Source organism: Rhopalosiphum padi, chromosome 3, assembly GCF_020882245.1.
Source record: "Rhopalosiphum padi isolate XX-2018 chromosome 3, ASM2088224v1, whole genome shotgun sequence".
NCBI classification, from domain to species: domain Eukaryota; kingdom Metazoa; phylum Arthropoda; class Insecta; order Hemiptera; family Aphididae; genus Rhopalosiphum; species Rhopalosiphum padi.
The window spans coordinates 71,455,597-71,591,370 of NC_083599.1; the positions used below are offsets into that span (position 1 = coordinate 71,455,597).

At 29.7% G+C, this 135,774-nt stretch overlaps 10 protein-coding genes, 1 long non-coding RNA gene and 1 pseudogene across 11 annotated transcripts; 9 read left to right on the forward strand and 3 right to left on the reverse strand.

The window, feature by feature from the left end:
* Positions 1-627: 627 nt before the first annotated feature.
* On the forward strand, positions 628-5,841 carry LOC132925574 (uncharacterized). Its single transcript, XM_060989962.1, has one exon. The coding sequence runs from the start codon at positions 628-630 to the stop codon at positions 5,839-5,841; it is 5,214 nt and encodes a 1,737-aa protein (XP_060845945.1).
* Positions 5,842-8,338: 2,497 nt separating this feature from the next.
* Positions 8,339-16,081, forward strand: LOC132927404 (uncharacterized). The gene is given in 10 exon segments (XM_060991925.1): positions 8,339-8,589; positions 8,672-8,794; positions 8,796-8,865; positions 8,972-9,076; positions 9,188-9,295; positions 9,486-9,774; positions 10,567-10,638; positions 13,617-13,887; positions 14,129-14,240; positions 14,421-16,081. Coding segments are annotated over 6 exon segments (558 nt in total). The 5' UTR covers positions 8,339-8,518; the 3' UTR covers positions 9,567-9,774; positions 10,567-10,638; positions 13,617-13,887; positions 14,129-14,240; positions 14,421-16,081.
* A 4,492-nt stretch (positions 16,082-20,573) lies between these two features.
* LOC132927343 (uncharacterized) lies at positions 20,574-27,937 on the forward strand. Its single transcript, XM_060991856.1, has 5 exons — positions 20,574-20,656; positions 20,739-20,951; positions 22,079-22,179; positions 23,778-23,882; positions 27,229-27,937. The coding sequence occupies exons 3-5, from the start codon at positions 22,151-22,153 to the stop codon at positions 27,449-27,451; spliced, it is 357 nt and encodes a 118-aa protein (XP_060847839.1). The 5' UTR covers positions 20,574-20,656; positions 20,739-20,951; positions 22,079-22,150; the 3' UTR covers positions 27,452-27,937.
* Positions 27,938-31,734: 3,797 nt separating this feature from the next.
* LOC132927344 (uncharacterized) lies at positions 31,735-33,741 on the forward strand. The gene is made up of 2 exons (XR_009661704.1): positions 31,735-31,980; positions 32,132-33,741. It is a non-coding gene; the product is annotated as an uncharacterized LOC132927344 (long non-coding RNA).
* A 13,028-nt stretch (positions 33,742-46,769) lies between these two features.
* LOC132925575 (uncharacterized) lies at positions 46,770-47,222 on the forward strand. The gene has a single exon (XM_060989963.1). The coding sequence runs from the start codon at positions 46,770-46,772 to the stop codon at positions 47,220-47,222; it is 453 nt and encodes a 150-aa protein (XP_060845946.1).
* A 9,820-nt stretch (positions 47,223-57,042) lies between these two features.
* Positions 57,043-57,588, forward strand: LOC132925576 (uncharacterized). The gene has a single exon (XM_060989964.1). It carries the CDS (start codon positions 57,043-57,045, stop codon positions 57,586-57,588), a length of 546 nt encoding a protein of 181 aa, XP_060845947.1.
* A 664-nt stretch (positions 57,589-58,252) lies between these two features.
* LOC132925577 (uncharacterized) lies at positions 58,253-59,623 on the reverse strand. Its single transcript, XM_060989966.1, has one exon. It carries the CDS (start codon positions 59,621-59,623, stop codon positions 58,253-58,255), a length of 1,371 nt encoding a protein of 456 aa, XP_060845949.1.
* A 1,884-nt stretch (positions 59,624-61,507) lies between these two features.
* On the reverse strand, positions 61,508-64,548 carry LOC132925578 (general transcription factor II-I repeat domain-containing protein 2-like). The gene is made up of 2 exons (XM_060989967.1): positions 62,895-64,548; positions 61,508-61,656 (listed from the first exon to the last, which is right to left on the reverse strand). The coding sequence occupies exons 1-2, from the start codon at positions 64,546-64,548 to the stop codon at positions 61,508-61,510; spliced, it is 1,803 nt and encodes a 600-aa protein (XP_060845950.1).
* Positions 64,549-65,723: 1,175 nt separating this feature from the next.
* Positions 65,724-68,750, forward strand: LOC132925579 (RING finger protein PFF0165c-like). The gene is made up of 4 exons (XM_060989968.1): positions 65,724-66,085; positions 66,148-66,255; positions 66,328-66,630; positions 68,663-68,750. The coding sequence occupies exons 1-4, from the start codon at positions 65,724-65,726 to the stop codon at positions 68,748-68,750; spliced, it is 861 nt and encodes a 286-aa protein (XP_060845951.1).
* A 10,596-nt stretch (positions 68,751-79,346) lies between these two features.
* Positions 79,347-81,442, forward strand: LOC132925582 (uncharacterized; annotated as a pseudogene).
* A 1,164-nt stretch (positions 81,443-82,606) lies between these two features.
* LOC132925583 (uncharacterized) lies at positions 82,607-83,392 on the forward strand. The gene has a single exon (XM_060989969.1). It carries the CDS (start codon positions 82,607-82,609, stop codon positions 83,390-83,392), a length of 786 nt encoding a protein of 261 aa, XP_060845952.1.
* A 2,192-nt stretch (positions 83,393-85,584) lies between these two features.
* On the reverse strand, positions 85,585-87,084 carry LOC132925584 (uncharacterized). The gene is given in 7 exon segments (XM_060989970.1): positions 85,585-85,896; positions 85,985-86,127; positions 86,201-86,357; positions 86,419-86,576; positions 86,717-86,750; positions 86,752-86,915; positions 86,979-87,084. Coding segments are annotated over 7 exon segments (1,059 nt in total). The 5' UTR covers positions 87,070-87,084.
* Between the last annotated feature and the right edge of the window lie 48,690 nt (positions 87,085-135,774).

Sequence of the window (135,774 nt, forward strand, 5' to 3'; positions counted from 1 at the left end):
GCCTTTTTCTTATTATTATTATCCGCAAGTTTGCGTCGTAAAGTTACGGTCGTCGACTTATTTGATTATTGCTTCAGCTCTACACGGTGTACGTGTGTGCACGGTTGGTTGTCCAGTGACACCAAAAAAGGAAAAACCACGTTTAGACCAGTGAAGATTGCCAGCTTGGATCGTGGGATCGCGCCGCCACCTGAATCAGGTCATTTATTGTAAAATTCATATTTTGATGTTATTTATTATTATTATTTATATGCTATTATTGTAATTATTTTGGGGCCCCGTGTTGACCTAATATTATATTTATTTGTGTCAATTTACGACATTGTTATATTCTTGTTATATTTATACATATACCGGGTCACCTTCTTCGTTTCTAACACATTGCGAGTCGTGTCCGATAACCGCGAATTTCCAAAAGTAGGATCGGACACGGCGTCAACATTTTTGGTAGCAGAGCGTGGTTTCCGACTTCTGTGGGGGGTTCGGTAGCGGTGTGTTGGTTTTTTTGGTGGGCTGGTATCTACATAGTGTTTCCTACGGTGCGTATAGGCGACATAGTTTATTTTTCTTTGTATTTGTGTCATATATTATATTTGTATATTTAGGTTATATTACATTTTGCTCGTAATGGCTGACGAGAAAGAAATTGAGCGTATTTCGCGCCTGCTCGCGCGTGCTAAAGTAAAGCGTACTACCATTATATCGCAGATTCGAGCTATACATGCTATGGCGTTGCGCGTACAATCGGAGCCTGATCTAGCCTCAGAGTTTGCGTTAAACGCGGCGGATTTAGACGCGCTATGGTTTCAATTTAGGACAGATGACGATTCCGTATTAGATCTTTTATCGGCGTCCGATAAGCTCACCGACTATTCACCCGAGCTGACAGCGGAGGTACGCCAACTAATTCACGCGGCTAAAAATATCGCCCAGCGGTTAATCCCGACAGGTGTCGACGCCGTCGACTTGTCGTATCTCCGAAATGGGACATCAAGTGTTCAGAAACCGCGCGAGGATCCGGTTAAGTCACTTTCCCGCTTACCTGATATACCTCTACCCACGTTCGAGGGTGATTACCGATCGTGGCCCAATTTTCGCGACAGATTTTCCGCGCTTGTCGATACGCGACACAATTTATCGAACATCGATAAAATGTATTATTTAATAGGTTGCTTAAAAGGCGCCGCAGCCGATGCTGTTCGAGGCATACCGGTGTCGGCGGACAATTACGAGTTAGTAATGAACACCTTGTCCGATAAGTTCAATCGACCGCGTTTGGTTGCAACGTCACTCGTCGACAAGCTATTGCAATCGTCGACCATGACACAAGAGTCGCTTAACGACTTGAACGCATTTGTAGGAACGTGTAGTGAATCCATCTCATTGTTAGACGCGCTAAAAATACCAGACGTTGGGTCTTTTATTTTATTTTCTATAGCGTTTCGATGTCTACCTGTTTCTACCCGCAAGTTATTTGAGGCGAACAGTTCAGTAGATTACCCGTCGATAGGACAATTATTAGCCTTTCTCCGATCCCGGGTGGCCATTCTCGAAGTCGTGGGCGAATCCCACAAAAATAGTGCGAGTAATGCGCCGTCAAAGTCGACTGGTCAGTTCCGAAAGGGGGGAGATTACTCAGGGAAGCCTCGGTTGACGTCTTTAGTCACCTCCAAATCTAATAATACGTGTCTATGTTGTGCGGGTTCGCACGCTCTAACATCGTGTTCGCGGTTCAAGAATTGGGGCCCCGACGAGCGTGCTCGGTGGACGCGCGATAAAAAATTATGTTTTAATTGTTTTAGTGACGAGCACTGGGCTCCCAAGTGTAATGCTAAATCAAGTTGTCAGAACTGCACGCGCAAACACCACTCGCTTCTTCATCATAATAAATCGTCCAGTAGAGATCGCGATGTTCGAAACGAGCCACCGGCTGCCGAAGCGTCGTTATGCGCGTCCGTGCCGCGTCCCCCTCCACACCAGGAGTCGTCTGTAATTTTAGGTACCGCGCTAGTGCATATGCGCGATCGTTCCGGTTCGTGGCAAACAATGCGCGCATTGATAGATTGCGCGTCGCAGATAAGCGCCGTTACGAGTGCGTGTGCCGATCGATTAGGCCTTAAGCGCTCCCGTTGGACAGCCCCGATAAGCGGTTTATCCGGAGTTCCTGTAGTAAATGTCCAAGGTCGCGTTGAGTGTAACGTACAGCCGCGGTTTGCGTCCGAACCTGTGCTTTCCATAAATGCGTGGGTATTGCCCGCCATAACGGGTGATTTGCCTCGAACAACGTTACACTCGAGCGTTAAAGATAGGTACTCTAATCTCGCGCTCGCCGACCCGTCATTCGATATCACTTCACCTATTGATGTATTATTAGGCGGCGATGTATACGCGTCAATAATGGACGGTCGGAAATTTTCGGTGGACAAAGCGTTACCAACGGCGTTTAGTTCGGTCTTTGGTTGGATCTTAATTGGTCCAGTGTCCGACCGAGAGGCTCACCCGTATCAATCGATGCCGGTCGCTATGACTGTTTCCATTGAAGGGTTAATGGAACGGTTTTGGCAAGTTGAGGAGCCAGAGGCTGCTCCCGCGACGTTTACCGACGAGGGGCGTTGTGAAAAGTTATTTTGTGAACAGACTGTACGTTTGCCGTGCGGCCGTTTTTCGGTACCGTTGCCTTTTCGTGCGCCGCCGTCAGCTGATACTTTTAACGGGTCCCGCGAACTCGCGGTGCGACGTTTTGACGCGCTTGAACGTAAATTGGTTACGAGCCCTCAATTAAAAGCATTATATGTCCAGTTCATGTCGGAATACATTTCGCTAGGTCATATGTCCGTCGCGACGTCCCCGGGACGTTATTTTATTCCGCATCACGCGGTGTATCGTCCGGCGATCGACGAAAATAAAATACGCGTCGTATTCGACGCTTCCGCGCAGAGTAGTCGCGGACCGTCATTGAATAATTGCTTGTTTACCGGTCCTAAATTACAACAGGACATAGTCGACATTTTGACAAGATTTCGAGTCCCCAAGTACGTTTTTACGACCGACATCTGCAAAATGTATAGACAAATATTAATTTTGCCGGAATATCGTCAATTCCAACATATTTTATGGCGACCGTCGCCACACGACGAACTTGTAGAATACGAGTTAAATACCGTTACGTACGGCGTTAATTGCGCGCCTTATCTTGCTCTACGCGTGCTACAAACTATCGCATCCGATGATTGCGATAATTTCGAGTTTGTGCGTAACGCGCTAACGCGTCAGACCTATGTCGATGACATCTGCGACGGAGCAGATACGATTTCGAACGTATTAAAATTACAGTCCGATTTAATCTCTGTTATGCACAAAGCGGGATTAGAGCTGAAAAAGTGGGCGTCAAATACGTCATGCGTTTTAGACGCGGTGCCAGCCACAGATCGTGTGTGTGCGCCTATGCCGTTCGAATCGGTCGACGGCTACGGTACTAAGGTGCTCGGCTTACAATGGCATCCCGATGGGGACTATTTTTGTTGCGCACTAAGTCTCGATTCTGCAGCACCCGTATGCACCAAACGCGGCATTCTTTCTTTAGTAGCGCGTATATTCGACCCGCTAGGTGTGTTCGCTCCCGCGGTATTTTTAGCTAAATCTATTATGCAGCGGACCTGGAAACTTGGCATGACTTGGGATGAGCCCTTACCAAACAAGATTCACGACGAATGGGTCGCGTTCGTCTCCGACTTACCGTCGTTATTAAATATTAGGGTTCCGCGTTATTTGAAATCGAGCCACGGAGCACCATGCTATTTACTAGGTTTTTGTGACGCCTCGCAACTCGGCTACGCGGCGGTCGTGTACGTGCGCATGGTTGACGTCGATGTTAACGCGTCCGTATGTTTAATTGGTACGAAAACAAAATTAGCGCCGGTAAAATCATTAACCATTCCCCGACTAGAATTAAATGCCGCGTTGTTATTGGCTCGATGGTTAAGTCGCGTTCGCGACATTTTGGCCCCGCAATTAAATATTGTCGGCATAAATGCGTGGTCAGATTCTACGATAGTATTATCATGGTTAGGTGCCCCGCACGAAGCTTTTAAAATTTATGTGTCGAATCGAGTGCACCAAATTCGCACTTTACTGCCGGATTGTCGATGGCGGCATGTTGACTCGGTCAATAACCCCGCCGACTGCGCGTCGCGTGGCATAATGCCGGCTGCCCTAGCGCAGCACGAATTGTATTGGCACGGTCCACATTTAGCGTATGGCGATCCGTCGGAAGGGGACGATGCTCATTCGCCGTTACCGTTGTGTGACCTGCCCGAACTTCGTCCAGCGTCCTGCGCCGCCTGTGTTGACGAAATTGAAGTCGAATGGTTTAATCGTTTTTCTAATTACGACCGCATGTTACGAGTAGTAGCGTATATGCGCCGGTTTATTGCCGCCGGTATTCGTCGAGTACGTCGACAACCGGACCACAATGCGCCCGCATATTTGCAAAAGTCAGAAATAGATAGCGCCGCTCGCATATTAGAGGCTGAGTCCCAGCGCGTACATTTCGCCGTTCTGTTACGCGAATTGTCGACGGGTAAGCATGTCTCGTCGAAGCCACTTGCCCGTTTAGCGCCCTTTATCGATCCGGTAGGCGTGATTCGCGTTGGCGGACGACTGCGGCATTCTTTATTAGCTTATGATTGTAAGCATCCGGTTTTGTTAGCTAAGCATTCGCATTACGCTTATTTATTGTGCCACCGTTGGCACCGGGTGACGTGTCACGCCGGCCCGCGAGTTCTTACTGCGCTTATTTCACGTCGATTTTGGATTGTCTCGCTTCGATCGGTGTTGCATCGTGTCATTACTAACTGTTCTATATGTGTAAGGTTTGATGCCAAACGTGTTCAACCGTTAATGGCGGATTTGCCCGACACTCGCGTCCAACAGCGACGAGCCTTCGACCGTGTCGGCGTCGATTATGCGGGCCCCTTACAAATGCGTGAGACCAGACTGCGCAAATCACGCGTTTTCAAAATTTATATAGCGGTCTTCATTTGTTTTATTACGAAAGCTGTCCACCTCGAAGTTGTAACCGATCTGTCGACCGATGCCTTCCTAGCCGCGTTCGATCGCTTTATTGCCCGTCGAGGTCTACCGAGCGATGTGTTTTCGGACTGCGGCACTAATTTCGTCGGGGCTGATAAGAAATTACGCGCGCTTATCCACAGCCCGGAAGGCCGGGCCGCTATTGCCAATTCGCGTGCTATCTGCGAATGGCACTTCAATCCGCCTAGCGCCCCCCACTTCGGAGGCTTATGGGAAGCGGCGGTGCGATCGACGAAACGACTTTTAATACGAGTCATAGGGACACATATCTTCACGTACGAAGAGTTTACGACTATATTAGCGCGCGTAGAGGCCGTTCTAAACTCGCGTCCGCTCACGCCCGCCTCGACGGACCCGCATGACCTCGAGTGTTTGACACCTAGTCATTTTTTAATAGGTCAACCGCTTCTCACCGTACCGCCTAGATCGGGTCCAGAGTCCACCCGTAGTTTAACCGATCGGTGGAAGTTGATGGATCAGTGCCATCAATCCTTTTGGCGCCGTTGGTCCTCTGAGTATCTGACTACGCTACAGGAGAGGTCCAAATGGACCAAGGGTGTCCCCAACGTCAAAGTAGACGATATGGTCGTAGTAGTAGACAACCAAAATCCGCCGTTGATGTGGCGACTCGGCCGTATAGTAGAGTTGTTTCCCGGTACCGATGGTCATGTCCGTGTCGCTCGAGTATTAACCCGAGCAGGTAGCGTCATACGACCAGTGGTCAAACTCGTGCTGTTACCCACCAAGTAATGTTCGTTTTGTCGCGTAGAGTACAGGTTGGGGCTTGGTGGGTACCATGCGTGCCGACATTCCAGCACATTGCTTCGGCCCGACCGTTTAATTTTTTATGCTATGCGCGATTACCAAAGATGTTGTCAATCGCTTAGTGTTGGGCGGGTGCTCAATGACCCATTGGTCAATATATAAAAAAAAAAGCCATTTTGTTTTTTTTTTTCATTATTATTAATTATTTTTATTTATATTATATTTTGTATTCTTTCCTATTCATTATATAGATATGTACACATATTGTTACTTTAATATTTTGTTTTATATTTCATAGTATATGTATTTTCTCTTTGTTTTATGTTCATTATTATAAACTATATGTTCACCTTATGTGATGAAGTTTTTTTATCAACTATAACCGCCGTCACGAAGATCGGATTCCATATTGAGGCGTACACCACGGTTCCTGCATTCTCGGCTACTGTTATTCCACGATATGTGAGGCAAGGCCTCCCATAGGGGGAGGATGTTCGAGCTTGAGCCTTTCCGCGCCTGGTGCAGACGGTGTGTCCGTTTGACACGTGTGTTTGTCGTCCCGCGGACGTCCGACGCAGAGGTGCGCTTGCGCGAACTTTTAGCGACCGGCTTCGCTGGCCACCGGTTGTCCGGGGCCCGGCCGTCGCTGTCTTTTACCAACGGTCGGATCGTTCCGTTCCGTGCCGGCTTGTGCCCGTTTTTTTTGTTCGTGTGCGCCGAACACGAAATCTCGGTTGAGCCTGACGCACCGCTGCGTCCGCTCGCCGCCTCGTGCCGGGTTGTGCGGCCAAAACCGCGTGTGCGGTCAACGCGTTGTCCGTGAATATTATTCGCGCCGGCTTTTGTGTCCGATTTGTTATACGGTGATACAAAACCATGTGCCTTTTTCTTATTATTATTATCCGCAAGTTTGCGTCGTAAAGTTACGGTCGTCGACTTATTTGATTATTGCTTCAGCTCTACACGGTGTACGTGTGTGCACGGTTGGTTGTCCAGTGACACCAAAAAAGGAAAAACCACGTTTAGACCAGTGAAGATTGCCAGCTTGGATCGTGGGATCGCGCCGCCACCTGAATCAGGTCATTTATTGTAAAATTCATATTTTGATGTTATTTATTATTATTATTTATATGCTATTATTGTAATTATTTTGGGGCCCCGTGTTGACCTAATATTATATTTATTTGTGTCAATTTACGACATTGTTATATTCTTGTTATATTTATACATATACCGGGTCACCTTCTTCGTTTCTAACACATTGCGAGTCGTGTCCGATAACCGCGAATTTCCAAAAGTAGGATCGGACACGGCGTCAACAATATTTCTCATACTACCAACACTTGTCTAGCTACTTAAGTAATTTTTTCCAACTTAGATAAATGCATAGCGACATAAAACCTCTAAGACCACTTATTAGAACACTGAAATTGGTTAAAATTATGAAGAGAAAAAAATTAATTAGAACAAATAAACACATCACCTTTAATCTCTGCTCCAAAATTTTATTTTTTATTTATATTTATAATTATATTTGAAGTAGTGTCAACAGATGCCTCCTTCTATTATGCTATCACTCCTTGTATATGACATTATCAAATTTTGCTTATTTTATTATATTGAATATCAATAGATATAAAAAATCAAGACAAATAACATTTTATTTTGTTAATTGCAGTCTAATGCAAAAAGGAAATGTAACATACCTGGTATCTATGACTATTCTGTACTTACAACTTACTAATACTTAGCTGTTTTAAGTGATAGAAGCGTAGGTTAAATTGATTTGTACACTTTTAAGAATATACCTATATCATATTATCATATTTGAATTTTCAAAAAATGCCCAATATTTTATCTAATTCTTCAATTATAAAGAAATCTCTTTAAATAAAATATATTTATATTTTAGTATATAAAAAATATAACTGCACTAAATATTTTGTGAGAGAAAGTAAGCAAAATGTAAGCAAATAAATCACAAACTTAAATATATTTCATTATTTCAGTTTATAAACACAATAAAGTAAAATCAACTTGATTAAATTTAAACATAATTTTTAATCTACGCTATATACAGGATATTATAATTATGCATCTCTTATACGTTTTAATAATTCATTTAATGCAATCTGTCTATATTGTAACCATAGACCTAAACTTGTCTTATACTTTCTATAAGTCTATGATTGTAATATTTATGAAAAATAATAAATATTATCAAGAAAATAAGAACATTAGTTTTCTGTATGTTTGATAACACAACTTATCACATAAATACAATTTGGAGGGAACTCAATGACAAGATGTTACGTACAAAATAGCTTGTTGTATACGGCATAGAGTAATATAGAGAGGCCGTTCCATCTGTATATTGAAGCAAAAGTGGATTCTATTTTACAGGTTAAAACTTCACAAAAAAAAATTATTGTAATATATTTGATACGATTGTCATAGTAATCTATACTGAGATAATAAAATGTTCTCAATGATAAAATTATGAATTCATTATATTTTTTTTTTGATTTGAATTTTTATTTGAAGTATTGAATACTGCCTACAAATTTAACGTTGTCTTATGTTTGCAGTTTTAAGTTTAGTACAGTTATTGTGAATTTGTAAGTGTTTTTTTTTTCTATTATATTATTATAATATACTAAACATGCCAAGCTGTATAACTTGTGGAAGATCAGATAGTAAAAGTTCAAAATCAGCGAATATAACTTTTCATAAGTACGATTAAGAAAATTAATCTTGAATTTAAAAATGTATTTGTAAAGTGATACTAAGTAAATATACATTTGTTTAATTATAGGTTTCCATCTAAAGAAAGTGTTCGAGAAAAATGGAATAACTTCTTATTAGAAAATGCTGTGAGTCCTGAAAATGTGTTAAGGACTAGTGTAATTTGTTCCCTCTATTTTGAACAGTCGTGTTTTTTTGGACAAAAGCAAAAAACTATTAAATAAGCATAGTTATCCATCAATAATTGTAAATCGAATAAAAGGCGTAAGTAAATCGTTTGGAGTAATATACTTAATTGATTAAAATTATTAAATTTTCAATAACATGAATATTTTATTGCAATTATTGAATTATCATTATATTGTTATAGACCAAAAAAATGTGTGATGAAACTTTAACAAAATGTTCTATGACTTATGAAGCAAAACCAAATAGTTCTTCTAACATTTTAAAATGTGATCGAAAATTAGTTAAAGTTAGTACCTTAAGGATACATTAAGGATAAATCTAAAATACTATAGATTAATAATAGTATTTAAAATTATCATTTATTGTAGCTTCAGCATAACTTGTATGTATTTTTAAGTTGCCTTGTAGCAGTAATGCAATAGAAGGAGTGCCACTTTTGGATGAATCAATTTTAAACACAGCATCAAGTATTTGTTCTGAGCCCTTTTCCAACAACAAAGTCTCGGTAATATTAATAAAATATGTTCAAATAAATACCGAATTATTATTTTTTAAAACATGAAAATTGAAAATAATTTCAATAATGAATTTTTTATGAGGTTTTGACATAAATTAATTACCAAGTACCAACCTACAATATTTTTAGAGAAAAGTATATTTATATTATTTAAAAATAACTTGTATGTATTTTTCAGTTGTCTTGTAGCAGTGATGCAATGGAAGGTGGTTCACTTTTGGATGAATCTCCATTAATAGTTTCTAGTAAAGTGAATTAAGACGATACACCACGCCGGCTGTTCTTAAAGCGTGGTATTCAAACACTATCAGCACAAGTTAAAATAAAAAACAAGCAGTTAAAAAGTCTCAAACAAACCATAAGACGGCAAAAACAGAGAACTGCTTCAATGGAATTGATTATTATGGAACTTAAAAATCAAAATTTCAATGATGAAGATACGAGTTTTTCAATATTTGAGTCATTTGGTAAGCATTGAGACCTTATTACCAACTGGAATAAAAAAAGTTTAGGGAAAAATATTAAGAAAAAATATAGTCCAACTGTTAGACAGTTTGCTTTGTCACTTCATTTTTTTTCTGCTAAAGCTTATGCATATGTACGCAAAGAATTTAATACAATCCTGCCTCATGTGCGCACGCTTAGTAAATGGTACAGGCATGTGAATGCAGAGCCAGGATTTACAGAAGAATCGCTTAAAGTTTTATCACTTAAAGTAAAAAATTCGCCTTATATAATTTTTGGTGCTTTGATGATAGATGAAATGGCTATTCGCCAACATCTGGAATATGATGGAAGTAATTATTATAGTAGAGTAGACATGGGAACAGGAATAAATAATGATAGTTTAGAAATAGCAAAAGAAGTTTTAGTTTTTTTAGTAGTTTCAGTTAATGAAAATTGGAAATTGCCTGTTGGTTATTTCTTAGCTAAAAGTCTGAACAGTGAACAAAAAATAGGACTTATCCGCCACGCTTTACATGAACTGGATACAACTAGTATAAGATTATAAGCTTAACATTTGATGGATGTTCAAGTAATGTAACCGCAGCACAGCTTTTAGGCTGTAATTTTAATATTAATTCTTTAAATATTTCTTTTCCTTCTGGCTGTATAAATAATGAAAAAATTGTAACGCTTTTTGATCCTGCTCACATGATCAAATTAATTAGAAATGCATTTGGTGAGAAGAAAGTTTTTTAGATTTTGAAGACAATATAATTAACGTTGAGTATGTTCAAAATTTATGTCGTTTGCAGGAGAAGGAAGGGTGCCATCTTGCTGATAAATTAAGAAAGCAACACATATTTTACTTGAAACAGAAAATGAAGGTGAAACTAGCAACGCAATTACTAAGCCAATCTGTGGTTGATGCATTAAGGTTTTGTAAAGATACACTTAAAATTAAAGAATTTTGTAATGCCGGTGCTACAATTACTTTCATTGAGTTGTTTAACCATGGATTCGATATTTTAAACTCAAGATCCATCAACTGTATAGGACACAAAAAAGCACTTTGCAGAGAAAACATACAAGAAATTACCTTATTTAATCAAAAATTAACCGAATACATAAAAGGCTTAAAAGTTCAAGATAAAGATGGAATTTATGTACCAGTCTTACAGTCCAGTCGTAAAACTGGATTTATCGGTTTTATTGTATGTTTAAATAGTGCACTACAATTGTATTCTACACTCATTGAATCTGGCTAATTGGAATATATAATAATGTACAAGTTGAGCCAGGATCACCTGGAATTATTTTTGGTAACATTCGATCGCACGGAGGACATAATAACAATCCTACTCTATAATATCTTTAGTTTTTTGTTGGCATATCAGGTGATATCATTTTTTTATAATTCGTGTCTTTGTGATAGATAATTCGAATATTACTTGAAAATATTTTTTTACTGTAGACATTGATTAAATATACATTATAATATATTTAATCAACGGTGTAGAGAACATAAATGCACTTGTTTTACAAATACCAAATTTATTTATTCTAACATTATTAATTGTTATATTTTAATCATAGACATATTAATATGTCTATGATTTTAATACATTAATAAATAATTTAAATAAAACCATACTTTAGTGTAGGTACATCATATCAATTATGTATCTAAACCTAATGACAAAACATGTTATATTATAAATAATTTAGGAAATAATATGCACAAATTAAATGTAATTTAATAGCATTGTTTTTTGTTTTTTAATGTTGTGACTTATTAGTTATTACTTATCATCATTAAAAAATCAAATTTATTAAAATAAATTGAATACAGATATTTTTTATCAATCGCAATTATTAATTATCATTCCTAGTTTACCAGTAATCGTTAATAGTTTGAAAAAATATTATCATTACGTGTATCTATTACTCTACTGGTATCTAGCATCAGATTATCAATATCGCGAATAATAAGTACATTGTGCATTATTACTATTATATTATTAAGAAAGTAAATCGAAGTTATTATTCAATGACATATCACTCACTGTATGTATTTCACTACTATCCTCGTGGTTGCTGTCTGTTGGTAACTATATACTGTTTACTCGCTTCTTTGTCAAATTTTAAACATAGACAAAATAAGTAAATTATTTAAACTTTTCTAAATATTATCAATGTATTCAGTTAATTAAAAAAAATTAAATCCTATTGAACACAATGTTTTTGTAGTGCGTTTCACATCAAATGCAATTCGATTACACCGTATCCAGTGACAATTTCTGCTCTAATTAATGGTTTGTAAATTTATAGTAATAAATAATAGTTCTGTAATTATAATAATTTTAAATTTCCCACCTAATTTATGAAATTTTATGAATAATCCTAACCAAATCCGCCTCCTGGTGCGCTATGATTGAGTTGCATTTGATGGTAATGTTAATAAAAGATTTGATTCAAATGACTCACTTCATCGTTCTTTTGAATTATATTGCAATATACATTTAGGTACTTTATTTAAATAACTCATTAGTTTAATTCAAGTTCTGATATTTATTTTTAGCTTTGATAATTGTTACTACAGTTGCAATTACGGCTGCAATCTTTAATCATGGTTGCAATGTATCTAATAATGAAACTTTACCAAATATTTTTATTGAAAACGAAGGTCTACTGATTATTCCATGTATAAATGAATAAAATTATTAAATTAATTAGCTTTTTGGACTGATAATAATAATGTATCCCATCATCGTTTCGTAAATTATTGAAAATTAAAAAAAAAAAACCATTCAAGTATAAAACTTGTTTTGTGATGCCAGAACTATTCTCAGTAGGCACCCTGAAAAATATAATGATTAAAAAAGTAGTTAGAGGAGAATATTGACATTATGGTTTACAGTTAAGCATTGAATATTTTTTGAAAAAACATTTTAATTATTATTGTGCTCATGATCAATTGATTGAGCTAGTACTAACTTTAGATGGTTTTCTACTTGTCAAGTTATTCCAAAGTCAGCTGTGGGAAAAACTTGGGTCAGTACTTGGCTTCAGCTTTCAGTAATATGAACATAATAGGGATATATTATGGTCATAGCAAGCCAGCTGATAGTATTTGTACGATATTATTTATGAAAAACTTAAGTATGATTTTATGTTAAAAGTAATATCGATAGAGACTCCAGCAAAATAATTTATTTTTAACACAAAAGGTCATTCTGGTTATTCTAGCTGTATTATAATGCTCTAAATATGGAACCTCTGTTGAAAGAAGTATTCATTTTTCCAATAAAAAATTATTAACAGTCAGGCCCTGATCAAGTATTTAAACATACCTATGCAAATTTGAGTTTTGCTGCCCTTTACATGTAAATACTACACAAATCTAGAATACAAAAATGTTAAATGCTGTCCTAGGCATGGGCCTATGTCGTCTACTCCTTGAGCCGGGTCTGGACAGTGATTTTGAAACTAAACTAGATCAATTATTTCATTTTGGATTTAGAGCTTTAGAACTTATCCAAATTAGTTCTAGATACTAATGTTCCCTTGGATTGTTAATATTTAATTTGTAGTAAAAATACTTAGTTCAATTTGTATGGTGATTATTTTACTTTTTTTCTTCTCCATTCTGAAAAAAATGAAAAACTGCTATAAATGTTTTATGAACTATTATTTTTATTATAATTACAAATATTCATGTACATGGTACATATAATATTCTTAGGTATTTTTTTTATTAAACTTTCATTGTATGAATACTGACAATGCCCTGATTATAAACATCAATAATAAATAAATATAAATGATAAACATATTGAGGATTAATTATTTAATTGTTTTTCAGATAATTTTTGAAAATAAAACAAATTGGAGAGAGGAAGAGTACAAATAGATTTTAAAGTGAACTCAGATACTGATGATTACTTATGGAATTCAAAAATAACCATAAGTCTTTCATATGAGCTTCTCAGTTGCAACTATGTCAGTCTTTTTTTTTTACGAAATATTAATATATTATTTAAAACTTTAAAATTATTCTATTATTTGTTACTTAATATTTTTAGCCAAATCAATCAGCTTTAACAGTTTTTCAGGATCAAAAAAGTTAAAATTAGGTAATATCTTCTAATATCTATCTAGTATAAAATTAAAAATATTTAAATTTTTTTAGATCAAAATGATTTTAGCTATAATGATAGTATTAACGTATTTCAGAAAAGTTTTGATTTAATAGAATAATATGGTAATTATTCTATTATTAAAATTATTTTACTCTTGTATGTAATTAATTTAAATAATGAGAGTATAATTTAAATTTAATATAATTTGTTATAATAACAATATGTGTTATTACAGACACTATTTTTTCAGTAATATAAACAGTGAAATATTTCTAACCTTTGGTTTGTCAAGAAGCATTCAAATAAGTGAAGTTAACAAAGCATCATATATTCTTTTCATAGTTGGAGTAATTTATTTTTATTTTTTAATTATTTTATTGCCCGCACAATAAAATATTGTTATTAATGTTAATTAATCAATATTTTGTTTTGTTTGTAATTTATTCTGTTAAAATATTTTATTAATAACAGAAAATATTCAAGTTAATGATAAATATTCAACATATATTAATGCAATACTATTTCAGTTCATAAAAAAAAGATGTAAAGATTATGGTTGAAAATTATTACCAGATGAAAACCAAGAATCAACTAAATGCTGACTCCCATGAAAGAAATGCATAACAAATTTAATCAATGTTTTACATCTACTACATTCTCATCAAGCTGTACAAATATTTATATGTTTCCTGCTACTTATAGGTAAAATTATTATGGAAAATACAGTATTTTAAAATCAGTTGGTTAGTAAAAATAGAAGTATTCTAATTTAATAACACAAACAAATTATATTCATATTATAAATGAATGAATTATCGATAATTGACAATGATATTCATTCAGTAATTTATTATGCTATGAAATAACTATTTTTAAACAAATTAGCTTTATTTATAACTTTGCTGGTAAGTACGGCACTAGAATTGTTTCCAGGGGGGGAGGAGGCAGAGTGGGGAAAATATTTTTTTTACATGGGCTAAGGTATTTTCAACAGTCAATGACGTTATTCAAATAAAATATAAATATTTTTGTATCATATATTATAATATAGCTATTAGCTATATAGTACAAACTTTTGAATAGTTAAAAATGTCAAATATTTTTATGTACCTTGTGTAAGAAAATGTTTAATCACAGACCTTCAACAAGTATATTAATAATGATATACAAAAATGATAATTTCTTTATTACTTTAATATTACATACCTTTTGAATGAATGATTATGATTATTACTTACATTTCATAAATATAAATAAAAGTAATTATGTTTAGTAATGAACAGATGAATTTGTTTGACTCGACTTTAATGCTATGATTTGTACATTTATTTATACATACATTCATACATTTGTTTATTTTCATCCAGTAATTAGTACCCAATAAAAATAATAATAAACAAATAAATGATTTTTTTCTTATTTTACAAATTTCAAAACATATTTTATTGAAATTGTAGTAAATTTTTTCCTTATTAGACAATACTAGTAGTCAGTAGGTTAATCCATAATAAAAAAACAAAATATGTTATTTGTTCAAACTTCAATAATTCAATTATTATGATTTATAATAAATTCAATTTATTCCTCAATTGATAATGTTTTATGACTTTACTATATCGTACAGATTTTTCAAGGGGAAGGGGGCGTGGCTAGAGCCCCACCTTTCCCCCTCCTCTTTTGGCGCAGTGCCACATTATATAATTATTAAATCTATTATGTAAGTTTAGGTAAATAATCTTTTACCAGTAGATTCAATAAACTAAAATTAATTTCTTCAACAGTAAATGAGTTTAGGGCCGTAGCTAGGAATTTTCTATGGGGAGGGTTCAGTTGATCAGTTCCATAGATAAGAATTTTACAACTTACTAGGTTCTTTTGCTCTTCAGTCAAACTACCGCTATTAGCATTAATAAACAAACCAATATCATTATTTTGAGGATCAATAAGACAATAACCTTTAGAAAAGTTTAGATATTAGGCAAAAAGCATTGGTATACTAAGAAAGTAATCTAATAAACTATTATAGTTATTATTAAAAAAAAAAATAGAAATGCAATAAAAATGTTGTTTCGGGTTTACATAGATAGTAAGCTGAATAATCACTAAGGTAGACGAAAAAAAGTCTCCAGTTGCATTATAAATAAAATGAAACAAAGACAAATCTGCAGATATTTCTAATTTTTTAAAACAAATGGGTCAAAATATAATAAAGATATTTTTTATAACTGAATAAATACATTTTTATATTTTTAATTAATATTATAAGATATTTTTTTTTATTTTTAACAAACTTATTATAATTTTATATGTTATATATTTTTATATATGGAATGGGAGACTTTTTTCCGGGTACTATTTTACCAGAGACTTTTTTTTCCTAATATCAGTCATTAGACAAAAATATGCAATATGTATGCAGTATGCCCAAAAACAATTGATAAATAAAATAAAGAGGTTTTTTCCACTTAAACTTTGAATTGTCACTGACTTATTAGCTAATGCATGTCAAATTTTCATTTAAAAATACTGTTAAATGAATAATAACTAATAATTATACTGTATAATATTAAATTATTTTAACCAATTTATAAAAAATACTTAATTGATTTTGGTCAATACCAATAGATGCTAATTCAGATGAAAGAGAAACAATTACACTATTATTATCATTAACATTAATATCGACTCCAAAAACTAACTAGTGATTTATATAAGAAGCTTTTTTTAAGTATTTAAATGCATTATAACTACACATGCTAAATATTGTATAAAACGTTAACTAAAAAGTAGCTCGTGGATCTGTAAATACAAAATTGTGACTGATATCAAAGATACTACCATCAATATACACCTTGAGCTGGAGCACTATACTATAAAATGTGTACTATATTATATTAAGTATTTATTAGGTTAAAGAAAAAAATGGTTTGAAAAATTTTAAATTTTAGAATATACTAGAAATGGTTACATTTTTTACTTTGTTAAAGAGGGTTTGAACCCCCTAAATCCTCCACGTAGCTATGGCTCTGAATGAGTTATATTAAACATGATTTAACTGTTCAATTAATTCAATGTATTGTATTATTTAATATTTAGTTTAACTTTATTGCAGATTTTAGTTTGTTTAAACATTTACTCAAACCATTTAAAATAGAAGATATTGTTTAGACATATTAAGAACTAAGAAGTACTAATCCATCAGGATGATGAATAAAGATATCATGGTTTGAACATGCTATTGATAAGCCTATAAATGAAATTAAATAATGTGTCAAAGCAGAAAATTACATAGGATAAATCTAACCAAATAATTATTGACAAAACTTTTTTTTTGTTATTACAAAATAATATGTTTATACCTATTATAGATAAACAAAATAGTTATTAAATAATTTATAACCTACAATTTAATTTAATTTATACTTTTAGTGTAAATGTATGCTAAGTGTATACACATAATATGTATATTTAAATTTATTGATTTCTTAAAATTATATATTTTGTAATTGTTACTAGTTCTAATAAAAAATAAGTATAATTTACTATTATTACTATTATTTTTATTATACCATTGATTATTAATTTTATTTTTTAATATAGTATAACTATATTATTATATGTACTATTTATGTCAGTTACTAATCTTAATTTGTATCTCCAATGTTGTTGATTGAATATTATTGTTAAAAAAAAATATCAAAATTTTAATTGCAAGTTTAATTTGTCAAGTAAAATTGTTAAATATTAAGAGGATGCCAATTTTAAAATGATTATATCAATAAAATCATATGTCATTGTCTAGATAATATTCTTATTTTTAAATTTTATAATAAGTAAATTTATTCTAATATTAAAGCTAACATCACCAAATGTGTTCTGCTGAACGTAAATTTGTTATGATGTATATTAGTAAGACAGAGACAACACATGTGGGTATGCGTCCTCTTAATTAAATTTATTAATAATTTAATAGTTAATTGCTATTAATGCTTGATTATGTATATATATAATGTAAAAACAAATTTATAAATATTTTAAGTTTATAGATTTCATTATATTATATTATGTTAATTTATAATTGTAATTATGATGTCTATGAAGTCTTTTTAAATATTTAAATACGAGTATTTAAATACTTTTTGACCAATGTATTTTTGAAATACTTAAAAATACTTTTTGACCAATGTATTTTTGAAATACTTAAAAATACTTTTTGACCAATGTATTTTTGAAATACTTAAAAATACTTTTTATTTGTATTTTTATATTAGAATACTAGGGGACGGGGTGGCCGAGCGGTCTAATTCGTCGGCTGCGGAGCAGCTGGACCCGGTTCGATCCTCGGCCACTGGGCGGCATTTTTCTCCGGGTAAGTCACGGTGTCCGGAGAACAAGTGCTGCCATCCCCCCACCCCGGGGCATGGCAGAAACCTACGGGTGCCCCATTAAAAATTCTGCCAATCAGGCGCCGGGCTTACTCCCGAACTACATACGCCATACGAAAAAAAAAAAAATTAGAATACTAAATACTTTTTTTATTCTATTGTTTTACTCCAAATTCTAATTACCAATATTTAAAAAATTTCGAATCATTCATAAATTTTTTTTTAGTTACATTCTTGTGTATGTGTATTTATCTAATATCTTGTACTTATTAAAGTATTATATTTATTAACTTGAACATTTATAAATAAGTTTAAATACCTATCTATTTGCAAATAATGTTAATTATATATTAGTTATTAATAAAAATAAATATTTTAATATACAATTTAACTGAAAAAAAAGTATTTGCTTAATATTTTGAATACTTTTAAAAGAATGTATTTGATACGTAATTTAAATACAAATGATACCAAGTATTTAAATATGTATTCTGAATGCATTTGAAAAGTATTCTTAACAAGACTGTCTATATGCTGTAACTATTTATACATTTAAATAATTTGGATCACCAATGTTATTAATTCAATATATTATTGTTAAACTAATATATTAATCATTTTTAATTCCAAGTATAATTTATATTAAAACTTATAATTAGTTATAATGTTTTTTATATTTTGAAAGTTCATTAGTTAAAATTATAGGTAATGAATATGCAGTCCAGAAGTATTTAAAAGTTAGTATGTTGGTAATCAATCAGTAGTAAATAGATAAGCAGTTGGTATTCATTTGGACATAGTAAGGATCATTTCCATATTTACTGACAGAATTTTATTATGAATAAAAAACTAATATAATAACTATTCATTAATAACGAGTGTACTATTATTATATGAGTAATATTTTCCTATTCTTAATCATGATTATCCCCTCTCTGTTTAATATGTATCTATATTATAAATGTTTTGTGAATGTGCAACTAAATTGTTATAGTTACTTAATAATATTAAGTAACTTGAATTTTTCAACTTGGTAATGCCAAACTTTAAAAATCATAGGTATTTGTTTGCCCTGAAAAGAGCCTTTATTTAAAACTGGAGAGTGCCACAACATAGTAAAAAAGAACATTTACTTTTCTTAATGTCTGAAATTTAAAACTATAGGAGAATCTCTGCAAATAATCTGAGGTATCACAATTTACAAAATATTCAACAATTTCTTCTCAACGCCGTTTCAATAACATCGCTGTCCTAGTATTTGATTTAATCATTGCTATATGAACACTATATAGAACAGGGTTATCGAGAAGACATTAATATTATTTGAAGTATTATTTATTAATACTATTGTATACCATCTAAATTTCATGGAGAGTTACAATCAGTTTATGTTACAGTTTTAATTCATATTTTCATCACATCTATAGAGCACTAATTGTATTTTGGGTTGTAATAAGTGATATATCACTAATATCACTAGTTTAAAGCTAAACAATATTATTTAGTTAGGGAAGAAAAAAATATTTTTAAAAATTATATGAGTTGTATCTAATATACAGTTAACAAATAATATTCAAATTGTTATTAACTCTTTTTTTATGTATTTAAATACTATTTTTTTTAAATAAATGTGGGTACTTTTCTTAATTTTAAATGTCAGTTATTTGAGGTGCTTTTGATCGTTTTCACAATATTTTTAGTTGGAAGTGTGAACAAAAATATTTGATGGAAAGTATTTTATGCAATGAAATAGTATAAATGTTTATTATAGCAGAAAGAATTTCAAGTTGAGAAATGAAAATAGATATAGGGTATATGATATAGAGAATGCATAGAATGTTAGAAATAATTTATATGAATTGATGGAAATAGAATGTGTGGTCTATTTTCAAATGTAAGAAGGAGAATATTATTTTCCTAATAATTTATTATGTGTTTTGAAGAAGAAATGTTTCTAAACTAGGCGGAAAAGATAAGTCAATACTTCAAACTATTATAATTGTAAAATGAATTATAATATCTGTTGTTCATTACCAAAAGACATTTTAGTTAGCCATAATTATAGGTACATTAGTAATTATAATAAAAATAATGTAGAAAGTAATTGACTTAAAATTTGAGGTTCGACAAGCTAAAAGGCAATATCATAATATATTTTATATTTTAAATATTATATTTTGCCGCGCACCTTCTAAAATGTAACACTAGTGCTCTGCCTACCCATGTGGTAGAAATATGAACTAATAACCGTAACAAGTTCTGACCATTCGTTGGCTAGCGATAACTAACCTGTATAATATCTTAAATTGTGATATTGATAAATTAATCGACATATTTACTACAGTCGACTTGAATTATTGTTAAGTATTTCATACTTGGTTCGTATTATTACTAATAATTAATAACACCATGTCTAAATAAATGTATTTATGTAAATATATTTTGTTATGATTGTCACAGCGTAACTCGACAATCATAATTTAAAACAATGATTTTCTGAACAAACGGTTGCAATCAGATGCTCGTAATTCACGTTTTTTCAAATAAATATCAGGAATCCTAAGAATATTAATGGCAACCATTACACCTACACTGCAGCTTATTGATAAGTCGAAGTTTTTTCAATAGCTGCTATAAGTTTGAATTTAACAGCTTAAACCTTATCATTTTATGGTGAGTATCAATAAAACATACCCTTGAAACCTTTTAATTATTAACTCTTAGAAATAAAATTAACATCTCATCTCTCTTTATTGTTACATCTTCAATTAACAATAATAATATATAAATATATTCTATTATAATATTTGTAATCCAGTGTATAGCATTTATTCGGTACTTGTCGTTTGGCTATGTCAATGTTACATTTATTTTGCTGTTCAAGTTTTTATTTTTATTTTTTATTTATTGTAATGAATGATCATAAAATAAAACTTTTTGGTATAATGAAAATAAATGTATAGTATGTATACAATATAATCTAACAATTTTGCTTTTAATGAAAAAAATATTATGTACATAAAGGTTAAATAAAATAATTATCCGTGAAAAATAATAATCGTTATTAAAATATAATAGCAATGATAAAATGTATTAACGATGCATAAAAATATTAATTTAGTAATTTATTCTTTGGAGTTAGAGTTTATGTTTTAGATGTTTTATTAGTATATTTCACGTATTTTAATTATTTAGTGTAACTTCTTTTTAAAAAAACTATTCAAACATTTTTAGAAGTGACATTTTTATTTATTAATTTTGTATCATGGTTATAAAATAAATTATAACCAGGGCTCGGGACTTAAAAAATTTGCTTATTTTTATGGATTGACTTAAAATGTAGCAGAGTACTATGGAAGTATATGTCATGTTAAAACACGTTCAATTATGAAATTTGAAAGTGCTTTTTTTGCTTTTTTCAACAATTTTTTTTAAAAATATGATTATTTCCAGTTTTTTTGATTATATTTGCTTTTTTGACCAGTTTTTCTACTTTTAATGGTTTTTTTCAGAAAATCCCTCGGAAAATTTAAAGTGCTATAAGTCTCGAGCCCCGATTTATGAATAATTTAAAGTTTACTCTTCAATTTGACACCAATGATAAGTCCAGTATAATACCACTAAAAACACAAATATACATGTAAACTAACATACTGTTATCTATTACTATAAAATATTATTAATAATTATATTATTGATAATATGTTGTTATTTAGATTAATATCATGTAGAAATGTAAGTTTTTTAAGTAAAAAATTATTACTGCTTTAAAAATGTCTATTAAACAATATTTTTTTAAGGACCATCAAGTTTATCAATTAAAAGTTTTACTATATATTCAATAATTTATAACAACAGATAATTTCATCAAAATGGCAAAGGTGGATCCATTGTTTACAAAGTGAGTATAAACTATATTTTTTCCAATAATAATATAATTTTAATTATATTATTAATTTATTCTTAGTCAAAGAACAATGTTAAGGATTAATTTGATTTTACATTTTTGAATCAAGAAAGATTAAAACTATTTAATCTTATATTCATATTTTATTTAAAGAATTTATTTGTGTTATTTATCATTTATAAAACAGGACAATAAATTTGTCAAGGATTTATTTATTAAAAGGACACCATACCCGCATGTATTGTCTCTTGTCTTACTAATGTACATTATAACAAATTTTCATTCAGCAGAATAAATTTTGTGATGTTAACTTTAATATTTGAGTAAATTTACCTATTATCAATTTTAAAGGTAAGAATATTATCTAGACTATGACATATGCTTTTAATGATATTATTTATTTTAAAGTGAGTCACAGCTATGTAAAATATAACAACTTTAAAATGTTCATAACTCACTTTAAACTGATAATATCAATAAAATCATATATCATTGTCTAGATAATATTCTTACTTTTAAATTTGATATTAAGTAAATTTACTCTAATATTAAAGCTAACATCACAAAATGTATTTTGCTGAACGAAAATTTGTTATAATGTACATTATTAAGACAGAAACAACACATGCGGATATGGCATCCTCTTTAGATATAACATAAAGTTCGTGTTTATAATGTATTTAATTTAATAAAAGGTAATATTTTCCATCTCTAATACCATTTTAAGTTTTATTGAAAATTTAAAACTTGATATTTATAATTTTTTTTTTTTAAATCTGAGACCTTTAAAAATAACTTGACTATTCTTCGTTGTTTTAATTGACTTGTAGAAATTTTAAAATTTTTACTATGATTAGCTGTCCTTTTCATTTTTTAGAAAAATACATTTTTCATGATTATTTGCTTTATACATTCTATATTTGATCTCCCTCTATGATTATTTTCTTACACTCGCTTTTATAAATAAACCAATAAATCCATTATGTCGAAGCTATTAATTTCTTCTCTTTTTGATACATTGCAATTTCTATACTTAATTCAGTACTTTTTTTTATTTACAATATTTTTTTAACTTATGATTTTTCATCTGAGGCATGCACACGGGTGCAGCAAATGCAGCCTAGGCTGCATCTGTTCTTTCTGTGACGACAAATTTTTTTTCACTGTAAACTTTACTCTAAAATTAAAATTAAAACCATGATAAAATTTTACGGTGGTATAAATAGTTAAAATAACATAATTAAAACCATAATATATTATATTATTATATATTATTTTTAATACCATAATTTATACTTCATCTAAATTTACTGAAAATTTTCCTTAAAATAAAAGTTATCAAAAAACAATAATCAACAAAATAGAAATATGTGCTGCACATGATTAGGAACTCTGCGTACGCCTATGTTCTTCACTGCATTTCAAAGACCTTCAGTTTTCTGTTTTTAAATTGATTGAGTTTTGTACTACACATTCATGCATGATTTTAAAAGTTTAGTTTAAGACAGGATATATAAAATAATAAAAATTTAATTTTAATATACATAATATTAAAAATTAAATAATATACTAATTATATTTATTATGTTTAGATATGGGTTAAAAGAACTAAGAGTTGTACTTACCAGATTTGATGACAAGACACTTCCAGTAATTACATATGATTATAATTCAAATTTTAATCAGAAAAATTTTTCGTGAGTTAAATAATTTTTTGACTTATAGTCAGTGTTTCCCAACTGGTGTTCCGCGGAACCTAAGGGTTCTGTCAGCCAATGCCAACGGTTCTGTGAGAAATTTGGGAAATTTTTTGATTTGAATTATGATTCTAACATAGAATAGCTCCAACAATTATATGGGGGTTCCACAAAACATTCAAGCTCCTGCAACGGTTCCGCGAGTAAAAGAAGTTGTGAAACACTGTTTTAAGTTAATAATAAGTAAATTGCTTATATTAATATTAATTTTATGTGGAATTTTAATTTTTTAAATATAAGTATTATTTAATTTTAACAATTTTATATATCTTAAATAATTTATAGCAAACTAACTATTCATTTTAACAAATTGTAATTTAATTTATTTTTTTTTAAATCAAAATTGAAACCATTTACAAAATTTAAAATTTTATTTGACTCAAATAAAATGTATAAATTATAGCGTCTTTAGAGTACTTTCCATAAGATATAATGAGACTTTAACTAAAATTATCTTAAAAATTTAGTTTCTCACGGAGTTTTATTACTTAAAAAAAATTATACTTAAATAGATTTTTTGACACGCTTATGTCTGATTTATCTACATTTTTTAATAATAAATATTAATTTGCACCAGTGATGCTTAACCTTTTTCTTTGGTGAGCCACATTAGAAAAATATTGACTTTGTGTGGGCCACCAATAATGCAAATTTAATATTTTAATACCTACTTGCATGTACATAATATGATACATATATATTTTACCTATACATTTTTACATTGCAATGCAATATCTCATTTTACTTCAGCTTAACATATGATCTGATGATGAAAATGGCAACAATTTTTAGCTCAACATATGTAAACAGATATTTTTAATCCAACAAAATAAAATAATAAATCATGATTAAGTGATGATCATCTGAACTCACCTTTAAGAATTGGTATCATGAAATTCCAAACCTATATCGCATCATTGACCAACCACATTCACAAATTTCACATTAAATTGTCAAATCAACATTTCTATAATTAGTAATAAAAGTACTTTTACATAAATAATAAAATTAAAATGTTTGAAAATAATAAATTATTTTTAACACAAAAACAGACCATAAATACAACACTGATTTACACAATCAAATGTTTTTAACATTTTCCTGCAAATATCACCTCCGCCTTAATGTTGTTGTTTTCAAAATAAAGTTATCAGTCCTAAAAAGTACATTGTTTGCATACAACTCAATTCTAATTTAAAATTGATAATTAGAGAAAAATTACTTTTTCTTAAAAAATCTAGCATTTTAGTCTTAATAAATTGTTAAAATGTTTTTGATACAGAAATCCATTAATTGTTTTTACATGTTAATTTATTTCCTATTGTACTTAATGATATTACATTTTTTAAAAGCTTAAGAAGAATGTTAACCATGTTGAAAGGAATTTATTGGGAAAAAAATGATAGTGACAGATAAATATAATTGGTCAATTTATTTTTTTTTAAATAAGTATAATTTTTAGAATGACTTAAATTATGAATTCCTGAAATTGTTAAGAATTATCCATTCTGCAAATAATACTCAAAAAGTTGTTGCTAATGTTTGAATTTCTTATAATATAATATATAGTAATATCACAAAAATAATATTTAGATTGTTAATTTTTTTAGAGATAAATACAATTCCATGGTGTTAATAAAGATTTTTTAATTTTCTATATATTAGAGCATTTTCCTAATAAAAACATTAACACCATTACTTTTATTGAGTACTCCTAAAGAGTTAAATGCTTAAAAAGTAAGTCATTTCAAAGCTATATTTCACATAATACCATATAAATTCATTTTCTATTATTCCTAATAAATTAACAAGATCACTGAAATAAGAATAATTGATAACCTGGAAACTACATATTTATTTGAAAAAAAAAAATTATCATTACATTGCAGGAGTTTGTATATAGAATTCTTCTGAAAATCAAAATAATTTTCAAATTTTTAGCTCAATATTTTCTAATTACTTACTTAAAATATTGAGTAGTGTCCTCATTAAGTATTTGATATCACAAACTTAAGAAGTTCTTTATTTTTTGTTAATTTACTTAATTTTTGAAGTCTTCCCTTGGTATTGTATTGGTATTGTCGTTTTTTTGAAATTTTGTTGTGTGTAGCCAACATAATGAAAGTGAGCTAGATTATCACACATAGATAACTCAAATATATCTTCTGTATTCATTAATATTTCGAGATATTTCACAGATTTATTTAGGCATTGCAAACAGAAAAGGAATAGAATGAGATAACACCATTAATAATTTTAGAAATTATTTACTCTGGTTAGAAAATATAAGAGAAGATTCATAAACCAATACATAAGTTTTCCTTTAAGCAACTATAAAAAAAATTCTAGCGTCAATATAGAAACAATTTTGTGTGCTTATGAAATTAAATTGTTTACGTAATTGCGTAAAATAACAATATATTATAATTTAAATATAAGTAATAATATAATATATTCTATTAATTAGGTACCCTAGACTGACAAACTATCTCCGTTCAGAATCGTTTTTCATGTACAATTATACCTGTCATTGTATTCAAATTTAACACATACATTATACTGACCTACTCTCCATCTCTTCTATACTGCAAAGCGATACCTACTTGCCCACCCTTCTTTATTTATTTATTACAATTGTGTGTAGTGTATATTGTTATATCTATTAGTAATAGAAATATATTAAATTAGGTACAGTAAACACTCAATTAACTGTTAATATTGGGACCAGAACTGTAATGGTTAAGAGATATTTTGCAATAAATATACATATGTTTATAGATTTATAATTACAAATTGTTTTATTATTAGCTACAATTAACATTTGATAATAAGTCTAATAACTGAATTATTTTTAATTTTGAAAAATTTTAAATTCGCAAATCATTGCTACATGATTTGTCACATATAATTAAATTAAATTATTTTAAGTATAATATTTTATTTATTGATATATTTTCAAGTTAATTGATTCTACTAAAAACAATTATAACATTTAAATAAAATAATTGCTTTATTCACTAAGAGTAAAAAATAATTATAAATTAATCAAAATTAAATTTGTACATAATAGTTATTACTTTTAACTTTTAGTTAAAATTAAATTATGTATTAACATTATTATGCAATTATCAAACTTATAGTTATACACTAATACCCATTTAATAAATTGAATATAAAGTATAGTGATTATTTTGTTGATAGCAGTATCAATGAAGTAATTTATGATTTTTTTATAATAAACATTTATATTTGTTTAATCACAATTTAAATTAATTTTTTTTTAAAGGGTGCTCGATGTCGATGAAAATGGAAAACTTTGTGATATTTGTAAGATGAATTATATTGAAAAGAAAAGATTATTTGATCATGTCAGAGATAGCTTGGTGGATAGCTTTTTTAGATGTGAAATATGTAACATAGCATTACCCCGAAATCCTTACATTTTAGTTGATTTAGATAGGGATTGGAGTAAACGTAAAAAATGTGAGGTCTGTAGCGTTTTATTTTGAACCATTATGAACTGAGGTACTGGGTCATCACAATGTAATTCCCATGCTCCTAACATATTACAATACTTTTCCAAAGAAGTATTTGAACCAATTGCCCCAATTGAACACATTATAACACACATTTTGGAGAAAATTTGAATTTTAATAATTTTATTTTTAATGTTATCCATTGAATTATTTTTAATCCATTAAGATGTTGTTTAACTTTAAATTTATTAAATTATACTAAGTTCCTGGCTAAACATTCTCAAAATATGTAGTATAATATTGATTGTAATACAAGTTGATTCTTTTATCATTGTACACTCATTATTTCAAAAAGTATTCATGTTTTTGAAAACATTTTTTACGTAGTTTCAAGATAAAAACAACTGTTTTTATTAAAAAATTATATTTCTAAATATTTTTTATCCTTATATTTTTTAAGTTAACTCATAAACTACTCGCCCTAAATTCGATTTTTATGTATCAAAATACTCAGAAAATTATTCTGCTTTGGAATATGAAATTAAAACTCTGTTGTCATTCAAAAAGTAAAAACTTAAAAAATATAAGGATAAAAAATATTTAGAAATATAATTTTTTAATAAAACATTTATTTAACTTGAAATTACGTAAAAAAATGTTTTCGAAAATATGAATACTTTTTGAAATAATGAGTAAAAATACATATTTTAAATTTGCGGTTTTATAAATCTTCAATGTTAATAATTTAGTATATTAATAAATTAGTTTTAATTTACAATACATAATTGTTCTAAAAAACTTACAATTTTTTATATATTAATTGCTACTTTTTATTTTACAATCGTTTGATTTGTATTTTAGTGTTTTTGTTGTTTATTTATTTTAGTGTAGTATTTTGTTTTAAGAGGATATCTGCATCGACATATGAACCACAAATTTAAGGAACGACGTAAGTCACAAAATATTGAAAATTGAGATAATACGCAGAATGTGTTATAGATTCATCAAGTGTGAACATTTAAAAAAATATATTTAATTTTATGATGGCAGGACAAAATAATCAATATAATAGTTTATTACAGTTACGTGTATACTACTCCATTTTATCATACCATTAAAAAAAAATATCAAAAAATATTTTAATACTATTATTTTATAAACGTAATTAGGGCTGACTACACAGTACATATCGGGTAGGCCACGGAAATAGAGACAAAAATAGATGGATCTTTCTCAACATTGAATCTAGTAAAAATCAATAAATTGGTGAAAATTAGTATCCAGACTTCTTTTTAGCGTCGAACGTCACGGTACTGTTCCCAATCGGAAATCAACTACGAGATGGGTCGAGTTTTAGAACAACGAGGACAGTTAATAAACAAAAACTACCTTTTCTCAAACTTACCGCAACAACCAAGAGGGTACGAGCAATTTTTCTTCTGAGTCGAAATACCTTTAATTTACATCGTTTATTAAATAGGTTAATTTGTTGTCTTTGTCTTACGAACATATAACTAGCAAATTTATGTTCAACAGTTTGAATTTTGTGTAGTAAGATTTAATTATAGAATGAATTGAATTATTATGAAATTTAAACGTAAGTTATCTGTAAAGTAACTCATGGTTTTTCTTTGGCGTTTTAATTTTAAAATCTCTTGTGAGACTTAAAATTTTACATATTCATAATTAGCTTAATAATTCAAGTACAGAAAAAAAGAACATGAGAAAGCAGAGAATGTTCTTACCTTTAAATTTGATATTATATAAATTCTCTTTATAATTAAAAGTTATTACATTGAATTGGAACTGCTGAACATAAATTTACCATATTGTCTGTGAGACAAGAGACAAAACATAACATAGAGTTCTCCAAAAAGTACAAAACCTATTTTACTACTAAACTATAGATGATAGATAGTATTTAATTTTAAGTAAACCTGATTAATTGTATTCCTTTATTTAATAAATGTGATACTCATAAAGAGATTAGTTAATCTACTGCTAGGTTATTGAGAAATCTAGACTGTCACTATACTGAAAAATTAAGACTACTGTATATTTAAAAAATCATTATTTAAAATGTTATAAAATATAGTATACAAATTAAATTACATACCTATCTACAAATAAGATTTTTTGAAAACATGATTTAAAAATAATTATAAAATGATATGAAAATGATTTTTTATTTTTATTAAATTAATATTTATTTTTATAAATGTATGGTTTTTTTAATGTCAATTTTTAAACTTTATGATTGTATTAAAAGTTAATTCATGTGATTTGAATAATAAAATTTTTATTTTTTAAATCAATATTTAAAATTTTTTCTTTGAATATAATATAATATAAAAAAAGACATTATATAACAAGAATGCTTTGGTAGAAAACAAAAGGTTAAACAGAATGTTTTTCAATCTTACTTTTATAGGTACTTTCAGCTAACTTGTCTGAGCTGCTATTTCTAATATGAATTTATTCTCTTATAGACACAAATAGTAATGACGCCACGTTGTCTATTGATAAGACCGACGGTTCAAACAAAAATGTTATCACGCATGATTAAATAAACAGGCATGTCAACTAAAATTTAATTTTCGCTATCACTGCACATGTTCCCCAGTCTTGGCAAAAACGATATCAAATATGTAGAGTATGTAAGTAATACGCAATGATATATTAATTAATTCGTTCAAATTAATTATATAATATCGTTAATATATTTTATATTTTAATTTATATAATATTAGGATTAGGATTTTTTAATTTGTTTTTAGTATAATAATTAGTAAAAGGGTGTATGAAATTCCAATAATCAATAATTTTATTATTTGTTTAATTTTCATTGTGTAAATTTTTTTATTTTTTTATTATTGTAAATTACTGTTTTTTTTTTGTTCTTTTTTATTTAATTCTCGCAGACGGATATACAGGCGAGTTCGAATAAGGCATTCAATGACTTCAGGTGGAATGCAATCTTTTGGAATTTTATTGTTTACCATGGCAAACAATTTTTTTACTAATCCTGTCTGTCTACTAAAACCTTCATCAAATACACTTTCAAGTATCTTGGCCACATTGATCAAATCATGTGATGGGCGTGTAACATATCCTATAACCATTAAATATATTTAAATTATGATTTTTCCAAAATTTGCTCACATTAATAATTCTAAATGTAACAACCTTTTGAAATGTATGAAATCCAATCATCTTTTTTTTTCTACAGGACATTCGGTTTCATCTTCCAAAAACGAATACCTTGATTTATACTTTCTTGCAACTGACCCCGCTATGTACTTCAAATTTTTTTTAGTTGAATCATTGAAATTATGGTTAAATAATTCCATGGCACTTAACTAAAAATCAAATATAAAAAAAATGATGTATTTAGTAAGTAATTAATGGCTTTTTAACATTCTTCCTCTAACTCAAATGAATTTAATAATTTAGAACTTTGGTCATCAATTGTTATGTAGTTGGTATAATTGTCTTTGCCAAATACTCTGGAATTTTCAATAACAGCAGCCGTCAGTATACACTCATCTACTTCAACAATATCACTCAAACTCAACAAACTGTTTTCATTAGCACTTTCTTCAGTGTTGCGGTTAGTTGTGAATACCGATGTAGAGTGTTTGCCGAGTATGTACCATCTTAATCTAAGTATCCAAAATTAAACATAACATTATTTTTTTTAAATTTTGTAACATAATAAATGTAATTAAAATCAGAATTATTTAGTTAATAATTATAATATCTACTTATACAATTATTTTTTTATTTAACAGATACATTAATTGCATACAAAGCAGATCAATACTTACAAGTCTATTAATTATTATTAATTTCTACTTAGAATAGAAGTTCAAAAACAAATGTAGAACAGTGGTAAATAATTAAGAATAAGAAAAAGAAGAAGGAGGTATTTTTAAGAATCAGATTTATTTACTTACCGATACTTAAAATCTTAAAGGTTAATAATAAAGTTTAATAACTTAAGGGATTTAGATGGTCATTAGATCCACCCATCCCTCACATAAAACTAAAAAATTTTCTAATACGTCTTGATTTAAACGTCGTGTAATTATTATATACTGTCCTTTATAATTTTGTTGCAGGTCATTCAACAATCTTCTTAAGGAAAAGTTTGTCATTCAAATACCTTTTTGAAACTGCACTATGCCTTTTTTTTCCATGTACCCGCATTGACAGAATAAACTTATCCATTCTATTCAATAAATTGGTTTGATCTACAATATTCATCCCATATGCCATAGAGTTATCTCCAACCATATTTTGGCTGTTGAGTAAGTCAAACCAATCATTGATGAGAAGGATAGTTTCTGCAGCCTTTAAACATTAAAAGATAAAATTAAAATAGTTTTAAATTAACTTGTTTACTGTTAAATACTTCTTTCCAGTTTGATAGTTGGAATTCGTTATTGAGTCCATCATATTCTATCGCTTTTGAAACTGTCCCGGAGAAAAGTTGGGCTGCAGTCTTAACCTTTTGCCGCTGTGTACCACTAACATTTATATGACAATCACCGACTTTAAAGGTAAATCTCATATCATTATCACCTTTATCTTGGATTTTCAAGAGCTCTTCTATTATGAATTTCCCTATATACTTATCACCTTTGTAAAAAAAAAACTTAAATTCAATGTTTTAATATTTTTAAGTTTATCCGTACCGTTGTTATTTTTTAGAAGGAAGCCAAGAATCAAGAAAGTTGTTTCTAATAAGTTTTAACAAATGCGGGACATCAGCAAAAACATGAATTTTCCTATCAGGCATTAGAGAAAGAGCAAATTAACTATTTGTATGAGAAACATTCATAGACTTCCATAAACCCATGTTTGTTGGACCCATATCACTTGTTACAGATACAACAGTATATCCAATACTATATAAGTTGGTGATAATCTCTAATAATATGTCACTTGTCATCGGTGTGTCATATTTATAATAAACAACTTGTTTCCATGATTTAAAAATACTTCTGGCCATTACTACTTGAACTGTTTTGTGTGATCAAATGACTTGCTGAGATATTTTATCATAACAGATGTCATGAGATATGTAAACTTCATCAAATGATAAACTTACTAATTTTTCATTTTCATCTATAGAAATACCTGTAATTTAATTAATATTTTATTGCACAATTAAGTAGTGACATACTACATAGTTTACTTGCCTTTAGATTTCATGATACCTAACACACCCATTAAAACGCCTGGTTGAATTGGAAATTTTTGGGCCCAAGTTCACAAAGTAGATAGATCTAAAATACATTTAAATTATGATCATAATAGCAGTTGTATAAGAAATACTTCACAAACCTGGTAATGGATACTTCAAAGATTCTCTTAAGTATCTATAAGCCTTCGGAGATATACTTCTTAAAGAAATTTCTCCTGTAATGTCATCTATTCCCCATTTAAATATTTTTTTTTTGGATTTAAGAAATAATTTATTTGAGTTCGTGTAAAAATATGTGAAAATAAATTAAAAACTTTGTCATTAAAATTCATTTTTAATGTTTCATTTTCTTCCTGTACTGCAGTTAAGCATTTTTTAGTTTCCTCAAGTTTTGAATTATAAATAAGAATTCTTTCAAGTATAGACACTAGACAGGTTTACAACACAGTAAAAGACATAAAATATTAGAACTTGGAATACATGCTTTTGCATTAAATACATTTTTGTACCTTTTTCAGTTATCAATTATATTTATGGATTCATTTGACTTAAAATTGTTCATTAGAGATCTACTAATTTTGTTCTTTCTCATCTCTATATCAATATGTTGTACCTAAATTAAAAATGAATATTGATACATGTTCATATTTGTATGTTTATGCATATTATTGTATACATTTCTACCTCTAATGTATCTTCAGGTTCATTTATCTCAAATTTATTGTCATCTTGACAATTTACAGTTGTCTGTAATATTGTATATCAAGCAGTTATAAAACAAATAAGACTAAATAAGATTGAACTCTTTAAAATACTTTCCTTAAGTGGAGTTAAATACTTGGTCGGTACAGCACTCGGTTTAAGTTCTCGTTTATTACTGGGTGAATACTTAAAACAACCCAACTTTATTTGTAATTTACTTGGAGTAAAGTGTTTTGAACATATCCGAGCTATAATGTTTATACTTTATTATAATATAAAATAAGTGAAGATATAAAAAATTGTAAAATATTTTTTTTTCGATCTTTTAATTGTATTGCTTCAAAATGTATATTATTACCGTACTGCTGTATCGTTGTTGTGTATTATGTTACAAATAAATTATTAAATATTATGTCTACCGTCTTTTATTTGACCATCTTCCTTGCCACAAGCATCTAACCACTTTTTCCTTATTTTAGGAGATTTGGGTAACCTGTAATAACTAATGTCCATACTACGTCTCCTACATTAGTTATTTGGACAACTTGGTACCATACAGTTTGGCATTTTTATTAAAATGTTTGGTTAAAAAATAAAACAAACTGCATATAAAAATTCAAGATTTTATTCTTTATCGTACAAAAGACAATATAAAATGTACAAGATAATATTAAGGACAAAACAAAATATAAACAAATTTAATATCATTAAAGTTATAAATATATTAGTATTTACATAGATTTAGAGTGGCGAAATATGTAAAATTATTATAAAAACTGTTAGGTTTTGTACAATTCAAAATACACCGGGATTTAATTCTTCCATGTATTTTAGTGTTTATTCCGAGACTGGGAAACATTTCATGCGCAGTGTTATCAGAGCTGACATGCCTGTTTATTTAGTCATGTTATCACGGTTCATTCCATAAGAAATACATGGGTCAAAAAGGTGTTTGAAAAAAATTGATTTTAATTGCATTTGTATTTTTTTTAAAGTGCCAACTATTAAAAACATGTTCTTTACAAGGTTATACATATATAGCGACCGGTAATATGAAGCTAAACGCTTTTTTCGTCAATATAAACAAATTTTAATATTTTGTACTTCTATGGCACACACATTATACACAGATCAGTTAAGTATTATTAATATTTTTTACTATTGCAATTTTTACTTAGAAGTATGTATAATTTTCCCTCCATTTTACATAATACATATGTGTTATGATTTTACTAATATATATTTATTTATTGTGTTTTTCTCATAGAGCCATTTGCTTTCCCATTTCTGTGTGTCAATGAAGTATCGCAGATTTTCTTTTTGAAGAGTTTTTTCAAGGTAAGTTAAACACGTTTTACATGATATATTAATATTTATTCTAAATTAAAATTTATTAAATAATTGTTGACTTAGTGTTAAAATGGTTCAATTTTGTGTTCCGTTGTGTTCTCACATTTCTAATCGAGAGGAATGTAAATTTTTCAGATTTCCAGCAAATGATGCTGAGTGTAAGTCATGGGCTAAATCTGTTTGGTAGGTATTTGATTTTTGTTAAAAATATTCAACTTTTTTAAACGAATAAAACTATTTTGTGTATAGGAGAGCAGATGCAGTACCTACCAAAAACAACAAAATATGTAGTTGTCACTTTAAAAATGGTCTAAGGGAAAACGGTCCAAGTATTTTTGAGAGGAATAATAATACACATTTTACATTTAAATCCCCTAAAAATATACAAAGGAGCTATACACAGGGTTGGGCAAGATACTAAAAAAAAGTATCATGAATCATGATACATGATACGTGCATTTATTGTATCTAGATACAAGATATGCGTATCTTTATGCTATGATACATGATACTTTTATATTTCCAATTTAATTTTATTAACTATTAAACGTAAAAGGTCTATACAGTTTACACAATACACAAAACTGTCCATACTCTATACTCTATGTTAGTTTAGTATTACAGCCTATAGCATATAGATACAATAAAGTCATAAATATTATAAAATTATTATAAATAAATCACCATATGTATTATACTATTATGTATATAAATACACTAAAATTTTAAATTACATAAAATTTACAACTTATTATACTTTATTATACATTTGTGTTAAATTGGTCATATGGTCATGGTCTTATGGTTAAAAATGAATAAATATGAAATAAATTAAATGTTAGATATTTTTATGAATGAAATCTTGGTTTCCTTTAAGAAAAATTAATTTTTCAAACATTTTATTTGCTAGATTAGATCTAATGGGTGAGTTCACAAAACTAGTAAATGAAAATAAATGCTCAACAGGAGCAGATGAACACAGACTTGTATTATATTTTATAAATAGTTTTTTTATAGTTTGATAATTATTTATCAAACTATTTTTATATTACAAATTTTAACGTAATTTATATTATAAAAATGATATACGTTTTAATATTTTTTAAAATTGGTTTTTCGTTGTACAGTTATAGTCTTTAAGAATTATTAAAATAGATTAAATGCCCGCGATACGGCTGTGCGGGTCATTCCAAATATTATATTATATCAAAGAGACGTTACGATGCAACATATCCAAACTATGGGCGCGCGAGTACGGGGGAGATTTTAATGTAAGTGAGGATTACTATCTTCGCTATGAGACATATCTCGCTATTCAGATTTCCTCAATTATTGACATCGACATCGTCCCCTGTAAATCGCTATTACTGATAGCCGATAGGTACCTACGTGTTTCTTAATATTGTTGTTATTATATTATAGTTTGTCCTCATGGTTGATGATTTAATTTATTTCATTTTGAACGATGGAATTATTAATTACTCATACAAAAAAAAAGTATTATCGAATAGGTAAAATAAAAAGGGAGGAATCCAAGCGTATAGTGTCATTTTATTGTCTCCAACTAAAAACTTAAGCTTCGCTACTGGATATGGTAAGTTGTTTTATTTTTTTACCTTTTTTTACCTTTAAGAATTTGTTGTTTTCTTTTTTTTAAATAGATTTATAGTTAAAATGTTTTACGAGATATTATTAAAGAAAAATTACTGCTAAAAAAATTCAAATGAGCTTCGGAAATTTGCTATACCTTCATTTTTACTCCCCTAGGCGTATACATTTGTTTGGAAATCTTTTGCAAACGTTCTTCTTCATCCCAAGTCTAACTCTTTGAAGCATGGTGGTAAGTTGCATTGACCACCTAATTTTTTTAATTTTTGCATGGTGGTTAATGAATACTACCACCTCAATTGGTTAGTAAATATACCCACGTTTTGATTTATAAATAGTTTTATTTACCCAACTGTTTATATTTTGTGTCATACCATACGATATACGGTGTTGCAGCTGCTTATCTTTATCGTTCCCGTAATATAAATTAAAATTGGAATTTTTGTTTATAACATCTTTGACATATGTATTGATAAGTATATTTTTCATTCATATCAGTCTCTATCACTCAGCAACAATTACTGATATAAAAATTAATACTTTGTAGTGGTTAACAGCCGTAACCACCATTCAAAATATGCACATTATTGATGACCGATAAGCATTTATAAATATTTAAAAATTATTTTTTTCACTTTGAAATTTGAATCATATTTATAATCACATCAAAGATGTCACGTCGTACAAGATTGACGCAAAAAGATGTAGTTCAATACCTCGAAGAAGATTTTCCTTCTGGTTCTGAACTGGAATCAGATGTCGATGACACTGATGAGGATCCGGATTATGAAAAAGAATTTGTTTTGGATTGTTCGGACAGCGAATCGGACGATTCAAATAATTTGAATGATATTGTTTTACCAGCAAACTCATTAGAAACTTGTGCATTTTCAACTTCAACGTAAGTTTGCGAAATATAATATTTTAAATGGTACTGAAACTTATTTCCTTAGGACACCATCTAGGAATAGACCAAATACTCGTAATTTAGTAACACCTGTCCATTATCAACAGCTTCCAGAAAGTTTGGAATTTGTGTCTCCTACTCATTCGTAAGTTTATATGATATATAAACAATATTACAAAATTATAATGATATTTTATATTAAAATTGTTTGTATTATTATTTTGTTAATATTTTTATTTATTTTCACAGAAATGTATCAAGCCAAGTATCAATTGCTTCACTATTGAATTTAAATATAATCCCACCATCACCATCAACTTCAACGGTTCAGTACAATATACAGAATATAGTTATTCCTAACCAACCTCTACAAGTGCCTACTTGGTCTAAAACTGTTTCTATGTTTGAAGAAGATGTATTTAATGAAAGTAATGTTGGAGTTACAGAATATATAATGTCAGATATTACACCAACAAATATATTTTTAAAACTTTTTCCTGAGACCCTTTTAGAACATGTTGCATTTCATACAAATTTGTATGCAACTCAAGCTGGAAAACCGTACATACCTACTACACCAAATGAAATAAAACATTTTTTTGCAATTAATATGTTCATGTCATTGAAAAAACTTCCTAGCTACAGAGACTATTGGTCAAGTGCCACTGATTTCCATGATAATTTTATTTCTAAAATAATGCCAGTAAATAGATTTGGATGGATTCTTTCACATTTACATTTTAATGACAACTCTTTAAAACCAAAAAGAGGAGAAATAGACTATGATAAATTATATAAAATTAGGCCACTTTTAAATTGTTTGAGTGAAACATTTAAAAAATCATATCGACCACATCAAAAATTAGCTGTAGATGAAAGTATGGTCAAATTTAAAGGTAGGTGTACCATGAAACAATATATGCAAAATAAACCTATAAAGCGTGGTTTTAAAATTTGGATGCTTTGCGATCAATCAAGTTATAACCTGAAATTTGAAATTTATACTGGAAAATGTAGTAGCAATGTAGTGGAAACAGGACTTGGTGCTAAAATAGTATTAAATTTAATGAATGAATTTGCTGGCAAAAATCATATAGTATACATGGATAATTATTTTAGTAGTTATAATTTATATGAAATTCTGAAACAAAATAATATTTATGCAGTAGGTACAGTAAATTCAAACAGGAAAAATTTACCAAAACTATCAGATGATAAAAAAATGATGAGAGGTGACTTTGACTGGAACACTAGTGATACAAATATCACAATGTGCAAATGGAAAGATAAAAGAAGTGTTCATTTACTTTCATCACGTTCATTACCTCAAGAACCTATTTCAGTAAAAAGAAAACAAAAAGATGGAACAATTGTAAACGTACCCTGTCCACAAGTATTAGTGGATTATAATAAAAACATGAATTATGTAGACAATTTTGACAGATTAAAAGGAGATTATTCATTAGACAGAAAATCTGTTAAGTGGTATATGAGGTTGGTGTTCCATTTTGTAGATTGTGCAATAACAAATGCATTTATTATACATAAGGAACTACCCAATGTGGAACATTTCAAGAATAAAAATTTCAAAAGAAACATTTATAATACACTTTTATCGGACAAATTAGTAGCAGTTTCCCAAAAGTCAAAAAAAACTTTATCTCAAGGAGGCCCTGCTTCACGAAAGCCTCATATAAACAAAAGTATACGATTAGAAAGTTCCAGTCACCAACCTCAGAGAACAACTTCTAGGCGTTGTGGTAATTGTAGTACAAAAAAAAAACCCTGTAAGAAGCATTTGGGAGTGCTCAGTATGTAAAGTAAGTTTGTGCATGAAAAAATCCAAAAATTGTTTTCAAGAATTCCATTTAGCAAAAGGTAAGTTTATAATAATTTACTCATCTGTTTCTTGTGTTTTATGTTATTCTACAGAATGGTACATGTTCAGCTGCTTCCTACGACATATAAATTATTTGAATAAATAATATATATGTATTATGTGGTAATTATTTAGTTTGATCAATGTTATGCTTTTTATGTTGTTTTGTGCTTTGCTACTAAAACTAAATTGATGTGCTTATGTATGGAATACATTATATTTTTGCAATTATTTATTACATAGTTGTTTTTATTAATTTATTTAAAATATGAATTTACATTTTTAGATGTTTGACTATTGATGGTTTATTCAAGAACCTATCCAACATAATTCATAATTTGTCATTATTTATTTTTATTATATTATAATGTCAGTAATAAAGAAATTTGATTTATAAAAAAATTATATTGTTAATCTATGCATGGTGGTTAGTGTAAGTAACCACCACTAAAACTTAAATAACTTTGTAAGTAATTTAAATTTTACTAAAATAGTGGTACATAGATCATTTATTGACCCACTACTATAAGTATTTTACAAAATTTCAAACTTTTTTTTTTAAAAAAGTTTCTGTGCATTTAGGTAGTGAATTTTTATATATGAACCGTGCTTCAAAGAGCTAACACAAGATGACACAAAGTAATTAATGGGGAGCCAGGATTTTCAAATGAATCGTTCTTAACTATAGCATCTGAATTTAGATGCTAAGTTTTATGATGTAATATTGTAATAAACTAATAAATGAAATTACAATAAGGGATCAGATAGAATATAATGGTAAGAAAATCTATGGATTTTTCGATTTGGGTACTGGAATAAACACAGACACTCATGATTTTCCACATGCAACATATGCACTAGTTTTTTTAGCTGTAAGAAAATGCCATCGGTTACTTTTTTTATAAATAATTTAAATGGAAGTGAATGTGGAAATTTATTGCAAAAAAAGTGTAGAACTTCTGCATGAAACAAAATCGAAAGTACACTCCATAACTTTTGATGGAGCTCATACTAATATAGCTATGTGTATATATTTAGAACCTAATTTCAGTAAGTACGGGTGAATCTAGGTTTTTTTTTTAAGCATCCAGTTTCCAAAGGACCAGTTTATTTTTTACAATGTATGTCACATGTTAAATTAATAAGAAATACTTTTGGGGATAAAAAAATATTATTCAATGATTAAAACGAAGAAGTTAATTGGAACTATATTAAAAAATTATACAACAAAGAAAATAATTAAGGCTTTAAAGTGGAAACAAAATTATCAAGTACGCATATTTTCTATTTTAATGAAAAAATGAACGTTTGACTGGCAAAGTGGCAGCCCAGGTTATGAGTAATATTGTTTCAAATGATCTAAAATGTTGTGATCTATTAGCTCTTTCCGGCACGTTGGGAGAACGTTTATCTCGCCAAAATGCCAACCGTTCCAACACGGCGGTACGAAAAGTATTCCACCTTTATATGTATTTTATTCTTGTACTACAAATGGATATTATTGTCCCTGTACTATTAATACATGCGTGGTTACTTATTTACCATTTTACAAGGTAACTTAATTTTTTTTGTGTTTATACCGACAATGATTCAGAACTTCAAATCATCTACTTCATTGTGTATTTGTTTCAGCTTCCTACAAGTCAATATTTTAAACCAAATACAAAAATTCATAACGAAGACATTAACAGAAAGCAAATATTCCAAAAATTGCATAAAAAATCTTATTAAATTAAATTTTATAAAAATTTTTGTTCATCACCTTCTCTTATAAATCATTTTAAAGACATTTCTTTTGACAACATAGACATGATTTACATAGCTAAAGATTGTTAATTTGAGAAATATTTGTAATTTGTGTCTCATTAATAGGAGGTCCATTACATAAAGAATTTGGCTCACAATCATCAAGAACAACAGGCATATTCATAATATCTAAAGGTTCAAAAACTTCATCATTACCTAGATCCAACTCATTTTCTAAAATAACGTCGTTCAATATTTCTTCACATTCTTCTGGAAATATCAAAGCAGTGGCGTAGCAACAAGGGTATGGCGAACTGTGCCTACGCCAGGGGCGCAAATTTATGCTTTAAAATTGGTACTTATTTTTATTCTACTAACGACATTTCTATATTACCTAATACCTATACGGCTATACATTTTGAAATGTGTATGATTTTGTTTATCTTGTTTATCGTTAAATTCGTTTTTTACTAGATGGAACGGTGCGTGCTTATGTGTGTGTGAACAATGAACATCGAGCTTATCGTTATCGGATCGCCCGTGGCCCGTCTATAAAATATATTATTATATAAATATATTATTTGTCGTCTATATTATATCAATAATTTTATTTTTAAAAGTGACGATAGTGCGTATTACAATGCATAGTACGATGCGGGTAATCGTATTGCCATAGTAAAGCTATCGTCAATGGATTTTGATGAAATTAAAAAATGGACTAACGATTTAGCAATCAAATACGACAAGGATCTCAATGGATTCGAGCTATGCTCTGAAATGGAATGTTTTAAACACCAGGCTTCTGCATTAATGACCAATTTCAAAATGGCTGCACCGATTGATTTATTAAAATTTATTGATAAACAAAACTTACAAGATATTTATCCTAACATAGAAATAGCGTTAAGAATATTTCTCACTATTCCAGTAACAACTGCTAGTTGTGAAAGAAGTTTTAGTAAGCTTAAACTAATAAAAAATTACTTAAGATCAACTATTGGACAAGAGAGACTAACAAGCATGGCAATTTTATCCATAGAACATGAATTTGCTAGACAAATTTCATATGACGAAATCATCGATGAATTCTCTAGCCTTAAAGCAAGAAAAGAACATTTTTAAAGTTCGAAATTTACATAAAAAAATTATAAAATTTATAAATTTATATAAAAAATAAATGTTAAAAAATATCATTCCGTATTTTCGTCAATTTTTTTAATCGCTAAAAAGGCGGATTTTCCTAGGTTTGCCAGGGGCGCTAACGAGTCTTTCTACGCCACTGTATCAAAGGCATATTATTTTCAATTGATTTCAAAACAATATTTAAAAAAAATAAAATAATTAATAATTTGGAAATTTGAAAGTATACATACTTATTTATAGAAACTTACCCATATCATCCTCAGAATCAGTACAGCCTATTACATCATCACTTAAATCCCAATTTAATAACTCAACTAATTGTTGATCACTTAAGCCTTTTCAAATCATAGCTAAATATCTAAACTAATAAAAGTAAAATAAGCACATGCTATAGAGATATAGATAAAGCATAATATATATAGGAAGCATAGATATATAGCAAATATGGCAAATATGTTTAGATTAAAAAAAGCATAATAATATGTATAGGAATTATTGCAAACAACAAAACAATTCGACAAAGTAATTATTTAATTTTACTTTTGTAATAGTCGTCATTGCACAGTGTATCATCTGTGATACAATTATATTTGTAACTATTGCATAATGTATCATATATGATACATGTGAAAAATGAATAAAAATGTATACTACTCTACTTACCATTAATTTGAGATCAAACAATTTAAAAACAATCTCAACACATAACTGAGTAAGAAAATATTTTTTTTTTTTAGTTGTGATGATATTTTCCACTTTAATTTTGAATTGAAAAATACGTTTTTCTGTTGTTTATAACAAACATTGATAGTGATTTTACTAATAAACAGCTGATGTCAAAGACGTTTTATCAAATAAATAATGTGTGCATAGGCGCAAATAGGCAATTACATTGGCGGGTGCTCAAGCCCTTCGATATTTTCATCTTAAATCCACCCCCCCCCACCACTCATAAAACAAAAATATTACTTAATGAACGTATATATTTATTATAAACTAGGTAATAGGTAACTACAGTATTAAATGTATTCTCCTGTTGGATTTGACAAAGTCATTTAATACTGATACCGTGTCAATATTAATTAACCCTAAACTATAGAATCTTTCTTGGTCTCATTCATGTTTTCAATCTCCTCATGGTGGAAAATTACCTTTCGCAAGTAGCGTAATTAATAGGCAAAGTTATTGCTACATTATAATAACTTGGAAATATTTGTTTGGTATTTAATAAATTTAAGTCATTTTGCAGAACTTCCAAATCAACATTCATTTTTAAGATATTTTTGATAACCATAATTTCTGATCTTAAAGATTCTTTGGAAACGCTGAATAAATCCTAAAAGTTATTATTTACAAATTAATTTTCAAAAGTATATGGTAAATAAAAAGTAGATTCAAACATTCAATAATTTCAATAACCTTGTTAAGCACAATTTATCAATATAAATACATTATAAATTCATATTAGACTTAATGTTTAAAAGAAATGATCCTAATAATAATTACCTTATAATGATTAATGAATCGTATACTTTCATAAAAGTTTAATTTTAAAAAGTTGTCTACAGATTGGGCTATTTCCATAATTTCTGATGAAAATCTTTTTTCCATATTGACAATAATAGTATCAAGTATAGGATAAAAACAATGCATTTTCCAATAGTTTTTATTTATTGAAGTATCCACTAAAAATATAGTGATAAATATTTATATTTCCAATATTTCATAGTTATTATATTTAAAATATAAAAAGAAAAATTGATATTGACGATATTGTTTACAGCCATAGAGAGTAGTCGAAAACCACATTTGAATCTTAATACATTAAATTTTAATATAAGAGTAAATCTGGGGGGCTTAGATGGAATCAGAGGGGGCTAAGCCCGCCCAAGCCCCACCCTATTTGCGCCTATGAATGTGTGGGTAAATATATGAAGATGTACCCGATTGCTGGTTTTGGTTCTCAAATCAAAATGCCTAAGCATGTTATGTGTTAAATTTTTTATATTTAAATATCAACGTGTTCGTACTTAGTAGGTACCTACAAATTATTTTAGTGTACATAGGTTTCTTTCTTACTAATTGATATTGAATATTACATATTTAAATTGTATATGTATATTATGTTATAGTTTTTGACTTATACTAATTATTTAATTGTATTTGTATAATGCTTATATGTTGTTATTAATTATAAGTAAATAAAAATATTTTTGAGACTTAAAAATGTGTATTTATTTATTTTTATTGATTAATATTAAAATTATCACTTCATTAAAATATTATAATCGCAATTTGCTCAAACCTCATAGTTTAGTTATTCCGGATAACTCCAAAGTTATTCGTCTTGGTAAAGTTGTTGCTGGAAAATCTCGTCCAGTCAAACTGTTGTGTGGTAGCAGTGAGTCCTCTAGTAAACTGGTATCCGACTTTAAAGATTTGGTGAAAAATGGTGTTCAATTTCCTACGGGTTTCCGTTTAGTCAGTGATAAAACGTAGATGCAACGTACTCTGCTTCGGTCCTGTCATGCTGAGCTTGAAAATCGTAAGTTAAATGGTGAACAAATCTTGAGATTTCTTACGTCAATGGTGCACCTCAAGTACGTGTTGCCAAATAAAAAAACACAGGATTCCATCATCATGCAGGTAATCGTTTACCAAGTCAGTTAGTGGTCAGCCAGTTCGTGGATTTTATCAAAATTGTCGAGGTCTACGATCCAAATTAGTAAATCTTAGATGTAATGCCGCTGCGCTTGATCACATTTTTATTATTTTATCTGAAACATGGTTACCTAATGGTATTTTTGATAATGAACTTGGCTTATATAATTATAATATTTTTAGATGTGATAGATCCTCTATTACTAGCAATTGTTCTCTCGGGGGAGATGTCCTTATTGGCGTTCGAAAGGATATCCCTTCTTCTCTTATAACCGTCTCCGAATTAAATGTTGAACAAACTTTTGTTCGTTTTTTCTTCAATAAAATTAACTTCTTAATAAGTTGTGTGTATATCCCTCCTCAATCCCCACTCAATGTCTATCAATCTCATATTAACTCTGTTGAACATGTTCTTAATCTTTACCCTAATTATAAATATTTGTTTTGTGGCGATTACAACTTACCCGAAGTCTTATGTGATAATGATGACTCTAGATTAATCTTCTCGTCCTCCTATTGTCGTGCTCCGTGTATTCCTGAGTTTTTTGCCTCTAATTGTTTTTTTCAAAATAACAGCAACCTTAATAAGCATGGATCCTTATTAGACTTAGTAATTAGTATTGTTGATTCTCTTTCAGTCACTGAATCTTTAGATTCGTTAGTGCCACCTGATCCCTTCCACCCTCCTCTATCAATCAATTTTTATAATAACATCAATGTTCCTGGTTTCAATAGCTCTCACTCCTTCTTCGATTTTGATAATGCTGACTATATTAATATATATAATTTTATTTATAATTTTGATTGGCCTTCTACTTTATCTGCTCTCAGTCTCGATTCAGCTTTTAATATCTTGTACGATGCTTTTCACCAGTCTATACTACGTTTTGCCCCAAAGCGCCACTTTAAACAGTCTACCTTCCCTGTCTGGTTCACGAGTGAGTTAAAACAAATTTTATTTATGAAGAAAAAGGCTCATGCAAAATTTAAATCCACTTTTAACCCTGATGATTACAGACACTTTTCACTTCTTAGGGCCCGTTATAAGTACGTATCGAAAAAATTGTATCGTGAATTTGTTGATCGAACTGAACTATCAATTAATGCCAATCCTTCCAAATTTTGGAAATTTATAAAGAAACAACGCTACAATTCTGATATTCCTAAAACATTAACGCTGGTGCTTCTAGTTCTAATGAACAGGATGCAGCTGACATGTTCGCCTCATACTTTAAATCTGTATACTCATGTGAAGTCATTAATGATGATGTAAATGATCTTAAGATTCAATCTTTTGACCTACCTAATAATGCATACTTCACTGTTGATGACGTTTTTCATAGTCTTTTTACATTGTCTGGTACAAAAAATGTAGGTCCTGATGGTTTCCCCGGCATTTTTCTATTTCAGTTGCGTTCTATTATAGCCTATCCTTTATTTTTGCTGTTCAGGCGTTCTCTTGATGAGGGTATTTTTCCCTCAATTCTTAAACTCAGTTCTGTCATGCCAGTACATAAATCAGGTATCAAATCCGATATATCTAATTATAGCCCTATCTCTATTCAGTCTCACTTATCAAAACTGTTTGAATCTTTGGTTTTAAACAGTATTAAACCATCAGTAAATAATATTCTTATTGAAGATCAACATAGGTTTCGTCCGGGAAGATCAACTACTACATGCAACTTAGTTTTTTCCAATTTTGTGTTTGAGTCTTTTAAAAAACGGTCTCAAGTTGATGTAGTTTATACTGACTTAGCCAAAGCGTATGACACTGTTAATCATAGTCTTACTGAGAATTCTCGAAACGTCTGGTTTTGGTAAACCTTTGCTCTCATGGTTTGGTTCTTTTTTAACGAATATGCTACAATGGGTAAAATTATTTGGCATCAAGTCAAACATCTTTTCGTCTACGTCTGGTGTTCTCCAAGGTGGACATTTATCACCGATTCTATTTTTACTGTTTGTCTATAGTGTACGTAACGCCTTGCCTTTGTGTAAGCTTTTGTGTTTCGCAGATGATATGAAGCTCTTTATGGAAATAAACTCAGCTGCTGATTGTGCGAATCTCCAAAGTAGCCTTGATTGTTTTGTTAGTTGGTGATTTAAAATAGGCCTTAAAGTCAATGCTTCAAAACGCCGAGTCATGACGTTTACTCGTTCCCGTTCTACTATCCTTTTTGACTACAATATCTCTGGTTTGACAATTGAACGCGTTGATAATCTAATCGACCTAGGTTTTAAACTAGCTAGTACCCTTAGTCCAAGTCCTCATATTGCGATGATTACTAGTAGGGCATTTAAAGTTTTAGGGTTCATTATGCGTCTATCTAAAGACTTTAAATTGTCAAAATCGTTAAAATCACTATATTGTGCTTTAGTTCGTCCTATTTTAAAGTACGGGTCGGTTGTCTGGGATCCGTTCACTGTTTCTGATATTAATCAACTCAAACGTGTTCAACTTAGATTTTTGAGATTTTGTTGTTTTGTGTTAGGCATTCCCCATTTAGCTCACGATTATACCAATATCGCTAACGTACTTGACCTGCCAACTCTTGCTGAACGAAGAAGAACTTTAAATTTAAAATGTATTTACTAACCATATTGATTCCCCTTGCTTGCTTTCCCAAATTAACTTCAAAGTCCCTTCGCATGTATCTCGTTCTCATGTGACCTTCCATATTCCTACCGCCAACACAAATTATCTGCAAAATGAGCCTTTATGAGGACCCCTCTTTTGATGATAATTTGTTCTAATGTTTCTTTAACACTGTTAATAAACTCTTAAGTTTAATATAAGCGTTTTAATTGTTTACTTAATTACTGTTTTATTATAATTGTAATTATTTTATTTACATATATTATTTTATTTCTCAATTTTCTACTATTATTCTAATAAATTGTACTGTACTTTAATGTTATAGGGGAAACCCGTATATTTTGTAATAATTAATAACCAAATTTGTTGAGGTTTTATTTGGGGTTTTGGGCTATTATTGTAAACAGGATTATACAGGTTTATTCCTGAAATAGATGTGTCCCATCTTACAGTAAAATATTTTAGTATTATAGTCTGTATCTATCATACATAATTATCATAATTCATTCTGATTTCTTGCACATGAATGCTAATTTCTATTGACTGTTGATGTCTTAATCAACTAAAATTCTAAAAGTGTAAAAAAAATTGTATCATTATTTTAAAAATATGGATAGACGCACAAGTAATATTTAGGAACATTTCACTATTTTTTGCCCAAATAAGAATGTTGCTAAATGTGATTTATGTCGAAAAAATACTCTTAGAAGTCAACTATATATAATCTTAAAGAACATTTATCCAATTGTCATGGAATCGAACTGCCAATAAATTCTTTGAAAGTAAGTACCTAATAAAATCAAATATTTTAATAAGTAACTGAATAAATTTAACTACTATATTTAAATAGTTTAATAAGATATTATACAATTTTAACTTTAATCAACTAGTTTATCATGAAAAGTTATTAAAAGTATAGTTTGGTACATTAATTAATTTTATTAGTTTGATATCTTTTTAATACCAATATTACATATACTTACATTTATTTAAAATATATTCCAATTAATTTTTTTTTTTTGTAAATAAATCTTTTTAAACTAATTTACATACCAGCAATTCCGGAAAAATAATGAAAAAAATCACAAACTTTATCTTAAAACTCAAAATTGAGTTTTTAAGTATGTTGCATTTTTGCAACAGTGGGCAAAAATTATATCTATAAATTTTATAATACCTACATTTTTTTTCACATGAATAATTCACTTTTGTGAATAATAAAATGCACTATTGGTAAATCTATACAATTCACCACTTTTAATCACCTATGTGTGATTAATCTCATTCGCAAATAGACATACACAATACTTTTATAGTAAAACCCATACTTTTACAGAACTAAGAGAAAGTCCCATATTTAATAATTAAGTAAATGAAGCTTCCTATAATCTGTATTATATTATGTACCTAATAGAAGTTTAACTGCAAATACTGCAATCTGCATAAATATTGGTGGCGTTTATTGTGTAATTAGCAAAATTTGAAGTTGAAATATTTAATTTAACACTTAATCAAGGTATTAACGAAATTAAACGTAGATTCTAAAGTTTTATTTACAAAAAACCTAAATACCTCGTTTTCAGCCCCGATTTGAAGGTTGTTTGCAATATGAAGACGATTACTGTGTCAAGTTCAAATTTCTGGCATCATGCAGTAATGATATGATATATAATAATTTTGAAAAATTCATACGACGAAACTATTCTCTTTACAGCTATAAAAGTTACGTCCCTAGACAGTGGTTAGGCACCTCCAAAAAATCCCCCGTAGTTGGGGTACCTTGGACCCCACATTTATATTTTTGAAAAACCTTAGTGGTTATTCTACGTGTCTGAAACTCAAGATTCTGGTATTTTGGTGGACGCTGATCAAAAGTGGTGTCTTTCATCGAGACTGTAAGAGTCGTTTTTACCCCACTTTGGGGACTTGGAATTCCGAAATTTGAGTTTTTTAGTCGAGTGTTACTCGGCCGGGTTTCGATGTAGGGGCATAGTTTCTTCACGAAAAGTTTTGTTTTAAGTCATTTTACAGAAAGTCTTTTGGTGGTCCTATGACTCCTTGTGCCCACCCCCATGGATATTTTGAAAAATGTTTAGGTTTTGGTTCACGTTTCTGAAATTCGCCGGTTTGGGTTTTTGTAGATCGGTGATCAAAATCGGCGTCTTGTATCGACACTGTAGGAGCCTTTTTTACCCCTTTTTTTGGCGTCGGAAGTTAGGATTTTGCGGTTTTTGAACTTTGTCGTCACGGAACACTTAAGACTTTGGGTGATTAGAGCAGTTTTGTTTACGCATCGTTTAGACATTTTTGTCAAAAATCCAACGATACCAAAACCGAAAGAATCAGATGTTTTGTTGGGAAATTATAATTTTTTGGCACTTAGTTTTTACGTATTTTCCGAATTTTTTGAATTTGAGTTTTTATTCAATCATTTTAAAATTCGAGTGCTGACTCAAAAATGCTATGACGAGTTATAAAGGATCTATGGTCGAAATGCGTAGGATCATTATGTACCCCGTAATCGGGGTGCTAAAATAGTTGAAAACCAAATCGCTTGTTTTTTCGTATACGCATACGTTTCTTTATGCTATACACCTGTATAACTATTTAACGTATCTATTTCAACTATTTTTACATTTTGACTGTTTTTCGAAAAATTATACATCTAGCTCAGTAGTTCGTTACTGTAGAGATCAGTTTATTAATGTCTTACGACTTTCGTCCTATCTCTCACGGTTTTCCCGGAAAACAGTTCGTAAACGAGAATTTTCATTTTCATTCACGTTTTCTGGGTCACCTGGTGGTCCAACAAAAATTTATCACGAGATTATAATATTCTACAAGTAATTCTACACCAGAATCAGTTTTTCATTTTTCTAAAACCTTGTTATTTCAAATTTTGAGTTTTCAAAATCCTTCGACCTAAGTACGATGTTTTAAAAATCCTTAATAACAGTTTTTCGAAAAATATAACGCATACAACTTATGAAGCTAGTTATGGGGATCAATTTAATCTCTTACGTTTTTCGTCCTATCTCTCACGGTTTTTCCGGAACCGAGAATTTTCATATTTCGAGATTTTCAATTTTCATTCGTGTTTTCTCGGGCACTTGGAGGTTTAACGAAAATTTTTCATTGTTGTTGAAATGTTTTACGAGAGATTTTACACTAGATACAGCTTTTCATTTATTTTTTTTAATGCCATTTGAGTATTTGATGTAAACGATGTTTTTAAAAAACCTAAATGATCATTAATTTGCACTTATCACCTATCAGCTAATATAATCAATATTGTCTTGGCAGAACTGACCCCTTTCATGGTTGCGGTCATAGATTTTAAACGTGGTATAGTTAAAGAAAAATATAATTATTATCAAGTAATATGAGGGGATGTCGATACGGCCGGTATCACCACTCGCTTTCGCGAGAGCAGTTATGACGCTTGTTTTGAATGTATTGCCGAAAAACAAGATGTCCTCTCCACAAAACCATCGATTAGTCAAGTGAAAGCTCTTTTTTTAGATAGTATATAGTATTCATTTTATTATTAAAATAGTTAATTAATGGTCTTACCTTGTACAAGCGATCTAAAGGTTTATATATTAATATATTTTTAGTTTTTATATTATATCAATATTTGAAACAAAATGAAAACAACGCATTTTTAATATAAAACGATCCCTACCCATATAATTTTAAAAGCAAGTTATATTAAACAGATGGTGCTATTTCCAACAATAGTTAAATCAACTTAGCTTTATCGTACCAGTATGAATAATCAGAGCTAAAAAGTCAGCATTTCGTCTTTATCCGTGGGTTTCCATGTAGATATACGTGAACTCGAATAACCACCAATACGAAAAACTCTTCAGCGTAATTGTTAGTTTCATAGACCAATAAATTAATTATTTAATCATCGAATAATAAGAAAAAAAAATCTATAGGATTTCCATCACCTGCTATTGGAATCAGTAATTCATTTTTTTTCATAAAATTAAAATCAGGCATATCAGTTTTTTCTTCAAACCATGATAGTGTACTTGTATTTTGTAAATGCGTTTTTGGGAAACGCGTACAAAGTACCTTCCGATATCATGGTGTGGCGACACCGATTGTCACCACTTTACTGGTCGATCCGCCCGACCGACGTTACCATTTTTGATACGTGAATTATACCTTTTTATATTATATTCGTCTTCAATATTTGAATTATATTTTTACAAATATTGCGGTTTTTTGCGACCATTGTGAATTTTATATATGTTTTTATCGACGCGACGCAGCGATCGCGCCCCCACTCCACGCGGTACGCGACAAATCGTCCCGCAAAAGGCTACGACGCCTATCGCGACGTAAAGCTCTGTCTCTTTGCTCACGACGTTCGACCGAGCCACATCCGCGACAGTCCGATCGGACTTTCAATCGCCGACCCGAACCCGACGTTCCACGCTACTATACACGTGGGTATGTTACCACGACCACGCGCATCGACGATCGACTTCCGAGATGTAATGACCACCGACTCGACATGTCCGGTTCGTACTACGACGGGCACGGTCACGTTACATCTCGCGATCCCGCGACGAACGAGCCCTTTCAAACCGAACCTGGTTTCGACACGCTCTCATCCCGCCGATCAACACTTCCCCGACGTTCTCGGTCTCGCGACCCGAACTCGACGGCTTTCTCGCCCACGCGCAACCGCTCACGAATCGCCCTACGAACACGTGTGCGCCCCGACGCTATCACCGCACGCCTTAGCATCGAGCACCCGACGAAACGGCATATATTGTAAGCCTAGTCACCCACACGTGTACTTCTGTCAACAACATTATTTCGTTAATAATAAACGACTTACGACGCACACGCGTCCGACACGAAATGCGTGTTTACTTATTTACCTCCATGCCTGTCTAGCCTCCAAAACCTTCCGAACGCGGAGTCAAAACAGCGACAATATTTAGGCGGCAAGTGTATCGGTCCGGTTGGTAAAACTTACACCGCAACCGCGGTAAACCATGCACGTGTGCGCCAAAATGGCATAGAATGCCGCCTCTCATATGTTGCCATCTACCGACTGGGTCCGTTTTAGACCACGTCCGCAACACATTGCAGCCAAGCAGTGGCGTGGCGTGGGTATTAAAAGAATGTAATCAGTGTACTGTGTAAACAAGAAAAAACGGCTACAGTCTACAACGCGTCGGATTACGAGCTGGTCGTTACTTGTTTCTCGCGTAAGCAATATCAAATGTGCTTACAAACGCTAGTTAAATACGTGACCCCTTCTATGACTCTATGACGTTATAGGCTATTCGTAAACAACAGTTCCGCGTAAGCAATTTCAGAATGTGTTACACTACAAATCGTATTATGATATGCCGTTAACATAATGGATTAAAAATAGACCGTCAATCGATAATTTTCCCTAAATATAGTACACAGTACACGACACAAACAAAACAATAACAATAACCACTATTTACTACCAATAACTTTAAATATTTTATAAATAAAAATAAAATTTTAAAATTTAATCATTTATTATGTACCTACCTATAATATAATAATATAATATTACATTATATTCTTAATATTAGTTGTGATCTATTTTATTATTCCTTTGATTTAAAGTGTAAGCAGTGCTTACAGTGCTTACATGCACGCTACGCCCCTGCAGCCAAGGTTAAAACGTATTTCAGAACTCTCCCGCGGAGACCTGAAAATGATCCACGGTATGAAGCCGCACTAATCAAAACTCGTAATGCCGGCAGTACACATTCGCCGAGACAGTCTCGGCGAAACTCTTGACAAGAATTTAGGTTAGGCGAGGAAGCGCGAGTGCACGCAGTACATTCTCGCCTCTCGGCTTCGGAATTCGACCTCGGCGGCTCGGCTACAGTGACTACAGTCGCTCGCATTTTTGTGTTCAGTACTCAAGTTTTTACTTTTGAACGAAAATGGATGCTGTTGAGGTTGCTGCAGCTACAGCGTATCGTGCATTTGCGTATTATAATTACGTTGACATATTTTGCAAAAAAAAAAATTAAGAAGCCTTGGAAAAAAAGAAGATGGTGGATGAAAAATATTCATCGAAATAGAACAACGTAAGTATTGGAAAATATTTTTTAACAATAAGTATATTCTAGTGTTATTTAAATATAATTAATATAGCAAGTAATAATATGCGTGTGAAGTTGGCCTCTCCAGCTCAAAAAATCTTCTCACGGTAAAAATAATAGTTTTCAAATGTTTTCAACTTATTTTCAAAAAAATGGCGTAGGTTTGGAGAAAATTGGAAAATGTGAGGGGGCCAACTTCACACGCATGGTAATAATAATATTTATCATATCAATTATTATTTAATAATAATTATTAAGTAGCAACTTTATAGTTTTAAAAATTATATGTTAAGTATTTTGAATGTGTTTGTTGCAGACAAACCATCGAAAATCAGTTTTTGGAATTAAACTTTAAACCTTCTGGAGAATTCGAAAATTTAACGCGACTTAATCATACCGATTTTGAATACTTATTAAGTAAAGTGTCACCCATTATTTCTAAAAAGGACACACATTGGAGATTGGCGATACCTGCTAAATTACGCCTAGTAATTACTCTAAGGTATTTGGTCACTGGCGATAGTTTTAAAAGTCTCCATTTTTTATTCAAAGTGTCGAGTGCAATCATATCAAAAATTGTACCTGAAGTCTGTACGGCCCTAGTGGACGTTTTAAAAGATCAAGTTAAGGTAAAAAAACAAATTGTTTGCTTATAATAATAATTATAAATTCAAATATTTCTTTATTTGAAATCAAAAAATTAACAAATTTTCTCATAAGGTAATATAAATATTCAAAAAAAAGTAATGTTCAACTTTTATTGTTCAGTAGCTTACTGGTTATTTTCATCAATCATTGAAAAAGCTCTATTAACAATGTTGTCTTCAAAATTTGGTGAATAAGTCGGATGTATCGAATGAGAATATGGTGAAAGAGTAGACGAAGGTCTGCTTTGATATGAAGAGTTCGAAAATGTTGTAAATGGTGGATTAAATATTTCAGTAGATGATGTATTTGAATGAGCAGAGTATGCGTTACGTAGTTTGTTGAAGTACAAACCTTCGACCTCATGCATAAATTCCTCTCGTTCATGTTCTGGAAGTTTTCTTATTCTTTTCGTCATCATTTTACCAAACAGATCATATTCATCATCTTCTTTGTCACTATTTCTTTTCGTAATAACATTTCTTAACAAGCTAAATGCTTCTTTCATTTGGTTCTCTGCTTCTTGAAGCTCAGGAGGGGCACCGCGACGTCGAATCGTTGGCGTTGGTCGTGAGGTGTTATGTGTGGTTGCTCAGGAACTACCGTACTCGTATTCTCTGTTATATTCTCAGGTACCACACTTTGATTTTCTTCGACGTATACAGCGCTAATTTCCTCACGTTGGCTTTGTTCATCGGTTACAAAAGACTAAACAAAAAAAAAAAAAAAACGGGTAAGTCAGTATTGCTCTGCTGTACATTAGGGGGTGGGGTGGACTTCGGACTAGGGTAGATTAAATTTGAATGCAATGATAGGTATCATTGTATACGAAAAACGATTCTGAACGGAGATGATTTGTCAGTCTAGGATATATTATACTTAAATATTGTCATATATTTATATTTTTTAAATGATTCATAGATTTTCCTTGTAGAAAAATAACATCAAGTAGCTCTACGTTTTTTTTTACAGATGCCGTCTACACAAGATGAATGGCTAGTTGTAGAAAAAGGATTCAGTAAAAACTTTCCGCACGCCATTGGAGCAATGGATGGAAAGCACATTGTCATACAATGCCCATCTCATACAGGATCGGAGTATTATAATTACAAAAAAACTTTCAGTATTGTCCTTTTAGCCGTAGTAGACAGTAACTATCAGTTTATGTTCGCTGACATCGGTGGCCAAGGAAGGATTAGTGATGGCGGTGTATTACAAAATAGTGTATTATAGCAGAAAATTTCGGAAAATAATTTGAATTTGCCGACGCCATGCCCTTTGCCTGGATTAAACGAACCCTTGCCTTATGTTTTTTTATGTGACGGTGCATTTGCGTTGAGTACGCACATAATGAAGCCTTATCCGGGAAATCATGAATTCGGATCTGAGAAACGATTATTTAATGAAAAGTTATCTAGTTCACGTGTGTTAGTTGAAAATACGTTTGGGATATTGGCTTCGAGATTTCGAATGTTTAGAAAACCAATTGCATTAAATACAGAAAAAATAATTCCAACCAAATGTATGCTCCACCGGGGACATTTGATACGTATGATGATAACGGTACTTTAATTCAAGAGGGATCATGGAGACAGGACATACAGGATTCTTGCGCAATTAGACCTTTGGAAGTAATATCTCGTCGACCGACAACTAATACTATCAAGATAAGAGAAGCATTTACTGCATACTTTTACAATAATATGTAATATAAAATACCTATTTAAATACACTTATTGACTATTGTAATTATAAAAATTGTTGTAATATTTATTTTATAAATAGTTTTTAAGTTGTGGCAATCAAATGTAATATGATAAAAATAGATTGTTATTGGTTTTTTGTTATTTCTATACGTTGTGTATTATTTAGAGCGTTATAAAGTCGTTATCGTTACGACGGGTTATATATAATTATCTATTATAGGTACTTAACTGTATCTTGAGTATTTATAGTTGACTGACATTCGTAAACTGGTGATAGGAATGACTCCATATATTCGTAAGCAAACCATATTGGTTTGTAAATATCATTTACACCGGCTCCTGATCTGATCGATGCTTTTTTTTTACGCAAATGGCCCCTAAATGTAGCCATGAGCGAGTCTTTTTTCTTCTTTATTTCGGTTACTGGACATTCCAGTTGTCCGCTCAATCGAACCCAAGCGTCGTTTATTTGTTTCCTGTCTTTGTGGTACAAATGCATCGGGTCCCATATAACGGGTTCATTTTGGTATAACTCCAAAAACTTCAACGTAAATTCGTTGGACCAGTCACACATGCAGAGCCGTGCAAAGGGGGGGGGCAATTAGGGCAAGTGCCCTAGGGCGGAAAAAGTAGCAATATTTTATAGGGCGGCAAAAAAGTTGGTACTTTCCCATTAGTTCATACTCCAAATTCGTCACGGTCACAAAAATTGAAATACCTACTACCATTCATGGCTCAATATTTAGCCATGCTACCATAGAGTAATATTACTCTATGCATGCTACCTATATTAAAATAAAATATTGAATCTATGAGAAATGTGTTGTAAATTGTAATTAATGATTATGGACTAGTGTGTGTGCCTACACTGGCAACTTTGTTGACCATAGGGTTGGCGGCAGGGGGCGGATGACTGAACGGGCAATTAACAAGCTATTTTTAACCATTTTTCGGAAAATTTATTGTTATTGAATAATCGACATGATAATAACATAATAAATTATAAATCGTAATGCAGTTAAACATGAAGCCAAATCAATTTACAATAAAATAAAATCATTAGATTTTGTCTTTCTTTTAGTTGTTTGGACGCCTATTTTAGAAAGATTTGACAAAACTTCTAAAAGTCTTCAGTTAATTAATATTGATTTGTCATGTGTAGTTTCTCTATATGATTCATTAGTATGTTATATTCAAGAGCAAAGAAACAATTTTGAAATATTTTTAAGTGAAGCGATAGAAATAAGTGGCTTACATAAATTTTCTTGGGAGGAAACTAGAATTAAGCGCAGAAATATATTTTTTGATGAAGAGCCTAGCGGTGAAGTAATATTTTCTAATTCAGATAAAATGAAGAATGAAACTTTTATTCCTATAATAGATGCATTGATTCTTCAACTAAATAAAAGAAAAGAAGCATATACAAAGCTATATGACAAATTCGGATTTTTTTCTGATATGGAAAATATTGAAGCAAGTGAACTACGTAAAAAAGCATTAAAGCTTGTGGAGTATTATGTTAATGATTTAGAAGTAGAATTTGTTGAAGAAATCGTTCAATTTAAAAAGTACATAACAAATTTTCCCATTGAAACTAAAAACATGCAAGGAATGTTAAAATATCTTATGAATAATCCATCATTAAACACAACTTTTCCTAATGTTGAAATCGCTTTAAAATTATTTATTTGTATGCCATGTTCTAATGCAAGTGGAGAAAGGTCCTTTTCTGTTTTGAAGAGAGTCAAAAACTATTTACGGTCATCATTATCAAATGAGAAAACATCAGCATTATCAATATTATGTATTGAAAATGAAATTGTCAAGAATATCAGTTGGACAAGTCTTGTTAAAAAATTCTCAAAACTTAAAGCTAGAAAAAAAACATTTGCATAAAGTTATTTGTAAAATCATTATTCACTACTATTATAAAATATATTTTGTTATTCATATTTTTATACATTTATTCTTACTACCTACTAACCAAATTCATTGTTTATTAATTTTTGTTAATTGAGTTGTTTTACTTGTTCATTTATTAATTATTATATACATAATACAATGTAAAGTGACCCGGTAATAATAACATTTTGAATAGTTTCATTTTTTGGGGGCTTTAGAAATTTTCTTTTAGCCCCCTCCCCTCCTCTGATGACTACCTGTGATTAGGGGCGCTAAATGTAATTGCCCTAGGGCGCCACTGATGGTTGGCACGGTACTGCACACATGATGAAAAGCACAACAATAATTAATAAATAAAAGCGACGAATATACGAGAACGCACGAGTATGAACTATAGTCGGGAGAATGAAAAGTGGCCGCTGATGCGAACGCCCCCGGTGGCAAATTTCTGTAATTGGTTTCCAAACTAATGTGAAAAAAAGGCGCGTATTTTGAATTATTAAATGCAATGTATTTACATATTTTCATACAAATATAATGATTATGTCATTTAATAAAAATTCATTACAATGTATGTACAAGTCATATAAAATACAAATTATTAAAAATATTTACAAAATAATAATATAAAATATGTACATCATTTAAACAATTTAAACTAACATTCTTCATCAATTATGTCGTCGTAATTTTCTTCATCGCCCCAATCGCTGTCGTCCTCTTCTAATGTGATGATAATTGGCTCCAATGTGATATTCCTCAATATTTCCTTTTCGTTGTCTTCATTCTGAATTTTTTCCGCGTGTTCAACATACTTTTTCCAGTCATTTTGTGTCACTGCATCAATAGCCGCGTGCGCCAATTTGAATGTGTTGTTATTTTTGGCTACCTCCGCTTTAACCTGTGCCCAAATCAACTCAATAGGGTTGTACTGACAATGGTAGGGAGGTAACCTTATGACTTCGTGACCCATTTGAAGTGCTATCTCGTCCAGCTCGTACCGTTTATACTTTGGAATCAGTTTTTTTACTCGCTCACGTAATTCGGACAGCCGTTCTTGTGGTGAAAAATCAACATTTTTATTTTTCAGCCACTCTTCAACAACGGCTTTCCGGCTATTGCTTTTGGGAAAATTGTCCATCAGCATTGAGTGGTACGACGCATTGTCCATGACGATGACTGACGGCTCTTCGAGGTGGTTCAACATTGAAATAAACCAATTTTTAAATAAATCAGCATTCATAGAAGTATGGTAGTCGCTTTCAAAGTTGCTAACATTAGCTCGAAAAATTAATTTTGAATCGTTAACAAAACCATACTTCGCAGATCCAGCATGGAAAATAATGAGACGCCCTCCTCCTTCGCCCGTAGGAACTTTTAGTCCAGCGGTCTCTTCAGCATTTTGCCATATGCGTGATCTGCTGTGGTTTTGGTTAATCCACGTTTCATCTAAATACACGATAGGACGGGTGTCTTTTTGTTCACGTAGTGTGCATATTTTTCTTAAAAAAGTACAACGTAGTGCAACTATGTCGTTTCTTTCCATAAGGAATTTCCGACCATCGTTGCACTTTTTAAAAGAAAATTTCAAATTTTTTAATAGCGAACGCATCGACCACACAGATCCTTCCCAAGCGCACTTTTTCCTCACTTTTGTTAAAATTGTGAAAGCTGTCGGGTACTCACCCCTGTCATAAAATTCATGAACCGTTCTTCGTACAATGTCAGCATCAAAATCGTGCAACTCGGTTAATGGTTTTGAACGTCTATATGTTTTCCGCGGAGACTTGAACGTTGGGCCTTGTACTTGTACTGCATCTTCGAATGTTAAACCATCTTTGCCTTCCTTGCATATGCGTTTCACAGTTCTCTCAGATAAACCACAAGCTTCAGCAGTGACTTTGAGAGACTGTGTAAACATCGACGGAAGAATTATATCTTGTTTAGATAGGTCTTTTATAAATTTATAAACATTAAAAACCATTTTTTTTGTTCGACTCCGGGTATCACTACCACTTTTACTAGCCATTATATTTAAAAAATATTTAACTGAAAACAGTAATAACTAATAAACAAAAATATGTAATTTAGTTTCTGAAGGCCAATATAACACGACACAACACTTAACACGTGGAATAATCGTTGCCGAATGACAAATATCAGAACAGGGAAGCAAATGTTGTGTATACAATACACATTCTTTTTTTTTTATATAATAATATATATAATACATTATATCATATTATATTATATGGTATGTGGTGTGTAGGGAGGAGACCTCACCATATAATAAAACTACAATAACCGTGGGTAAATATGGAAAATAAGGTCTATAAAACCAAAACCGCCCGTACAGCTGGTTCACGGCGAACCGGTCTGACGATGTATACCGATCGCGCTCCTCGATTTTCATTATGAGAACCCCTGTTTTTAGCAAAAAAAATCGTTGCTATCATATTAGCCAGCGGCCACTTTTCATTCTCCCGACTATAGGTGCTCTTGTGCTCGCCACTCGATGGCCTCGTGTCCTTTGACTCAGGCACAAAAAACCGCCTTCCGACCGAGCGCCGTCGAGGTGAGGCGAGGCGAGGTGAAGTGACACGAGCGCGTCTAGTTCACTCTCGCGCTCGGCTGCTCTCGCAAAGTCTCGGCGAATGTGTACTGCCGGCATAAAGATTTTTCGATTCGCAAAGTAAATCCAATACCTGTATCGTTTACCAAATCAACATCAATATCGGAACATTCAGAACTTTCAAAATCATTCGCAGCTTGGGAAGAAGCTTCATCTGTTCAAGCTTCAGCATCTGTTCAATCCTGCTTAATGCTTTCATATCCCCGATTCGTGGTCTCGAGATGGACCAGATTCATTCAATTTATTACTCATATTGTAAAAAATATGTATAAAATACGTCAATTAAATCGTCAAATATTGAATAATAATAATTACGTATTACACAGTCGACCACACACGAATAACTGATAAAGTAATGCTAAAATAACATGAAATAATAATATAAAAGTATTCCCTGTTCAAGTTTTATCCTAGACCTAAAAATAGAAAATTTGAGATACGGGTTGCACGCACATATACAGTAATATGTGATGAACAACGATGGCGAAAAAAAAAGATTAAAATAAACGCTGGCTAAATTAAAAATAGTTGAAAATAAATGTATAAATGACCCCTTAAGACGTCATCCGCACACAGGAACGATAGAAGGCCTCAAGGCGTCAATCCTGCAGTGAACGTGTTAAGATATGTTTCGGCTCCTGTTGTGTCCTCTGCAATCGTTCTTATCTGGAAGGTTTTGTTAATTTTATTTTTTAACTGCAAGAGTAGATCACCATTCATTGTTCTCTTAGACATTCCCACTTCGTCCGTTAGTCCGGCGTCTTTGAGGCCTTTCTTCATTTCGCGTTATTTGATCCAAGTCAGCGATTATTTTGTCCAGATTACCATTTTGGTTGGCAAGCCGTTCGTCCTGACTGTTTATCATATCTGCCCGGGATATATCGCCTCCCAAGCCTTCGACTTACTGTTTTCGTGTCAATGAGTCTATTTTCTGCTGTGTGCGGTGTTTTTTCTGAAGTTGCTCTTCACAGATTTCGTTGAACAGCTTCATTGTTTGAGCGTGTTGCTGTTGCTGCAGACACCTTACGCGTTATTCAGTGGCATCTAGAGATTTCACCATACATAGATTATTCTTGAAATGCATAAGAAGTTTCTAAAGCATGTGCTTAAAGTCTTAGTACCAACTTTAATGTCTATTAAGGTATTAGTCGCATCTTGTACTGATGCTTCCAGTACTTCCAGATGCCTCTGCGTATCTTCCAAGTGTTTAGAGTATTTTGTCTCATCTTGTACGGGAGTCATGGACGTTGCAGTGGCTTGTCCGTCTGCTTGTTGATTGCTTCATGTCCCTGGCGCACGCTCAGACGTGTTAGTCGGTTGTGGAGTCTCTGCATATCCTTTATCGCTTCTTTTGGGTGACTTAATCATTGGGTTTGGCTTGGTGCCAACCTTAGAATTCATTTCTGTTTCCTTACTAGTGCCTTCAAAATCTGCATTTCCGATTTACAATTTCCTATCGATGCCCGTGATGGCCGTCAAAAGGTAAGTGGTTTAACGTGCTCTATTCATATCAAGCATAGGTACTCTTATAGTAGTTCCTAATACAAGTTTTGTCAACTTATTATTGGAATACTTCATTATTTTTTTTTGTGCTTGCTTTTGAAGGTTAGTCTAATTTAATAGACGTATTTAGTTGAAAGTCGACCTCGAAACATGAGCGCGTTAAATGTTTTTTAAGGTTAAATGTTATGAAATAGACTTTTTTGAATATCTTGATTTTTATTGGTAGTACAATAACAAGTTATTATTATTACACTATAAGGCCTTCAAAGTATAAACTTTTAAAGTAAAATAGTTTTTCACTAAAAAAAAAATATTCTTTGCGTTTTTATCTCGCTTTATACTGATTGTATAAATTGTTTCAAACACAAATTGTAGAGTAGAAAATTATCTACAAGATGGTTATATGTAATCGCACTTGCTGTATACAAATTTTTAAGTATATAACGATGATAAAAATGCATTCGTTTCCACGTCGCCATTGAGATAAAAACATGGTCCGTTTTTTCTTCAGTTTCCCCGTTAGGTCAATGATTATATCATTCTTATCTAATTGTCAAAACAAAGTAATTCATATTACATTTTAATTATTAATCATAAACTTCACCCTCGTCTCTTTGTATTTTTTCTTCTTTATTTTTTTCAACATTATAATACCTATATGATCAGTTTGTCAACATTGCACGGTTTTAATGTTTTTTTTATAAAAAATATTTCGGGCGCTAATGGTCCGCATCATATTTTCATCTTAATTTGTTAGTACCTAGATCAGGGGTCGGCAATTAATTTATATGGCGGGCCAGATATTTAAAAAAAAAATTTCGAGGGCCAAAAAAATCTTAAACATAATTTTATCATTAATGTATTTATTTTTGTATTAAAATCACATTTTTAGACACAGTATTTAATATTTAATTATTTATTAAGTAATAATACATTCATACTAATAATAACAAAATTTAATGAGAAAAATGACATTTTTTTTCTTGGGCTAATTTTTTAAAATCTGGTACTCTTGGAGAACAACTGATGCGTAAAGTGTTTTCAAGGTGGTGATCTGTTAATCTTGAACGGTATCGGTTTTTTAAAAACGTCATTTTTGAAAACGAAGTTTCACATACATAAGTGGAGCCAAACATAGTAGCTAATTTTATGGCAAGGGTTTTACAGTTCATGTATTTATCCAAGACATGTTTTATCCAAAAATCTTCAGTAGACGAAGTCTTATTCATTTGCAATGAGATATCTTCTTGCAAATCAATAATTTCCATTTGAAGTGAAGATTTTGGAAGTCTGAATAATTTTGTAGCAACGTCAATCCATTCTCCAGTCGGAGAAACTTCAAACGGATTTTTTAAAAATTGAGACAGTTTTCCAATATCTGCAAAGTCTTTGAATCTCTTACCAAATTCTTCACCAAGGTCCGACAAAAAACTTAAAAACATACTGCAGTCTATGTCGGAATTCTTTTTATATTCAAGGATTGTTGGAAAATGAATAAAATCTTGATTTTTTATATCTTCTTCAAAGATTTCAAGTTTTCGTCGGAAAGCAGATACACTTGATATCAGATCACAAATTAACTTGTTATGCCCTTGTAACTCAATATTAAGTACATTTAAATATGTAAGAATGTCTTTTAAAAATGCCACAGATAGCATATTGCTCTCGTTTGTTAAGAATTTATGATACTGCTTTGATTCTTGTGAATCCAAGTTTACCAAAAACGTGATTACTTCTTCTTTTATACTCCAAAAACGTTCGATCACTTTGCCTTTACTTAACCAACGGATATTGTTATGTTGAATTAAATCCGAATATACTGAATCACATTCAAATAAAAAATCTTTAAACTGCCTGTGCTGAAGAGCAGATCGGGACCTCAAAAAATTAATCAACTTAATCATTATGTCCATTACTTCCTTCAGCGTTGTACTAAGTTTGCCACACAGGGATGTTTGATAAATTATACATTGATATGAAAGTATTTCAGCATTCTTATCCTTGATTCTCTTAACAAATCCTTTTTCTTTACCAATCATTGCTGGGGCGCCATCGGTTGAAATAGACACAATTTTATCATAACTAATATTTGATTTAGTCATGAAGTCGTCAAAAGTTTTAAACAAATCTTCTCCACGAGTCTTGCATTTCAATGGCAATAATGCTAACAACTCGTCTCTAAACACTTTACTTTCAGCGTCTAAAAAGCGCACGAAAATTGACATCTGCTCAGAATCAACAATATCACATGACTCATCAATTGCAATAGCGTAGCAAGGAGCCATCTGTAAAATGTGAATTAAATTATTTTTGTTGTCATCGGCCAATAGTTCTGTTCTTCTTGTATTGCTTCTTGCTGATAGAGGAATATTTTGAATAGCATTAATTATGTCCTTTTTATCTTCAAAAAGTGCAGTGGCTACTTCCAAAATACACTCTTTTACAATTTCTGAGTCTGTAAATGGCTTTTGGTGCTTATTTAACGTCCAGCAAACACGCAATGCTGCTTCTATTGACTTTTCTTGCCCACTCATACTTTTTACTAACATAGTCGTACTATTTTTATAAGACAAGAGATACGCTTGGAGCTTATCTTTACGCGCTGCACTGTCAAGAGGAAATTTTTTTTCAAAATCTTTATGTATTGTATCATAATGACGCTTTAAATTAGCACATTTAACGACAGCAACTGTACTGTTGCATATGAGACAAACTGGAACGGCTCCAGCTCTTACTGGAAGTGTAAAAAAATATTGTTCGGTCCACTCAGCCAGGAACTTTCTGTTTTCATTGTCAACTTTACGTTTTTTGGAAAACATACTAATCGAGTATAATAGCACACGAATAATATTTATAAATTAATAAGTTTTAACACTACGGACGCGACGGACTACGAACGACAAACGCAACGCAACGATTAAATTGAACTAAATAATATTATTAAGTGTTTCAAGAAGTAGGTTCAATGTATGGTGTTCTGTTATCGTGACTATTATTATAAACAGCTTTATACGATGAACGCTATCGTAATTTCCTAATAAATCATAAAAATAGATCGCCTCTGAAATCACACACGCGCGCGAATGCAAGCGACTCGGCCCGCAGCCGCGACTGCGGCACGTTCAACAACAACACAGATAATGATTAACCGTTATTATTGTCTCAGCGCCTCATGAAATCGATTTCAATTTTAGTTTAATTTATATATAAGATATATAGGAAAATTAAGAAAATTTTTGGCGGTCCATATTTTTTCCTTCCGCGGGCCGGACATGGCCCGCGGGCCGCCTATTGCCGACCCCTGACCTAGATATAATGAACATGATATAATAAAATTAAATCAAAATAAAATAAATTGGTGATTGGTAATGCCTATGGTGATATACAGAGGGATCCTACAGCATACAGATTAATTCGAAATAGTTTTTTTAGGGTTAAAAAAATTGGCAAATTAAATTAATTCAATAATTAAATTTAAATGTTTTCAATTAATATTTGATGAGGTATAATAATTTATATAGAAAAATACATTTTGGAAATTTAAATTGTCTTGATATTTAAAAAAAAATACTTAAATTCCAGATCCAACAATATTTTTATGATTTTGACATACAATTTGCAGTGATTGTTGAAATGTATTAAATATATTGATAAAACTCAATTTTTACTCTTACACCTATATTTAAAACTATAAAATGTTGTACAAAGTAGATTGTAAATAAAACTAAGTATATAAGCTTAGCAACAATATTATCCATTTAATAAATAATATAAGATGAAATTTTTTTTTAAAGTTAAAGAAAACATTTATTTTATTAGTAATTTAATTTAACTAAATTATTCCATTTGCAATTATAAAAGGAAAAAAGTAATTCAGTGTTGTTAAATTTATAATTTGTGATTGAACAAGTTTTTAGATATTGATGAATATATATATTTTTAGGTAACTGTACTGAAAAATTAACGATACTAAATTTTCAAAAATTTCTCTACAATGAAAAGAATCAAAACAAACACAGTGTATAATAATGTATTGAAATCGGACGTCAATGGATACGGGAAAAATGCTAATTTATATAATGCCAATAAATATGAACTTTTGAAATATGAAATGGAAAAGATGAATAATAATATGGAACAGTTAAACAATACATTAAAAACGATCATAGTTGAGATATTAAATGAGAAAAGTATTAATGATACATCGATGAATTCGGCTATAGCCGCTTTGGAAAGGTATCAAAATCTCAAGTTGGAACAAAATACACAAAATGGAGAATCTTACAAAGAAAATCTAGATACAACAGCTAAGGAATTGAAAAATATCCTCATCGAAAACAAATATCTTCAAAAACGGTACTTATATACACGGATTAATATGTTAGTTTTAGTGTAATGATTAAAATTATTATTATTAGTTTGAAAGATTCAAATATTGCAATAGTAAACGCAAATGAAAAAATTATGGTCTTATCAGAAAAATCTGATAACGAATATAATAAAAAATTAAATGAAATAGAAGAAGAGTAAAAATACACAGTAATATACATCTAAACTGGTTTCACTAAGTACAAACTTTCTGTTGTTATATTTTTTAGACGTTTAGAATGGAATGACTATCAAATGCAAATGGAAAATATAATCATCGAAGGTTATAAAGCACTAAGCCGCAAAGATGAATATATCAAGCATCAAGATTTCATTACAGACAATTTAAGGCAAGAAAAACTTGATTTGGAAACACGATTGAATAAGCCAGTATTAGAATTAAAATCGCATCAATCGGAAGAAATAGAAAATTATCAAAATAAAATAAGAAAACTTTCTGCAATCATCGCTGGTATGAAGAGAACATTAGTATCAACCAAAGAGTCACACAATATAGCGATATCGGAAATGAGGTAGCTTATAATAATACTTAAAATTGTATTACCATTAATTAATATAAATGATTTTAAAATATATATTCGTTTTCACGAAAAGTGGCCCTCGACGGTGGCGTGCCTGATGAAGTTTTAACATAGGGGTTCTAAAACACGTGTCAAACAAAGCGCAAATTACTCAATTGTATAATTAATTTTATACCGTAATTTAAATTCATAATTTTTATTACAAATTATGAACAATTCTGCTAATTTAGTATTATAGTTTTTATTTGTTTTTATATACAAATATGAATACAATTAATTAAATATTACACAAAAATTCATTCATTATCATCTGCGGAATCTTCGTATGGAATAATTATCAATATAATGGGTTCCAAAATTTCGTCATTTAAAGCTTCCTTTATAAAATCTGCATATTTTTTACAATTTCCAAGGTCAAGGCATCCAACGCTTCGTGATCAAGTTTTTCTACGTCCGAAATTATAAATGACACATTTATTGTGGCAACTTCACATTTCAATTATGCCCATATAAGTTCTATTGGGTTGTACTAACAATAGTAAGGTTGGAGGCGCACGATTTCATGTCCCATTTACATTGCGATTTGATCAAACTCATTTATACAATCTATTTGTACCAATAGTTTGACCCTTTCATGCAAATTAACTGAATGTCTCAAGGAGTGAAAATCTAACCCCTTTTCAGAAACCGGTTATTTTGACCTTTTTTTCATTTGCTTTGGATAGTTTTCTACTAGAATTGAATGGAATGGGGCATTTTTCATTACAATTATAGAATGTTCTTCTAAGTGTTGTGTAACATTTTTATAAATCACTCTTTAAAAATAGTAGAATTCTTCAGTTTGGAGTGAGTGATATTCAACGGAAGTACAACTTTGGTATCAAAATACTAACTTTGATCTAAGTACAAACCCAAATGAATTAGATCCCACGTGACAAATTATCAACTTACTATTTTTTCTATAAATATTTTAAGTTTTTCTGAATTTAATTAATTTTGCCAAACATACCATTTGGTGTGATTCTGATCCTTGGCCCACGTCTCTTATAAATAGACAAAAGGCCAATCATAGATTTGTTGAAGGTATTATTTGAGCGAAAATTTTACTCACGTAGCAACTATGTCATTTCGCTCTATTAAGAAACCGACGCCCGTCATTAAATTTTTTGTTTTTTGAAATTGACTTTTCAAAATACGCCACAAAGAAGTACCAGAACCTTTGTACTCGGTTTTTTTTTTATACTCAGCTAATGTGGTAGAGTTCTTATGTTTTTCATATAAATTGTGAACGATTCTCCTCACAATATTTGCATCATATTCATCTCCACATGCAAATTTTACACTTTTATATGTCTTTCGCGGGGAAGTGAATGATAGATCAGCAGTCTGTGATACAGAAGACGATTGAATCCTTCCATAGTGATACATTTCACAGTTTTTTCACTTACGCCACACGCTCCAGCAGTTTATAATTGTGTTTGTTTAAAAAACGTGGCCATCTCAGGATTAGACAAATCGATAGATAATTTTTTGAAATATTTATACACATTAAAATTAGTTTCTTTCATCTGAGAATGTGTATCAAACTGTGAAGAAATTTAAAAAAAAAACAAATTTTCAACGGTTGGTATTATAATATAATGTATGCAAATAAGAAATATAATAATAGTAAAAAAAACCATGGACACGAAAGGTTAATACGATGTGACACCACTGTGATCCTGGCAAAACAATTATTTTATTTTGTTATTTTTAGAAAGGAAAAAAGAAGTGAGTAAAAACTTTGGTGTAGGTATAGGACTGAATAATATATTGATGATATTGTTGTTCGATCACCTGTTCCGTAGAGCTGCCGGCGCATATTGAGAACAATACTGAATTTCAAAATTAACATTACCAGCTGCGCCATCGTAGAAGGCCACTTTTCGTGAAAACAACTGTAGTGTAGTATAATAATAATATTATATTATATTACTGTTAAAATCATGAATGTAATGTTTGAAATATAAATATATATTCACAGGGGTCATCTTAAAGAACTGAACACCTTAATAGCTACGAAAAACGATTTGATTAACCAGCAAAATATAACATTAAACTTAATGAGATAGGTATTGAAACGAATGAACGAAACAATACGCCGATGATATATCTTGATATAAATTAATGATATGCAATTAGTGTGTAAAGTCATGTTTTTAAATACACTTGGAACTTCTGAAACAGTTGTATATAATATCGGTAAAAAACTAATAATATTTCCAGTGATAAAAAGTGATAGAAGAGGTACGCATACACATCGATCACTTAAAATTCCCGGGGAAGTGATAGATTGTGTAAAAAAAAAACATATTTCCATGTCCCCAGTAGTCGATTCTCACTACACACGATAGAATTCACAACACAATACTTAGAGTCAGACCTTTCAATAGCAAAAATGCATCGTTTTTATTTAGAAGGGGCCAAAGAACAAACCATAAATATCATGGCTCAGAATGCCACTCTGAGACAATATACTAATGTTTTTAATGAATTATTCATTCAAGTTTTTTTAAACCGAAGAGAGATCTGTGTGAACAATTTGAAAAATTTAAGTTAGCTAGCCCCCCCCCCCAAAAAACACCCACCCACCCCCCCCCCCCCCCCCAAAAAAAAAAGAAAAGAAATACAAAAAACTATTCATGATGCACATATTTTAATAAATAAGGGAATTGCAAGATAAAAAAAATATTGATAAAAAACAAACAATTAATGAACCCGAGTTATGTGTTGCAGTTTTTGATTTACAAAAAGTCATTACTGTCGCTCGAAGTGAAGCAAGTTCCTTTTATTATAAAAGAAAATTTGTAGTATAAAATTTCACAAAGTATGATTTACCTAAGTAAAAAATTGGGTTATTGCTACGTATGGAATGAGTAAAGCAAAAAGAGGATCGAATGAAATAGGGACATGTGATTTAAGTTTATGAAATATATGATCGAAAAAAAAGGTATCAAAGAATTTTGTTTCTATTCAGATAACTGCGGGGGTCAAAACCGAAATCGGTTTATTTTTGCTATGTGGGAATATGCAGCCTTTACCCTTAAAGTTAAAATCACCCATAGATTTTTAGAAAAGGGAAATACCCAAAATGATGGTGATAATTTGCACGCGTGCATTGAAAATGCTCAAAAAGGTACTCAATTTATATTCCGGCTCAATGGGTAACACTAATCAGCTGTGCAAAGGTAACCGGAAAACCATACACAGTGTTTGAAGTTACAAACAAGAAATTTTTAGATTTCAAACCACTAGTAGATGATAAACATTATAATTGAAAAACGACTAGTGATGGTAATGCAATAAAATGGAATACCATTAGAGAACTAACTGTGACTTTTGAAAATCCCTTTGAATTAGATATAAAATATGATTTGAGAGCATTTGAATATTTAAAAATTAATATAACACTTCAAAAAACAAAGGGGAAGACATAAGCCACGCTGTAAAACCTATGTAACCTATAAAAGCGTAAATTCAAAAATTACATACAGAAAAATCTTAAAAAAAGATTGATTATCGTTATGTTCAATCAACATAACTTGGGGCTTGATCAACATCCCTGAAACCACTCTCAGGGAGTACGCCGTAAAGCAAAAAATTACCATACAAGTCATAAGTCATTTAATCTTTATTTACTTCGTATGTGACTTATATTATTATTTGATAAGGCTCAACGTGGTTATGTGAAAGCGAATGAAAACAATGCCCTCAAGGACGCCATCGTCCTGATTACTCAAAGTGGGATGCCAGTAAAAAAGTAGATACATACTAGACCATACACCGGAGGTGCCTCGCTCTGCCACCCCCATGACGCCGGTACACGATACCCCAATATCGGTCCGATCAATGACTTCGGCGGATGACGCTTCCGCGTGAGTATATCCCAGACTTGGTCTGGTATGAATTGAATATTTCAATGTGTTTCCAACATGTTTGTTGTAGAGCGGTGAAAAACGTCCGCAAGGATTTGAAGGACGAGGGTCTCCATATGCAGCTGCCAGCGAACCACCCGCTGCTGCAGATGCACGTGTCCTCACTCACCCTAAGTCATCAAAAGAATTCGGCCGTGGTGAGGAATTACATGGGTAATGTAGGGCGAATTCTATTCTACGTGAACAAGTATCTTATATCCCTGAAGACTCCACCAAAACATTGGTCCGACCTATTGGGCTGCGGGGTGGAACCTTTTGTAGATTATTTGGGAAAGTGAGTGATACTCGGTGGGTTGTCGGATTTAATTTTTTAAATTAATACATTTTTTTTGTTCCACAGACGCGAAAAACTTGGCCAAACCATCTCCACATCAATCAATAATTATCTAAAGAATCTGGGAAACCTCGTCGATACGGTGATTTCAACTTATTGTTACGACGATCCAGGTTTTCCCAGATCCTTTGATAATAAACCAAGGACCGCTACCTCGAATTCGATAAAAGTGCTCAAAAAGAAACTCGGCTTGCTCTATAAGAGCAAGTTACAAAAACGTTCCGCAGAACTATTTTTAAGGAAAACAGAAGAAGTCACAACGTTGCCAGAGTACGCAGCAGTGAAGAAGACACTGGACCTGGTCGAGTCGGAAATCCCGGAATTCCTGACTCACCTCGATCAGAACTTCGGGGCGGACGACGTAGTCCGAATGTCCGAGATTGTACCGGCATGGAGAAGATGGTAAGCTATACACAACTACACCATGTCTCATTGTGGTCTTCTATGTTTCCAGATAAGTACCTAGTGGCGAAAGTCGACCTACGGACTGGCCGTTCTCGTATTGTGGAGATCCAAACACCGGAGCGGTGTCGTCTCTGATATGACGACCGGCGAATGGTCAGCCAGCAGATGGGAGGCGGACAAGGTGGTTGTCACGATGACAAAACACAAGACGGGCGACAAAAGCCCGCACTTGTTGTTTTGCCACAAAACCTTGAGCAACTGATGGAGAGGTAATGCTCATAGTCATATTTTCGATATGTCCCTAACCCAAAATGACCAAACTGAGTCTTGTTCGCAGATACTACGATATGAGGCACAGGGTGCCAACCAATATCAACAACTTTTTCATCACCAACCGCGGGCGGAGGTTGGTGAAACTGTATGATGAAATAAAGAAAATATACAGATCAAGGCTATCAGCAAACATATTTCGACGAATGGTGGAATCAATGGCGAGGGCGCACGGCCCCGAAACCACCAGCGGAGTGGCAAAAGCGCTCCAGCACTCTGAAGACACGGCGCTCCGATACTATGAGGCACTCCGACGCCAATCAAATATCGATACGGTGGATAATAAGTATTTTAAATAATGAAGTATATTTTTAAATAATAACATTATTCCGCCCACGTCGTATGATATTAGCCAAGAAAACAGTGTTTCTGCAACAAATATTATATCACCACCGCAAAACCACAGATGTCGCGGTCTCCTTAATTTATTTTTCATAAATAACCGATTATATTGAATTGTGAAATAGCAATACGCTTATTTACATATATATACATATCATTTTTTTTTATTCTAGCATTGATTGTTCCACTGACAATAATATTAAGTTTCTATTGTTTGAATGGAAATAATTTTTAATTTAACAAATTTATGATGGTAAAAAATTTAATTTAATTCAGCTAATTTCATGCTGCATCAAAATATTTCACAATATTACTTTCAATAGAAATACGTATAATTATACAGTAATTATTGAATACATTATCTTGCTTTAATTTCAAGTAAAGAGGTTTTAAATAAAAACTTGTTCATATTAATTGCGTATTGGAGAATTTCGTTGTTAAAAAAATCTTTTTAAATTTTATTCATTTATTTGAGATAAAGATAAATTCAATAATTACACGTATTGCTATTGAAGGTAATATTTTAAAATATTTTTATGCAGCATGAAATTCGCTGAATTTGTTTTGATATTTTAATACCGTAAATTTTGTTAAATTTCATTTATTAAAAATTATTTATTTTTAAGATACTACAGAACCGTTACACTATCCACGGTATAGAAGGGTGGTTAAGAAATGATGAAATTGATTATTTTTTTCAAACTTGATGCACAATCAATTTTATTTCGATTATTGCTTCATAAGTTGCTGTTAATTGGAAGTAGAAACTCATGTTGCAATTAAACCCAGTAAAAAATATATTCAGGTGTTACATTGTTCCACTCAACATTGGATATAATCATTATAATCTTTGTTTTATGGAGAAGAAATCCATTTATATGATTCAGGGAATTTGAAAGACTTGACAAATAATGGATTCATGTTGAAATTACGAGTATTATATACACCTGGATTATTTGGCGTTATCCCAATAGTATTTCATGAAGTTTAAGATCAACATTTATTGAATAATGGCTATGATTGTGGAGCATTGGCTATTGCAAATGCTGTGACACTTTTACATGATAGAAACTCAGAAGACATGGTGTATGGTAGGTCAAAATTGCGTTAGCATTTGTTAGTCATGTTTGAAAATAACAGACTTACAATATTTCCAATGGCACATTATGGTCCCAAAATGGCAGCAACAATCAATTCAAGATTACGTAGTGAGCGTCCAATGACGCATATTATCAAAGATACAAATGGAACAAGGAAAAGAAAAATTTTTAATGATTCTTATCTTCTTATGTAGATTTTTATCTACATTATTTGCATTACCATCACGCAAGACCCTATCTAAATTGTTGAACAAAGTACCTTTTCACCCTGGAATTAACCAACATATTTTTTAAAACTTAAAATGTCAAGTAAGAAACATGAAAGAAGTTGACAAAACATGTGTTCTTCTTTTCGATGAAATGGCTTTGGAACCTGGGTTAACCTATGATAGGAAAAATGACATTATATTTGGATTCGAGATCAATAATGAACATACAACCACGGCATAATTTTCAGATCATGTTCTTGTTTTCATGATAAGGGGAATAAAAAAAAAGTGGAAGCAACCAATTGCTTACTACTTTTGTAATGGAACCACAAAAACTAATTGTTTAGTCTTATACATTAAACAAGTAATTTATAATATTTTAACAACTGGATTGAAAATAGTTGCTACTGTCTGCGATCAGGGTGCGACCAATGTAGCTGCAATAAATTTGTTAAAAGAAGAAACCAATAGATACTGCATTCATCAACATATTGAAAATAAGTACTTTGGTTTTCTTGAAGAAGATGTTGAAATACACCCAGTATTTGATTCACCACACTTATTGAAGTGTGTCAGAAATAATCTGTTGACTAAAGATGTTAGTTTTACCATTGATTATAGAATAGACAGATAGCCCATGGCATAGGAGTATTCGGTGACTAAAATAATATTTTACCGGGTTGCCTATAGATGGCGTTGTATCAATTAACAGTTATTAATTACAGCAACCACGGTCAAACGATAAACATCGCGTTCAATTATTATTATTATTATTATCATCATTATTACCATTTTGTAGTTTTTGTACAATACGAATACGACAATATTGTTTATTAATTTTACCAAGATTTATGTTTATGTATTAAGATTTAAAATTTGCTCTAATGAAAAAATATTACAATACTTAAATTAATGACTAGTGTTATAATAGGTAATTGGATTTGGAATAAAATACTAGGCTTAAAGAACAAACACATTGGAAATTTCGTAAGAATATATTTAATTCATTCAATGAAAAATAATATATTACATTAAAAGAATACATACATTTTATTATAAAAATACTAAATGGCTCGCTGTAATAAAAGAATACATCGATTTTATTATTTTTCATATGATCACAGTTGTTAGTCCTAAAAAGAACTGTTTAAGTAAAGTATTCGCTTTCTGAATCAATATAATAAAAGACTATTCAATTTTATTATTTGTTACATGACCAGAGGATAGTCCTAAAAAGAACTGGTTAAGTAAAGTATTCGCTTTCTGAATCAATATAATAAAAGACTATTCAATTTAATTATTTGTTACATGACCAGAGTTTAGTCCTAAAAAGAACAATTTTAGTGAAATGTAATTGGCTAATAATACTGAAATTACTATAAGTTATTTCTAGTTGCCTTTAATAAATGAGGTGGGTAAATATTATATTATAAATTATAATGCTCAATTTTTACATTTTAACAAGGGTTATAATAAAATATATATCTTGAGTCTCCTAGTGACTCCTGTAGCATGTAGACACTGGCTGCAATTCTCATAGGTAGGTACATTGTCAGAACCAAGAATAATTAATGAAAATATTATTATTATTTAAATGTGGTTTAATATTTTTAATTTTGAAAATTTAGCTAATTTTGATGTGGTTGAAAACATTTTTGTTTTATTAAATATTTTACAAATTAATATTTTATTAAATACTGTGAATGTAAAATTTACCAAATTTAAATTAAGAAATTTAATAGTAATTACCACTTGTAGCTGATATTTCAATTAAGTTATTTGACACAGAAGAATTTAAAACAGGTACAAATTCTGTTGCTGTATTCATAATGTTGTCATTAATGCAATGTGGTTGAGCTAATTGATCATTTGATACAGTAGATTTTAAAACAGGTTCAAATTCTGTAGCTGTATTTATAATGTTGTCATTTGTGCAATGTGGCTGAGCCAACTGATTTTTGTTAAACCAATAATTAACTTTATCAACACAATTGATTTCCAAATCATCAATAATATTATACTCTAAAATAAATTAAAAATTTGAAACAAAATGTAATAATGTTTATTTGTAATTTAATAAAATAATTTTAAATAATATAAGATAACATAACTTTGGAATTTGTGTTATTAACATTTACAATTTTCTTAGTTTCCTGATTTAATTTTGTAAGTTTTATCATTTTACTACTTCTTAGGAAAAACGAAGACATTTTTGTTTAAGAATTAAACTAATTAGATGTAATAAAACTTATTTTATAAAAAAGAATCAAGACAAGTGATCACGTAATGTCATAAATCGCGAGTATTTAATACGAAAATTAATCAGAATACACAGCTCATGGATGAAGTACACGTTAATATTTTATTGTAATAATAGTTTACATAAATATTATAATATTATCATTATTATAAAAAATAATGTAATAGACAATAGTTAAAAATATAATAGTACTATGCCGGCGACAAAATAATTATCACGGTTAATTCACCGACAACCGATGCTAGAAGGAGTTACCAATATACAGTTTTATTTATAAAAATAATATTTAATAATAGAATCATAATCACGGCTATAAAAAAAAGTATCTATAGCCGTGATCATAATAATCAATTTCAGTGCAACCAACACAGATATAGATTTAATAATATTATCTATGTCTGTGGCAACTATATAATTAGTTTCTAAAATCATAATAATATTACGACGTATGATGTCCTCATTACTGATAGTGAAAAAATAAAACCGCGATAAAACTACATTATCAATAAAAATATAATACAATACTGCCACGATTTGAGTTATTGTAGTTAAAATTAATATAATACTAATTCAAAACAGCCACAAACCTAAATATGGCAGTCTTCAACATTCCTCTTAATGTCACTATTTATAAAAATAAAACTGTAAACCGCCATAAACATAATTATGGCAGTTTTGAATTTTTAGAACTTATTTAAATGATGATTTAATAGAAAGTAATACACATATATTTGAAATGTGGCAGTATTCCGTTCATTGGAGCGAAAAAAACAAAAAATGTTATACCGACACAAATCTATGACGCTGTATTTAATTATGATAACGTTTGTGGCGGTCTACCATTCTGTAGTAAAAAAATTTGTGGTTCTAATGGTATATCATACTCAATATAACTAAAATTTGAGTTGTGGCGGTCTTGTTCCAAGTGTGCGAAATATTAACATTGTATGGGCTATCTGTCTATTCTATAATCAATGGTTTTACATATCGCGGTGAAAATCATACTGCTTCATGGAGACACATTAGAATTCTATTTGAATTTGATAAAAAAAATGAAGTAAATGGCTTAAGATCGTTGCCATCATTGAGAGACGAACACATTTATCCTGAAAAAATACAAAAAATGAAGGTTAAATTGGCAGCTCAGGTATTTAACTCTGAGTTGCAGCAATACTAAGACTTTTAGTAAATTATAGTAAGAAAATAGCGCATTATAAAACTTTTATATTTTTTTTTTGAAAACAAAATAACTTTTTTACTTACTTTTTAGCACCAGATAATTGTTTAAGTGATGCTAAAGGAACATCTGAGTTTTTATATTTCATGGACCAGGTATTTGACTCAGTGAATGGATCTAGTGTCAAACCTGAAAAAGGGAAGACTCTGAGGTGTGGAATCACTAACTCCTCAGCTCATGTTGCGTTCTGGAATGAAGCAATAGGTGTCTTCAATTCAATGAGATTTGTAACTAAGGATGGAAAATTAACTACTCCTCCTTGTATAAAGAACTGGGATATTACTTTACGTTCATTAATTTATATTTGGGGTAAGTTAAATAAAAATTTTAAATTTCTTTCACTTCGGAATATCAACCAAGACCCACTTGAATGTACCTTTGGTGCAATCAGAAGCCACGGAGTACGAAATATAAATCCAACAACTATACAATTTGATAGTTCCTTTAAGACATTGTTGATTAATAATTTTTCCTCTGTCAAATCAATAGGTAATTGTGAAATAACTGATACCGACCATGTCTTAGATAATCTGAAACAATTTCTTATGGTTAATGAAAATACCAATCTTAATACATATTTTAATGAATTCAAAATACCATTATTTCAGAATATTTCGAAATCAATTACCCAGGTTGTTGATATGACTATTGGATATGTAACTGGATATTTGGCTCGTTCTATTATGAAAGTTGTAAAGCATTGTAGGATTTGTAGGCGGACATTGATCTGTACTAATAGAACAAATGTATTAATTGCTTGTAAAGCATATACTGTAAAAAATTTAACCGATCCATCTGAAGAGTTTATAAATGCAGTTACGGATATGATTAATATATTCAATGAGTTAATACCGAAAATTTGTTTTCAAAAACTAATAGGACAAAAATTAATTTTTTTATTTGAAACTTACTCTGATTTAAGTAATTTTGAATGTCCTATACACGAGTTGAAAGAAATTATTAAATCAAAAGTTATACAATTTGTTTTATTTAACTATTACAAAAAAACTAATAAAATTATCAAAGGTCTAGATAGAAATTTTGATAAAAGTATGTCTACCAACTGTGTAGCATACAATTATTACCTAAAACATAAAGGTAATAAAAACAAAAAATGAAGTACTTACCTTTTTTTATATTTTTGTCTTCCCTTTTTGCAGGGTTTTTATACTTTCTATACTTAAAATTGTAATATATTAATGATAATAATGTTTCTTATTTATTGATATTTCTTTTATCTACCTACCTAATTATATTGATATTTATATCAACTTGTATAATATAGAAAAAATCAAAATAAATAACTGTATTTTTTTAAACTTAATATAACAATAAAAAAATTAAAACAAAAGTTAAAATGTATGATAAAATAAAACAATCAACTTGTATAAAATAGTAAAAATCAAAAAGAATAACTTTATATTTTTAAATGTAAAAAATGTTAAAATGTATGGCATAATAACATAAATAATTATTCCTTAGTTCATATTATTCTAAAATAAAATATCTAACAAATAAAAAGCTATAATTAATAAAAATAAATCATATTGGTATTCTAGGTACTAAATATGTATTTTGTCTTCTCTATGTATTTTGGTAACTATAGTTATTTGGTTACTTAGTAGTATAATTTGGTATGGTAGTCCTTGTAACAAGGTTCTAAACATAAAAGTTTGTCACATTCATTACATTCATAAGATGTATCTTTTCGTGATTGGGGATTTAATTTTGTATTAGAATGGACATGGCACCTTCTGGAATTTTTTTTTTAACTTCTCCACTATTAATTCTTGAAGGGAAATGACGAGCGTTAAGTCTAAGCGGTTAATCGTCTTTTGGTTTTCGCCCTACACATCTAGGTGATATTGTATCATCAGATAAAATATATGCATGTAATATTTGCTCGATTAATTTTGATCTAAATTCTTGTAATTTCAAAGTTTTTTTTTCTAGAATGCTACATACTATTCCAGAATTTAGTACACATATATCCTGTAAATGAAAAAAAAAATTTTTATACCATTTTATGGATTTCCTCGAAGTCGTATTAAATAAAATCTGCATATCTGACTTATCAACCAAACCCATGTTTGCATTGTAATCAATTACACAGTCGGGTTTAAGTATAATGTTTTCATGTTTATCTATTTTATTTGTTGTTTTCATTAGGAGTATATGGATTTTGGATAGCATATGTACATCCCTTTGTCTTTCCACTTACAGCACATCATATTAGGATTTGTTGATATAGCAGAAATACATTCGCCAGCGTATAATTTATTAGGGAAACTATAGGCATCCCTTTTCTTGTATTTTTAACCGTACCAAATGCTTCGGTATCTTTTTTCAAAAAATACTCAAATAATGTTGGAGATGAGTACCAGTTATCCATATAAATGATGTAGCCTTTATTTACGTAGGGCTCCATTAAAGTTGATATAACTGAACCAGATAGCTTTAATGTTTCATTTATAGTTATATGACTATTATCACCAGTATAAATTAAAAAGTCAAGAATGAAACCAGATTTTCAATCGCAAATGCCGTTTAGAGGGAATGTATTGTTTAAATTGAAGTCGGCCTTTCCACTCAACGATACTTTTGTCAACACACACTTTTTGATGAGGCTGGTATGTGAAACTAAACTTTTTTCGGAGGGACCCGACAATTATTTTAATTTTAAATAATCTATCTCCAGGGATCTGGTTACGATTGTCATTGAAATGTGAGCTATCAAAATTCAAACTATTTGGGCAATACAATATATTTTCATTGAAATTCCAAAGTCCCGAAAATATTGTACCGTCAGATAATCGAGTATTTTTATTTGAAATTTGTTTTTTTGTAGAAACGGGTATTTTACGTTTTTTAATACTAACTATCGGTTCTGGGCTCGATATCACAAAGTTTTGTTCAATATTTGAACGAACATAATTAATATCAAAATAACAGATGTTATTTACTGTACTACTTTCATTTGTATAAGTGTTTGGAGTTGATGTATGTGGATAAATAACAAAATTGTCATCAAAAACAACTGTCATGTTTTCTATGTCAAATGAATTTAGATCTAAGTCATCAGAAATAGAAATTTCAGGAGAACTTGAATATAAATACGGATCTTCGGGATTAGAACAATCATTATAGCCGAGACCGAGTGTGTTATCAACTATATTATTACTTTGTTTTTTATTCAATACATTTTTTGGTGTAAAACTTACGTCACTAACAGAATTTGAGGAAACAATAGTACTTGATCCGTTATTTTTGGTCAATTTAAATACTAGCTGTTTCCTAATTTCTTGTGCTAGTGCCCGTATGCATAGTCCTGTTATAAGTCACATATAATTGCTTATGTGACCTTTAGCTAAAAACCAATAAATTTAGCAACAAGGAAAAAAACTCAGCTTGGGAAAGAATTACTGTTAATTTCAACACTCACTTGGGTGCAAACAAAGTAAGTACCTATATGAATTATACATTATAGGTACCTAAGTTAGGTATATTAAATAAACCCTATACCTATTTATTTAGTGTAATATAAAATAAATATTTTTGTTTGTCAGTTCCATAGTGAATTTGTTTTACTGGTATATCCAACTAATTATTATATTACAAATTTGTAATTGCTTATATTTATTGTAACTACCTAGTTAAATAGGTTTTAAATGCTTACATACATGAGATATTATAATTTGTTTACCAGAGAGACTCAAAATGTCTACATCGTTTTTGGGAGGTTGAAAAAGCCAAAAGTAGACACGGATTTGCAAGGGAAAGAGAAGAACATATGGAAACTGGAGGAGGCCCTGAAAAAGAAAGTTTCCAGGATAGTACACCAGAAATAAGTGAAATATTAGCTCGACCTCAAATTGTGGAATTAGCAAATGTGTATGATAGTGATGGAATTGCTCTTGAGCAATTTGTAAACTTAACACAAGAAATTATTTCTATATCTCCGACACAAGAGTTATTCCCATTAAATGATTTATTTATGCATTCAAATGTTTTATTAAATGTCAATGCACCAACTGATGGCAAAGGTGAGTATGTCTTTAGATTAATTCTTGTTCGTTCTAACTTCTTAATTAATTATTAAATTTTCTGATTAAATTATAATACTTAATTATTTCAAAATCTAATAGTAGGTCCAACTAAAGAAAAATAATTTGGTTCGTACTTTAACGGTGTTAATGTATCTGAGGAAGCTATAAATTATGATGTAAATATTGTAAATGTTAACCGTAGTATGCATGAAGAAAATTATAAATCCTCATACATCTCCTCCTACTCAAAAATCACCTTTTAAAAATGGTAGTATATATTTCCTATTAATATTCCTGTCTAGATTATACTTTACAGACAATCTAAATTTTGGGGGATTTTTGCCATTTTTATAAACTGATTTTACCCATAGATTTTTGTCTTTATGTACTTATAACTAATAAGGTAGGTAATGCGATATTGTTATTGATATTACCTAAGTACTCATATATTTTTTAAACCAAATATTTCAATGTTATTTGATTACCTATTAACAGTTTATCAAAAATATTTTTTAAATAAATGTTATTTATATCTGTTAATTGTGAGTATATTTTAACAGAATTGAATTTCAAATTTATTAGTAATGATAAATGATTAAAATTAGGGATAGGATTTCAATGCACTTGGTATTTTTTGAATAAAATAATTCTTATTTTGGAACAAATTCATTTTATATAACTATTGTTATTTAAATCTATCAAATGTTATTTTGATTTTGGGTTTTAATGACACTTTTTGCTTCAATGGAATCGAAAATTGGGTTGTCTTGTAACTTTATTATTTATCTACTTATCCTTTGTAGTTCCTTCCCATCAAATTTGACTAAAAATACTACTAAACGTATGGTAAGTGAGGGGTACCCGGTCACTTCCCCTTCTGCCATTTTGCCGTCAGACATTTCCCCGTAACCACTTCCCCGTCTGATATCATTCCTTATTAATATAATTATAAAAATAAAAATATAAAAATCAGAGCCGTGTTAAGGGGGGGGGGGCAAAGGGGGCAATTGCCCCCGGGCACCGTAGTTTTGTAAAAATAATGGGGCACCTTTATTTGCGCTTAATATACTACATGTGGCCTCGAGAACCAAATATGTTATAACTTTATTATTATATATATTTTAGTATTTTAAGGTCTATTTTAGAATCATGTATATTATATATATAATATAATATGGTACTGTTTGTGACAAATAGGTTGGCTAGGTGACGGCGACGGTGATAAAGAAAAACCCATTTCTCCGTATTTAGATATTATTTACCGATTATATAGCTAAATGCCTAAATATTATTAAATTTATATTATTAGTATCAAAGTTATCCTATCTACTACAGTAGATAACCGTTATTAGTATAATATACGGTACTATAATATTATTAATATTTTATATTACTATTGAACATATTATTAATATTTTATATTACTATTGAACAATATGTCTGTTCTAACCGTTACTATCTGACGTCTGTACACAGTGCTCAGTTATTCAGTATTGCCTATTGGACATCAGTAAGTTATTATACGTTGTACGCGTTTTATTTTTATAATTGACATAAATTACAATTGCTAATAATTTAGTAAGTATTTACAGTTTATTTTATATTATTATGCTTTTTTATGACTCGTGTAATTTGGCTTATAAGTTATATTTTATTTATATTGGCTAATGGCTTGTTGATAACTTACTATAGTTAAGTATTTGCACGTTAAATTATTCCTTATTGTCGTTATGGAGTCAGTGAATGAAGTTGGAAAAAAGAAAGCTAGTGGCAGTAAAAATAGAAAGAGAGCAAAAGAAAATGCTCAAAAAAATGCTTTGCTTGTTTCAAAAATGCCTAAATTGCAAAATTATTTTTTTAAATTAGAGACAGGTGGGTACCAAAAAATAATTTATAGATCTATAAGACAAAAAAAAAGGGCTGTATTTTTTGATGAAGGAGGTTCGGAAGATATTATGTTTTCAGAAAAAGAAAACATGAAAATTAAAACATTTTTTCCTATCATTGATGCTTTAATCAGTAATTTAAATAAACGAAAAGAAGCGTACAATGAATTAAATGAAAAATTTGGATTTTTTTTACATTTAGAAGACATAGACCAAACTGAGCTTAAATTAAGAGCTGAAAAGTTAGTAAATATATACGAAGATGACTTAGATATTGAATTTGTTGAAGAATTATTACAGTTTAAACAAATGGTTTTGTGTATGCCAGAAAGTCAAAAAAATTCTTTTCACGCTTTATTGAAAGCATTAATAAAATATAATATAAGTTCTACATTTCCATCGATAGAAATTGCCCTTAAAATATTTACATGCATGCCTTGTTCAAATGCTAGTGGTGAACGCTCATTTTCTGTTTTGAAAAGAGTAAAAACATATCTCCGTTCATCATTAGCTAATGAAAAAACATCATCTTTATCATTATTGTGCATGGAGTCTAAAGTTGTAAAGAATATTGATTGGAGTACTTTAGTCAAGAGATTTGCCAAAGATAAAGCAAGAAAAAAATTGTAAAATATTGTTTTGTATTTTTATATATTAATTATTAATGATTAATTTGTTATCAATATTTTTGGTTAAAATAAACTAAAAATATATATTAAATATTGTATATTATATTTTAGTTAGTTTTCGTGGTATTTGATAATATGGAGATTTATATAATAAGAAAACGATTAATAGTTAAATTGTAGGGAAGGGGCGCGAAAAAATTTTGCCCCGGGGCGCTGAATAGCTTGACACGGCTCTGATAAAAATGTTAATCTATAGATCATGTAAACATTATATATTATAAATGACATTTATCTCGTCCATTACGGTTAGGTTGGGTCAACGACTTCAGTATTTTTACTACTGTTTATTGTTATATATTTTTCGTTATCGGAGCAAAACCAAAATAATACGAAGATAAAGTAATAGCATTACGACGGCGATAGAGATAATAATCTGATGACGGTCATCAGTCCGCTTTTGACGTTCGTTTAATTTTGTTTCACGCCGTCTGTATTTGTTCGTTATTTTGTTTATTGTTATAACGCATTATTTTAATTTAATTCATAAATAATTTCTACAATGTCTTTTAAATTTTGTGAAAAGTTCAAAAGGAAAAGACTTACTAGTATACTCGGGATATATTTTTGAGAAAGATTATATGAAAAAAGAAAAAAACTTATTGGAAATGTATTAGATACAATAATGATAAATGCCGTGGAAGAGCACATACAATAAATTATGAGGTTTCTTTTCATAAAGACGATCATAATCATACACCGAATGCTGAAGAAATCGGTGTTAAAAATGTATTTCACAAATAAAAGAAATGTCTAATCAAAGTGAATTAACTCCACAACAAATTATTGCTCAAATGCCGTGTTCTTCACGAGCAGTATCTGCCGCCTTGCCCACAATTAATGCGATGAAAAAAAACGGTACAACGAATAAGGCATCGAAAAAATGCACCACAAGCAAACCCGACCGTGTTATCGGAGTTAATTATTTTTGAACCATATAATATTACTTTAAACAACGAACAATTTCTTTTGTACGATAGCGGCGTGGATGCATAGAGTAATATAGATGCCGTTGAATTTTATTGTGAAGAGCAAGTAGACTCTGGGCAGGCTAGCCACTTTTAGAAGAAAATTATACTGTACTGACTTCTATCTAATTAAGAACAATAATCTCTACAAAAACTATACCTACAATATTAGTAATTACCTAGCCAGTAAGCCAGTAGCTAGTACTCAGTAGGTACTAGGTAGTTAAATAATTTATTTAATTTGGTGTTTTTACTAAAATAAATAAATAAATATAAATTACATATATTTTTATTATCATTTAATTGCAATAAATATTATACATACAAATTATAAGTACTATACAAAAATACATTACATAAAATAATCAATTAAACATATTTTAATATTTATATAGGTAAGTAAATACTAAATAGTAATAAACATAATAACAAATTATAATATTGTGTGTCAATATTGGACAGTTATTTTTATACACATATAGATAGTAGATAATTAACAAAATAATTAATATAAAATAGTTATAATTTTTGTTTATATAAATAAATAATACTTTTCAAAATTACTGGTTCATGACAGAAGAATCATTCTTGTAAATTTTACATTACATTATTATAATTTAGAGAATATAATATTGGTTTTATGATGATGTATATGAATATGTTTAACAAATTGAGTTGTATTTTCTGTTTTAATTTTCTTGTATTATGTTCTAAAAAAAGTGATTATAATTTTTATCTTGAATAGGTAATATTGTATATGCTTATAATGTTTTAGACAAATTTAATATGTTATTAAAGCAAAAAAAAAAGCGATAAGAAGCTTAAGTTATCTAATTATTTATCAATGTCCTTTAAATAATGTTAATTTATTATACCACATACGAAGGGAGGGTGTTTCATTGTGGGATTTAATGGAATATTTTATTTTCAAGCTCATGTATGTTGATGATATTGATTTAATTAAATGTGTTAAATGGTCAGATAATGAACTAGTGTATGCTATGGTTTTTTAAAGAACTGAATATTGAATTATTATTCATAAAATGAGAAAGAACTTTTGTTTGAATAATTAATAATTTATTGATTGCTTTATTTAGTTATGGCTTTATAGAGACTTATATTGCAGTATATGATTTAAGGAAGATGCTAGTTCAGGTGGTAAGCACCTCTAAGTTTCTCCTCTATTTTCTGGAATTTTATAAAAATATTCCTGTATAAATTTCCATACCTGCTCAGCTTCAAATCGGTACTTCAAATTAAGTGTATGGAAGCTTTTGAAGCACACATCAAATGCTTTTAAAATTGTTTCCACTTTGTAATATGTTTCATAAACAACTGTGTAAAATGATAGTGGATTATTTGAAATGTTTTCATCCAAATCACTTTCACCAACAAAAACCACAAATGGCTGTACAGTTAAGCCTAATGAAAATGCCTTATTAATTTTATCTGATTGTACCTTTTTCAAATCATTAGCATTCTGAAATAATAAAAACTTATTTTTAATTTTAACTTAAAAGTTAATTTGTAAATTATTTTATTTTATTTATTTTCATGAACATATTTACTGTAGCATTTGAAATAAAAGCAGCCGCTTGTTCTATCTTTGATGCCCCAATAGTACGAGTATTTTTCGGTGGCTTTTGAACAATAATACTGAAAGGCTGAAATAAATATGGGAGAATTTGAAACACAGCAATATCGTCATCACCTAAAAAAAATAATACAAGATACAATTAAATCAGAAAATAAATTTTCATGTAAATAAAAATATCAACACATGCCAGGTCTATATGGAGCAATTAGTTTGTCAATAAGACTTTTGCTAATATTAATTTCTTTAATTTCCAAGTATACTTTTAATTTTTCCTTGAAAATGGGAAATTTTTCAAATAAACTCATTTCTTTTCCAACATACATATAATTAAAATCTATATCAATCTAAAATAATAAAGCAATGGGTATAATACAAAGCTCATCATACAATAAATACAATACTAACAAAAATATGACCAGTAGGTTTGCTAAGGGCTATATATGTGTTCAACATATTATTATTTTTGTCTTTTAATCGATATGAAGCTGTCGCTTTCCAGAGTTTATGAAGAGTAACGTCCGGTTCTATATTGTTTTTGAGCCAGGTTAATGAGTCTTTATAATCTTATAAAACAAAATAATAAGAGTCATAATTTGGATTTCTATTAATATTAAATGTACCTACTATATATTATAAACCTTTATTTAACAATACTATTATAGAAATAATAAAAACAAAAAATGAATGGTAATAAATTAATTACCTTCATGATTCAAATTTATTTCTTGATCAGACGACTGATAGATGTGTTTTCTTTTTATTACATATCTTGCTCATTTCCTTTTTAATATTACAAAATTTTCCATATAGTTTACCTCTATTGGGACTTATTATAAAACCCTCTTTACAGTAAAGTATGAAATAAGTTTCCTCTGTTTCAGAAGGAAATAATTCTTCAATGCCTTAAAAGTGAAAACAAAAAAACGAAAAAACGTTATACCTACCTTATAAACCTTCAAAATTACCTTTTGCTAAAATTATAAACCTTGATCTATTTAAAATGACTTGGGAGCGAATTTGATCCTTTATTATAACCGAAACTAGTTTATTTCGCATGGTCTCAGTGAAATGTGATTTAAGCTTGTAATAATCTAATACCAATTCTCCATCTTGGTATTTAGATAAAATAGTTTTTATCTGTTGCGCCAAAGAATTATTATTGTTCTCAGTAGTTGTATAAGAGCATTCTGCAGTTGAAACTTTATAAACATATTAAAATATAGGTATTAACTATTTTATAATATTGAATAGTGTTTGGTTAAAACATGAGTCAAACAAAAATAAAATAAAGAAGACAATATGCCAATAACTATATTATATAGTAAGTATTGAATATAATACTATCGGTAATACCATATAGCATAATGTATAAAATATATTAATAAAATGATTTAAAAACTGAGGAGTTCACCGGATTTGACAACACTTGATTTTTTTCGTCTGAGATAATTGCATGTGTAGTCCAGGGTTTGACTTAATTTCCCCAGTTTAATTCACGTTTCGCATAGTTCTTCGTTTTTCAACGGAATTAAAATCCGGGCCGCCATACATACATTTTGTTCCACGAAGGCTAATACCAGTAGAACGTATTAATTTCTCCAATTTATTTTTTTCTTTACTAGTCGAATCACTTACATAGTTAGTAAGTCCACATATATTTATTACTCTGTTATATTTAATGAATTTATTGATTAATTGTTCAGGATCTTACATTTCTTTAGATAAATTTCTCAAATCAGGTTCAGTTATAAGTGGATCAGTGGTTAATATAATCTATTTGTATATCATATAATATTGTTTATAGTATTTCATATTTGCAAAGTAAAATTGGCTCAGTTGTAATGTTAATTGTTACTGTAGTAAACAATCGCTCAGTCATTGGTTGAACTCTTATCTTCTTAGAGGACTGAACTGTAGAAAAAGATTCTTCTTCACTTTCTGAATAATTAGGTGTAGTAATTATTTCATTGAACGAATCTTCATCATACTTAATGTTGATAAATTGTTCAAAATAATTCGTTTTACTGTAGCTTGTGATATGTTGATCATCATTACACACTTGCCCAACATAATAGTATCCTTTGCATAAGGCCATATAGTAGTAATCGTCTGAGATGATTGCATGTGTAGTCCAGGGTTTGACTTAATTTCCCCAGTTTAATTCACGTTTTGCATAGTTCTACGTTTTTCAACGGAATTAAAATCCGGGCCGCCATACATACATTTTGTTCCACGAAGGCTAATACCAGTAGAACGTATTAATTTCTCCAATTTATTTTTTCTTTACTAGTCGTATCACTTACATAGTTAGTAAGTCCACATATATTTATTACTCTGTTATATTTAATGAATTTATTGATTGGTTGTTCAGGATCTTACATTTCTTTAGATAAATGTCTCAAATCAGTTTCAGTTATAAGTGGATCAGTGGTTAATATAATCTATTTGTATATTATATAATATTGTTTATAGTATATCATATTTGCAAAGTAAAATTGGCTAAGTTGTATTGTTAATTGTTACTGTAGTAAACAATCGCTCAGTCATTTGTTGAACTCTTATCTTCTTAGAGGACTGAACTTTAGAAAAAGATTCTTCTTCACTTTCTGAATAATTAGGTGTAGTAATTATTTCATTGAACGAATCTTCATCATACTTAATGTTGATAAATTGTTCAAAATAATTCGTTTTACTGTAGCTTGTGATATGTTGATCATCATTACACACTTGCCCAACATAATAGTATCCTTTGCATAAGGCCATATAGTAGTAATCGTCTGAGATCATTGCATGTGTAGTCTAGGGTTTGACTTAATTTCTCCAGTTTAATTCACGTTTCGCAAAGTTCTACGTTTTTCAACGGAATTAAAATCCGGGCCGCCATACATACATTTTGTTCCACGAAGGCTAATACCGGTAGAACGTATTAATTTATCCAATTTATTTTTTTCTTTACTAGTCGAATCACTTACATAGTTAGTAAGTCCACATATATTTATTACTCTGTTATATTTAATGAATTTATTGATTTGTTGTTCAGGATCTTACATTTCTTTAGATAAATGTCTCAAATCAGTTTCAGTTATAAGTGGATCAGTGGTTAATATAATCTATTTGTGTATCATATAATATTGTTTATAGTATATCATATTTGCAAAGTAAAATTGGCTCAGTTGTAATGTTAATTGTTACTGTAGTAAACAATCGCTCAGTCATTGGTTGAACTCTTATCTTCTTAGAGGCCTGAACTGTTGAAAAAGATTCTTCTTCGTTTTCTGAATAATTAGGTGTAGTAATTATTTCATTGAACGAATCTTCATCATACTTAATGTTGATAAATTGTTCAAAATAATTCGTTTTACTGTAGCTTGTGATATGTTGATCATCATTACACACTTGCCCAACATAATAGTATCCTTTGCATAAGGCCATATAGTAGTAATCGTCTGAGATGATTGCATGTGTAGTCCAGGGTTTGACTTAATTTCCCCAGTTTAATTCACGTTTCGCATAGTTCTACGTTTTTCAACGGAATTAAAATCCGGGCCGCCATACATACATTTTGTTCCACGAAGGCTAATACCAGTAGAACGTATTAATTTCTCCAATTTATTTTTTCTTTACTAGTCGTATCACTTACATAGTTAGTAAGTCCACATATATTTATTACTCTGTTATATTTAATGAATTTATTGATTGGTTGTTCAGGATCTTACATTTCTTTAGATAAATTTCTCAAATCAGGTTCAGTTATAAGTTGATCAGTGGTTAATATAATCTATTTGTATATCATATAATATTGTTTATAGTATATCATATTTGCAAAGTAAAATTGGCTCAGTTGTAATGGTAATTGTTACTGTAGTAAACAATCGCTCAGTCATTGGTTGAACTCTTATCTTCTTAGAGGACTGAACTTTAGAAAAAGATTCGTCTTCACTTTCTGAATAATTAGGTGTAGTAATTATTTCATTGAACGAATCTTCATCATACTTAATGTTGATAAATTGTTCAAAATAATTCGTTTTACTGTAGCTTGTGATATGTTGATCATCATTACACACTTGCCCAACATAATAGTATCCTTTGCATAAGGCCATATAGTAGTAATCGTCTGAGATGATTGCATGTGTAGTCCAGGGTTTGACTTAATTTCCCCAGTTTAATTCACGTTTTGCATAGTTCTACGTTTTTCAACGGAATTAAAATCCGGGCCGCCATACATACATTTTGTTCCACGAAGGCTAATACCGGTAGAACGTATTAATTTATCCAATTTATTTTTTTCTTTACTAGTCGAATCACTTACATAGTTAGTAAGTCCACATATATTTATTACTCTGTTATATTTAATGAATTTATTGATTTGTTGTTCAGGATTTTACATTTCTTTAGATAAATGTCTCAAATCAGTTTCAGTTATAAGTGGATCAGTGGTTAATATAATCTATTTGTATATCATATAATATTGTTTATAGTATATCATATTTGCAAAGTAAAATTGGCTCAGTTGTAATGTTAATTGTTACTGTAGTAAACAATCGCTCAGTCATTGGTTGAACTCTTATCTTCTTAGAGGACTGAACTTTAGAAAAAGATTCTTCTTCACTTTCTGAATAATTAGGTGTAGTAATTATTTCATTGAACGAATCTTCATCATACTTAATTTTGATAAATTGTTCAAAATAATTCGTTTTACTGTAGATTGTGATATGTTGATCATCATTACACACTTGCCCAACATAATAGTATCCTTTGCATAAGGCCATATAGTAGTAATCGTCTGAGATGATTGCATGTGTAGTCCAGGGTTTGACTTAATTTCCCCAGTTTAATTCACGTTTCGCATAGTTCTACGTTTTTCAACGGAATTAAAATCCGGGCCGCCATACATACATTTTGTTCCACGAAGGCTAATACCAGTAGAACGTATTAATTTCTCCAATTTATTTTTTCTTTACTAGTCGTATCACTTACATAGTTAGTAAGTCCACATATATTTATTACTCTGTTATATTTAATGAATTTATTGATTGGTTGTTCAGGATCTTACATTTCTTTAGATAAATTTCTCAAATCAGGTTCAGTTATAAGTTGATCAGTGGTTAATATAATCTATTTGTATATCATATAATATTGTTTATAGTATATCATATTTGCAAAGTAAAATTGGCTAAGTTGTATTGTTAATTGTTACTGTAGTAAACAATCGCTCAGTCATTGGTTGAACTCTTATCTTCTTAGAGGACTGAACTTTAGAAAAAGATTCTTCTTCACTTTCTGAATAATTAGGTGTAGTAATTATTTCATTGAACGAATCTTCATCATACTTAATGTTGATAAATTGTTCAAAATAATTCGTTTTACTGTAGCTTGTGATATGTTGATCATCATTACACACTTGCCCAACATAATAGTATCCTTTGCATAAGGCCATATAGTAGTAATCGTCTGAGATCATTGCATGTGTAGTCTAGGGTTTGACTTAATTTCTCCAGTTTAATTCACGTTTCGCAAAGTTCTACGTTTTTCAACGGAATTAAAATCCGGGCCGCCATACATACATTTTGTTCCACGAAGGCTAATACCGGTAGAACGTATTAATTTATCCAATTTATTTTTTTCTTTACTAGTCGAATCACTTACATAGTTAGTAAGTCCACATATATTTATTACTCTGTTATATTTAATGAATTTATTGATTTGTTGTTCAGGATCTTACATTTCTTTAGATAAATGTCTCAAATCAGTTTCAGTTATAAGTGGATCAGTGGTTAATATAATCTATTTGTATATCATATAATATTGTTTATAGTATATCATATTTGCAAAGTAAAATTGGCTCAGTTGTAATGTTAATTGTTACTGTAGTAAACAATCGCTCAGTCATTGGTTGAACTCTTATCTTCTTAGAGGCCTGAACTGTTGAAAAAGATTCTTCTTCGTTTTCTGAATAATTAGGTGTAGTAATTATTTCATTGAACGAATCTTCATCATACTTAATGTTGATAAATTGTTCAAAATAATTCGTTTTACTGTAGCTTGTGATATGTTGATCATCATTACACACTTGCCCAACATAATAGTATCCTTTGCATAAGGCCATATAGTAGTAATCGTCTGAGATGATTGCATGTGTAGTCCAGGGTTTGACTTAATTTCCCCAGTTTAATTCACGTTTCGCATAGTTCTACGTTTTTCAACGGAATTAAAATCCGGGCCGCCATACATACATTTTGTTCCACGAATGCTAATACCAGTAGAACGTATTAATTTCTCCAATTTATTTTTTCTTTACTAGTCGTATCACTTACATAGTTAGTAAGTCCACATATATTTATTACTCTGTTATATTTAATGAATTTATTGATTGGTTGTTCAGGATCTTACATTTCTTTAGATAAATTTCTCAAATCAGGTTCAGTTATAAGTTGATCAGTGGTTAATATAATCTATTTGTATATCATATAATATTGTTTATAGTATATCATATTTGCAATGTAAAATTGGCTCAGTTGTAATGGTAATTGTTACTGTAGTAAACAATCGCTCAGTCATTGGTTGAACTCTTATCTTCTTAGAGGACTGAACTTTAGAAAAAGATTCGTCTTCACTTTCTGAATAATTAGGTGTAGTAATTATTTCATTGAACGAATCTTCATCATACTTAATGTTGATAAATTGTTCAAAATAATTCGTTTTACTGTAGCTTGTGATATGTTGATCATCATTACACACTTGCCCAACATAATAGTATCCTTTGCATAAGGCCATATAGTAGTAATCGTCTGAGATGATTGCATGTGTAGTCCAGGGTTTGACTTAATTTCCCCAGTTTAATTCACGTTTTGCATAGTTCTACGTTTTTCAACGGAATTAAAATCCGGGCCGCCATACATACATTTTGTTCCACGAAGGCTAATACCGGTAGAACGTATTAATTTATCCAATTTATTTTTTTCTTTACTAGTCGAATCACTTACATAGTTAGTAAGTCCACATATATTTATTACTCTGTTATATTTAATGAATTTATTGATTTGTTGTTCAGGATTTTACATTTCTTTAGATAAATGTCTCAAATCAGTTTCAGTTATAAGTGGATCAGTGGTTAATATAATCTATTTGTATATCATATAATATTGTTTATAGTATATCATATTTGCAAAGTAAAATTGGCTCAGTTGTAATGTTAATTGTTACTGTAGTAAACAATCGCTCAGTCATTGGTTGAACTCTTATCTTCTTAGAGGACTGAACTTTAGAAAAAGATTCTTCTTCACTTTCTGAATAATTAGGTGTAGTAATTATTTCATTGAACGAATCTTCATCATACTTAATTTTGATAAATTGTTCAAAATAATTCGTTTTACTGTAGCTTGTGATATGTTGATCATCATTACACACTTGCCCAACATAATAGTATCCTTTGCATAAGGCCATATAGTAGTAATCGTCTGAGATGATTGCATGTGTAGTCCAGGGTTTGACTTAATTTCCCCAGTTTAATTCACGTTTCGCATAGTTCTACGTTTTTCAACGGAATTAAAATCCGGGCCGCCATACATACATTTTGTTCCACGAAGGCTAATACCAGTAGAACGTATTAATTTCTCCAATTTATTTTTTCTTTACTAGTCGTATCACTTACATAGTTAGTAAGTCCACATATATTTATTACTCTGTTATATTTAATGAATTTATTGATTGGTTGTTCAGGATCTTACATTTCTTTAGATAAATTTCTCAAATCAGGTTCAGTTATAAGTTGATCAGTGGTTAATATAATCTATTTGTATATCATATAATATTGTTTATAGTATATCATATTTGCAAAGTAAAATTGGCTAAGTTGTATTGTTAATTGTTACTGTAGTAAACAATCGCTCAGTCATTGGTTGAACTCTTATCTTCTTAGAGGACTGAACTTTAGAAAAAGATTCTTCTTCACTTTCTGAATAATTAGGTGTAGTAATTATTTCATTGAACGAATCTTCATCATACTTAATTTTGATAAATTGTTCAAAATAATTCGTTTTACTGTAGCTTGTGATATGTTGATCATCATTACACACTTGCCCAACATAATAGTATCCTTTGCATAAGGCCATATAGTAGTAATCGTCTGAGATGATTGCATGTGTAGTCCAGGGTTTGACTTAATTTCCCCAGTTTAATTCACGTTTCGCAAAGTTCTACGTTTTTCAACGGAATTAAAATCCGGGCCGCCATACATACATTTTGTTCCACGAAGGCTAATACCGGTAGAACGTATTAATTTATCCAATTTATTTTTTTCTTTACTAGTCGAATCACTTACATAGTTAGTAAGTCCACATATATTTATTACTCTGTTATATTTAATGAATTTATTGATTTGTTGTTCAGGATCTTACAATTCTTTAGATAAATGTCTCAAATCAGTTTCAGTTATTAGTGGATCAGTGGTTAATATAATCTATTTGTATATCATATAATATTGTTTATAGTATATCATATTTGCAAAGTAAAATTGGCTCAGTTGTAATGTTAATTGTTACTGTAGTAAACAATCGCTCAGTCATTGGTTGAACTCTTATCTTCTTAGAGGACTGAACTGTAGAAAAAGATTCTTCTTCGTTTTCTGAATAATTAGGTGTAGTAATTATTTCATTGAACGAATCTTCATCATACTTAATGTTGATAAATTGTTCAAAATAATTCGTTTTACTGTAGCTTGTGATATGTTGATCATCATTACACACTTGCCCAACATAATAGTATCCTTTGCATAAGGCCATATAGTAGTAATCGTCTGAGATGATTGCATGTGTAGTCCAGGGTTTGACTTAATTTCCCCAGTTTAATTCACGTTTTGCATAGTTCTACGTTTTTCAACGGAATTAAAATCCGGGCCGCCATACATACATTTTGTTCCACGAAGGCTAATACCGGTAGAACGTATTAATTTATCCAATTTATTTTTTTCTTTACTAGTCGAATCACTTACATAGTTAGTAAGTCCACATATATTTATTACTCTGTTATATTTATTGAATTTATTGATTTGTTGTTCAGGATTTTACATTTCTTTAGATAAATGTCTCAAATCAGTTTCAGTTATAAGTGGATCAGTGGTTAATATAATCTATTTGTATATCATATAATATTGTTTATAGTATATCATATTTGCAAAGTAAAATTGGCTCAGTTGTAATGTTAATTGTTACTGTAGTAAACAATCGCTCAGTCATTGGTTGAACTCTTATCTTCTTAGAGGACTGAACTTTAGAAAAAGATTCTTCTTCACTTTCTGAATAATTAGGTGTAGTAATTATTTCATTGAACGAATCTTCATCATACTTAATTTTGATAAATTGTTCAAAATAATTCGTTTTACTGTAGCTTGTGATATGTTGATCATCATTACACACTTGCCCAACATAATAGTATCCTTTGCATAAGGCCATATAGTAGTAATCGTCTGAGATGATTGCATGTGTAGTCCAGGGTTTGACTTAATTTCCCCAGTTTAATTCACGTTTCGCATAGTTCTACGTTTTTCAACGGAATTAAAATCCGGGCCGCCATACATACATTTTGTTCCACGAAGGCTAATACCAGTAGAACGTATTAATTTCTCCAATTTATTTTTTCTTTACTAGTCGTATCACTTACATAGTTAGTAAGTCCACATATATTTATTACTCTGTTATATTTAATGAATTTATTGATTGGTTGTTCAGGATCTTACATTTCTTTAGATAAATTTCTCAAATCAGGTTCAGTTATAAGTTGATCAGTGGTTAATATAATCTATTTGTATATCATATAATATTGTTTATAGTATATCATATTTGCAAAGTAAAATTGGCTAAGTTGTATTGTTAATTGTTACTGTAGTAAACAATCGCTCAGTCATTGGTTGAACTCTTATCTTCTTAGAGGACTGAACTTTAGAAAAAGATTCTTCTTCACTTTCTGAATAATTAGGTGTAGTAATTATTTCATTGAACGAATCTTCATCATACTTAATTTTGATAAATTGTTCAAAATAATTCGTTTTACTGTAGCTTGTGATATGTTGATCATCATTACACACTTGCCCAACATAATAGTATCCTTTGCATAAGGCCATATAGTAGTAATCGTCTGAGATGATTGCATGTGTAGTCCAGGGTTTGACTTAATTTCCCCAGTTTAATTCACGTTTCGCAAAGTTCTACGTTTTTCAACGGAATTAAAATCCGGGCCGCCATACATACATTTTGTTCCACGAAGGCTAATACCGGTAGAACGTATTAATTTATCCAATTTATTTTTTTCTTTACTAGTCGAATCACTTACATAGTTAGTAAGTCCACATATATTTATTACTCTGTTATATTTAATGAATTTATTGATTTGTTGTTCAGGATCTTACAATTCTTTAGATAAATGTCTCAAATCAGTTTCAGTTATTAGTGGATCAGTGGTTAATATAATCTATTTGTATATCATATAATATTGTTTATAGTATATCATATTTGCAAAGTAAAATTGGCTCAGTTGTAATGTTAATTGTTACTGTAGTAAACAATCGCTCAGTCATTGGTTGAACTCTTATCTTCTTAGAGGACTGAACTGTAGAAAAAGATTCTTCTTCGTTTTCTGAATAATTAGGTGTAGTAATTATTTCATTGAACGAATCTTCATCATACTTAATGTTGATAAATTGTTCAAAATAATTCGTTTTACTGTAGCTTGTGATATGTTGATCATCATTACACACTTGCCCAACATAATAGTATCCTTTGCATAAGGCCATATAGTAGTAATCGTCTGAGATCATTGCATGTGTAGTCTAGGGTTTGACTTAATTTCCCCAGTTTAATTCACGTTTCGCAAAGTTCTACGTTTTTCAACGGAATTAAAATCCGGGCCGCCATACATACATTTTGTTCCACGAAGGCTAATACCGGTAGAACGTATTAATTTATCCAATTTATTTTTTTCTTTACTAGTCGAATCACTTACATAGTTAGTAAGTCCACATATATTTATTACTCTGTTATATTTAATGAATTTATTGATTAATTGTTCAGGATCTTACAATTCTTTAGATAAATGTCTCAAATCAGTTTCAGTTATAAGTGGATCAGTGGTTAATATAATCTATTTGTATATCATATAATATTGTTTATAGTATATCATATTTGCAAAGTAAAATTGGCTCAGTTGTAATGTTAATTGTTACTGTAGTAAACAATCGCTCAGTCATTGGTTGAACTCTTATCTTCTTAGAGGACTGAACTGTAGAAAAAGATTCTTCTTCGTTTTCTGAATAATTAGGTGTAGTAATTATTTCATTGAACGAATCTTCATCATACTTAATGTTGATAAATTGTTCAAAATAATTCGTTTTACTGTAGCTTGTGATATGTTGATCATCATTACACACTTGCCCAACATAATAGTATCCTTTGCATAAGGCCATATAGTAGTAATCGTCTGAGATCATTGCATGTGTAGTCTAGGGTTTGACTTAATTTCTCCAGTTTAATTCACGTTTCGCAAAGTTCTACGTTTTTCAACGGAATTAAAATCCGGGCCGCCATACATACATTTTGTTCCACGAAGGCTAATACCGGTAGAACGTATTAATTTATCCAATTTATTTTTTTCTTTACTAGTCGAATCACTTACATAGTTAGTAAGTCCACATATATTTATTACTCTGTTATATTTAATGAATTTATTGATTTGTTGTTCAGGATCTTACATTTCTTTAGATAAATGTCTCAAATCAGTTTCAGTTATAAGTGGATCAGTGGTTAATATAATCTATTTGTATATCATATAATATTGTTTATAGTATATCATATTTGCAAAGTAAAATTGGCTCAGTTGTAATGTTAATTGTTACTGTAGTAAACAATCGCTCAGTCATTGGTTGAACTCTTATCTTCTTAGAGGACTGAACTTTAGAAAAAGATTCTTCTTCACTTTCTGAATAATTAGGTGTAGTAATTATTTCATTGAACGAATCTTCATCATACTTAATTTTGATAAATTGTTCAAAATAATTCGTTTTACTGTAGCTTGTGATATGTTGATCATCATTACACACTTGCCCAACATAATAGTATCCTTTGCATAAGGCCATATAGTAGTAATCGTCTGAGATGATTGCATGTGTAGTCCAGGGTTTGACTTAATTTCCCCAGTTTAATTCACGTTTTGCATAGTTCTACGTTTTTTCAACGGAATTAAAATCCGGGCCGCCATACATACATTTTGTTCCACGAAGGCTAATACCGGTAGAACGTATTAATTTATCCAATTTATTTTTTTCTTTACTAGTCGAATCACTTACATAGTTAGTAAGTCCACATATATTTATTACTCTGTTATATTTAATGAATTTATTGATTTGTTGTTCAGGATTTTACATTTCTTTAGATAAATGTCTCAAATCAGTTTCAGTTATAAGTGGATCAGTGGTTAATATAATCTATTTGTATATCATATAATATTGTTTATAGTATATCATATTTGCAAAGTTAAATTGGCTCAGTTGTAATGTTAATTGTTACTGTAGTAAACAATCGCTCAGTCATTGGTTGAACTCTTATCTTCTTAGAGGACTGAACTTTAGAAAAAGATTCTTCTTCACTTTCTGAATAATTAGGTGTAGTAATTATTTCATTGAACGAATCTTCATCATACTTAATTTTGATAAATTGTTCAAAATAATTCGTTTTACTGTAGCTTGTGATATGTTGATCATCATTACACACTTGCCCAACATAATAGTATCCTTTGCATAAGGCCATATAGTAGTAATCGTCTGAGATGATTGCATGTGTAGTCCAGGGTTTGACTTAATTTCCCCAGTTTAATTCACGTTTCGCATAGTTCTACGTTTTTCAACGGAATTAAAATCCGGGCCGCCATACATACATTTTGTTCCACGAAGGCTAATACCAGTAGAACGTATTAATTTCTCCAATTTATTTTTTCTTTACTAGTCGTATCACTTACATAGTTAGTAAGTCCACATATATTTATTACTCTGTTATATTTAATGAATTTATTGATTGGTTGTTCAGGATCTTACATTTCTTTAGATAAATTTCTCAAATCAGGTTCAGTTATAAGTTGATCAGTGGTTAATATAATCTATTTGTATATCATATAATATTGTTTATAGTATATCATATTTGCAAAGTAAAATTGGCTAAGTTGTATTGTTAATTGTTACTGTAGTAAACAATCGCTCAGTCATTGGTTGAACTCTTATCTTCTTAGAGGACTGAACTTTAGAAAAAGATTCTTCTTCACTTTCTGAATAATTAGGTGTAGTAATTATTTCATTGAACGAATCTTCATCATACTTAATTTTGATAAATTGTTCAAAATAATTCGTTTTACTGTAGCTTGTGATATGTTGATCATCATTACACACTTGCCCAACATAATAGTATCCTTTGCATAAGGCCATATAGTAGTAATCGTCTGAGATGATTGCATGTGTAGTACAGGGTTTGACTTAATTTCCCCAGTTTAATTCACGTTTCGCATAGTTCTACGTTTTTCAACGGAATTAAAATCCGGGCCGCCATACATACATTTTGTTCCACGAAGGCTAATACCGGTAGAACGTATTAATTTATCCAATTTATTTTTTTCTTTACTAGTCGAATCACTTACATAGTTAGTAAGTCCACATATATTTATTACTCTGTTATATTTAATGAATTTATTGATTTGTTGTTCAGGATTTTACATTTCTTTAGATAAATGTCTCAAATCAGTTTCAGTTATAAGTGGATCAGTGGTTAATATAATCTATTTGTATATCATATAATATTGTTTATAGTATATCATATTTGCAAAGTAAAATTGGCTCAGTTGTAATGTTAATTGTTACTGTAGTAAACAATCGCTCAGTCATTGGTTGAACTCTTATCTTCTTAGAGGACTGAACTTTAGAAAAAGATTCTTCTTCACTTTCTGAATAATTAGGTGTAGTAATTATTTCATTGAACGAATCTTCATCATACTTAATTTTGATAAATTGTTCAAAATAATTCGTTTTACTGTAGCTTGTGATATGTTGATCATCATTACACACTTGCCCAACATAATAGTATCCTTTGCATAAGGCCATATAGTAGTAATCGTCTGAGATGATTGCATGTGTAGTCCAGGGTTTGACTTAATTTCCCCAGTTTAATTCACGTTTTGCATAGTTCTACGTTTTTCAACGGAATTAAAATCCGGGCCGCCATACATACATTTTGTTCCACGAAGGCTAATACCAGTAGAACGTATTAATTTCTCCAATTTATTTTTTCTTTACTAGTCGTATCACTTACATAGTTAGTAAGTCCACATATATTTATTACTCTGTTATATTTAATGAATTTATTGATTGGTTGTTCAGGATCTTACATTTCTTTAGATAAATTTCTCAAATCAGGTTCAGTTATAAGTTGATCAGTGGTTAATATAATCTATTTGTATATCATATAATATTGTTTATAGTATATCATATTTGCAAAGTAAAATTGGCTAAGTTGTATTGTTAATTGTTACTGTAGTAAACAATCGCTCAGTCATTGGTTGAACTCTTATCTTCTTAGAGGACTGAACTTTAGAAAAAGATTCTTCTTCACTTTCTGAATAATTAGGTGTAGTAATTATTTCATTGAACGAATCTTCATCATACTTAATTTTGATAAATTGTTCAAAATAATTCGTTTTACTGTAGCTTGTGATATGTTGATCATCATTACACACTTGCCCAACATAATAGTATCCTTTGCATAAGGCCATATAGTAGTAATCGTCTGAGATGATTGCATGTGTAGTACAGGGTTTGACTTAATTTCCCCAGTTTAATTCACGTTTCGCATAGTTCTACGTTTTTCAACGGAATTAAAATCCGGGCCGCCATACATACATTTTGTTCCACGAAGGCTAATACCAGTAGAACGTATTAATTTCTCCAATTTATTTTTTTCTTTACTAGTCGTATCACTTACATAGTTAGTAAGTCCACATATATTTATTACTCTGTTATATTTAATGAATTTATTGATTGGTTGTTCAGGATCTTACATTTCTTTAGATAAATTTCTCAAATCAGGTTCAGTTATAAGTTGATCAGTGGTTAATATAATCTATTTGTATATCATATAATATTGTTTATAGTATATCATATTTGCAAAGTAAAATTGGCTAAGTTGTATTGTTAATTGTTACTGTAGTAAACAATCGCTCAGTCATTGGTTGAACTCTTATCTTCTTAGAGGACTGAACTTTAGAAAAAGATTCTTCTTCACTTTCTGAATAATTAGGTGTAGTAATTATTTCATTGAACGAATCTTCATCATACTTAATTTTGATAAATTGTTCAAAATAATTCGTTTTACTGTAGCTTGTGATATGTTGATCATCATTACACACTTGCCCAACATAATAGTATCCTTTGCATAAGGCCATATAGTAGTAATCGTCTGAGATGATTGCATGTGTAGTCCAGGGTTTGACTTAATTTCCCCAGTTTAATTCACGTTTCGCAAAGTTCTACGTTTTTCAACGGAATTAAAATCCGGGCCGCCATACATACATTTTGTTCCACGAAGGCTAATACCGGTAGAACGTATTAATTTATCCAATTTATTTTTTTCTTTACTAGTCGAATCACTTACATAGTTAGTAAGTCCACATATATTTATTACTCTGTTATATTTAATGAATTTATTGATTTGTTGTTCAGGATCTTACAATTCTTTAGATAAATGTCTCAAATCAGTTTCAGTTATTAGTGGATCAGTGGGTAATATAATCTATTTGTATATCATACAATATTGTTTATAGTATATCATATTTGCAAAGTAAAATTGGCTCAGTTGTAATGTTAATTGTTACTGTAGTAAACAATCGCTCAGTCATTGGTTGAACTCTTATCTTCTTAGAGGACTGAACTGTAGAAAAAGATTCTTCTTCGTTTTCTGAATAATTAGGTGTAGTAATTATTTCATTGAACGAATCTTCATCATACTTAATGTTGATAAATTGTTCAAAATAATTCGTTTTACTGTAGCTTGTGATATGTTGATCATCATTACACACTTGCCCAACATAATAGTATCCTTTGCATAAGGCCATATAGTAGTAATCGTCTGAGATCATTGCATGTGTAGTCTAGGGTTTGACTTAATTTCCCCAGTTTAATTCACGTTTCGCAAAGTTCTACGTTTTTCAACGGAATTAAAATCCGGGCCGCCATACATACATTTTGTTCCACGAAGGCTAATACCGGTAGAACGTATTAATTTATCCAATTTATTTTTTTCTTTACTAGTCGAATCACTTACATAGTTAGTAAGTCCACATATATTTATTACTCTGTTATATTTAATGAATTTATTGATTAATTGTTCAGGATCTTACATTTCTTTAGATAAATTTCTCAAATCAGGTTCAGTTATAAGTGGATCAGTGGTTAATATAATCTATTTGTATATCATATAATATTGTTTATAGTATATCATATTTGCAAAGTAAAATTGGCTCAGTTGTATTGTTAATTGTTACTGTAGTAAACAATCGCTCAGTCATTGGTTGAACTCTTATCTTCTTAGAGGACTGAACTGTAGAAAAAGATTCGTCTTCACTTTCTGAATAATTAGGTGTAGTTATAATTTCATTGAACGAATCTTCATCATACTTAATGTTGATAAATTGTTCAAAATAATTCGTTTTACTGTAGCTTGTGATTTGTTGATCATCATTACACACTTGCCCAACATAATAGTATCCTTTGCATAAGGCCATATAGTAGTAATCGTCTGAGATGATTGCATGTGTAGTACAGGGTTTGACTTAATTTCCCCAGTTTAATTCACGTTTCGCATAGTTCTACGTTTTTCAACGGAATTAAAATCCGGGCCGCCATACATACATTTTGTTCCACGAAGGCTAATACCAGTAGAACGTATTAATTTCTCCAATTTATTTTTTTCTTTACTAGTCGAATCACTTACATAGTTAGTAAGTCCACATATATTTATTACTCTGTTATATTTAATGAATTTATTGATTAATTGTTCAGGATCTTACATTTCTTTAGATAAATTTCTCAAATCAGGTTCAGTTATAAGTGGATCAGTGGTTAATATAATCTATTTTTATATCATATAATATTGTTTATAGTATTTCATATTTGCAAAGTAAAATTGGCTCAGTTGTAATGTTAATTGTTACTGTAGTAAACAATCGCTCAGTCATTGGTTGAACTCTTATCTTCTTAGAGGACTGAACTTTAGAAAAAGATTCTTCTTCACTTTCTGAATAATTAGGTGTAGTAATTATTTCATTGAACGAATCTTCATCATACTTAATTTTGATAAATTGTTCAAAATAATTCGTTTTACTGTAGCTTGTGATATGTTGATCATCATTACACACTTGCCCAACATAATAGTATCCTTTGCATAAGGCCATATAGTAGTAATCGTCTGAGATGATTGCATGTGTAGTCCAGGGTTTGACTTAATTTCCCCAGTTTAATTCACGTTTCGCATAGTTCTACGTTTTTCAACGGAATTAAAATCCGGGCCGCCATACATACATTTTGTTCCACGAAGGCTAATACCAGTAGAACGTATTAATTTCTCCAATTTATTTTTTCTTTACTAGTCGTATCACTTACATAGTTAGTAAGTCCACATATATTTATTACTCTGTTATATTTAATGAATTTATTGATTGGTTGTTCAGGATCTTACATTTCTTTAGATAAATTTCTCAAATCAGGTTCAGTTATAAGTTGATCAGTGGTTAATATAATCTATTTGTATATCATATAATATTGTTTATAGTATATCATATTTGCAAAGTAAAATTGGCTAAGTTGTATTGTTAATTGTTACTGTAGTAAACAATCGCTCAGTCATTGGTTGAACTCTTATCTTCTTAGAGGACTGAACTTTAGAAAAAGATTCTTCTTCACTTTCTGAATAATTAGGTGTAGTAATTATTTCATTGAACGAATCTTCATCATACTTAATTTTGATAAATTGTTCAAAATAATTCGTTTTACTGTAGCTTGTGATATGTTGATCATCATTACACACTTGCCCAACATAATAGTATCCTTTGCATAAGGCCATATAGTAGTAATCGTCTGAGATGATTGCATGTGTAGTACAGGGTTTGACTTAATTTCCCCAGTTTAATTCACGTTTCGCATAGTTCTACGTTTTTCAACGGAATTAAAATCCGGGCCGCCATACATACATTTTGTTCCACGAAGGCTAATACCGGTAGAACGTATTAATTTATCCAATTTATTTTTTTCTTTACTAGTCGAATCACTTACATAGTTAGTAAGTCCACATATATTTATTACTCTGTTATATTTAATGAATTTATTGATTTGTTGTTCAGGATTTTACATTTCTTTAGATAAATGTCTCAAATCAGTTTCAGTTATAAGTGGATCAGTGGTTAATATAATCTATTTGTATATCATATAATATTGTTTATAGTATATCATATTTGCAAAGTAAAATTGGCTCAGTTGTAATGTTAATTGTTACTGTAGTAAACAATCGCTCAGTCATTGGTTGAACTCTTATCTTCTTAGAGGACTGAACTTTAGAAAAAGATTCTTCTTCACTTTCTGAATAATTAGGTGTAGTAATTATTTCATTGAACGAATCTTCATCATACTTAATTTTGATAAATTGTTCAAAATAATTCGTTTTACTGTAGCTTGTGATATGTTGATCATCATTACACACTTGCCCAACATAATAGTATCCTTTGCATAAGGCCATATAGTAGTAATCGTCTGAGATGATTGCATGTGTAGTCCAGGGTTTGACTTAATTTCCCCAGTTTAATTCACGTTTTGCATAGTTCTACGTTTTTCAACGGAATTAAAATCCGGGCCGCCATACATACATATTGTTCCACGAAGGCTAATACCAGTAGAACGTATTAATTTCTCCAATTTATTTTTTCTTTACTAGTCGTATCACTTACATAGTTAGTAAGTCCACATATATTTATTACTCTGTTATATTTAATGAATTTATTGATTGGTTGTTCAGGATCTTACATTTCTTTAGATAAATTTCTCAAATCAGGTTCAGTTATAAGTTGATCAGTGGTTAATATAATCTATTTGTATATCATATAATATTGTTTATAGTATATCATATTTGCAAAGTAAAATTGGCTAAGTTGTATTGTTAATTGTTACTGTAGTAAACAATCGCTCAGTCATTGGTTGAACTCTTATCTTCTTAGAGGACTGAACTTTAGAAAAAGATTCTTCTTCACTTTCTGAATAATTAGGTGTAGTAATTATTTCATTGAACGAATCTTCATCATACTTAATTTTGATAAATTGTTCAAAATAATTCGTTTTACTGTAGCTTGTGATATGTTGATCATCATTACACACTTGCCCAACATAATAGTATCCTTTGCATAAGGCCATATAGTAGTAATCGTCTGAGATGATTGCATGTGTAGTCCAGGGTTTGACTTAATTTCCCCAGTTTAATTCACGTTTCGCAAAGTTCTACGTTTTTCAACGGAATTAAAATCCGGGCCGCCATACATACATTTTGTTCCACGAAGGCTAATACCGGTAGAACGTATTAATTTATCCAATTTATTTTTTTCTTTACTAGTCGAATCACTTACATAGTTAGTAAGTCCACATATATTTATTACTCTGTTATATTTAATGAATTTATTGATTTGTTGTTCAGGATCTTACAATTCTTTAGATAAATGTCTCAAATCAGTTTCAGTTATAAGTGGATCAGTGGTTAATATAATCTATTTGTATATCATATAATATTGTTTATAGTATATCATATTTGCAAAGTAAAATTGGCTCAGTTGTAATGTTAATTGTTACTGTAGTAAACAATCGCTCAGTCATTGGTTGAACTCTTATCTTCTTAGAGGACTGAACTGTAGAAAAAGATTCTTCTTCGTTTTCTGAATAATTAGGTGTAGTAATTATTTCATTGAACGAATCTTCATCATACTTAATGTTGATAAATTGTTCAAAATAATTCGTTTTACTGTAGCTTGTGATATGTTGATCATCATTACACACTTGCCCAACATAATAGTATCCTTTGCATAAGGCCATATAGTAGTAATCGTCTGAGATCATTGCATGTGTAGTCTAGGGTTTGACTTAATTTCCCCAGTTTAATTCACGTTTCGCAAAGTTCTACGTTTTTCAACGGAATTAAAATCCGGGCCGCCATACATACATTTTGTTCCACGAAGGCTAATACCAGTAGAACGTATTAATTTCTCCAATTTATTTTTTTCTTTACTAGTCGAATCAGTTACATAGTTAGTAAGTCCACATATATTTATTACTCTGTTATATTTAATGAATTTATTGATTTGTTGTTCAGGATCTTACATTTCTTTAGATAAATGTCTCAAATCAGTTTCAGTTATAAGTGGATCAGTGGTTAATATAATCTATTTGTATATCATATAATATTGTTTATAGTATATCATATTTGCAAAGTAAAATTGGCTCAGTTGTAATGTTAATTGTTACTGTAGTAAACAATCGCTCAGTCATTGGTTGAACTCTTATCTTCTTAGAGGACTGAACTTTAGAAAAAGATTCTTCTTCACTTTCTGAATAATTAGGTGTAGTAATTATTTCATTGAACGAATCTTCATCATACTTAATTTTGATAAATTGTTCAAAATAATTCGTTTTACTGTAGCTTGTGATATGTTGATCATCATTACACACTTGCCCAACATAATAGTATCCTTTGCATAAGGCCATATAGTAGTAATCGTCTGAGATGATTGCATGTGTAGTCCAGGGTTTGACTTAATTTCCCCAGTTTAATTCACGTTTCGCATAGTTCTACGTTTTTCAACGGAATTAAAATCCGGGCCGCCATACATACATTTTGTTCCACGAAGGCTAATACCAGTAGAACGTATTAATTTCTCCAATTTATTTTTTCTTTACTAGTCGTATCACTTACATAGTTAGTAAGTCCACATATATTTATTACTCTGTTATATTTAATGAATTTATTGATTGGTTGTTCAGGATCTTACATTTCTTTAGATAAATTTCTCAAATCAGGTTCAGTTATAAGTGGATCAGTGGTTAATATAATCTATTTGTATATCATATAATATTGTTTATAGTATATCATATTTGCAAAGTAAAATTGGCTAAGTTGTATTGTTAATTGTTACTGTAGTAAACAATCGCTCAGTCATTGGTTGAACTCTTATCTTCTTAGAGGACTGAACTTTAGAAAAAGATTCTTCTTCACTTTCTGAATAATTAGGTGTAGTCATTATTTCATTGAACGAATCTTCATCATACTTAATGTTGATAAATTGTTCAAAATAATTCGTTTTACTGTAGCTTGTGATATGTTGATCATCATTACACACTTGCCCAACATAATAGTATCCTTTGCATAAGGCCATATAGTAGTAATCGTCTGAGATGATTGCATGTGTAGTCCAGGGTTTGACTTAATTTCCCCAGTTTAATTCACGTTTCGCAAAGTTCTACGTTTTTCAACGGAATTAAAATCCGGGCTGCCATACATACATTTTGTTCCACGAAGGCTAATACCGGTAGAACGTATTAATTTATCCAATTTATTTTTTTCTTTACTAGTCGAATCACTTACATAGTTAGTAAGTCCACATATATTTATTACTCTGTTATATTTAATGAATTTATTGATTTGTTGTTCAGGATCTTACAATTCTTTAGATAAATGTCTCAAATCAGTTTCAGTTATAAGTGGATCAGTGGTTAATATAATCTATTTGTATATCATATAATATTGTTTATAGTATATCATATTTGCAAAGTAAAATTGGCTCAGTTGTAATGTTAATTGTTACTGTAGTAAACAATCGCTCAGTCATTGGTTGAACTCTTATCTTCTTAGAGGACTGAACTGTAGAAAAAGATTCTTCTTCGTTTTCTGAATAATTAGGTGTAGTAATTATTTCATTGAACGAATCTTCATCATACTTAATGTTGATAAATTGTTCAAAATAATTCGTTTTACTGTAGCTTGTGATATGTTGATCATCATTACACACTTGCCCAACATAATAGTATCCTTTGCATAAGGCCATATAGTAGTAATCGTCTGAGATCATTGCATGTGTAGTCTAGGGTTTGACTTAATTTCCCCAGTTTAATTCACGTTTCGCAAAGTTCTACGTTTTTCAACGGAATTAAAATCCGGGCCGCCATACATACATTTTGTTCCACGAAGGCTAATACCAGTAGAACGTATTAATTTCTCCAATTTATTTTTTTCTTTACTAGTCGAATCACTTACATAGTTAGTAAGTCCACATATATTTATTACTCTGTTATATTTAATGAATTTATTGATTTGTTGTTCAGGATCTTACATTTCTTTAGATAAATGTCTCAAATCAGTTTCAGTTATAAGTGGATCAGTGGTTAATATAATCTATTTGTATATCATATAATATTGTTTATAGTATATCATATTTGCAAAGTAAAATTGGCTCAGTTGTAATGTTAATTGTTACTGTAGTAAACAATCGCTCAGTCATTGGTTGAACTCTTATCTTCTTAGAGGACTGAACTTTAGAAAAAGATTCTTCTTCACTTTCTGAATAATTAGGTGTAGTAATTATTTCATTGAACGAATCTTCATCATACTTAATTTTGATAAATTGTTCAAAATAATTCGTTTTACTGTAGCTTGTGATATGTTGATCATCATTACACACTTGCCCAACATAATAGTATCCTTTGCATAAGGCCATATAGTAGTAATCGTCTGAGATCATTGCATGTGTAGTCTAGGGTTTGACTTAATTTCCCCAGTTTAATTCACGTTTCGCAAAGTTCTACGTTTTTCAACGGAATTAAAATCCGGGCCGCCATACATACATTTTGTTCCACGAAGGCTAATACCAGTAGAACGTATTAATTTATCCAATTTATTTTTTTCTTTACTAATCGAATCACTTACATAGTTAGTAAGTCCACATATATTTATTACTCTGTTATATTTAATGAATTTATTGATTAATTGTTCAGGATCTTACATTTCTTTAGATAAATTTCTCAAATCAGGTTCAGTTATAAGTGGATCAGTGGTTAATATAATCTATTTGTATATCATATAATATTGTTTATAGTATATCATATTTGCAAAGTAAAATTGGCTCAGTTGTATTGTTAATTGTTACTGTAGTAAACAATCGCTCAGTCATTGGTTGAACTCTTATCTTCTTAGAGGACTGAACTGTAGAAAAAGATTCGTCTTCACTTTCTGAATAATTAGGTGTAGTTATAATTTCATTGAACGAATCTTCATCATACTTAATGTTGATAAATTGTTCAAAATAATTCGTTTTACTGTAGCTTGTGATTTGTTGATCATCATTACACACTTGCCCAACATAATAGTATCCTTTGCATAAGGCCATATAGTAGTAATCGTCTGAGATGATTGCATGTGTAGTACAGGGTTTGACTTAATTTCCCCAGTTTAATTCACGTTTCGCATAGTTCTACGTTTTTCAACGGAATTAAAATCCGGGCCGCCATACATACATTTTGTTCCACGAAGGCTAATACCAGTAGAACGTATTAATTTCTCCAATTTATTTTTTTCTTTACTAGTCGAATCACTTACATAGTTAGTAAGTCCACATATATTTATTACTCTGTTATATTTAATGAATTTATTGATTAATTGTTCAGGATCTTACATTTCTTTAGATAAATTTCTCAAATCAGGTTCAGTTATAAGTGGATCAGTGGTTAATATAATCTATTTGTATATCATATAATATTGTTTATAGTATTTCATATTTGCAAAGTAAAATTGGCTCAGTTGTAATGTTAATTGTTACTGTAGTAAACAATCGCTCAGTCATTGGTTGAACTCTCATCTTCTTAGAGGACTGAACTTTAGAAAAAGATTCGTCTTCACTTTCTGAATAATTAGGTGTAGTAATTATTTCATTGAACGAATCTTCATCATACTTAATGTTGATAAATTGTTCAAAATAATTCGTTTTACTGTAGCTTGTGATATGTTGATCATCATTACACACTTGCCCAACATAATAGTATCCTTTGCATAAGGCCATATAGTAGTAATCGTCTGAGATGATTGCATGTGTAGTCCAGGGTTAGACTTAATTTCCCCAGTTTAATTCACGTTTCGCAAAGTTCTACGTTTTTCAACGGAATTAAAATCCGGGCCGCCATACATACATTTTGTTCCACGAAGGCTAATACCAGTAGAACGTATTAATTTCTCCAATTTATTTTTTTCTTTACTAGTCGAATCACTTACATAGTTAGTATGTCCACATATATTTATTACTCTGTTATATTTAATGAATTTATTGATTTGTTGTTCAGGATCTTACAATTCTTTAGATAAATGTCTCAAATCAGTTTCAGTTATAAGTGGATCAGTGGTTAATATAATCTATTTGTATATCATATAATATTGTTTATAGTATATCAAATTTGCAAAGTAAAATTGGCTCAGTTGTAATGTTAATTGTTACTGTAGTAAACAATCGCTCAGTCATTGGTTGAACTCTTATCTTCTTAGAGGACTGAACTGTAGAAAAAGATTCTTCTTCGTTTTCTGAATAATTAGGTGTAGTAATTATTTCATTGAACGAATCTTCATCATACTTAATGTTGATAAATTGTTCAAAATAATTCGTTTTACTGTAGCTTGTGATATGTTGATCATCATTACACACTTGCCCAACATAATAGTATCCTTTGCATAAGGCCATATAGTAGTAATCGTCTGAGATCATTGCATGTGTAGTCTAGGGTTTGACTTAATTTCCCCAGTTTAATTCACGTTTCGCAAAGTTCTACGTTTTTCAACGGAATTAAAATCCGGGCCGCCATACATACATTTTGTTCCACGAAGGCTAATACCAGTAGAACGTATTAATTTCTCCAATTTATTTTTTTCTTTACTAGTCGAATCAGTTACATAGTTAGTAAGTCCACATATATTTATTACTCTGTTATATTTAATGAATTTATTGATTTGTTGTTCAGGATCTTACATTTCTTTAGATAAATGTCTCAAATCAGTTTCAGTTATAAGTGGATCAGTGGTTAATATAATCTATTTGTATATCATATAATATTGTTTATAGTATATCATATTTGCAAAGTAAAATTGGCTCAGTTGTAATGTTAATTGTTACTGTAGTAAACAATCGCTCAGTCATTGGTTGAACTCTTATCTTCTTAGAGGACTGAACTTTAGAAAAAGATTCTTCTTCACTTTCTGAATAATTAGGTGTAGTAATTATTTCATTGAACGAATCTACATCATACTTAATGTTGATAAATTGTTCAAAATAATTCGTTTTACTGTAGCTTGTGATATGTTGATCATCATTACACACTTGCCCCACATAATAGTATCCTTTGCATAAGGCCATATAGTAGTAATCGTCTGAGATCATTGCATGTGTAGTCTAGGGTTTGACTTAATTTCCCCAGTTTAATTCACGTTTCGCAAAGTTCTACGTTTTTCAACGGAATTAAAATCCGGGCCGCCATACATACATTTTGTTCCACGAAGGCTAATACCAGTAGAACGTATTAATTTCTCCAATTTATTTTTTTCTTTACTAGTCGAATCACTTACATAGTTAGTAAGTCCACATATATTTATTACTCTGTTATATTTAATGAATTTATTGATTTGTTGTTCAGGATCTTACATTTCTTTAGATAAATGTCTCAAATCAGTTTCAGTTATAAGTGGATCAGTGGTTAATATAATCTATTTGTATATCATATAATATTGTTTATAGTATATCATATTTGCAAAGTAAAATTGGCTCAGTTGTAATGTTAATTGTTACTGTAGTAAACAATCGCTCAGTCATTGGTTGAACTCTTATCTTCTTAGAGGACTGAACTGTAGAAAAAGATTCTTCTTCGTTTTCTGAATAATTAGGTGTAGTAATTATTTCATTGAACGAATCTTCATCATACTTAATGTTGATAAATTGTTCAAAATAATTCGTTTTACTGTAGCTTGTGATATGTTGATCATCATTACACACTTGCCCAACATAATAGTATCCTTTGCATAAGGCCATATAGTAGTAATCGTCTGAGATCATTGCATGTGTAGTCTAGGGTTTGACTTAATTTCCCCAGTTTAATTCACGTTTCGCAAAGTTCTACGTTTTTCAACGGAATTAAAATCCGGGCCGCCATACATACATTTTGTTCCACGAAGGCTAATACCGGTAGAACGTATTAATTTATCCAATTTATTTTTTTCTTTACTAATCGAATCACTTACATAGTTAGTAAGTCCACATATATTTATTACTCTGTTATATTTAATGAATTTATTGATTAATTGTTCAGGATCTTACATTTCTTTAGATAAATTTCTCAAATCAGGTTCAGTTATAAGTGGATCAGTGGTTAATATAATCTATTTGTATATCATATAATATTGTTTATAGTATATCATATTTGCAAAGTAAAATTGGCTCAGTTGTATTGTTAATTGTTACTGTAGTAAACAATCGCTCAGTCATTGGTTGAACTCTTATCTTCTTAGAGGACTGAACTGTAGAAAAAGATTCGTCTTCACTTTCTGAATAATTAGGTGTAGTTATAATTTCATTGAACGAATCTTCATCATACTTAATGTTGATAAATTGTTCAAAATAATTCGTTTTACTGTAGCTTGTGATTTGTTGATCATCATTACACACTTGCCCAACATAATAGTATCCTTTGCATAAGGCCATATAGTAGTAATCGTCTGAGATGATTGCATGTGTAGTACAGGGTTTGACTTAATTTCCCCAGTTTAATTCACGTTTCGCATAGTTCTACGTTTTTCAACGGAATTAAAATCCGGGCCGCCATACATACATTTTGTTCCACGAAGGCTAATACCAGTAGAACGTATTAATTTCTCCAATTTATTTTTTTCTTTACTAGTCGAATCACTTACATAGTTAGTAAGTCCACATATATTTATTACTCTGTTATATTTAATGAATTTATTGATTAATTGTTCAGGATCTTACATTTCTTTAGATAAATTTCTCAAATCAGGTTCAGTTATAAGTGGATCAGTGGTTAATATAATCTATTTGTATATCATATAATATTGTTTATAGTATATCATATTTGCAAAGTAAAATTGGCTCAGTTGTAATGTTAATTGTTACTGTAGTAAACAATCGCTCAGTCATTGGTTGAACTCTTATCTTCTTAGAGGACTGAACTTTAGAAAAAGATTCTTCTTCACTTTCTGAATAATTAGGTGTAGTAATTATTTCATTGAACGAATCTTCATCATACTTAATGTTGATAAATTGTTCAAAATAATTCGTTTTACTGTAACTTGTGATATGTTGATCATCATTACACACTTGCCCAACATAATAGTATCCTTTGCATAAGGCCATATAGTAGTAATCGTCTGAGATCATTGCATGTGTAGTCTAGGGTTTGACTTAATTTCCCCAGTTTAATTCACGTTTCGCAAAGTTCTACGTTTTTCAACGGAATTAAAATCCGGGCCGCCATACATACATTTTGTTCCACGAAGGCTAATACCAGTAGAACGTATTAATTTCTCCAATTTATTTTTTTCTTTACTAGTCGAATCACTTACATAGTTAGTAAGTCCACATATATTTATTACTCTGTTATATTTAATGAATTTATTGATTTGTTGTTCAGGATCTTACATTTCTTTAGATAAATGTCTCAAATCAGTTTCAGTTATAAGTGGATCAGTGGTTAATATAATCTATTTGTATATCATATAATATTGTTTATAGTATATCAAATTTGCAAAGTAAAATTGGCTCAGTTGTAATGTTAATTGTTACTGTAGTAAACAATCGCTCAGTCATTGGTTGAACTCTTATCTTCTTAGAGGACTGAACTGTAGAAAAAGATTCTTCTTCGTTTTCTGAATAATTAGGTGTAGTAATTATTTCATTGAACGAATCTTCATCATACTTAATGTTGATAAATTGTTCAAAATAATTCGTTTTACTGTAGCTTGTGATATGTTGATCATCATTACACACTTGCCCAACATAATAGTATCCTTTGCATAAGGCCATATAGTAGTAATCGTCTGAGATCATTGCATGTGTAGTCTAGGGTTTGACTTAATTTCCCCAGTTTAATTCACGTTTCGCAAAGTTCTACGTTTTTCAACGGAATTAAAATCCGGGCCGCCATACATACATTTTGTTCCACGAAGGCTAATACCAGTAGAACGTATTAATTTCTCCAATTTATTTTTTTCTTTACTAGTCGAATCACTTACATAGTTAGTAAGTCCACATATATTTATTACTCTGTTATATTTAATGAATTTATTGATTGGTTGTTCAGGATCTTACATTTCTTTAGATAAATTTCTCAAATCAGGTTCAGTTATAAGTGATCAGTGGTTAATATAATCTATTTGTATATCATATAATATTGTTTATAGTATATCATATTTGCAAAGTAAAATTGCCTAAGTTGTATTGTTAATTGTTACTGTAGTAAACAATCGCTCAGTCATTGGTTGAACTCTTATCTTCTTAGAGGACTGAACTGTAGAAAAAGATTCTTCTTCACTTTCTGAATAATTAGGTGTAGTAATTATTTCATTGAACGAATCTTCATCATACTTAATGTTGATAAATTGTTCAAAATAATTCTTTTTACTGTAGCTTGTGATATGTTGATCATCATTACACACTTGCCCAACATAATAGTATCCTTTGCATAAGGCCATATAGTAGTAATCGTCTGAGATCATTGCATGTGTAGTCTAGGGTTTGACTTAATTTCCCCAGTTTAATTCACGTTTCGCAAAGTTCTACGTTTTTCAACGGAATTAAAATCCGGGCCGCCATACATACATTTTGTTCCACGAAGGCTAATACCAGTAGAACGTATTAATTTATCCAATTTATTTTTTTCTTTACTAGTCGAATCACTTACATAGTTAGTAAGTCCACATATATTTATTACTCTGTTATATTTAATGAATTTATTGATTTGTTGTTCAGGATCTTACATTTCTTTAGATAAATGTCTCAAATCAGGTTCAGTTATAAGTGGATCAGTGGTTAATATAATCTATTTGTATATCATATAATATTGTTTATAGTATATCATATTTGCAAAGTAAAATTGGCTCAGTTGTAATGTTAATTGTTACTGTAGTAAACAATCGCTCAGTCATTGGTTGAACTCTTATCTTCTTAGAGGACTGAACTTTAGAAAAAGATTCGTCTTCACTTTCTGAATAATTAGGTGTAGTTATTATTTCATTGAACGAATCTTCATCATACTTAATGTTGATAAATTGTTCAAAATAATTCGTTTTACTGTAGCTTGTGATATGTTGATCATCATTACACACTTGCCCAACATAATAGTATCCTTTGCATAAGGCCATATAGTAGTAATCGTTTGAGATGATTGCATGTGTAGTCCAGGGTTTGACTTAATTTCCCCAGTTTAATTCACGTTTCGCAAAGTTCTACGTTTTTCAACGGAATTAAAATCCGGGCCGCCATACATACATTTTGTTCCACGAAGGCTAATACCGGTAGAACGTATTAATTTATCCAATTTATTTTTTTTTTTACTAGTCGAATCACTTACATAGTTAGTAAGTCCACATATATTTATTACTCTGTTATATTTAATGAATTTATTGTTTTGTTGTTCAGGATCTTACAATTCTTTAGATAAATGTCTCAAATCAGTTTCAGTTATAAGTGGATCAGTGGTTAATATAATCAATTTGTATATCATATAATATTGTTTATAGTATATCATATTTGCAAAGTAAAATTGGCTCAGTTGTAATGTTAATTGTTACTGTAGTAAACAATCGCTCAGTCATTGGTTGAACTCTTATCTTCTTAGAGGACTGAACTGTAGAAAACGATTCGTCTTCACTTTCTGAATAATTAGGTGTAGTAATTATTTCATTGAACGAATCTTCATCATACTTAATGTTGATAAATTGTTCAAAATAATTCGTTTTACTGTAGCTTGTGATATGTTGATCATCATTACACACTTGCCCAACATAATAGTATCCTTTGCATAAGGCCATATAGTAGTAATCGTCTGAGATCATTGCATGTGTAGTCTAGGGTTTGACTTAATTTCCCCAGTTTAATTCACGTTTCGCAAAGTTCTACGTTTTTCAACGGAATTAAAATCCGGGCCGCCATACATACATTTTGTTCCACGAAGGCTAATACCAGTAGAACGTATTAATTTATCCAATTTATTTTTTTCTTTACTAGTCGAATCACTTACATAGTTAGTAAGTCCACATATATTTATTACTCTGTTATATTTAATGAATTTATTGATTGGTTGTTCAGGATCTTACATTTCTTTAGATAAATTTCTCAAATCAGGTTCAGTTATAAGTGGATCAGTGGTTAATATAATCTATTTGTATATCATATAATATTGTTTATAGTATATCATATTTGCAAAGTAAAATTGGCTCAGTTGTAATGTTAATTGTTACTGTAGTAAACAATCGCTCAGTCATTGGTTGAACTCTTATCTTCTTAGAGGACTGAACTTTAGAAAAAGATTCGTCTTCACTTTCTGAATAATTAGGTGTAGTTATTATTTCATTGAACGAATCTTCATCATACTTAATGTTGATAAATTGTTCAAAATAATTCGTTTTACTGTAGCTTGTGATATGTTGATCATCATTACACACTTGCCCAACATAATAGTATCCTTTGCATAAGGCCATATAGTAGTAATCGTTTGAGATGATTGCATGTGTAGTCCAGGGTTTGACTTAATTTCCCCAGTTTAATTCACGTTTCGCAAAGTTCTACGTTTTTCAACGGAATTAAAATCCGGGCCGCCATACATACATTTTGTTCCACGAAGGCTAATACCGGTAGAACGTATTAATTTATCCAATTTATTTTTTTTTTTACTAGTCGAATCACTTACATAGTTAGTAAGTCCACATATATTTATTACTCTGTTATATTTAATGAATTTATTGTTTTGTTGTTCAGGATCTTACAATTCTTTAGATAAATGTCTCAAATCAGTTTCAGTTATAAGTGGATCAGTGGTTAATATAATCAATTTGTATATCATATAATATTGTTTATAGTATATCATATTTGCAAAGTAAAATTGGCTCAGTTGTAATGTTAATTGTTACTGTAGTAAACAATCGCTCAGTCATTGGTTGAACTCTTATCTTCTTAGAGGACTGAACTGTAGAAAACGATTCGTCTTCACTTTCTGAATAATTAGGTGTAGTAATTATTTCATTGAACGAATCTTCATCATACTTAATGTTGATAAATTGTTCAAAATAATTCGTTTTACTGTAGCTTGTGATATGTTGATCATCATTACACACTTGCCCAACATAATAGTATCCTTTGCATAAGGCCATATAGTAGTAATCGTCTGAGATCATTGCATGTGTAGTCTAGGGTTTGACTTAATTTCCCCAGTTTAATTCACGTTTCGCAAAGTTCTACGTTTTTCAACGGAATTAAAATCCGGGCCGCCATACATACATTTTGTTCCACGAAGGCTAATACCAGTAGAACGTATTAATTTATCCAATTTATTTTTTTCTTTACTAGTCGAATCACTTACATAGTTAGTAAGTCCACATATATTTATAACTCTGTTATATTTAATGAATTTATTGATTTGTTGTTCAGGATCTTACATTTCTTTAGATAAATGTCTCAAATCAGTTTCAGTTTTAAGTGGATCAGTGGTTAATATAATCAATTTGTATATCATATAATATTGTTTATTGTATATCATATTTGCAAAGTAAAATTGGCTCAGTTGTAATGTTAATTGTTACTGTAGTAAACAATCGCTCAGTCATTGGTTGAACACTTATCTTCTTAGAGGACTGAACTGTAGAAAAAGATTCCTCTTCACTTTCTGAATAATTAGGTGTAGTAATTATTTCATTGAACGAATCTTCATCATACTTAATGTTGATAAATTGTTCAAAATAATTCGTTTTACTGTAGCTTGTGATATGTTGATCATTATTACACACTTGCACAACATAATATTTTCCCTTGCATAAGGCCATATAGTAGCAATCGTCTGAGATGATTGCATGTGTAGTCCAGGGTTTGACTTAATTTCCCCAGTTTAATTTACGTTTCGCATAGTTCTACGTTTTTCAACGGAATTAAAATCTGGGCCGCCATACATCCATTTTGTTCCACGAAGGTTATTACCAGTAGAACGTATAAATTTCTCCAATTTATTTTTTCTTTACTAGTCGTATCAATTACATAGTTAGTAAGTCCACATATATTTATTACTCTGTTATATTTAATGAATTTATTGATTGGTTGTTCAGGATCTTACATTTCTTTAGATAAATTTCTCAAATCAGGTTCAGTTTTAAGTTGATCAGTGGTTAATATAATCTATTTGTATATCATATAATATTGTTTATAGTATATCATATTTGCAAAGTATAATTGCCTCAGTTGTAATGTTAATTGTTACTGTAGTAAACACGCGCTCAGTCATTGGTTGAACTCTTATCTTCTTAGAGGACTGAACTGTAGAAAACGATTCGTCTTCACTTTCTGAATAATTAGGTGTAGTAATTATTTCATTGAACGAATCTTCATCATACTTAATGTTGATAAATTGTTCAAAATAATTCGTTTTACTGTAGCTTGTGATATGTTGATCATCATTACACACTTGCCCAACATAATAGTATCCTTTGCATAAGGCCATATAGTAGTAATCGTCTGAGATCATTGCATGTGTAGTCTAGGGTTTGACTTAATTTCCCCAGTTTAATTCACGTTTCGCAAAGTTCTACGTTTTTCAACGGAATTAAAATCCGGGCCGCCATACATACATTTTGTTCCACGAAGGCTAATACCAGTAGAACGTATTAATTTATCCAATTTATTTTTTTCTTTACTAGTCGAATCACTTACATAGTTAGTAAGTCCACATATATTTATAACTCTGTTATATTTAATGAATTTATTGATTTGTTGTTCAGGATCTTACATTTCTTTAGATAAATGTCTCAAATCAGTTTCAGTTTTAAGTGGATCAGTGGTTAATATAATCAATTTGTATATCATATAATATTGTTTATTGTATATCATATTTGCAAAGTAAAATTGGCTCAGTTGTAATGTTAATTGTTACTGTAGTAAACAATCGCTCAGTCATTGGTTGAACACTTATCTTCTTAGAGGACTGAACTGTAGAAAAAGATTCCTCTTCACTTTCTGAATAATTAGGTGTAGTAATTATTTCATTGAACGAATCTTCATCATACTTAATGTTGATAAATTGTTCAAAATAATTCGTTTTACTGTAGCTTGTGATATGTTGATCATTATTACACACTTGCACAACATAATATTTTCCCTTGCATAAGGCCATATAGTAGCAATCGTCTGAGATGATTGCATGTGTAGTCCAGGGTTTGACTTAATTTCCCCAGTTTAATTTACGTTTCGCATAGTTCTACGTTTTTCAACGGAATTAAAATCTGGGCCGCCATACATCCATTTTGTTCCACGAAGGTTATTACCAGTAGAACGTATAAATTTCTCCAATTTATTTTTTCTTTACTAGTCGTATCAATTACATAGTTAGTAAGTCCACATATATTTATTACTCTGTTATATTTAATGAATTTATTGATTGGTTGTTCAGGATCTTACATTTCTTTAGATAAATTTCTCAAATCAGGTTCAGTTTTAAGTTGATCAGTGGTTAATATAATCTATTTGTATATCATATAATATTGTTTATAGTATATCATATTTGCAAAGTATAATTGCCTCAGTTGTAATGTTAATTGTTACTGTAGTAAACACGCGCTCAGTCATTGGTTGAACTCTTATCTTCTTAGAGGACTGAACTGTAGAAAAAGATTCGTCTTCACTTTCTGAATAATTAGGTGTAGTAATTATTTCATTGAACGAATCTTCATCATACTTAATGTTGATAAATTGTTCAAAATAATTCGTTTTACTGTAGCTTGTGATATGTTAATCATCATTACACATTTGCCCAACATAATATTTTCCCTTGCATAAGGCCATATAGTAGTAATCGTCTGAGATGATTGCATGTGTAGTCCAGGGTTTGACTTAATTTCCCCAGTTTAATTCACGTTCCGCATAGTTCTACGTTTTTCAACGGAATTAAAATCTGGGCCGCCATACATCCATTTTGTTCCACGAAGGTTAATACCAGTAGAACTTATAAATTTCTCCAATTTATTTGTTTCTTTACTAGTCGAATCACTTACATAGTTAGTAAGACCACATACATTAATTACTCTGTTATATTTAATGAATTTAATGATTGGTTGTTCAGGATCTTACATTTCTTTAGATAAATGTCTCAAATCAGTTATAAGTGGCTCAGTGGTTAATATAATCTGGGGCAATGGTCACGTTTAACTATATTATTTTATAACTAACTATTTTATTAACAAAATTTTTAATAAGAAATAATTAAATTTGATTCACTTTCTAACATTTAAGACCACTATTAAACATAAAATTAATTTATTAATTGTTTTTAAACTGTATTGACATTGAATTGTTTTTAATAATTATTTATAATTTCCTTATGGAAATAATTTGCATTAAACAATAAAACTTGTGCAATATAGTTAAATTGTATGAAAATATTTAGGATTGCTAGTTAAAATTATAACAATTTGTATTTACCTTCTGGTATGTTTGACACTTCAATTAAAATATGGTTTTTTTTAATATTGTCTCAACAGTCCAAAGTCCTTTGCATTTATTGAAATTACATATTGATGATTGCGATTTTATTAAATCATTAATTTCCTCTTCCAAATCCCCAAAGTTATCAAAATGACATGAAAACGGAATAAATGTAACATGTACAGTTTTCATTATACGTTGACACTGTTCATTAGAGTATTCATGGATTTCATCGGCCATAATTATATCATTTAATATTTTGTTTATCATCTCTCTTATATGACAGTGACAGCCAACTCGTATAATTGATCGTAACAGTTCATCATGTGGAAATACGTGATATAAGATTCTAGCCCTTAAGTCATATACTTTATTACTTACACCATTTTTCGTAACACATTGGAGAAGTTCAAAGAAGAGTCCTGTATTTTTCTCATTTAAAATATAATTTCCAAATTGAATACTATCTATTGTAGCACTAGCAAACAATTGAACCAGAGTATCAAACGCACAAGTATTAAGTAGTTCAATTTTATTTTTGTTTATTACTCTGCACTTCATTTTTTTTGAACTACCATTCAAAATTACACCTAAAGATTTTTTATTGTTTTGAGAATTTAGGTCTACATGTAAAGCGTTTGAATCGTTTGTGAAATATGATCGTTTTTTATTCGTTAATTTAGCTCTCCTTGTCCACGCCAATTTTCTACTGCTAATAGTTCATCGTCGTTTATTCTCTCAAATACCACTGAATGTAAGTCGTTGTCATCCAATGTTATTGGTGTATCTTGGAAATCTATAAAATTGTCATTAATCGTTTTGTCATTTGTTTCTTTCGTCAGATCGTCTATATTTTCCTCTGTATTGCAATGGCTTTTATAGGATTCTAATTCACTAGCTTCGTGTAAAATCATTGCTCCTTCTAATGAATCTAAATGGCTTTGAACAAAATCGTCTACTCGACACGGTAATTCTTTAAATATTCTGTTTTTAACATTATTAAAACTAGCTTCTGATGCACAACTACTAGCAAGTTTTACAGGAAACTTAAACGCTTTACACATTACGTTTGACCATAATGGCATAATGGTAATAATTCCAATGATTTTAAAATAAAAGGGATTACGGCGGGAATATACTGTGCATTTTCATGATCACCATCTTCAACCAATTCTTCGCATTCTAATAATATTGATTGTGCCCAAGTTTTAAATGTCATATTATTTAACATTTCATTACATGCCAGTAATAAATTGTCTTCAAATTCTTTAACTGTGTTATTCTGAAATAAATAAATATAGTAAATCATATAAGTAAGTTATAAAATAATATTATACATCTTAATTATTTTATTTACATGTAATATTGTAATTATTGCCTGTATTATTTTTAAAGCTTATTTTTTAGTATTTGTTATATCTTTCATGTGTTATTCATGTTTTTTATTTATGTATAATTAGAATTATCACTATTGTTATTGTTTTTATTCATTGTAAAAATGTTTATTAGTATTATCATATTATGGATAATTAGACTCAGCCGGTATTGTTATAATAAATAAATAAATAAATAAGGCTCGGATTTAAATGCACTTAAAACTATATACCCTAGGCTTCCACACGAGTATATGTCTTAGTGAGGCCCAGTAATCTCATAGATTTAAATTTAAATAAATAAATAAAATATAATATAAAATATATGCTCTAAAAAATAGCCATAAATGCTCTTAAAAAATGCATTTTATCATAAAAATAACCTTAAAAATGCAATATTTTTTTTTTATACAATTTGGTATTTTGATTTGGAATTTATAAATAAGGTAAGATTATTAATTTTTTATTAAAAAAAATCTGAAATTTGTAAAAATTTACGATGCTGTTATGGTATTGACACGTATATGTTTTGGGGCCATATTATTTAATTAGAATGCTAAACATACTAAAATATACAATAATATTTGTGTAAAATTAAAATTATATTTAAGTCTATTTTATACTCACTAAATTTTTAAAATTACATTGAAGATTAATACATTATTTAATATGTTCAAACACCAAAGATTTTCTACAATCTGATAGAATCTGTATAGTATATTGAACAAATATGCATTAAAAACCAAAAAAATGACTCAATAATGCTAAAAATGCAAATTAAGATTTTTAGCTTTGAAACATTTACATGAAGTAAATTATGTACTTGAAAAGCATTGTCTAAGATCAACCAAAAAAATATGCACTTTGCATTGAAATCTGGGTTCTACTTATCAAGTTACTAAAAAATCATCGATTGCATTATTTATTTATTTCTATAAAAATTATTTTGTCAACATTTAACAAATTATTACTTGTAACATAATAAATTATTATTAAAGATTTTAATAATAATAATTAGTATTAAAAATTTTAAATACTAAAATAAAATGCATTAAAATAATTAATTAGTATATTAAATTAAATAAGAAAATTACCTGACGGAGCTCTTCCTGAATTGAATACTCATTGCAAATTTCGTCAGCTAAGTCTGAAATTTGATATGGCACTCCAGCAATAGCTTTACGTAGTTGTAAACGGTTTTTCTTCAACTATGGTACGTTCATCAGTAAATACATTTTCACAGACCTTCATTCCATCGGTTGGACTGACACCAAAAACTATTAAAATTGACTTCGCTATTTCTCTTGCTTCATTTAATGATGTTGATTGCATTAGGAGTGCATATGACTGTAAGAAACATTTTCTGCTCATTGTAGATTTTAAGTCTTTCAACGGTTTCCATGTTGATACATTTTTCATAAAATGAGCTACGTCATTTCTAATAAAGCAGAGTGGCAATTAAAATTCACTCCCATTCAGAATTTTGAAACATTTATAACAGCAATACGTAATTTTTATCACTTTTAACTTGGCTTTCAATGATTACATTCTTTGACAAACAAGACTTTATAATATCTTTGTTGCGATTCTCTGAAGTGTCTTGGACCTTTGGCTACTAGCTAAAAACCATCTAAAACGGTTTTACTTGTTAAATCAGCGGTAGTATGTAATACATATTATATTATACCGGTGCGTATAGTACACACTAATGGTATTATACAAATATTTAAGTCAAAAGAGAACTCTGTTACATTTGTACCATGAATTGCAGGTGTCCAATTTTATTTTATGTTTGAATAAATTGTATCATTTTGAATATTAAATACTTAACAAATTATAATATCATTATTGTATACCTAGATACGCCATTTAAAATCATATTAAAATTTAATTAAAATTAATATTATAAGAAAATCATTTTAACCAAAATGTTAAAATAAGTAGAATCGTGTTCTTAATTCTAATTTTAAAAATATTAAGCTTTTACAAAAAAAAGCATTTAAAGTACATAAAATATAGTAAAAAAAATATTAACAACAGATAATATAGTTTAATAAGTTAGATACCCACGATAGTTCAAGTGGTTCACTAATTTTATAGTTAAGTACTAATGGAGAGCTTAAAACAAAATATGTAATAACATGTCAGAAAAATTTAAATAGTTCGCAAAATTGCAACATTTTCAAAAATTTTTTTGATTTCAATTGATTAAAAAAAATAAAAGGTTTAAAAAATAATTTATTAATTTCACGGTTAACAAGTATGATGAAAATAGAGGTAAAAATTAATACAAACTAAGAAAATTAGTATGCAGGTTTTGGTAGTCAAAATAATAACATGTCTATAAAAAGTATTAAAAAATACAGTACCTAATCAGTTTTTTTAAATTTTGGGAAAATATTGTTTGATTTGTAAAAATTATAATTTTTATATGGTAATTATAATATGATAAATGTTTGTCAAGTGAATTTGAAAAGTCAGCAAAATCGTAAAATAGTATTATTTGCTAAAAAACTACTTGTCCGCAAAATTTGAAAACAAGTACAAATATTTACGCAAGTTATCCGCAAAATAATGTTTATAACAAAATTCAAAAAATCACAAATGTACATGCTGTTGAAATGGAGCTGTGTAGTTTAGCGTAGCGGGTACTTTAGCGGCGAGTTTAATACAGACCATTATTAGTTATTACAATGTTACCGCTTGTACTAACCATCAGTTATATCATTTTAAACAGTACAAATTTTTTCATTGGTTAATAATGAAATCAGCTGCTATGTGATAAGGAAAACTTTATATACACAATTTTTTTTTAAGTGATAATCGTTTACCGTGTTGAACACGACTACATGAGGTTGTGTCAGTTTTTGTTTTATTAATTTAAATTTTGATTTTTTTTAAATATGAATTATTCTTTTATAATTTATACTTATAATTTTTGAAAATGAATAAACCAAAGAGAGATAGGCAAGCCAACTTTTCGCCGTTGAAGATAAATTACTTGTGGAACTAGTGTTAAAATACGGTTTCCAAAGAAACGGATTCTGATATTTGGAAAAAAAAGAACGAAATCTGGAATTTGATTGATAGTAAAATGGTTGTATCCACAAGTAAGTAGTTATATTAAATTACAAATAAATTTTTGAATCAATGGATCGTGTACAAAAATATTATAATTATTAGTTTCAACAGCCAATGAAAAAATATACCTAATAGGTATGAATAACTGAGTTATTTTCAAGTTAATTACCTAATAATTAGCATTCAATAACTATTATCTGTGGACTGTGATACAGAATTAATATCAAGGAAAGTATTAAATTGAAAAATAAAATATTAATAATTTTATACAATCTATGCATTCTTTTTAAAATTATTGCTAGCCTTCTTTTGGGTACGAGAAAGCCACATAATTTATTTAAATCATACAATATCATACAATCATACATATTAAAATATTTAACTAGCATATCTAATGTGCATGATATAGATATTAGGTATATGCTTATAAGTTTTATTTATTAAAAATTATTCTTTCATTTTCCAATTTTCCAGCTATTGATTTTACTAGTGCTTGTTACTACTTTTAAATTTTATCTTTTTCTCAATTTTTTTATTTTTCTGTTTAAACACAATCAAACGACCAGTATTTTGCTATATTTGTATAATATAATTGATATAATTAATATTTGTCGACTAGTAGAAATTTTGGTCATTTGTTTATGATTTGACATTCTATATTTTTTAAATATTAGTTTTTAGCTTATTTTATTATGCTGTAATTTTATAATAAAATTATTGGAGCTACTAACCAATCATTTAATGCATGAACTACATATTTTGTAACAAATTGCCTATTTAATTAAAATAAAATAAAATAATTAAAATAATGTAATATAGGTATACAAAGAGGATCAAAAAGTTTAAGATATAAATGGGAGAAAAAAAAAGAGAAGTTAAACAGAGGTTATTTGATCAAAGAAAGGAAATTTATAAAACTGGAAGTGGTTCTGTCAAAACATTTAAAAATATTGATAATTTTGAAAATATAGTAGAACTACTAGATATTTCAGCAGTCGGACTTGATAATAATTTTGATTCTGACAGAATCATTGGTAAGTTTAATTATTTTTTTTTAGTTTAAATTACAACAAATTATTGGATTTTTAAATTTTCTTAAGATTAATGCCAATGCTAAAATTAATAATAATATATTATTATTAATCAATATAACCAACTTTGTTATTTTAATAGACAATTTTTAAATAATAATTTTGGATTAGTTTTTTGTTCTTTTTTAAATAAATAAATATATATATATATACATATTATATTATTTACATTGTGTTTATATATTTTATTAGAATATGAATATAACAGTCGGGATAATTCAGACTTATCGCACTTATAATAGCGGGCGTGATATAACCCGTAAAATAGGGGAGGTAAATATACAAACAATAAATATAATTATTTATAAAAATAATATAAAATAATATAAAATGATAGAATCAAATTTTGATATTTGTAATTTTATGGATGATGTTGTATTTTGTAATAAATAATAAATATAAAATAGTCCAATCAAATGTCGTTGATGTAAACGATGTAATCTCCATTCGTAGAAGCATTTATCGTGCCAGAAGAAAAACACTTCCACCACTTCCAAAATCTATTTCTGAAGTTCATTCAGCATTAACACTATTACAATTAAATACTTACAAAGGTTAGAATTTTCTATTATATAACAACGATACGGAAAATATTGTATGTTTTACTACAGAATCAAATTTAAAATTTGTATGTTCCTGAAATAAAATTTTTGTAGACGGAAAATTTGAATATTGTATGAAATTTTTTTTACAACTTTTTACAATATACTGGGTCAAAAATGGACATTATATTCCATTAGTGTTTTCATTACTGCCTAACAAATCATCGAAAACGTACGAATTATTATTTAATATGTTAAAAAAAAAATGTTCTAGCTTTGAACTTGAATTCAATTCGTCAATTATTTTATCCAATTTCAAACAAAGGATCCATGTATCTTCCAAAGTTGTTTTGCCATTAATTACAATCGTGGGGTGCAGATTTTATCTAACTTCGTCATGGTGGAAACGCATACAACAATAAATTAGGATTAAATCTAAAGCCGGATTATATGGATCCAAATTCAGAAATTGGAAACTGTCTTCACTTAATTTTTGGTCTCTCATTACTACCCTCTAGTGAAGTAGACGATTGTTTTGTTGGAGATCTGTTGTCAATTAAGCCTTTATCAGAAAAATTAGTTGAATTTTCTGACTATTTAGTTGATACATATATTTCCTCAAGTTCGATTTTTCCACCTTCTATGTGGGCTATGAATTCAATTGATTCAGAAAGAACCAATGCATGTGAATCATTTCATTCGTCATTTTCGAGGAACTTTAGTAGTGCACATCCAAATATTTTTATTTTTGTAAATGTTATAAAAGAAGTACAAACAAATAGATACATACATTGCTATAAGCAGTGTAAACGAAATTAAAAATATAACTAATTGCACGCATACTTAAACAAGAAAAGCCCGTATTGAAGACTTTATAAATAAATATAAAAACAAGAATATTAGTAGATTAGATTTTGTAAAATCTGTTTGTAATTATTATAACAAAACATAATAAATAATTATTATATCTAATTATTTCATTGACTTTTTCATTTTATTTTGTTAGTAATTATTATTAGCATAATAATGTATTTTTTCTATAATTTTATACTATTTTTTTGTTAACAAATTATCACATTGATTGCCACATAATTAAAATATTTATTATTTAATTGACTATTGTATTCATATTGTTTTGTTAGTAATTATTACAAAATACAATATTAGGTAGAGGTATACATAATTCCATGCATATGAATTTTTTTCTTTCATTTTATACTATTTTACATTATTTTTATAAATAATTTTAATTATTGTTTGTATATTTACCTCCCCTATTTTACGGGCTATATATTGTAATCGTGTATATATTAACCCTACACTGCACGATTTTTTTTTTTCCTTCAAAAAAAAAATATGAGTTTTGTGTATACTTCACTAAACTAGGAAAAATAAAAAAAAAAATTTTTAAGTTTTGGTTTTGCTGAAATTTCGAAATTTTTAAATTGTTCCATATATGGAACATTGTGCATACGGAGATGAGTATTTTATTCAAACAATTTTTTTTAACTACAATTATAATTTTTACTAAGTACATTATTTGATTTGCAATATTGATATTTTTTATTTATTAAAAAATTATAAAAACTTATAACACTATATTATTATAAAAGTAGTAGGTAAATAATATAAAACAGTCATTTGTTTTATTTAAACATAAGTACACTTTGCACTTTCGGCACATAATTGAGGTTTTTTTGCCACAACCATTATTTTTGCAGCGTTCTCTCTTGTCGGTTATTTTTGGGAAATGTGCAATCATGTCCAACCGTACGTCTCTTGGTGGCTTAAATGTTTGATATCCTAGAAAAAATAATAATACTTGTTTATTTATATTTAATAATCTAAACAAATTAGACTTATCACCTCGTTTTTTTTTTCACTTTGTTCCGGTTCTTTTCGTTTTCTCCCTCTGGTTGGTGTTAGATTTTCTCCAATTTTGCACAATGATACGGCTATTTCTTGACGAAAATCTTTTAGTGGCATATACTTTTCATCACTGTTAACTTTTTTGTACAAAATCCACGCATTAACCATCGCAACATCAAAGAAATGATAAAACATTTTAAAATACCATTTTTTAGACCTCATTCCTACTCTATATCGGGCTATATGAGCATCCAATAAATCTACACCACCCATATGTTTGTTGTAAACACCAACAATGTTTGGACATGGCACTATACTACGAATTTTGTTTTTTTTATCAAAGCGTTTGACTTCAGTTTCTGGTAATTTTCCTGATAAAGTTGAAAGTAGTGTAACGCATTTATTATCTTTCCAAATTACCGCTGTAACAGCCTCTCCGTCGACTTCCGCCAAGCATTCAGAAGAAAACCCTCTAGGTTTCGTTTTTAAATATTTTTCATCCGGTAAAATGAGGCCAGGAACTCTATTTCTTTGTAATGTGCCCAAACTGTATATACCATTTTTTTTTTTAAGTAAACCTCAAGAGCTAGAGTGGTGTAATAGTTGTCAAAATAGAGTTTATAGTTTTGATTTTTAGGAATAATACGTGCTAATCTGACTACAATATTCGCTGACGCTCCTAAATTAGGTTCATTTTGTAGTCTTTGATCAGGGTTATTCTCCAGGCCTGAATAAACTTCAAAATTATATGAAAAGCCAGATACACCACTCAGAACAAAAATCTTATAGCCCCATTTGTGCGGTTTTAGTGGCAAATATTGTTTTAAATAACTACGGGCCTTGGTAGGACAAATCTGCTCATCTATTGACAAATTTTCTTCAATAGGAATTGAATTGCATTTTTTTTTAATATGATCTAACACGGGCCTTATTCGATGAAGACGATCGTAATTTTTATGTGACACGGGCAACGCGGTTTCATTATTATTGAAATGCAAGTACCTACGAATAAGTTCAAATCGCTTTAAACTCATAGTTTCCTGAATTATTGTATTTCCAAGCACACAATTCCAATAGCTTCTTGTATTAGGTAAATGTACAAGTGACATCAAAGCAACAATACCTAAATATTTTTTTAGTTCATTTTTGGTAAACCGAAATGTATTGTTTATATTTTGCTGTACACTGTACAATAGACTCTGCTCAACAATTGAGTCTAATAGTTCGTCATCAAAAAAAAAACTAAAAAAATCTAATGGTGAAATTAAATGTCTGATTTCAATTGGCAAACTTGAATTTCCTAAAAACTCAGTGACATTTTTATTTAAAATCAAATTTCCTTTTTTCCAATTTATATCCTTATAACTAACGACCGGAGGTTGAATTTGAATATTATTTGGTGCAGTTTTAGATGTTTGAGTTTGTCTATTTTGTCTACGTGGTTGTTCAGGTGAGGTTAATGCTTCAGAGTTTATTAAAGGTATTAAATCTTCTAAACCATCTAATAAATTATGATCAAAATCGATTGTATCCGAAGGTTGTATAAATATTTGTTCAATATTTGGAGTTATAATATTATTTTGATTTTGAATACTTGCAGTGATTGTAGACGGAGCTTGTTCTATAAAATCGTTTTGACTGTAGTTATTGTCAACTATTGGATCATAATCAATAAAACACTCGTCATCAGATTCACCGCTTTCATCATCACTGTCAATAGGTATTTCTAATGCAAACCTAATTAAATCTTCGTCGTCTGCGATATTCTCCATTTATAATTTATTAAATAACCAACAGAGATTTATCACCAAATATAATTAATAAGTATGTTATTATAATAAAATAAACATAAATAATATAATCAATAGTTAAAATAATTGATTTAACTTTTTAATTATTTATATATACGTAAAACTGTCGAACGTAAACGTCGTAAACACGTACTAATACGTAATACTATTATTAATTATAGTACATACAAGAGCGATAATATTTTTTATATTATGTACTTCTTGCGCTCAATGTTCCAGATATGGAACAATTGTATTTATGTGAATTGCTATTTATAAACTCATATTAGCAGCCAAGTCAATATTATTTTTTATAGACCAGAAGATAAGCTAACCATTGGTGTTTTTTTTTTATGTAACCTCCTTGATTTTATTTTAATTACTTTAAAAAAGGGAAAAATGAACATTTTGAAATTAGTACTTATGCCGTTTTGGAACAGGTTTATAGCACCCACATACGATATAGGATAATGTTTTCTGGAAACATAGCTAGCGACATCTATACAGATTCATTAAAACTACACATTAAAATCATATTAACAAAACAAGAGCCAATATTAACGGCTTATTAATTGTTCCAAATGTGGAACATTGTGCAGTGTAGGGTTAACATGTGAGGGCAACTGGTCAACACCCGATCGCAATATTCGCACTGAAGCAGTACATTGTAAAGGCAGGACACACGTTTATTGTTTAAAATGTAAATTCCATCTTTGTTTCACGAAAAAAGCAATTGTTTTCTCAAATTGTACACATGAATAATTAACTTGTTTAAGTATTTTTATTAATTAATTTACATATTTTATTGATTTTTATGAGGTAAAAGTCATACCATTTATATTGTAATACTAATTTATTGTGTATTATTACATTTGTGTCTAATGTAATCATTTTTATATTTTAATTATCAAAATAGTAGTTTTTTTAATAGTTATTTCTTATGATTATATTATAGTTATTTATATTAATTTACATATTTTAGTTATTTTAATTAGGTAAAAGTCATACCATATTATTTTGTGATGATTTTAGGAAACGTTTGATTAATCCCAATGTACTTTATGTCTTTATCTATAAATACCCAATGCACATTATAATGTTCATACCTACTAAATACAGTCATTCCATTATATACCCAATATACATTATAATTTACATAGTAATATTTTCGGTCCAGTTGGTCAGAATCTTCTGAAACTTGGAAAATATCTTAATTGAATGCCTATTATCATGTATAATAAGAAAAAAAAATTTTTTCTAAGTTAAAATAATTTGGGTCTGAAAGGGTTAATTAAATACTTTGTAAATATTTGTATTTTAAAGAAAAAAATTAAAAAGTAAATCATTTACAGTTTACATAATTGTTTATTAATTAAGAACAAATACACTTTACCAACCCCCTCACGATTTTCAAATTTTTTATTTCAGATGACTTGTTTTTTATGTTTAAAACGATGGTATATTTTTTTTCCCGGAAACCATTATTTTGGAAGTTATAGCGTTCCAAAGTTTGCGATTTTACGTTTATACGCAAAATCATCCCCTGGCAACTCTTCTTTCATATCTCAACAAATATTATGTAGGATTGCTGTTGCAATAATAATTGCCTGAGCAGTTTTTAATTGTAATCGTATGCCTAAAATCATATAAATTTATAGATAAAAATGAATTTTAATCACACATATAAAATTACAAACCAAGTGATAAAACTGGAAATCTTCTTTTCCAGATTCCAAAACACCGTTCAATAATATTTCTAGTTCGGATTTGAGATTCGTTGTATAGCATCTCTGTGCGTCCAACGGGGTTTGCAATTGGTGTTAACATGTATGGTTTTAAAGCATACCCACTATCTCCTAAAATTGCCATGTTATTAAATTCTTCAGATTCTAACCTTGCATATAGTCTAGAATTTCGGAAAATATTGCTATCGTGTGCTGAGCCAGGCCATCTAGCAACAACGTCCATAAATTTTAAATAGGAATTTACAAGTGCTTGCACATTCAACGAAAAATATCTAAAATACAGTATAGTATAATACATAATAGTAAAATAATATGAATTAAATTAATTTTATTAAACATACAACACAACACATAATTTTTTTTTTTTTTACAATTTTTGTGTTTGCTATTTATTTTTATAAGTTCTGAGCAAAGTGAGTAATTTATTGATTTTATAATGTTGTATTGTTTACATAAAATAAATGTATATAAAATCAAAATATTGAGAAATTACATCCATAGAGATTATTAAAAAGTTTCATATAAGTAACTGTTTTTTGGTATTCCTGCAGACGTATTTATTTCTTAGGTTTTTTTTTTTGAAATGCCGATAATAAAAATTTGGCTAGCCAAAAATTCTTGAAAATTTAATACAAAGTTTATTATATGTTATACTCATTAACATTAAAAAAAATCAAAAATCGTAAATCACAAATTTTTTTTATAGACGCAGAAAGTTCAAATTTTATGATATTTCTTTACCCTTTACGATTACGAAATGTTTATGAAGATTTACCTCCTGGAGATTGGATTCTCACATTAGTGAAATCGATTGCACCGAAGACTAATGGAAATCGAGCAATCTTAAACATTTTCATTTTTGTTTCAACAATATTATGTACAGGAATGTTTAAAAATGATCCACTCAATCCTGCAATTTAAATTGTAATATATCGTTATTTAACGTGATTTCGTAAAAAATTAAATTTCATACGCTCATAAAATGTTTTCTATATGACGCTGGAATTTTTTTTTACAATTACTTAAAGGAAAACTTATGGATAACCTTGTATTTGATTTTTGAACCTTAAGTATAAATCACAAAAATTTTATGAATTTTCAACTTCAAAATGCCTTGCAAATATTCGTGATTTTGATATATTTTGTAAACATTTTGAACTTTAAATGCTTATAAACAAAAATTGTGACTAACGATTTTTGATTTTTTTTTACTACGATAAGTACAATTTATAATAAACCTTGTATTCAAATTTAAAGATTTTTTGGATAGCCAAATTTTTTTTATCGGCATTTCAAGAAAAAAAACTTTAAAAAGTCGAAAACATCAATTTGTCTATAAGTAGCTTAAAAAAGGTCAAAATATTTTGAAAATTTAATCGTAAATAGATAACCATAATATAAACATTTTGTGAAAATTTCAAGTATTTACAATGATCTGTTTTTGAGTTACAGCAAAATCATATTATCGATTTTGTCGAAAAGTGGTTATGCATAAAAATTCCCGTTTTTCCGTAATTTTTTCAGGGTTTTTCTCGACGCTTTTAAAAACTATGACCCCCCAAAGTACCAACTAGATGAATTTCGCTTTTCAAAGAGGGGCTGAAATTAAAAATTGAAGCATTATTACTACTCCAAAAAGTAATGACAGACACAAAAAAAAAAAAAAAAACACATCATTGTAAAATCAATACATTCATCACTCCGTTCAGAATCTAGAATATATTATACACTCTCAACGTCTCAACTTATTATAATCATATTATATTTTCATTTTTAACAAATTTGAAAATAATGTATTATAGGACTCACATGGATAGAAAAATATCATATCACACGAATTTAAAAAAATTATTAAATTTAACATTTTAAAGACTACTTAAATTTTGATAAAAATATTATCACGACAGTTTTATTATTTTAATGTTAGACACTCAATTTATAAATACACTTAGATTTCTAAAAATATTTTTTTCACGTGATTTGTTATTTATAATTTTTATAATGAGGGTCATCATGTGTCAAATGAATCACTGAAAATCAATGGGGATTTTACAAACTCTTATTTAGAAGTTTTTACTCTGTCGGTGTTGATGAAAATCTACCCGACAACCATTTTTTCATTATACATGATAATTTATTGGTTTTAATAAACATTATACATTATTAAATGTATGTAGATGCGACTTAACCACTATGGTAAATTAAAGAAAAAATAAAATGTAATTACAACTCAATAATGATTGACATGCCTCAAGATAATAATAAAAAAAGAAAATAGAACCATTATAATTAATTAATTAATTTTTTACTGCTTTTAATATTATGTTTTTTTTCTTCAGTATTGGCAGTTTCTTTTAGAATGTACATAAATGTATAGTATAAGTATAATGCAATAATATACACATTTTATTTTAATAAAATTAATGTACATTTATTCATTTTTAAACACAAACTTTTTAGTAGAGGTGAGTACTTTTAGGTATATAATTACTTGAATTTTTTATTTACCAATATTTAGCATATAATAAGTTTGTGTTTGTATCATTGTGATATTATACTCATAAAGTTGCTTGGTTAGGTTTTGTAATTCCAAGTATATTGTGTTGTGGTGAGACTGAGAAACTGGTGATTTAGGATTATGGACTTGCAAACCAATGGATAACGATAGGATTTCGAGACCGGTCGTGCTAATATATAGGTTGGGTAATACTAATTAGATGTATACTAATTACATTTTGTATATTTGTCAAAAAATGTATTTAAAATTAAATGTGAGAAGGCGAGAAGGGGATATATACGTTTTATGCACTACTACTTGGTTTAGAATTACCTATACATATTATGATTCCCGCCAAGACGGTTTTCTAAATAACACCCTACCATCACGGATTTCCAATTAGTATTCTTAGAACACTATGAAGTTAATGATATGACAATTACGATATAATTTGAAATTAAAATTTTCCCGTGACGATTATACCACGTACTTATTGTATGAACTCAGTATATGCTTATCGAACAAAAATAATAATTTAAAATCGTATTTTTGGCCTATAGTTTTTAAATCTATCTTAATGAACTCCAGATGATGAAATAATCTGTTCCTACTATCATTGCAGAATGTTTTGAGTTGACTAGCAAACGAATCCAATGCCACGATAGTATGAGCTTTTTGGTCCAGAATTACAGTCTAGTAATGATGGATAGGTTTTGGTATTTTGGATCAGGAGATTATTATTGGATTTGATTTCGGCCAAACGTTGGTGAACTGGTGGTTGTTGATAATTATTTTTATACATTGTCGTAAATTAGCAATTTGATAAGCTGGCAGTCAAAAAAAAAAATGGCTAAATTTTTTTTATTTAAAAATGTTATAATATTAATATATTATATTGTTTCCTTCAGAATTTTACACAAATTAAATTAATAAGTAACAT

Coding starts and splice junctions, on each gene's coding strand:
- LOC132925574 (XM_060989962.1), top strand. CDS start 628: ATGGCTGACGAGAAAGAAATTGAGCGTATTTCGCGCCTGCTCGCGCGT.
- LOC132927343 (XM_060991856.1), top strand. CDS start 22,151: ATGGCAAAGGTGGATCCATTGTTTACAAA. Junction 22,180..23,777: donor GTGGATCCATTGTTTACAAA/GTGAGTATAAAC, acceptor TATTATGTTTAG/ATATGGGTTAAAAGAACTAA. Junction 23,883..27,228: donor TTTAATCAGAAAAATTTTTC/GTGAGTTAAATA, acceptor TTTTTTTTAAAG/GGTGCTCGATGTCGATGAAA.
- LOC132925575 (XM_060989963.1), top strand. CDS start 46,770: ATGACGTTTACTCGTTCCCGTTCTACTATCCTTTTTGACTACAATATC.
- LOC132925576 (XM_060989964.1), top strand. CDS start 57,043: ATGAAGAATGAAACTTTTATTCCTATAATAGATGCATTGATTCTTCAA.
- LOC132925577 (XM_060989966.1), bottom strand. CDS start 59,623: ATGGCTAGTAAAAGTGGTAGTGATACCCGGAGTCGAACAAAAAAAATG.
- LOC132925578 (XM_060989967.1), bottom strand. CDS start 64,548: ATGTTTTCCAAAAAACGTAAAGTTGACAATGAAAACAGAAAGTTCCTG. Junction 61,657..62,894: donor CTTGGATAAATACATGAACT/GTAAAACCCTTG, acceptor TCGGAAATGCAG/ATTTTGAAGGCACTAGTAAG.
- LOC132925579 (XM_060989968.1), top strand. CDS start 65,724: ATGAAAAGAATCAAAACAAACACAGTGTATAATAATGTATTGAAATCG. Junction 66,086..66,147: donor AACAAATATCTTCAAAAACG/GTACTTATATAC, acceptor TATTATTATTAG/TTTGAAAGATTCAAATATTG. Junction 66,256..66,327: donor TTAAATGAAATAGAAGAAGA/GTAAAAATACAC, acceptor TATATTTTTTAG/ACGTTTAGAATGGAATGACT.
- LOC132925583 (XM_060989969.1), top strand. CDS start 82,607: ATGGAGTCAGTGAATGAAGTTGGAAAAAAGAAAGCTAGTGGCAGTAAA.